A 144,179-nucleotide genomic window follows, 5' to 3' on the forward strand; every position below is an offset into this window, starting at 1 on the left:
CCAAATTAAGCCCCAAAGTTCACCACCACAACTACCACAAAATCAAAAATGTAAAAGAATTAAATGGAACCGGGAAGAATATAAAGAAGTAATATACGCTTATTATTATTATTATTATTATTATTATTATTATTATTTAACTGAACAAACAACAAAGAAATGTGTTCAACAAGAGAGAGACAAAGTTAGATCTTATTAAATACCATTGTATATTAATAGGAGTAAAGACCCCCTTCGGTCATCAGTGGCCATGGTATTGCACCTAGAAAGTTCCCCTCTGTCTATTAAAGAATCTTCTTCTAAATGATGGAATTGTATTGTTTCTTGGTATTGCAGCTGATAAATTACTGAAATTATATCACAGGTGAATTATATATATTTTGAACAAGAACATTTGTTGGATTAAATATGTTGTATACTTTATATTTATAACAGGTATTTATGGTATACCCATAGAAAAAGGAACCGAATGTATAGTAGAAACTATACAGTGTTATCTTGATACTCACTCAAATTCTAAAATAAAACATATTTGTTTGATTGATGTACGGAAGGAAGTAATCAGAGCTTTTAAGCATCATCTAGAAAAGGTGTTTGGAATCAGTGAACGCGGAGGTAGGACTTGTTATTTGTTTAATATTTTAGTGAAAATTTAAATGATTTATTTCAGGTGTTAATTAAGATTTTTCCTCCTTCAGTCAACCTTTATCTGATTCCTATTATTGGTTTATGGGTAGAGCCATGGATTTGTGGTTTAAAAGGTTTCATTTCTAACCATGTTGATTCCCAACGTAAGGCAACTCAAGTAAATCTCTTCTAATATGGCCCTGAGCTGACCAACACCTTGCCAACTGGTTTGGGGGATGGAAACTGATACAAGGGCCCCTCATATTTGTATTGTGTGTGTGTTTGTATTCTTGTCTTGACATCATGTGATGGCTGTAAACGAGCATCCCCAGCATACAAGTGAGGTTGTTCGTTTCCTGTCTTCTGTGGAAACCACGTCTGGCCATGGGGAAATGTTACCTTTGCTTGGAAACAGGTGAGGTTCAGCATCAGGAAGAGCATCCAGCTATAGAGAGTCTGCCTCAATAAACTAACCTGACCCATGCAAACAGGGAACAATGGATGTTAAAACAAGGATGATGATGATGATGAGGATGACGATGATGATGCTTTCTTTTATTAGCCACAAGGGCTTACATAAAACAACATAAAAGACAATACAAGACAAGACAAAGGGTTTTTATTGTGTAAACAATATATATAACATTAAAAAGTTAAACAAAAGAAAACTTCCAATAGGGGAGGTGCTTTAAGATATTCAAGGAAAAGCCACAAAAGCCACAGGTACCTTTAATTTTTTCACAAGTGTATACTCAGAATTAGTCCTTTCACACTGGCCATTCTTCCAGCATTCACCCACCTTTCAACAAACTTGCCAGAAGGCAACACTTCCTTCTCCACTCCCACTTTTCCTCTTCAAGTGAAACTTGAAGAAATTGATGAGGGCTTGGCCAAAGTGGACAGTTTTTGACTTTAGCCTTTTCAGACAAGTCCATCATACTACCTCTTTTGCTACAGCCATCAGACGAATAAAAACTGCCTATCACTCCTGGCCAGAGGAGGGCAGCGGGCCAATTTTCACTATAGATTCAGCTGATAGCTAGATCCGTGTCACATGTATTAGCAGGTGTTTGACATAAACCCACATGTCAACAATACTTGGGTGCTGATCGAGGGTGTGCAGAACCATTTCATCATTCTGCATGTACCTCGGCAGGCCAGGCTGATGGCACTTCCGTGCCTGTAAAGTTTATCCCGAACAGGAAGTGTCCCTTCGTAGCACTGCTAGGCAAGGGATTTCTGGAAGTTATTTATAGGCCCAGGCTCGAAAGCTCTCCAGGATGGACCAGTTAGTTGATCCTTGTTGACACCTACAGTTTCTCCAAGAACATCGTTGCACTTTCCCTCCACTAGCCCTCTATAGAACACAAGTGTGGAATTACCAACCGACTGCATTGCCCACCTGGTGAAGAGCTGTGGGTACTTGATGGCACTTGAAGTGCCAAGTGCCCCTCCTTGGTCTACACCTAATCCAGGTTTGCAGCTCAGTCAAAGGGAGGAGCTGTGGAAAAGTGAGTCTTACAAACGGTGACTACACCTGCTCACCATCAAGGAAACACTGGAGATGCCATAGCCTGAGTGCATGTCTCCGCAACAGCAACCATAGTATGCACAGCCCTCCATTCAGTGGCTGTTGACAGCAGATGGAGTGCCTGACCAGTGGAATACACCCCTTCTACAGATAGCAAAAGGGCAAGCACACTAGCTGGGTCAACAAACAAATGGGGCAAAAGACAACGGTCAAGTGGTAATAGATGACAGATGTGATGTATGCTTTTGCCACCTTGGCTTGACCTTTCAGGGACAGCCTCCTCTGGGCCCATTTCTGGGTGGGATTGACTACCCTGCTTGTCACCTCATCCCAGTTTTTCTCCACCTGGAGGTTTGGACCAAACCAGACCTCTAGCAATTTAACCGGACTGTCTGTCTAGTGTCCTATGATGCTGTTGGATGGCATACCGTGTTGCAATTACACTGACTTTAACTTTTGCTTCTGTCACTGTTTCATATTCTTTTAGTGTGTCGCCAATCAGGTCTACATGCCTGTGGCTCAACACTATGATGGTGACATCATCGGGATAAGCAGATGCATTTCTCCCACATCCTAGATCACGTGGCACACCTCTCAAGGCCTCCAACTCCTGGCTCAAGAGTCAGTCCATAGAGAGGGCAACCTTGATGGACCAAGTGCAAGATGCTGAATGGCTCTGACAGGTAACCATTCACCTGAACAACTGAGTAGATGCTGCTGTACAAAGCAGCGATCCAACCATGGGAAACCAGACTGAACCTGGTTGCTTTGAGGGCAGCTGCCAAGTATCGCTGGTTGACCCTATCGAAGGCTTTAGATTGATCTAAATTGATCAGAGCCCCACCCATGCTAGCTTCATTACCCACTCTCTCTATGATGTAGCACATGAGGTGGAGGTTGTCGGGAATGGTCCTGGTTAGGAGAGCACATGTTTGCAGCTTGCCAACCAGCTTGTCCACGACAAGCGCGAACCAGCTTGGCTGCCACCTTCGACTCTGCATTGAGCAAAGTGTCCTCTTTGTTTGAGTCCTTTCTCCACAGTGCCACTGCCCCTCGACAGACATAAGTAGGAATTCTCCCATTATGCTGCCAGTTGCAGTAGACGTCTGCTAAGAGGCCCATAAACAAGTCTGGCATCAAAATATAAAACTCGTAGACAGACCATCCAAAACTTGGTGATTTGCCTCTCGCGCAGCTCTTCATCACTCCCTGCAGTTGTTATTGGCCTTTCGCAGCACTCTGCCTCGCTTGCCAAGAGTCACAGCAGGCTGTCCAGATAGACACCGAGGTCTGTCCAGTTATCTGTCCTACTATTCATCCCAAACAGTCAAGCAAAATGCTGCTGAAAGCCACAATCTGTTTCAGTTTGAACACCTCGTGCCCATTTGGGTCCACCAACGACTGAATGGTGGCTTTGCTTCCACGTTTTGTCTCTGTCACTCAGGCATATCGAGCGGCTTTCATTCCCTCCCCACTTAGTGAATGTGCCTTAGCTCTGACAATGCAGCCTTCATGTTTGGCACTGAAAAATTGGTTGAGGGCCAATCTCACTACCAACATGTCTGTTGCGATGCCTGTCTTAAGTGCCTCATCTAACTTTCTAACTAAATATCTCCCTCTATTTCATTTCTCTATACTGCCAAAGCCTTGCTAAACCCAATCGATTCTACCAGTTGTTGTTGAAAATTGTGCCCATCAACGCCCTCTTAACTAAAATGCTAATCCAGTCTCTGTAAGCTTGACATGCTGGTAATGACATGTTCAGCTTCCAGTAACCAAGACCCTGTCTACAAAGCCTGTCTTGGTCAACCGTACAGATCATGAGTTTGTGGTCTGTGTAGCCAACTAAGTGAAATTGTGGACATGCTGTACTATCCTTATCTGCTGGCCTACAGAATACTCTATCTAAATACGATCTAGATGACTTGATGTGATTTGCCCAAGTCCACATTGGCAAACTCAGGTAATCCAGTCGGTACCTGTCAGAAAACTGAAAACGTGTGAGCAGGTTTTTGAGGCCTTTTAACACACCTCTCCTATCATATACACCCATGCAATCAAAGCCTCCATCTAAGACAGCGTTCCAATCCCCTACTAACACTAAAGTCTGAGACATTCCTAGGAAGACCTCCAGACACTTACAGTAATCAGCCTGCCCTGCCCCTGTCGAAGCATAAACAGCCACCAGCCTGAAGGTACTGCCGTCACTGCTGTTCACATCTAGGACCACCAACTTACCTTCTGGATCCAGGAACTCTGTCTTTATTTTCAAATCTAGACCTTTCTGGAAAAGTACCACAGTACCACTACCGTACCCTCCTGGCAAACATGGAGATGGAAAAACCTTGTATCCATCGGAAAGGTCAGCTGATCTGGGTTCACTAATGGCTGTCTACACTAAGGGACCTCAGATCATTTAAAAGGTGACCTTGTTTCCAAGGCAACACGAGGCCCCTGAGATTTATGCAATCTATCCTGAGCATCACCATGCTAAAAATAAATATTCAGGTTGGAGAAGAGCTCTACTAACCACTGTTGTCTGGTTGGGTGGCCCTCCTTGGTCTTTGGTGTGGGGGTTTCCACGAGGTTTTTAAAAAGTCTTCTTGCCAGGGTCTTTTGAAAAGCCCCAACAGCATTTGGGAAGTTTCTTTTCAATGTGTTTTGGGTGAGTTTTACAATTTGCATGAGTGATGGTGGTGCAGTGTGTGTTGGGAAGACAAAGTCTGCTAGTGTGGTGTCTGTATTGTTGTATAGATATGTTATTGGGTGTATGTCATCTGTGTTGATAGCTGTGAGGTTGGTGGTATTGGTGGTGCCCTGGCAATGACTAGAAGCAGCGTTGTTGTTGGTGTTGGTATTGGTGTTGGTGATGTGGTGACCACTGGTTCCTGCTGCCACTGTATCTGCTGTTGTTGCTGCTGCTGTACTGGAGGTTCCCCGGTGCTGGTGTTGGCAAAAGGACTGGTCGCCTCTCCTGTTTTTCTTTAGGGCAGGAGACCCTGGAGTGGCCTTGGTCACCACAGAAATAGCACCTAGGCCTTCTACCTTCAACAGCCACATGTAGTCTGATGCCGTCAGATAAGTTTATTGAGTCAGGGATTGAATTTAAGGCCTCTTGTTCAATTTGAACAAGGAGCTCCAACCCCTGACCTGTGGAATGCTGTTTTGCTTCTTCTTCAGTTGCAAAATGCACTTCTATGATGCCGAAGTGTCTTCCTCATGTCACACAGGTCTTTTGTTTCCATATAGGCTTTAGAATGAACTCCAACTGTTCTTGAGTGGCCTGTTCAACTCGTTTCTTTTTTATGTTCAAAACTTTATAAGTTACGCTCTTTTTGTTTGTCTCTCTTATTAAATTCTGTGGGATGTTAAGGAGGACAGTGTTCCCATCTCTTCTTTAACAGTTCCTTTGCATCTTTTATCTCATCTAAAGTAAAATTCATATTTTTTCCTTTTCTTTGTTCAGTGATTGATGCAAAACCACACTTGTCTGGTTTGCTTGTAGAGTCGTTGATTTTTCTTTCTTTTCTCCGTTCGTGGTAGTGGGGTTGGTGGTGAGTTCTTGGTTTTCTATATTTTCTTTGTTGTTGTTGATGGTGGTAGTGGTGGTAGTGGTGGTGGTGGTGTTGGTACTGTTGTTCCTGCTAGTGCTGTGAAGAGGAGGAAAATCGACAGTGTACTGGCTGTTACAACAGCCAGAAACACTCACCTCCATATTGTTTTCCGTGAAAATGAAGAACAAACACAATTTGTTTTTTGGTAAAAAAAAAGTGCCAAGCGTTCAAAATTCGCCCTAAAAAGGGAACTTTTAACAAAAGAACGCCTTCTGCACACCAAAAGAGGTTCAGCAAACAAAACAATTCAAGATAAACACAACAATTACAGAGAGCTCAGTAAACAGGTCCAGCCACGGCATCATTAGCAATAACAACAACAACAACAGCAACAATAACAATAGTAATAATAATAATGATAATTTATTGGTGTTGGTAAAATACTCTTGTCTCACTCTGTGAATCTTGTCTTGTAAAAATAACAAGGAGTCATTATAATTGTTTATCTGATACAATGTAAACTTGACTATTGCTCATACGAAGGGGTACCCAAAAGTAACCTGAAACATTCTTTGTACGTCAAACTCATTGTAGTTCAGGCTTCTGCCACTAGAAGCTACTTGATGCGAGCCTCAGGCATCAGTCTGCCAACCAGCATTGTCGATTCAAGTCGTATTGCCACATGCTTCTCCCCTGTTCATCAATTTTTGCTATGGCTGAAAGGAAGGAACAGCATGCTTCCATGAAATTCTATTTTCTGCTGGGAAAGTGGTGGAAACAGTGCCAAGCCTCAAACAGCTTACAATGAAGCTGCCATGAGCAAAACACAAGTATACAACTGGTTTCCACACTTTCGGAATGGTTGCTTGTCGCTTGAAGACCAACCTCATTCAGGACAGCCATTGACCTTCTGAATGAATGCAAACATTATGAAAATTCATGAACTCATCTTAGACAACCATCACTGAACAATTGACAAACTTGTTGATATGACTGGTGTGTCCTGGAGCTCCTGCCAACAAATTTTGAATAAAGAATTGCAAATAAAAAGAGTTGTAGCAAAATTTGTACCTCACTTGTTCATGGGAGATCAAAAACATTCACGATTGAATGGGTGTCATGAACTGAATGAACAGTTGGAAGATGATCTGGACCATTTTCCAAAGATTATCACTGGTGATGAAGGCTGGTGCAATGGAATTTGCAGATGTGGAAGAGGTGAAGGAAAGAAAGAAAAGACAACAGAGGTGTTAAAAGGCATCATTTCGCGAGTATTCCAGCACTGCTTTGAATAGTGGAAAACACACCGGGACCAATGCATTGCCTGAAATGGAGACTTCTTTGAAAGTGACGAAAGTGTAAACATGTAAAACTAAGTAAATAAAATAGTATTGCAAATTCTGGTTTCTTTTGGGTACCCTCTCGTATTCTAATTAACATGAAGTTATAAATTGTTCAAAACAGAAAAAAAAGGCATTTTCAATAAGTGAATGACTTCTCAGTTTCTCTGACTAAAAAGTTCAATTTAGTGCAATTTTTTTAATGAATTGTTTCTCTTTTGATTTGTTGTTGTCATCTTCAGTAGTGGTGGGGTGGGGGTGGGGTCTTTTAACGTCTACTTTCCCATGCTTGCATCGTTTGAATGGAATTTGTTTACGCAGCTTTTCTATGGCCGAATGCCCTTCATGTTGCCAACCCTCACCTGTTTTCATGCAAAGGTAAAATTTCCCCATGACCAGGTGTGTTTTCTCAAGGAAGAATGACAGTAAATGACATTGCTTTTATGACAATGATGTTCAATTACAACAATCACAAGATGTGAAGTCAAGGGTACACACACACACGCTTGCACGTGCACGCAGACACACACAGTCTCTCTCTCTCACACACACATACACACATTGGAACTTACATACTGTGTACAGGAAACTTTTTTACCATTTCTATACATCATTTTCATCAAAGAATGGAACTGCAACTACAATATCTTTATCTATATCTATAAAAGGCAGGATGTGTGCGTGTGTACATGAATGTAATTTATGCACGTCCACAAATTAGCATGCATGCCACTCCAATTTTAGGAGGACATTGGTCACGACCATGGCTATGCTTTTGTCAACTTTTTTTTTCCAAGGCATCCACTGATAGTGGTAAAAATCGATTTTCAACCATAACTTTTACCAATTTTGAACATTGGTGAAATCTGTAAGTTTGCTAACATGAGTTAAGTCCCCTTCTTGCAATGGTAAAGAGAAGGTGTGTGTTGATATGTTTGTGTGTGTGTGTGTGAGAGAGAGAGAGAGAGAGAGAGACAAGCGTGTGTTGTTGGAAAGAGAGAGAGACAAGCGTGTGTTGTTGGAAAGAGAGCGAAAGTGTGTGAGAGAGAGTTAACGTAACTTTTATTTATTTACTTTTTCTTGCATCTTTTTTTAGTGTGTACTTGACTGAGAGAGAGAGAGAGAGGCGTTACGCTATCACTCATTCTCTCTCTCTCTCTCTTTCTCTCTCTCTGTGAATCATTTACTCAAAAAGATGCGAGGAAAAATAAATTTAAAAAATGTATGCTGTCACTCTCTCTCTCTCCCTTGTGTACACACACACACACACACACCTCTCTCTCTCACACACACACACTTTCTTTTTTCATTATTGCCCACAAGGGGCTAAACACAGAAGGAACAACATCGATCCCCAGTGCATAACTGGTACTTAATTTATCGACCCCGAAAGGATGAAGGGCAAAGTTGACCTTGGCAGAATTTGAACTCAGAACGTAGCGGCAGACGAAATACCGCTAAGCATTTCGCCCGGCATGCTAACGTTTCTGCCAGCTCACCAGCTTTCTATCTCACCCCCCCCCCCCCCCACCATCAACATATACACACGTCCCTGTCATCTCTCTTTCACTTTATGCAGACATCAAACGAAATTTGCATCTCCAGTTCAAAAACAAATAAAAATTTTTTACGGAATTTACCAAAGGCTGTACCTTAACAGCTGATAGATCATTGACAACTGTGTGCATGTGTGTATCGGTATGTCCTCACTTTATGCCAAAATGGCTTGACCAATTTTTCTTAAAATTCACACGCACATTGCTTATGTGTCTGGGGAGGTTTTCAGCATTAGTTGATTTCGAAAAAATGTTCAGGTAAACGGCAGGAGAAATAACATTTGGGTGCAGTTGAATGGCGGGCATAATTATGTTAAGCTTCCAAGGGAAATGACCCATTCCCTCCTTTGTAAATCATTTGGTAAAAATGAAATTGAGTATGCTTATTTCTTAGTATTTGAACTATTTTAGTCATTTCTCAATTTATCCAGTACAAGGCTGAAACAAGTAAATAGTAATCTCCACCAGTTATTTTGGTTAGTGACTAATTCACGAATATACCAACACTAGCACTGCTGAGGGTAATATTATCTGGGAACGCACAAAAGCTTTTATCACAGTCAATTACTTTGAATTGTTATTATCTCATATCTGATTAGCCTGTTATTACATAACATGTATCACGATTTTACTATACATACCTTATTAATATTTCCTCCTATGTTCTATATACTCTGCGAACATATTAAAGCTCTTTTGGGGGCTACTTTATTTGAATTCTAACTATCAGGTAATTAATTTCATGTTATTACATAACTGACTCCATAATTTGGGTATTCATAACTTATTGGGAATTCTTACAAATAAGATCCTTTGTAAGACAGTTCGGTATTCTCAATAAATACACAAAAACTGTTTTAAGGACTACATACTTTGTAATACTGTTACTGGATTATTAAAGCAATTATGAGAATGGAAGCAAGGGATAGGCCCCGCTTTCACGGGAATTACCAGGCATGTAACTTGGTATATCATCATCATCATTGTTTCACGTCCGCTTTCCATACTAGCATGGGTTGGACATAAGTGTGTGACGTTTACAGCATCTAGGTTTAACTAGTGGTCACCCATCTAAGTACTAACTAGGCTCAACATTACTTAACTTTGGTGATCGGATGAGAACCGGTGCTCTCAACGTGATATGGCCATAATCTACCTATATATATGGATATATATATATATAGAGAGAGAGTGATATATGTGTGTGTGTATATATACATATACATATAGACGGTTTAGATATAGATTCAAGGTTGAATATGGTACTTATGCGTAGGCACCCGAATATCGTATCCCAAAAGGATAGGTGATCAAAATCAAAAAAATAAGCAACACGGATTTCAAAGGTGATTGCAGTACGCACGTTTCATGCTACTCCAATTTATTTAAGTAATGTGAGCATTACATTAAATGCAATATGAAGAGCAATCTTCAGCTGCACAAAAATGCAGAAAATTACTGTAGAAAAGACATATTATAAATGTGGCAACATTTCAAATCCAAGTGGGAGACAGAATACATAAAAATCCAAATGTGAGGAAGAATAACATAAGTCCATCTTGACATCAGGCTAGTAATTGATTCTAGACAAAAGTTTTAACTGTCTCAGATTTTATTGTTTCTTATCTAGTGGTGATAGCAAAGGGACAATTACTTCTAAAGAGAGGGAAGGTGTAAGCAGTATGCATGGACAAGGCTATAAAATGTATTAGAATCTAAAGGTTTCACTGGTCATAGTAGTATCAGGTCATTTTACTACTATCAAAGTGTTGAGGAATTAATGTTGAGGAATTACAACCCTAGGTATATGGGTCAAATAGGTTTTTTTCTTTTAGTCTGAATAGAGTAACAGTATAGTGGTACAGATAACAACAATACTCAAACCAATATTTTCACAATAAGAGGTATGTTAATAAAATAAATAAAATGAGATGTAATTATTTTCCACAAAAATCATGAAATAATGTCAGTATTGAATTCAGGGGCTCTGGATAGGGTGTAAAATTTAAGGACATTAAGTATATTGGGTTCATGAAAACTATTTTGAATTATCTTAAAAAAAATTTTAGCTGACGATAAGATAATGATACTATTTAGGAGACACATAGGTAAGCTTTATTTATATAATGTGAATAAAAAATAAAAATTATTATCGGATTTATATTAGTTTATAATAATGTGTTTACTAAGGTTTAAGGGACTGAAAAAAGAAAGGATGTTAGGAAATAACAAGGATTGCTCTTCATATTGCATTTAATGTAATGCTCGCATTACTTAAATAATTTGGAGTAGCATGAAACATGCATACTGCAATCACCTTTGAAATCCGTGTTGCTTATTTATATATATATATATATATATATATATAGAGAGAGAGAGAGAGAGAGAAAGAGAGAGAGAGAGAGTGATATGTGTGTGTATGTGTTTATATATACATACATACATACATACATATATATATATATATATATATATATATATATATATGTATATAGATAGATAGATAAATAGATAGATATGTATAGATTCAGGTGAATATGGTACTTAAGTTTAGGCACCAGGATTTAGTACAGTATTATCCATACAACTTCAAAGTAAGGTGATTAAAATCAAAATAAGCAACAAGGATATCCAGAGGTAATGCAGTACAATCGTTACATGCAACTCCTTTGTTTTAAAACTTTTAACTATAGTGCTACATGATAAGACTTCCCCTGTTTCATTATCATTGGTCTGCTAGTGGGTGACCCCTTAGTTGTCAGCCAACATCTTGTTTTAAATTTTCCTTTACCAAACCTCATGACTTTATGACTATACCAACCATGATTTCTGTCTGCTCTCTCAACCCTACCCCTAACAGATAATGCCCTTTACTCACTTTAGCATATCAAACCTTGTATATTGAAAGCTTGTCTATAAATCTAAACTAAAAAAACAAATAAAATCAGTGACATGCAGAGTCTTCTTTGAAAAAGTTTGCCAATGTACTGCACCATGAGGACCAAAGACTTGAGGTATTTCGTGTTGCAAGACAGTGTGTGAGAGAGAATCCTGATGTCGTGGGAGAGAAATGTGTCCGCTTGGATGATGGCTCACTTGCACTAAACGAGGCTGCAAAGAGAGAGGTTTGGAGACACCACTATGAAAGGTTGCTAAATGAAGAGAATGAATGGGAGGAAGAGAGTCTGCTGGATGCCGACCCAATAGTGGGACCAGCTATCTGAATTGACAGTACCTTGGTAGATAAAGTAATTAAGAGTATGAAGAGAGGGAAAGCCCCCGGCCCATCAGGAATCACTGCAGAGATGCTCAAAATATCTGGCAGTGTCGGCTATAGCCTAGTCATCCGTATTGTTAACCAGGTAATAAACAAAGGAGTCATACCCAATGACTGGTGTAGCAGCACCATAGTCAACTGCTACAAAGGTAAAGGTGACACTTTAGATACAAACAATTACAGAGGTATCCAGTTGTTGGATCAGGTAATGAAGGTCACGGAGAGGGTCATAGCCCAACTAATTAGGGAGCGAATCAATTTAGATGAGATGCAGTTTGGGTTTGTGCCAGGTAAAAGCACCACTGATGCTATATTTCTGGTAAGACAGCAGCAGGAGAAATACCTAGCCAAGGATAAACCTCTGTACCTACCTTTCGTTGACATAGAGAAAGCCTTTGACAGGGTCCCCCGGTCCCTTATCTGGTGGTCAATGAGGAAACTAGGGATAGAAGAATGGTTAGTGAGAGCTGTGCAAGCCATGTACAGAGATGCTGCCAGTAAGGTGAGGGTTGGAGTACAGTGCAGAATTCCGGGTAGAGGTAGAGGTAGAACAGATGGACACGTTAGTATAATTATACCTAAAATTTCCAATAAGTTAAGGAGACAGACAGAAAACATCTTGCTTTAGCTACATCATTATCATCATCGTTTAACGTCCGCTTTCCATGCTTTTCCATCCAAAATTTCAAGGTGTCAGCCTACTCCATGACTTGTTTCCTTTTTCATGACATTCTTTGCTCTTTCATGACATTCAATAAGTGTACACACTCTTCCTTCGTCCACTTCTGTCTGTTTTTGCGCACACCATGTCTGTGATCAGTTGTGACATAATGACCATCCGAGGCCAAACCACTGCCCCTGATGTGGGCAGTTTTGGACCTGCCGGGTAGGGATCCTTCACCATGATCGACTATAGCTTCATTCTTTCAGTTAATTCTTTCCTTGTTGTGTTGCATCATGATTATTATTTCATTGCCTTTGCACAGCTTCTAACGCTGGAGATGTACTACAGTGTCAGCTGTTCACTACCAGTGAACTAAGGTAACACCTATTTTTCGAGCACCTTCCGGAGTATTCGAGTGGTTCCAAGCAGTGCTGTTTTCTGCAAGTGCTCCACCCTTATTGCTTCCCTTATTTGTTCCATGTACCTCTCAAGATTTTTGCTCACTGTTCCCAGGGCTCCAACAATTATTGGTACTACTGCTACCTTTCTCATCAACCACAACTGCTTAACCTCCCAAGCTAACCTGTCACATCTCTCGAATTTTCTTTCTTCTTTATCGCATACCTTGTTGTCAGCTGGGCATGCTATATCTATGATCCAGCATAGTTTGGTTTCTTTCTCAATTAGCACTATGTCTAGCTTCCTATTCTCTATCTCATGGTCGCACTGAATCATAAAATCCCACAGGATCTTTGCATTATCATTTTCAATGATGCCTCTGGGTATGTGGTCGTACCAATATTTTGCTCTGTCTTTCTTTCTAAGCTGTTTAGTTCGTCTACTGTCCATGCGATTACCCCTGTTCCATATCTAAGGAGTGAAACCACCCAGGTGTTGATAGCTTCGATCTTATTCCTTCCATTTAATTTCGACTTAAGGATCAGTCTCAGTCTGCGCAAGTACTCCACCTTGAATTTTTCTGTCATTTTTTTCTCCATCGATTTATCCATTTCCAAAATCCCCCAAGTACTTATAGCCCGTGTCTTCTATCTGCTTCATAACCTCCCCCAACAGTATCGATAGCCCGTCCATACATTTGATTTTACCTCTCTTCAAGACGAACACATCACACTTTCTCAGTCTGAACTCCATTCTGATATCAGCATTGAAGGTATACACCATATCAACGAGGGAACTGATTTGGGCTTCATCTTTACCATAAAGTTTGAGGTCATCCATGAATATAACAAATGGTTGACTTTTTGTGGTGGCTTTTGAATACATACCCCGCTTTTGCTTTCCTCAGAATCAGTGTTAGTGGTATCATGCATAGTACAACGATCAGTGGGGCCAGGCAATCACCTTGGAAGATGCCTCTCCTGATTTCTATTATCCATATTGTCTTCCATATGCTACCAGTTTCATTCTCCACTTCGCCATACTTTTTCCAAGGAATCGCTCAACATTTGATGCAATCCCAAACAGGTTCATACACTCCATAATCCAAGAATGTGGGATCATATCGTATACCTTATGATAGTTGATCCATGACATGGCTGAGTTACTTTTCCTCCTCTTGCAGTCTCTAAGTACATTTGTGTCTATCAGGAGTTGGTCCTTGGTACCTCTGCACTTACTCTTGCAACCCTTCTGCTCTTGTGGCAGGACTCCATTTTTTGCCACATGTTTATACATTTGATTCTGCGAGTATTCCAGTCAATAACTTCCACATAAGTAGCAAACAGGATATTACTACTAGTATCATCATCATCATTAACACTATTATTATTTATTTATTTAAGCAATTTAAATACTGTGTAGTTGATGTTTTGTTCATGTGTGACTTATATAAACAGTAGTCAGTGTATGTGTAGAGATGAGAATGCATTTGTGATCAGTTGAGGTTAATATTTGTATTCACAGTTTGTATAGGGATATTGTGGTCCCACGTGTTTACATTTTCCGTTTTATGCTTGTGTTGTGGTAACATGTCTAGTAGCAATTATCTACTATCTATGTGGAAAATCCGTGTGTGTTTGTGGCATTGTTAGCTAACTCTCCCTACATCGTTTTATTGATTTTGATGAAAATTGAAACATGAATAGGACTTATGTCTGGAAACCTCGTGACATACTTAGATTGTTGAAAAAAAATTGATAATACGGCCCCTGGAAGGGACCTTTATATCTACCTCATATGACTAATTTTTTTTAAACATCCAAGGGAAATAACCCATAGCATCTGTACAGTATTTTTTTAAAACTCTCAAGGGAAATGACCTATCTCATTGTTTATGTTCGATTACTTTGAATATTGATTTTTTTGTGTGTCCTATTTCTAATTTTTGCAGACAATATCTCTTCTATACTTTATTTGACACGTCAGTAGCACTCATGTCTGGAAACCTTGTGACATACTTAGATTGTTGAAAAATTGATAATAGGGCCCTTCCAATGGATCTTTCTATCTACTACAAATTTTAGCGAAGCGATCAATATTTGATTCTCACGATCAGCCGACCTAATTCTGCATTTCACTACTCACAGTTTTGAACTGCAAAATATTATTATTGCACTTCCTTAATTTGAATCTTAAACCTTAAAGACTTCATTCATTTCTATACATACATACTTTGTTTAATGCTCTTTACTTTGATAATTCTGCATTTCTACAGTTATGCTTTTTCCATGACAGTAGATAAATTTCTTATTCCACAACGCATTTGTAGTCGCTTCATGCACGCATAGCATGGATTCGATCCTCGATTGCCAAATTTCACTTACTACTTCAGCAATGCTTTTCTCACGGTAAGGCAATAGTTTTTCTGTGAATGACACCAGTAATATATTTCCCAGATGCCTTTGCTAAGCAGAATAATGTCTTTGCCTCTCGCCAACCTCTCTTACCGACCTGCAACAATCTTTCTCGCCAACCTCCGAAAACCTCTCTCGCCAACCTCCAACAATCTCTCCCTTCTCCAGCTGACAGTTTTTTTTTGTACTTTTTCGTGATGAAAAATACACCTTTTGTGGCAGTTATAATGAAATTGCTTTCTTATATCATAGTAATAAGGCATTTCAATAGAACATCTTTACCCCCAGGAATTACCGGGTACACCAGCTATTGCTTCATATATGAAAGAAATATTTTGCTTTACTTTAACAAATTTTATTATTATTATTCTTTTTATTATAGTCTTGCATGTGTAGTGGGCTTGCTGCACACTACTTTAACATTTCTACTCTATTCCAATTTCCTTTATATTTTCCTTGATGCCTTCCGAAAATGTCCCCAAGGACCCAGTAATAATTGGTACTACCTTCACTTTCATTATTTTTTATAGCTGTGCTCTGATGATTGTATGTATCTATTTTTTTTTTTTTACCTTTGTCCTAGACTATTCATGGGTCAAAGGGACATGCAACATTAACTATGTGGCACATGTGGTGCATCTTGTCCCCCAATACTAGGTCCAGTCTTTTATGCTCTAGCATCTGATCTCTTTGGATTGAGAGATCCCAGAGGATTTTACAAGTATCCAACTCCTCCACTCTCTGAAGCTTATACTCATCCCACCTCTAACCCCCACTTTTCATACAGTTTCCAATGTAGCACTTTCACTAATTATCATATTGCCACAATTTGTAGTGGTTTTGGGCAAGTCTAGGGCATCCATTCGTGATATGGGTAAAGGTCTTGACCACTCTGTTCCAGATGCGGCACAGCAAAGACACTTGCTCATTCCTAAGGTTCACCCTTTAATTCATGGCCAAAGTTTGGCCTTGCACTGCCAGTATGGTGCTGCTCTCAGTCTCTTTGTTTAGTGTTCCTTTCTTTAGTCAATCCCATTTATGTTTTCCAGCAACTTCTGTTGTGGTTACATGGAACTAATTATGTCGTCCCTTCTTCACACCGTTTTTGTACTTCTTCCATTGTTTTCCCTTATTTTTCTCTGCTCTCAATACTCCCTCATTCCTAACTGCCACTAGCAAGGTTGCCTTACTTTCAGCTAGGTATCTCATCCCTTTTCCTCCATTTGCTCTCTTCATTTCTTGGTGATCTGTGTCTGCACATGGATGATGGGTTCTATGCATCATCGTTATGAGCTTTCTTGTCTTACTCTCCGATTCCTACTCTGTCCACTTCAGAATTCCAGCATATTGCCAAGTTTATTGCCAGAGTTGTGTTTCTAGCATTCAGCCTTGAAGCCAATATTTTTCTCACTCACCACAGCTAGGACCACAGCCAGACATAAGAAAACCAATTATGGAAAATAAATTGTGCCACTATGAAAGGCACTAACACCTCTATGAACTTGGTTTGACCAATCAGATTCAGCTGATGTATAACAAAGTGCAATGGAATCTTCCCATCAAATAGTATAGTCAAATGTTTTTTTTAGAAACCCTGTTGGGCATTATAAAAACTGGTATTTTGCATTTCTAGACAGAATGACCTCTGATACTACACAGACGTTCTCAATTTGCCTTTTTCTGCTTAGAACAATCCAAGGTACTTCTCAGTTCTGTGAGAAGACATTTTCATTTTCCCTGTTTAAATATTTTCTCAGGAATTATGAACTGTCTTTGTCTTAATATTCAGCATATTATACAGTGAAAACTTCTACTTATTTCCATTCAGTATCATTTGAATGTTGCTTCATCAAACAGAAGAACATGTGGAAACATGTGGGCATGACAAAAAGGTCCATTCAGAGCCATTTTTAACAATCCCAAGACCTCCTTTGATGTCTATGAAAGAATAATACCACATACATGGCTATGCATGTATGATTGCTGAAGAAAAGTAATCGTTACTTCAATGGTAGCAGAAGGTGAAGATTGTGCCTTGCCAAAAAGAGAACTTATATTCAAGAACTCTCTCCACCCAGATGCTTAATTAAAACCTAAATCACTTTGCCAGCAGTTACTTCTCACTCAGATATTTTGGACAAGGAGCATAACCAATGAGGGAATCCTCCTCTCTAATTATCTCTTGCAGTTAGAGATGTGGCACTTGCTGTCAGAAACCCATTGCCATATTTCCATACTGGCCACTCTGATGAGCACAGTCTTACATGATATCCTGTGCGAAACTGATTTGTAAGAATGGCTGAAATAGATTTATGATACTGTATACTTTATGGTAAACTGCCCACTCTATTAACAAATGTACGAGTGTTTGTTTTCCTCGTTGATGGTGTCTTAGACTTATTCAAATATCGTCATCTTCATCATCATCATTTAATGGCTGTCTTTGGTTCTGACATAGATTACACAGTTTGACAGGATAGGATCTGGTGATCTCTAGATCTGTGTTAGGTTCCACACTCAGCTGGTTGGCTGAGTACTGCTGGCTGCCCTTCATAATGCCAACCATTTTACAGTGTGGACTGGAAGCTGCTTTTCTCATGGCACCAGCACTGGTGAGGTCAGCAAGTAGCTTGCAGAACAAAGCAAAGAATGGAATAGGATAAAACTCCCGATGGAACTGGGTGGGGAGGTGGCTTGATGCCAGGGGTAGAAGGCCTAAATTTTGCTAGAGGGTCAAGCACAGTTGTCTGGCTATAGAGGAGACTCGTGGCTTCCTTATGTTTATGCAAGGGTGCATGACAGTGTCTGGAAGGGAGAGAGATGGTGGTAATAGGGTGCCAGAGCATAGTCCCAAGTTACAAGAAGGGGAGTATAAGGGAGACTGTGGATGAGGAAAGAAAGAATGGGAGGGTAATGGCATCAGAGTGGGGGATGTGAATGGCAGGGGTTAGAGATGGGGCTAGAGGTGGATGAAGGGAGTGAGGAACAATGATATGAGGTGGAGTTGAGTGGGTGGGGGAGTTGAGAGACTGATGGGGCTTGGAAAGGAGGAGGTGACAAGAAGCCGCATAGGAAGGGTGGAGAGCAGCAGAGTCATCAATCTGTTGATAGATGAGAAAGTAGAGAGATGATGACCAGGATGTGACAGCAGAGGGGAAGCAAAGATGATGAACTGTGAAAGAGATTGGAGTCAGAGATACATGAGGGTGGCTATAGTGAGTGGGGCCACAAAATTGGAGGGAGTATTAACAATGGATGTGAGAGGGTGTTGAGAATGATTGCAGATAGCAGAAGTGTTAAACATGAAGCCTGGCAGAGTAGGGTGTAGCTAAGAGTGGGGTGGTGGTGGGAAAGATTGGTGAAGGGAGGGAAGGGGATGATTGATGGAAGGATGAATGGACGGAGAGGATAATGAAAGAGAGCCAACTGGTATTAACTAAAGGGTGGTGGGGGTGGTGGTGATGAATATGTGCAGATTCTGCTCTGAAATGGTTACAGCAGTAAAGTGGGACCATAGTTAGAAGAGTAATGGAGGGATGGGTGTTAGGAAGATGAAATGTGGTGAGTGGCATGATTGACAGAGGCAAATGTGGGTTTGAACCCAGTATGGATAGGAGTATATATAACAGTTTTCGGACGTGTCTTTATATTATCATTTTGTTCAACTTGGGCCAGCATTGATATCAAATGTAGATGGGGATAATGCTGATGATAGCATGCATATATGTATGTATATTATCATCATCATAATTTAGCATCCATTGTCCATGCTGGCATGGGTTGGACGGTTTGACCGGGGCTGGCAAGGTGAGGGGCTGCACCATACTCCTGTCTGATTTGGCATGGTTTCTACAGCTGGATACCTTTCCTAACATCTATGTAATGGGTGCTAGTTACCTGACACCAGCATCAGCCATATTACCTGTATGAGGCACAATGCCCAAAAGGTACTTTTTACGTGCCAATGGCATGGCTGGCAGTTAGGTGACACTGACAAAGACCACAGCTATGATTTCACTTGGTTTCACATGCCTTCTCAATTTTGACATATCTCCAAGGGTCTCGGTCACTAGTCATTGCTTCCATGTGGCCCAACATTTGAAGATTATGCTTAACCACCTCATCCCATCTCTTCCTCGGCCTCTCCCAGCTTCCTTCCACTGGTAGAGACTGAAACTTCTTCAGATGCGGTGTGCAGTTGTCTCTCTTGTATACCACATCTGATGCTTTTTATGCCCAGCTAATATATATATATATTTTTTTAATTTATTTATGTGTTTCAGCCAAGTGGCTGCGGTCATGCTGGTGCACATATATATATGTGTGTGTGTGTGTATAGTCAAAATAAACAACAAGGATATCCAAAATTAATGCAGTACGATCGTTTCATGCGACTCCATTTACTTAAGCAATGTGAAAATTTTGCCATATATATATATATATATATATATATATATATATATATATATATATATATATATGTGTCAGAGGGCTTGCAAATCCAATGGGGGTCTTAAAAGACATGTTAGGATCCACAATGAGCAGAACTTACCTGCAGGTATTGGTAGTGCAAATCAGAGGTGCAATCTGTGTGGGTGTTTTCTCAAAACACTGTCTGGTTTAAAAAGCCACATCAGACGCCATGAAAGGGCTAAGGTGTAGGTGCAGGAGGTGGTCAAACTCTGTTTAAGGAGTAGACAACCACCATATATATATATATATATATATATATATATATATATATATACATATACACATGTATATATGTAAATTGTCAGTATAACATATATCAGAATAAGAAGCACACCTTAACGAATAGAGCAGAGTTTATGATTTAAAATGTATATGTGTGTATGTATGTTGGCATTTGTTTATTTTCAGGAACCAATTCATTAGACTTTCACGGCCCACAACAGGAATCATCCTTTATGCCATCCAGAACTAATGTGACATCCAGACAAAATGCTGGCATTAAAATAAACCTAATGATTGATTCAATTTCTAATGCACCTGTGAGTAAATAGATTCATGTAACATATTTATATTTGCTTGTTATTTCATTTCCAAATAAGGAATCATTACAGTTAATTAAAACATTTTCTCAATCAAACTCAGAGATTCTATTTCCTTTACATCTGATATCTTGAGTATATCCTTTGTTAACTTTAACAACCTCAAACTTCCTACAGCCATTCTGTAGAGCCTTTCTTAACAACAATATCAACTGCAACAATGTATCCATCTTCTCTCCATGGAATGTTCCTTACTTGTTTACCATAAATTACTTTTGTAGGTTGATGTCATCGTTAACAGCAGCAATGAAGAACTCCAGCTTGACAAGGGTTCTATCTCCAAATCTATTCTCAAAACTGCTGGTCCCCAGATGCAAGTTGAGTGTATCCAGAAATATCCTCAAGGTATTTCTACATCTGAAATAGCTGTCACTAAAGGATATAACCTCAAATGCAAGAATGTATTTCATCTGGCATTACCACTCTGGGATGAAGATTCCTCTGATTTAGTAAGTATCAATCATATGATATTGATTTATTGAACGGTTAATAATTGAAGAGAACCTTATGCATGTTGTGTGAGAATCCTAAAGCAAATGACAGCATCCTGTTTAATATTTGTTATTCCAAGTTATCATTGGAAGGAAGCAGAAGATATCGATGAACAGAAAATCTTTTATATATAAATAGAATGAAAAAAGCCTCAAGGCCTAACAACAGTTCTATGACTGATAAAGAAGACTATATTAAAACATATTTCTGTGTTTTACTGTCTGTATTGGTGTGTTTTCTCTCTCATGGCACTGGCACTAGAGAGGTTGCCATGTCCTCCCCAACACTAAAGACTCCTCTTGGGTCTGCATTGTCTCTCTTCATTCACCAACCATTTTACACGGAGGATTGAGTCTGTTTTATTGTAGCAGCATCATGAGTGAGGTTGCCTTGTCCCTTGCAGGACTAAAGAGTGATAGGAATAACAGATGTGTTTAGAAGTGGTAGGAGTGAGAGGAGTTGTGAGAGGAGAATATATTTATTACTTTTTGATTCCTCCCTGTCAGAAGAATTTGAAAATAGTTTCATAAAATGTTCATTATCAATTACTAAACAATATTTTTTTTAGATTCTGGCAAACGTGACTCAAATAATAAGAATTTGTCTCCACACTGCTGAGAGAATGGGAGCAAAAAGCCTTGCATTTCCTATATTAGGGGCTGGAAAATTGAAGTACCCCATTGAAAATCTACCCAGAACAATGTATGAAGCAGTGAGAAACTACTCAGATCGAAATCCAAGCCAGATCAAAGATGTTTACTTTGTGGTTTATCCTAAAGACACAGAAATTCTGAAGGTTGGTGGATGTATTTGTTGTTTGTTGTTTTATGTTGATATTCTTGGAATTTACCAAAAATTATATTCTGCCATAAAGAAAGGAAATAGAAATGATCCTCATTTACAGCCCTTGTTCCATATTGGAATGGGTGCAACAGTTTGACTGGCTCCAAAGAGCCAGAAGACTATTATCTTAAACCCCACTGTCTGCTTTGGCATGGTTTCTATGGCTGGATGCCATTCCTAATGTCAACCACTTCACAGCATGTCCTGGGTACTTTTCGTTCATGCTACCTTTAATACTAAGGTTGGCATGCTGTTCGTTATGTCTTGTTGTGCTTTATCCTTTCATTTTACCATTTCCCATCAACAAATTCTTGCTTCTGAAATATTCCATTGCAACATTTGAAGCTAACAATGTTTTGCTTGTTGTTGTTGTTGTTGTTGTTGTTGTTGTTTTATTGTTTGGCCCTGAATCAGTTCTGATTCAGCAGACTGAAGGTCAAAGATGCTTGGATGTCTTTTCTTCTCTTCTTTTCTTTCCTTTCCAATCCTCCTTCTCCTCCTCCTCTAAGCTGCCACAATCAAGATACATTTCACAATGCCATACCAATAACCTCTTTCCCCCTTCCCTCTTTCTCTCCGTTTCTTGTTCTGTGACTCTTGCAATAACATCAATTGTAATTAGGTGGAACTTTCTCCCTATCCAAGTATGGAAATCTCCAAAATCTAACATCTGATATGGTCAACGGTTCAGTAAAAAAGCCTTGGTCAGCAAACCCTATACTTTATTGAGCATCAAAAGCCAAGATTTCCTCTTTGGTCCAGTGCCCTTTTCATTAAAGATTTTGAGCCCTCTTTAAAAAACCTGGTGAATTTACCATCAACGTGATGTTGCAGCCCTTTACACTTGGCCCTGACAAGCCTTGTTCACTTTGAAATATTCAATTCCCAGATGTCCTGAAGCTTGTTTCAAGCAATCCAAGTTGTTTCCATTGTGTATGAAGAAGTCCCAAATAAAGACCCAAATTACCTGAGAGACCCAAGGTACATTCTCTGGCTAAGACTGTCCACCTTTACTCACAAAACACTATGAGGCAGCATTGTATAATGTAAAGGAGATTTGGTTGTTACTTTTAGCAGGTCAAGTGACCACTTAAAGGCCTCTTTCTTTGGTTCTTCTTGCAAGTGTTCTTCATTCCCATGCAGTCATTCATTAGTGTGGGGTAATATTTATCCCTGTTTAAACAAGGATGTTCCATTAGAACCAACTTTACTGCAGTAATTTCCATGAGAGATACCCTCACATTGGCTTTTTGGAATGCCTTCTTCTTCATATCAGTAGCAAAAAGATAAATCTTCAGCACTGAAGCCACCAGTTCACATGATTTCAACCTTGTTTGGTCTTGTCGATGATGGACACTTGACCGCTACAGACAGCAGTAATACATCTCCCCTCCAGTGATATATAGATTGACACTCCCTAGTGCGCATATGTCCATCATTGCCAAGGCCAAACAAGGTGGATATTACGTGATCTGTTGGCAACAAGAGGACTTTCTCTCAAAGTGAAAAGGAGATTGCATGACTAGATTTTGACATCGATTTATAAGTCTACCCTTGACAGAGCCAGATACATTCCAAAGTCAGTCGTTCTGATGGTTTACTGTGTGTTCGCTGTCAAGTTTCTTTTCATCAGTGAACACCAGGCTGGGAAGCTTGTCTTTAGCAATCTGATGCAAGATAAGATGGCTGCTTTCCAGTCACATGACCTTATAAACTTGCATACGCTCATAATGGTGGATCATCTTATAGCACTTGATACACTGATTTCCAACTTATTTTTGCTGTAGCAGCCAGTTTTCTAATGCATCAACTAAGACTCCACCATATATTTTCCATGGTGCTTTTGATAAGCTGAGAGGTCTTCAGAATTCTTGTTCACTCACGTCTAGGTCAGTCAGTGGTGGAACCAGTCTCTTGAAATTTCTCAACAATTTTCCAGACTCTCATTTGCTTAATTTTAAGCTTTTTTTTTTTTTACTATAGATGTATTACCTTACTCCTTTTGTGGAAGGTTATGATTGTATTTTGATTTATAAATAACCAAATTAACAATGGTGGAGGATGTTCTGAAAATAGTGGGATGGAGGAAATTCAAAGAATTTTCATCTCTGTTGGCCACAAAAGGACTCTCTCTCTCTCAAAGTGAAAGGTAGACTGTATGATACTTGTGTATGAGCATTGAGGTCTAGTTCTCATGGGCATCCCATTTTGAATTCCTCTGTTTTGGCCTGGAAGACTATGATAAATAATAGTGGACTGAGAACTGAGCCCTGGTGAACCCCTACCTGAATGCAAAATTCATCACTGTATTATTCATAGCCAACTCTCACCTTTCTGACAGCACCACTGTACATGGATTGGACAGCTCTAACAAGCCACATCTCTGCTCCTACCTTCCTTAGAGACTACCATGTAACAGAGCAGGGAACTCTGTCAAAAGCTTTCTCCAGGTCAATGAAGACTAAGTACAATGGCTTAATTTTGGTCAAGTACTTTTCTTGCAGCTGCCTCACTAGGAAGATGGCATCTGTGGTACTCTTCCCAGGTACAAAACCAAACTGCATCTCATCTAGTTTAATTCTATTTCTAATCAATTGAGCTACAACCCTCTCAGTAACTTTCATGACTTGGTCCAGCAGTTTAATATCTCTGTAGTTGTTTCTATCTAAAACATCACCTTTACCCTTGTACCAGCTAACTATAATACTACTGCACCAGTCGTTGTGGATGGTGTCCTCCTGAATGACCTGGTTAATCCTATGCCACCAGAAATTTTAATCACCTTGGCAGTGATTCCTGATGGCCCACCAAGGGGCTTTCCCTGTCTTCATGTCCTTAACTGCCTTATCTATTATGCTGCTACCACCTGTGATGGCTGGTCCCTCAATTGGTTCCATATTTCATAGACTCTCCTTCTCCCATTCATTTTCCACATTTAGTAACCTTTCACAGTGACACTTCCATGCATCTTTCTTCTCGGAGTCACTAAGTGCAAGAATACCATTATCCATTCGCACAAATTTCTCCCCCACCACATCTCTACTCTCTCTGATACACTGCTTTGCAATCCTGAACACCTCACGCCTCTGACCCTCACCTTGTAGAACATTTGCTAATCTCTTACCTTCTGCTATTCTTTTTGGTATGTAAACCTGATACTTGGTTGCTGTTTTGGCTACCTTATATAATTCTCTGTTTCCACCATTTTTCCAGTCTTTTCAGGCTTGTCTCTTTGCTTTTATAGCTCTGTCCACCTCCTTGCTGCACCACCATCCACAATAACAAAGTCTCTGTCATTTGTTGTTAAGGTGGTCTGCAAAAGGATCTCATAGAGTTGGTCCTTCTGCTCATCAGTCAACTCAAACTGAGGGACATAAGCAGAGATAAATGTAACTGTTAATTTATCTATGATAAGATCTTCATTACCCTATCACATACTCTAACTACCTCAATTACCTTATCTACCCACTTTTTTGCTAACAGTATGCCTGAACCACCTACTCCATCCTTCCTGCCAACCCAGAAGAATTTTAACCTGTCTCTTACCCATGAGCAATCTAGCTGAGGCTTCCCTCCATCTAACTTCTTGTACACCACATACATCAACATGGCATTGCTCTACCATTTCAGCAATCTCCCCACTCCTTCCTTTCATTGTGCCAACACTGATGGTAGCGACCCTGAGATTGAGTACTTGGGAGTGGTTGCGGTAAGGTAGTTGTGGGAATTTTGTCATCACCTGAAAGGAAGATCTGCGAAAATGCTTTCCAGCTTGCATAGAGCTTTGATACAGAGTTTATTCAGTGAATCACAATGAACCAGTCTTCCCCACCTCGTCCAACATCTGGAGCAAGAGCCAACAAATGCGTCTGAGAATAGGGGGGGGGGGGTTACATAGGGCAGCTTAAGTATTATATGTCTAAATATTCAACTGTATACGACACACACCAAAGCACTTGTATGAAGGTTTTAAGGAGGCGGCATAAGGATATGCTCAAAATATATGTTTTTACATACACAGCACATGTGATGTATGAGTCACCAGGTGAAAATGTTAATGTACAAAGTAAAATGGTGGAGGTGGGGAGAGTGGGTTGGTGCAAAAATGGACGTTGAGCAGCCCTTGTGTAAACTAAGCTTATGCATCATATAGCTAGTCCGGGCATGGAAAGAAAGCTGTTGTATTTAATAATAATTATTATTCTTATCATTAAAATATTAATACTAAATTAATGTACCTGTACATTTTTAATCAATTAATTTATCTCATAAGCATTTTTGCAAGGAGAATGGGAGTCTGGCTGAAATTGAAAGGAAATGAAAATTACATGTGACCTTAGCAACTGGATATTGGAAGAAATGGGGGAATCCTAGATTCATTGACCAATTCACATATGAATAATAATAGCAAAAACTTCGCTGTTGATTCAGGAAAGACCAAACAAGGAAAAGAAAAGTTAAGAGAAAAACAATTGAAGTGAAGAAAGAAATTATCGCAAAACACGAAAATAGCGTTCGTATATCAGATCTCTCACTGTGCAGTACGGTATGCCTAAATCGACAATATCTACCATTCTAAAAAATAAGGAAGTGATAAAAGCAGCTGATGTTACAAAAGGATTGACTGTTATTAATAAACAAAGACCAAAGATACTCAAAGAATTGGAAGAGTAATTGCTTATTTTTATAAATGAGAAACAGTTAGCAGGTGACAATATCAGTGAAGCATTTGTTTGTGAGAAAGCATTAGAAATTTTAAATAATCAAGTAAAGAAAACCCCTGGTATAAGTACTGAAAGTGATACTTTTGAATCCAAAGCTGGCAGATGCTGGTTTGAGGAATTTAAGAAGAGAAGGGAAATGCACAGTGTGATTAGGCATGGAGAGGTAGCGAGTTCAAACAAGGAAGCAGCTGAGAAATTTGTGATTAAGTTTAGTGACTTGATAAAAGAAGGAGGTTATCTCCCCCAACAGGTATTTAACAGGGATGAAATAGGATTATTTTGGAAATGAATGCCAAATAGGACCTGTATTACTAAAGAAGAAAAAGTGTCACCAGGGTACAAGCCAATGAAAGATAGACTCACTCTTTTTCTATGTGGCAATGCAAGTGGTGATTTCGAGGTCAAGCCATTGCTTGTTTACCATTCTGATGATCCAAAGGTTTTCAAAAGAAACAATGGTATGAAGAGTAAATTACCTGTTTTGTGGTCGGCTAATATGAAGGCTTGGGTAACCAGACATTTTTTTATTGAGTGGATTCATCAAGTTTTTGCTCTGAGTGTTAAAAAATACCTAAAAGAAAAAAATTGCCACTAAAATGCCTTCTTGTGTTACACAATGATCCCGCTCACCCTCCAGGTTTGGAGGATGACTTAGTTGAAGAGTTTGATTTTATTCAGGTCAAATACCTGCCACCTAACACAACTTCTCTAATACAACTAATGGACCAACAGGTCATTGCAAACTTCAAGAAACTTTACACAAAAGCCCTGTTTCAAAAGTGTTTTCAAGTCACTAATGACACTCAGTTAATTCTCAAAGAATCTTGGAAAAATTGTGTTAATCTTATTAATAATGCATGGAACCAAGTGAGTTACAGAACCATGAATTCAGCATGGAGGAAACTTTGACCAGACTGTGTACCAGAACAAGGCTTTGAGGGGTTTGAGACAGCTACAAGTACTGCTGCTGTCGAGGAAATTGCCATTGTTGATGATATTGTCTCTATGGGAAAAACTATGGGCTTGGATGTTGACAGTAAAGATATTGAAGAGCTGGTAAAAGACCACCGTACTGAGGTTACACCGAAGAGCTTCAAAATGAACAGTAAAAGAATTTGGCTGAGGAAATGTCTTTGGATGAGGTGGAAGGAAAGAAGGATGTCACAAGTTCTTTAATCAAAGGAATTTGTGCTAAGTTGGAAAATATCACCTTGATACAGTGATAGCAAATAGAGCAGTAAACCTTTTCAATGACAATGTCACGTCTCATTTTAGAAAAAATTTACAATGCAGGCAAAAAGAACTAACATTGGAAAGGCTTTTACTGAAAGAAAAGAAACCCTAGAGAAAGATTTACCTGAGCCAAAGAGAGAGAGAGAAGGGAAGAACCCCCTGAAAGACAGTTACCAGAAGATTTATGGAAGGGGACTCCCCTTCTAAGAACTAACACTTTTGTGTTGTATTTACATTTTCAATAAATGTTTTTTATACCAAAATATATAGTGTAAGCATGTACATAAGCATTTATCTGGTGCATGGAAGTGAATTAATCTATTTTACATTAATTGTAATGGGGATAATATGATTCGATTCTCAAGCAATTTGGTTTTCGAAAAAAACTTTCAGAACAAATTATGGTCAAGAACTGAGATTGCTCTGTATATATATCATCATCATCATCATTTAACATCCGCTTTCCATGCGATCTGGCAGAGTTTCTACAGCTGGATGCCCTTCCTAACGCCAACCACTCCGAGAGTGTAGTTGGTGCTTTTACTTGCCACCAACACGAGGGCCAGTCACACGGTACTGGCAACGGCCACACTCAAAAAGGTGCTTTTTACATGCCACCTGCATGGGAGCCAGTCGACCTGGCTCAAATGATTTTCTAATGTGCCACCAGCACAAGTGCTAGAAGGCAACTCTGGTAACGATTCCGCTCAAAGGGTGCTATTTATGGGCCACTAGCACAGAAGCCAGACAGCTGCTCTGGCAATGAACACACTCGGACAGTGCTCTTAGTGCTCCACTGGCGCTGGTGCCAGTCATCGAGTATGGTTCAATTGCGATTTTGATTTCACTTGCCCCAGCAGGTCTTTGCAAGCAGAGTTTAGTGTCCAATGAAAGAGAGGTTGGCATGGGTGCCAGTTGTCGGATTCGGTTCAATTTCGATTTCAGATTTCAAATTCCAAATTCACTTACCTCAACAGGTCTTCGCAAGCAGAATTTTTAGTGTTCAATGAAGTAAAGATACGAATTAGTGAGCTGGCTACACTTCTGGCAGAGGTCACAGATTATGCTCTCACTTGCTTTGTCGGGTCTTCTCACGCACAGCATATTTCCAAAGGTCTCGGTCACAAGTCATTGCCTAGGTGAGGCCTAATGTTTGAAGGTTGTGCCACACCAACTCATCCCAGGTCTTGCTGGGCCCACCTCTTCCACAGGTTCCCTCAACTGCTAGGGTGTGGCACTTTTTCACGCAGCTATCCTCGTCCATTCTTGCCACATGTCCATACCAGCGCAATCGCCTCTCTTGCACACACCAACTGATGCTTCTTATGTTCAGCTTTTCTCTCAAGGTACTTACACTCTGTCGTGTATGCACACTGACATTACACATCCATCAAAGCATACTGGCTTCATTCCTTGCAAGCTTACACATGTCTTCAACAGTCACGGCCCATGTTTCGTTGCCATGTAGCATGGCTGTTCGTACACATGCATCATACAGTCTGCCTTTTACTCTGAGAGAGAGGCCCTTTGTTACCAGCAGAGGTAAGAGCTCTCTAAACTTTGCCCAAGCTATTCGTATTCTAACAGCTATACTTTCAGTGCACCCTCCCCTGCTACAAACTTGGTCACCTAGGTAGTGGAAGCTATCAACTACTTCTAGTTTTTCACCCCGGAGTGTGGTAATGGTTATTTTCTGCACATTTTCAGTGTTTATTGCTCCTGAGCATCTGCCACATACAAAAACTATCTTCCCAGTTAGCCGTCCTTTGATATTGCTGCACCTCTTATGTATCCATAGCTTCCACTGGGTACATCTTATAGAGTTACTACCTACTCCTTTTCTACATACTGAGCAAGACCATCTACCTGAAGGGGTTTGTGTTTTGTCTACCTTCCGACTTATTAGGACTTTGGTTTCAGCTATGTTGACTCTTAAGGCCCTTTGATTCTAGTCCTTGCTTCCACACCTGAAACTTCTCCTCTAGTTCTGATAGTGACTCAGCAATTAGTGCAAGGTCATCAGCATAGAGGAGCTCCCAGGGGCATCCCATCTTAAATTCCTGTGTTATTGCCTGGAGGACTATGATAAATAGGAGGGGGCTGAAGACTGAACCTTGGTGGACCCCTAGCTCTACCCGGAATTCTTCACTGTACATATATATATATATATATATATATATATGTATATATATATATATATGTATACATAGTGAAACTATTAAAAGCGAAACAATTTATAACTGTTACTTCATCGAAAGTTTCACTTTTTTTCTTCATGTTTTGAGATGTAATACGGAACCAATGCCAATGTTGCATTGTTTTAATTCAAAAAAATTACATGATGACACTCCTGGGGTCTCATAGTATTGCCATGTAAAATTTGATTTGATGATACCAAATTAAAACTTATATCTTAAATTCAACAACGAATATAGTGATGAAGTTTACACTTAAGACAAATATATTTTATGGTACTTATAATCCACTGAAATATTACAGGTATCATCATTAATATACTAGTTTAAAGCTACTAACTTTTCAGTTAAAATATAAAAAAAAAAGACTTACAAATCTTTCAGTATAATAAAAATTTGGCTTTAAATATAGTTATGTTAAATAATGTTGTCACATTTTAAATTTGGGAAAATATCACAAGGAAAAAAGTTTGTTCATGTCCTTTTGCATAACTTAAAAAATTTTATCACAACCTAATACACCTATCAGTTTTTTTAATTTTTAAAAAATTTAGTAAAAATTAGTATCACTTTATGTATTTATATATATATAATGATTGCTTCATCTTGACAGACTACAGCTGTCCCATCAACACACCACACCCCATCACACAGCACAATCCATCCATTAATGAGCCCTCAGATGACTTTTAAGACCAGCTGCTGACTGACAGGGTTTCGAACATAAGTGACAGGTATTCAAGTTTCTTCTATGTCTTTGCCCTTGGAAACCTGATTCTGAAGGAATGTTTTTGTGAACTAGCATATGTCTTTTAAATCCAGATATTGTCTTACAAGTTTTGTGACACATGACACTAGTTGTAGGAGGCAGTTGGTGTCCAAGATTATTACCAGTTTGGGCATTTCGATTTTCATGTGACTTCATATGATTCACGTATCCTGCTTCTGACAGCAGAACAATCACACACAATACATATCCAATGTTCACTGCTGATTACAGTCCCAATTGTTCCTTTGCGACAGGCGCTTTTAAGCTCAGAGTGCTGAATCATCTTTTCCTCCCAGGCATTGCAACCAGTCCTAACAGTACCTCTCCACTTGTCCCAATCCAGGAACATCATCTTCCCAATCACTTTTGTTCATATCTAGTTTCTTCAGGTTTTCCTTCACACAGTCTTTATACCTTTTCCTCGGCTTATGCTGTGGTCGCTTACCAGAGTTGAGTTCACCATAAAAAAGATGCTTTGGCAAACGCTCGTCTTTCATTCTAATAACATGTCCATCTCATTTGAACCAAGATAACATGTTGTTCAATTGAGCTACAATGTGCCATGGGCAAAACTTGTATATCTAGTATGAAACATTCCCACTTGACTCCCAAGATACAGCTGAGGCCCTTTTGATGAAATCTCTCCAGCATTTTCATATGACACCTGAAAGTGGTCCACATCTCACTGGAATAAAGAAGTGCCATCAATACACACGTTTTATAGATACTGGTTTTTGTCTGCAGGGAAATACCTCTCTCCACCCAGACTCACTTTTCAAGCTTTCCAACTTCCCTTCCCTATTCGATAGAATATCTCTGCATCAAGACCACCATCTCTTGACACTGTTCTTCCAAGGTAAACAAAAGTGTCAATGATTTTTAACTTTGTTCCATTCATAAAAATGTTTGGTTCAGAATATGCCTGTCCTGGCCCAGGAGGACAAACAATACTTTGGTTTTCCCCAGACTAATTACAAATCCAAAATGTACACATGCAGTGGAAAACCTGTCCATTAAATGTTGCGTTTCCCCCTCTGAGTGTGCCAACAAATCAGCATAAAGTAATTCTCTTACAAGTGTTTTGAAAGTCTTTGCAGTTAAACTGGGTCAAATTAAAAATGTGACCAGATGTCCAAAAACTGATTCCGATTCTCCTGTTGTAATCCTTCGAAACACACCAAAGCAGTAAAATAGAGAAAAGGGTAGGGGCAGGAATATCTCCCTGTTTGACACTGTTGTCCACAAAAAATTCATGTGATAGTTCACCATTAAAGACTACCTGAACTTTCATGTTTTTCTGTAGTTCCTTAAAGATGCTCACAAAATGTTTTGTTTACACAAAACAATCCACAGTGCCCCCTTGTTTACCGTGTCAAATACCTTAGTTAAATCTATGAAGACCTGGTATAGTGGCATTTGTTCCTCTAAGCATTTCTCCTGAATCTGCCTCACAGAATATATCATGTCCATTGTTCCTCGTTCATCATCATATGTTCCCTTGAAGTCAAAAGATGGAAATGAGGTTATTAAAGATCCTCCTGGAATAATGAATAGATGGAGAGAACACTTTGCAGATCTTTTCCAAAATCTGTTTGTAGTGAACATGGATATCATAAGCAACATTCTGCAAAGAATACCTTCAGGGTATCACATGTGGATGCACATTCTCAACAAGACAATCTAACATGATTCTTGAAAGTATCTTTCTGGTATATGCCAAAAAATTTATCCCTCTAGAATTACCACACATTGCTTTTGGGCCTTTACCCTTGTATACAGAGATTAGAATGCCATTTATCCATTCCAGTGGCACAGGAGACACATTCCAAAATTGAGCTGTCAGGCTATGAACTTCAGATGAAATGTGATCCCCGCCTGCTTTCAGAATTTCAACTGGAATACCATCCAATCCAGAAGTTTTACCTGATCTTAGTGTTATGTTTCCCTCGGACTGACTCGCAGAGATAACATAACGAGTTATACAATTTAATTATTACATTTATTGTTCAATTACATACAAAGAACGCACTCACCCAATGTTCGTTATGAATAAACAAAAGTCATGTCCGCCATATATATATCAATGACATTTTACTACGACAGTCCCACAAGACAACAACAAAGAAACAATGAACTCAGACGAACCACATGACACACGGAACGTCAGACGAATTACAAATCTAACAGTCCATATAACACCTCCCCACTGAAATTGATGCTACACAAGAAGTATCAACAGCAAAGTCTCTCTTGGGTTTTACGGGTTCTCTTGGACCGTCTTGGGTTGTCTGGTCCATACTCTGGAACGGGTAACATGGTCTTGGGTCTGGTTTGTCTTTGTGTTAGTGGCACAGTTTCCGAGATCTCCATCGGGTGATCTGTTGCAAATTCAAATACAGTGTTTTCTGCATCACCAGGTTCATTGTCTTCCTCAGTTGTGTACCGCGGTCGCAGCTGTTCCCAGTGTCGTCTCCACATCGGGCCATGAGGTATGACCTTCACGTTAAAGCAGCGAGTACCCAATGACTTCTTAATGATTGCTGGTACCCATCAGGGATCTTTGTCTCGGCGAGGTCCATAGTATAGTGCATACACAGGATCTCCGGCCTTGTACTGCCTGGTAACTTTAGCGACATCAGCCGAGCTTGGAGTCACCTGAGACTTATGTGCTTCCTTAGACTGTTTGCCTTGAGCAATGTGTACTGGCGATGGCAGCAGAGAATCAATCCTTGTTCGTATCTGCCGGTGATTCAAAAGTTCACTTGGAGAGAATCCACAGGATGTCGGTGTTCTCCGGTACTGCATCAAGAATTCTTGAAGTGCTCGTGTCGGCGGAAGAGAAGACTTCCTCAGAGCTTGTTTGAAGGTCTGCACCAAACGTTCCGCTGCTCCATTGGTAGCTGGGTGGTAAGGTGCACCTGTCAGGTGTGTGATCCCGCGTTCTTTGCACCAGCTCTGGAACTCCTCAGACGTAAAAGTTGGTGCGTTATCGGTGACCAGTGTGTGAGGAAATCCGAAGTGCGCAAAGTCTTCCTCAAGCAGATTTAAAGTGGCTTTGGAGGACGTAGAGGAAGTAGGATGAATGCATGGGTACTTGGAATAAGCATCTGTGATCACCAGCCAATCTCTACCCATAAAATTTATTGCATGGTCCAGATGTAAGCGGCTCCACGGCTTTTCTGGTAACATCCATGGGTGAACTGGAGGCTTAGATGGCTGCCTTTGATGTTCGTTACATGAATCACATCGTCGACTGGCTATCTCTATAGCAGCATCGATACCAGGCCAATATACAGCAGTTCTTGCTAGCTGTTTCATGCGTTCCATGCCAAAGTGTCCGAGATGCAGAAGATTGAGGATCTTTGGCTGCAAGCTATGTGGAATCACAACTCTAGATCCATGTATAAGGCATCCATGACAGATACTAAGTGAGTTTGATAACTTACGGAACTTGTTAACTTCGTCATTGATCTCCATGTTCTTTGGTGGCCAGCCTTCACGGACGTAGCGCATCACTGTAGATATCACTGGATCTTTCCCTGACTCTTGACGGAGGACGTTAGCATCCACAGGTTGGACTTGAATACTAAGAGCTTTGATGGCACACACCATGTCTATGTCTTCACCATTTTCCTTTCTGTCAAAGTCGTTGTCATCACCGAATGGCAAGCGACTGAGGGCATCAGCATTGCCATGATCTGCTGATTTCCGATATTCAATGGTGTAGTCAAACTGGTTCAGCCACAGGGCCCATCGTGCTAGTCTGTTAGCAGCGAGAAGTGGCGTCCCTTTCCTCGGACTGAATAGTGATGTCAGTGGCTTGTGGTCAGTCACGAGTACGAATTTACGACCGTACAAATATTGGTAAAACTTCTGCAAGCCAAATATGATAGCTAGGGCTTCCTTTTGAATTTGACTGTAGTTACGCTGTGCAGAAGTGAGAGTCTTGGACATATTGGATATTGGGCGCTCGCTTCCATCAGGATAGCGGTGAAACAGGACTGCTCCAATACCAACGTTTGATGCGTCGCAAGCCAGTCCCAAAGTTTTGTTTGGATCGAAGTGTATCAGAACTTGACTTGATGAAAGTACATTTTTCAAGTGATCAAAAACTGACTGTTCCTCATCTCCCCACTTCCAAATAGTTGACTTTTTCGTAAGACAATAGAGTGGCTCTGCTATACTGGCTAGGTTTGGGATAAACTTTCCATAAAACTGAACTGAACCTAGGAAAGATTTCAAGCTTGATTCGTTCGTTGGAGATGGCATCTTTAAGACTGCTTCGACTTTGGATCCCTTAGTGATCCCTTCAGCCGACAAAATGTGTCCAAGGTATTCTACACTGGGTAGTGCAAACTGGCACTTTTCACGGCGACATCTGAGTCCATTGTCGCTTAGACGTGTGAGCAGACACTTTAGGTTGTTTAAGTGACTGTTTGCATCTTTCCCACTGACGAGCATGTCATCCTGGAAGACGGCCACTCCAGGTAGATCATGGGTCAGGTTTTCCATGATCTCCTGAAAGTAACCAGGTGCTGACTTAATTCCAAAAGGGAGTCATTGTTGCAGGAGTACTCCACGGTGAGTGCTGAGTGCGAGTCTGCGTTGACTTTCTGGAGCCAGCTTGATCTGATTATAGGCATCAGCAAGGTCTATCTTTGTATATCTGAATCCACCTCCGAGTTTCTGCATCAGTTCAGCAGGGAGTGGCATTGGATGACGGTGATCAGCAAGTTGGTCATTAATTCCCACAGAGTAGTCACCACAAATCCGTAGTTTGGGCTTCAGGTTGCTTGAAGTGTGTGCTTTACGAATCGGTACCACTGGCGTTCCGTATTCATTGAATTGAACAGGCTTCCAGATTCCCTTGGCGATGCCTTCTTCGTAACCTTTGGCCAGGTCATCACGAAGAGCAAATGGGACCGGACGTGCCTTGTGAAAGACTGGTGTTGCGTCCGATTTGAACTTCACTTCCAGTTCAAAGTTCTTGAGACATCCCAATTCTTGCTTGAAAAGATCTGGAAATTCATCACACATGTTGTTACAATCTTGCTGTAGGGAAACATAGGGCTCGCTTGAGGTCTTTGGATACATCCCTTCTGCACCTTCCCTCTTAGCTTGGCTGTCTATGCTTTTCAAACCTAGAGCAGTGTCTACGGAAATTCCCAGAGTCTGGATAGCATTCCGACCCAGCAAATTAAGATCAGAGATCTTGGTGACTATGTAAGGTATAAGATCCTGCTTACCAGTTGTTGGATCCTTGGTTTGGCCCATGAAAGTTCCTAGAACAGGCAGGTTGTGCTTGCTGGCAGATTCATAGCGATGCTTGACATCTTGCAGCTTTGGTCTTCCAAGTTGTTTCCAGACTGACAAGGAAACAAAATTGCCTGTAGTAGCAGTGTCCAATTCCATTGTGAACAGTCTGTTCTGGATTGTTACTGGCACAATTAAACTGTGAGTGTCTCGGGAAACTTCACCTAGGATCGCCTTGACTAGCTCAGCTTTTGTGATTCTTTTCACGGGAGTTTGTGAATGGCCATTGCGTTGCTGATGTTTTTTCCTACACACCGCTTGCAAATGACCCTTTTTGTCACAAAAATGACATTTGGTTTCCCTGAAAGGACAGTCTGTTGCTTTGTGGGCCTTTCCACATCGGTAGCATTTCTCCTGGTTTGTGGAATAAGACTGCTGATGTTTCTTTTGAGGACTCTTATTCCTGTTCTGCTGGACCTTGTACACCTGCTTGGTTTTGGAACCGTATACAGTTTCTTTTGCAACCTTTGCTGCGTCTTCAGTCTCAATGGCAACTTGGACAGCACGGGCAAAATCTAGTTCTGAGTCTTTTATCTTAAAAAGCGCCTTCAGAACCGCTTCATTGTTAACCGAACATATGAATCTCTGTCTCAGAGCTTCATCCTGTGGGTTGGTGATCGCTGGAAAATCACAGGTAGCTGCATCCTGGCGTATACGTGCTGCCAGCTCCTGGAGAGTTTCGCCTGGCTTCCGCTGCATATCACTCCAAAACTTGAAACGCTCTCTCACAGTGAAAAGTTTAGGGTCGAACTGTTCCTTCATGAAGTCAACGATTTCGTCCATTATCAAGTTGTTGATATCTTTAGGCGGATTTTGTTGGGTAGCCAGATTAGCAAGTAGTTTGTAAACAGTAGCAGTCTGATTGGTCAGGAACACTTGTGCCATGCGTTTTTCAGGTACAGCATTAGCAGCCACAAACGTACGGAATCTTGACCAGTAATCAGGCCATAGTTCTGTCGCTGAATCAAATGCAGTAAATGGTGGAATCGACACTGTTGTTGAAGCAGCTGAAAAATAGCCACTAGAATCGCCTTCAACTTGTCGAGCACCAAACAGTTTTAACAGAGCATCCATATCTCTCTGATGTTGTTGCATTTGCTTGTCCATTTGTTCCCTAAACAATTTAATAAGTTCTACTGTCTGTTTTTCAGCCATTGTTATTACGATGAATAATTTTACGGTAAAGTAAGCATGTATCCTACCGGCGACGCCAATAAACTCTGTTATGTTTCCCTCGGGTGACTCGCAGAGATAACAAAACGAGTTATACAATTTAATTATTACATTTATTGTTCAATTACATACAAAGAACGCACTCACCCAATGTTCGTTATGAATAAACAAAAGTCATGTCCGCCATATATATATCAATGACATTTTACTACGACAGTCCCACAAGACAACAACAATGAAACAATGAACTCAGACGAACCACATGACACACGGAACGTCAGACGAATTACATATCTAACAGTCCATATAACACTTAGTTTACATAATGCCGGATTTACTTCTTCAATGGAAGGTCTATCGTTCATGTGTTGCACTATCTTTCTTTTCAGAATGTTGTTTATGATATCCATGTTCACTACAGACAAATTGAGGAAAAGATCTGCAAAGTGTTCTCTCCATCTATTCATTATTCCAGGAGGATCTTTAATAACCTCATTTCCATCTTTTGACTTCAAGGGAACATATGATGAAGACTGCAGTCCAGAAGCCTTGCAGTAATAAACTATAAAAACATTTAATCTCTTTTCTGTGAAAGGCTGTCTGTACTTCCTGAGACAAGTTTCTCCACCAAATGTCTTTAAGCCTCCTAAGTTCTTTTTGCAAGTCTGCTTTCTGAGACTTGTACAACTTATCTAGTTGCATTTTGTTCTTCATGTTTGGGCCAAGAAGCTTTTCATGAGTGGACGTCTTTGTTGCGAAAAGCTCATTTATCACATTATCATAGGAATCAAACCAGCATCAGTACAGTTTCCTCTTATAACCTAATACACCTGATCCCATTTTATATATTCCATCCCGAAAAGAATATTCAAGATGAACATTGCTGCATCTCTCCTGAAATAATTGCAAAACTTGTGGTCGTTTTAGCTGCACTGCACCTGCACTTTTGATACTTGTACACCTGCACTTTTGATACTTGTACACCTGCACTACAAATCTTCTTAAGGACCCTGAACTTGAACTTGACCCTTCCGAGTTAATACAAAGTCAATCATGTGTCCTTCCTTTCATCTTGGGTGAATCCAGGTAACTTCATGCTCCAACTTATGATGAAAGAAAGTATTCCCATCAACCAATCTTAGCTCAGAACACATTTGTAGCAGATGCAACCCATTGTTGTTCACCTTTCCTATTCCGTAATGCCAAGTACATTCCAAGTACCATAGTCTCTACCAACACATGCATTAAAGTCACCAAACACAGCCAACTTCTCATTCAAAGGGACTGACAGAATACCTCTTCTAAGCTCCTCATAAAATGCTTGGATATTTTCCTCACTAGCCGAAAGTGTAGAAGCATAAATAGAGAAGACAGTTACAAAACATCCACAAGAAAAAGGGATCCAGAGTTTCATCATGCGTGTATTTATGCTTTGTGGTTGTTCTAGGTCTTTTAGCAAATCACTTCTAATTGCAAACCCAACACCGCCTTCCCTTTTCTCTACCTTCAGCTTCCCAAACTAGAATAATGTGAAACCTGCTGTTCTTTCAACAAGATGATCTTTATCTGAACATCTTGTTTCAGAAAGAGCTGCAATATCAACATTAAGACACCTTAGCTCCTTAGTTACTAGAACTGTTCTTCTTTCAGGCCTATCTGCTCAATCTAAAAAGGGTTCTCACATTCCAAAAGGTCAGGTGAAAAGAAACCTTATTCCTTGCATACTTGTTACCCTTGTTTATATCAAGTCTTTGTTTATTCCGGCTCATGTATTTGCATACATATTTTTTGTATATCTGTATGCATTTCTATATGTGTATATATTTGTATGTATATTTGTATTTAAGTAGATATACATGTAATTTTGTGTGTGCATTGCCCAAACTAAAAGTATCTAATCGTCTTTGGATACTTTTCAAATGCCATCATGTAACACTCTCTATCCCTGTATATCGTTTACCCTTTCTCTTTCTAATTTTCTGTTTCTCTTTCTTTTATTTCTTTTTCTTCTTTTCCACTGCTTTTGTCCTCCTCTCCATACATAATGTTTTCCTTCTCTTTCTATCGTCTGTAACAACAAACTTGTATAAGCATATGCTAGGAGATTTTGTGCACCTGCATGTGTGTGCGTGCATACACATATATGCATTTTTATATATATTTATGTCCTGCCTCTATATATATCTGTATATGTATGTAGCTATGTACCTGCATCTGTATGTTTAGTGTATGTATGTATATTATAGATGGTTTGGTATGTGTGTGTATATACTGCTAAATATATATGTAATCTATCGAGAAATTTTTTTTAAAATTGGATATATCTTTTAATTCATTAATTGATTAATATTTTACAGCTAATTATTTACCCTGGGTATTCAGGCTCTGTCCTTCTTTAATAAGGTATTTTTAATTTAAGAGTTTTCTGCAAGTTTTATAATAATATAATAATATGTGTAACAACTATCAAAGTAATTGTATTTTTTTGCTTATAACTTTATCTTGCTCCATTCTAAACAAAACTGTCTGACAAATGAGAACATGAAACTCTGAGTAACAGTTTTTGTGATATTTTTGCTGTTTTTTGATAATATATATATATATATATATTTATATATATATATATATATCATCATCATCATCATCATCATCATCGTTTAACATCTGCTTTCCATGCTAGCATAGGTTGGACGATTTGACTGAGGACTGGTGAACCAGAAGGCTGCACCAGGCTCCAATTTGATCTGGCAGTGTTTCTACAGCAGGATACCCTTCCTAATGCCAACCACTCCGAGAGTGTAGTGGGTGCTTTTACATGCCACCAGCACGAAGGCCAGTCAGGCAGTACTGGCAACGGCCACGCTCAAAATGGTGTATTTTACATGCCACCTGCACAGGAACCAGTCCAGCAGCACTGACAACGATCTTGCTTGAATGTCTCTACACGTGCCACCAGCACAAGTGCCAGAAAGGTGACGCTGGGCACAGGTGCCATCACGATTTCGCTTTCGCTTGCCCCAACAGTCGTCGAATTTAATTTGATTTCGATTTCACTTGCCTCAACACGTCTTCGCAAGCGGAGTTTAGTGTCCAATGAAGGAAAGGTATGCATAGGTAGGCTGGCTACACTCTTGGCAGAGGCCTTGGATTTAGGTCTCACTTGGCTTGCTGGGTCTTCTCACAGACAGCATATATCCTCTATAGTATATCGTGCGAATTTATAATTCACTGTGTCTTATATAATATCGACGTTTTTATATCTTATTATGTGTATAATTTGTACTTATTTTACTTACATATTTTTTAAATGCCTATGTATTTATAAATGTTTTAAAATATTTTTAGATATTTGCGGGCTTATAAAAATATGTATATGTCTACATGCTTGTATGTTATTAATACTTCTGTTAAGTTGAGCTTTATGTCGCTTTATTAATGTCGAAGTAAGTTTGCATATATATATTGTATATTCTGCTGGATAATAGGTCATGTTCCTCTAGTTTTCTGCTCGTATTGCCTCCACTCAAATTATATATATATATATGTATATATATATGCGTATATATATATATATGTATGTATATATATATTTCCATATAATATAAATAATATATGTTTATATCTATATATATATATATGTGTGTGTATATATATATACATATAATATAAATAATATATGTATGTATATATATATATATGTATATATATGTATGTATGTATATATATTTATGCATATATGTGTATAGGACATCACCAATATGAAATACGAAAACAAACGAGTTAAATACACAATCAACGAGAGAAAAATATGATAAACATAAGTAAACACAGAAACCGACCCTTCATCAGTTGTCAGCTGTCTGTCCACTCCCCATTTTGAGCATTCAACGACAATATGATTCTTCAAAGACAGTTACTCCTTTGAATTCTAAAATAAATTTAGGATTTATGGAAGGTCAAAGTTGGGAACAAAAACAGGAGAGTGGAGACATACAAAGAAACTGAGCGAAAATGAACATGGAAGGTCATTAGACCAGAACAAGAGGAAGATAGTGAATGCTGGGATAAATATTTTCTTTGAAAAGAGAAAAGATAGAAGAGAGAGGAGGAAAACTTCCAGTCCTTTGAACGACTGAAGGAAAAGAAAGATGGACAATGGTCACATGTGAGCAACAAGAGAGTGAAAAAGAGAAAGAGGGTGAGAGAGAGAGACATACCGACAGATAGAAAACAGTGAAAGTGGGAAGGGAGAAAAAGGGAATTAGACAAGGATGGAGGAAGAAAACAGTAAAAAGTAGAGTCGCATTAAAAAGGTTGAGATAAACTTACTTGGAAATGGATGCATGGTATTCAATTATATATATATATATATATATATATATATATATATATATATATATACACGTAGGTACTGTAAATTTTAGAGGTAATACTTGATAAATGTAAGCACCTGTAAATGCCGGATAGTGACACAGAGGTGAAAGAATATATTAAACGTAAATTGAAAACAGAACACAAAGGATATCGCGGTGCACATGTTTCAAGCGTTATACACGATCTGTCATTACATCAGTATATATTGTTGATATAAAGGATGGTTTAAAGCTATCGTAGCCGCAAACATTTTCAGTCCCAAGATTACATTACAAAAGAAAAAGGAAAAGTCCACTTAGTATTATCCATTATAATAGGTTTATTCTTGAAACTGTTATATCTGCATAAATGTTCGTTGGTATTCAGAAATCTGCCCACACTGTACCATAATTCAGCATAGAGTGAATGATAAATAGATTGGATTGTATTTAACTAGCGTGTATCAGATAGAAAGAGAAGATAAAAAATAAAAGAAATAAAGAAATAAGAAATAAATCCATAAAGTAGAAAAAGAGATAAAAAGATAAAATACTATAGAGTTGAGAACAGGATGCTGTCTTGGATGGGATTGCAGTGGTCATAAATTATTTCTTAGCTTGACCACTCTTGGAATATAGATTAGGGTTGTAATTTGATATCATTGTGATGAGTGGTCAGTTTACCCAAACACACCACTAAAGATTCCTAACTTTATAAACTTATCTATTACATGGCTACATACTCTTGCTTAGAAGATAAATAAATAATAATGAAAGGGGTAAAAGGTAATTTGAAAATATAAAAAGTAAAAAAGAAAATTCGAAAATATTAAAAAAAATTAGAAAATATAAAAAGAAAATTAGGATTGAAGTTAAAAATTAAAATTAAAAGTATGAAGAACAATTATAATAGTAATAATAATAATATAGTGATTGGAAAAATATTGTGATTGGGGGAATTTCCGGTTTATCTACTTGTGTAAATTATATGGCATTGGGCGACTTCTACTATATTTCTATTTTAATCATTTAGGGATTGCTATATGAAGTTTAAAGAGTCTAGGTTTCTATCCCCTAATGAATACTAGTATAATATTGTTATAAACATTGAAGTAATTCGTGTTATTTAATGTAATCTTTGTGTATTGTAGTGTTATTCGAAATTTTAGAGTCAGTGACTAAATTATTTAGATACGTTCTCTGTAAATAAGTCTAAAGGCCTCGGATTATTAAATATGTGTGTACTATATGGGATCAGAATCTAGCTAGGCGAAAGTAAACTGAATATATACATGTATATACAGGAGGAGGAGACCCTCTTCGGTCATGAGTGACCATGGGATTGCACCTAGAAAATTACCCTCCGAGGCACAAGTCTGGGCAAGGTTCTTTTGTGGAAGGCCCCTCTCCACACCACTGATGTTATCCAAGGGAAATGCAAAGGCCAAGACAGCTTGGAACCAGTGATGTCGCAACTCATTTCTACAGCTGAGTTAACTGGAGCAACGTGAAATAAAGTGTCTTGCTCAAGAACACAACTTTCAGCCCGGTCCGGGAATCGAACTCACAACCTCACAATCATAAGCTCCACGCTCTAACAAAATTTTCTAAGTGATAAATATGTAAAGGTAATTTACTTAATATTTTTCACTGACGTTATTTCTTTATTTTCTGCAAAGTGCACAAAAAAGCTACACGTTTGCATTATGTTATATATACAATAATAATAAAGGACGTTACCATATATACGTTTACAAACCAAGGCCGTTATATAGACCTCATTGACTCAAGTCAGAAAAGGGGTGCATATTATATACAAGGTTTAGGTTTTTCAGAGGTACAGCCCCCGAAAAATCCCCTGCGTATTATACTCAAGGGCGGACTTTCTAATATATATATATATATATATATATATATATATATATATACATATATATATTAGAAAGTTTGGAGGAGTTATACAGGAATTATATATTAGAAAAAATAATAAGGTACTTAGATATCTGGATGGTTGTACATTTTATACTATAAAAAGAGACAAATCCTCTGAAGAAAAATTAAATCTGGAGAATCTACAAGAATAGATGCAAGCCTTAATTTATAAAAGCATGTGACATATTAATAAAAATCTGTAAATGTACAACCATCCAGATCTCTGAGTGTCTCACGATTTTGGCATTTGCTGTTTCATTCAATCATGTTACCAAAAATCACAAAGAATATTCTCCTCGTGATGTATTTACTGCCTGTTCCACCTAAACACAGACCCCCCCCTTCTCTCTCTCTCTCTTCGATTTTACCACTCGGTTCGCCAACTCGTCCCCGCCTTAACCCTAACTCTATATAAACCAGCTCAATGCTCCAATCACATACACGACTCCCAATTCCTCTGCTGATAGAACACGAAATTTAGAAGATGAACAGTTAAGATTTTATCCTTTCAGCCTCGTTCATGTACTCCTGTTTCTGCGTAGATCATAACCTATCCCCCAACCATTCGTTCTTTATTATCTATCTATTTCTTTACCATGTAAACATAGTTCCGATAGCCTCGTCTTCCTTGTTTGTCTTAAGTTCATACACATCCGTTAATCGTCACATTTTATTTATTTTATTCAAGTTTATCATTTCGTTAATTCATTCTCTCTAAATTTGTTTAACCATAGTATACAAGTGGAGAAGATGCTCTCATCTAAACTTGCTGGCTCTCAGTACGCCCCTTCCACCTGTACCGGAAGTTCCTATCCTCTGTCATCCTTGGTTGTCTCCCGTGAACACTTCTAGGGGCCTAATGCCATCCCCTCCCCTACCCAGGGTTTCATCGATCTTTCAGCGCATAAAGATGGTGTAGTGTATGCAGGTTGTAGGCATTGCTTTGTTTATGAATTCTGCCAAATGCAAGCTTTCTTTTCAGGTACACGACACTGCTGTCCCTCATCCCAGGGTCTCACAGGCCCACACCTCCAACACCGCCAGAATTGGCATTCTCAACGTCGGCACACTGAGAGGTAGGTCTGGTGAGATTGTTGAGATGCTTGAACGGAAACACGTAGATTTGTGCTGCATCCAAGAAGTAAGGTGGAGAGGAGGTTCCGCACAGGTACAAGATTTTCTGGGCAGGGAACACTGATGGGGTCGGGGGTGTGGGAATACTTCTTGCAGAGAAATGGGTTGATAAGGTAATCGAGGTAGTCAGAGTATGTGACAGAGTACTTAAGATTAGATTAGTGCTTCACCATAGGTAAGCTACCATCATCTCGGCCTATGCCCCTCAACCGGGGCTACTGAAGGAGCAGAAAGACCGATTTTATGACACCCTGTTGCAGACTACCTCATTGACGAATGACAGGGACCTTCTCTTTGTGGCTGATGACTTCAATGGACATGTTGGACAACATGCAGGGGGCTTCCATGGCATACATGGAGGCTATGGCTTCGGTTCCCGAAATGAGGAGGGAACCAGACTGCTGGAGTTCTGTGATGCAAGTGACCTTATGGTTTGCAATACCAACTTCAGGAAACCTGCCAGTCACCTAGTCACCTACCGTTCTGGCAGACACACTAGCCAAATCGATTACATCCTTGCCAGAAATAGGGAAAGAGGACGGCTTATAAATGCCAAAACCTTTCCAGGCGAAGAATGTACTCCTCAACATAGATTAGTAATTAGCGACTTCAGGATCAGGGCTAAATGGATGCCCAGAAGACGACCAGCTTGGAGGAGAAGGGTCTGGAAGGTTAAAGATCCTGCAAATGGACAGAGACTTAGAGACCTATTACTCGAAGCCTTTGACAAAATAGAAGGGGATATAGGATCACATGATGTGGAAGACAACTGGACCTTTCTACGAGACAACCTGCTGAGAGCCACCGACCAGATCTGTGGATGGTGCAAAGTCCCCTCTCGACCAAAGATAATGTGGTGGTGGAACAACGTGGTTGACAGGACTATTAGACAAAAGAAACAGGCTTGAAAGGACTGGAAGAACGGTGGTAGCAGGGAATTGTATCAGACTGCCAGAAGGGAAGCTAGGAGACAGGTTTAGTTCGCCAGAGGGGAAGCAGATAAGAAAAAAATTGGCAATGTTCTGCGCAGTGAGGACCAAAGACTTGACGAGTTTCATGTTGTAAGACAGTGTGTGTGAGAGAATAGTGATGTCGTAGGAGAGAAATGTGTTCGCATGGATGATGGTATGCTTGCACTAAACGAGGCTGCAAAGAGAGAGATTTGGAGACGCCACTATGAAAGGTTGCTAAATGAAGAGAATGAATGGGAGAAAGAGAGTCTGCTGAATGTCAACCCAACAGAGGGACCATCTATCCTAATTGACAGTATCATGGTAGATAAAGCAATCAAGAGTATGAAGACAGGGAAAGCCCCTGGTTCATCAGGAATCACTGCAGAGATGCTCAAAATATCTGGCCGTGTCGGCTATAGCCTAGTCACCCATATTGTTAACCAGGTGATACACGAAGGAGTCATACCCAATGACTGGTGTAGCAGCACCATAGTCAACTGCTACAAAGGTAAAGGTGACGCTTTAGATACAAATAATTACAGAGGTATCAAGCCTTTAGATCAGGTAATGAAAGTCACGGAGAAGGTCATAGCTCAACTGCTTAGGGAGCGAGTCAGTTTAGATGAGATGTAGTTTGGGTTCGTGCCAGGGAAAAGCACCACTGATGCTATATTTCTGGTAAGACAGCTGCAGGAGAAATACCTAGCCAAGGATAAACCTCTGTACCTGGCTTTCATTGACATGGAGAAAGCTTTGACAGGGTTTCCTGATCCCTTATCTGGTGGTCAATGAGGAAACTAGGGATAGATGAATCGTTAGTGAGAGCTGTGTGAGCCATGTACAGGGATGCTGTCAGTAAGGTGAGGGTTGGCAATGAGTACAGTGAAGAATTCCAGGTAGAGGTAGAGGTCCATCAAGGTTCAGTCCTCAGCCCCTTCCTATTTATCATAATCCTCTAGGCTTCGATCTCACTTGCCCCAACAGGTCTTCACAGGCAGGGTTTTGTGTCCAAAGAAGGAAAGGTATGCATAGGTGGGCTGGCCACAGGTTATAGCATTCCGACCCAGCAAATTAAGATCAGAGATCTTGGTGACGATGTAAGGTATTATATTCTGCTTACCAGTTGTTGGATCCTTGGTTTGGCCCATGAAAGTTCTCAGAACAGGCAGGTCGTGCTTGCTGGCAGATTCATAGCAATGCTTGACATCTTGCAGCTTTGGTCTTCCAAGTTGTTTCCAGACTGACAAGGAAACAAAATTGCCTGTAGTGGCAGTGTCCAATTCCATTGTGAACAGTCTGTTCTGGATTGTTATTGGCACAATTAAACAGTGAGTGTCTCGGGAAACTTCACCTAGGATCGCCTTGACTAGCTCAGCTTTTGTGATTCTTTTCACGGGAGTTTGTGAATGGCCATTGCGTTGCTGGTGTTGTTTTTTCCTACACACCGCTTGCAAATGTCCCTTTTTGTCACAAAAATGACATTTGGTTTCTCTGAAAGGACAGTCTGTTGCTTTGTGAGCCTTTCCACATCGCTAGCATTTCTCCTGGTCTGTGGAATAAGACTGCTGATGGCTCTTTTGAAGACTCTTATTCTTGTTCTGTTGGACCTTGTAGACTTGCTTGGTTTTGGAACCGTAGACAGTTTCTTTTGCAACCTTTGCTGCGTCTTCAGTCTCGATGGCAACTTGGACAGCACGGGCAAAATCTAGTTCTGTGTCTTTGATCTAAAAAGCGCCTTCAGAACCGCTTCATTGTTGACCGAACATATGAATCTCTGTCTCAGAGCCTCATCCTGTGGGTTGGTGATCGACAGAAAATCACAGGTAGCTGCATCCTGGCGTATACGTGCTGCCAACTCCTGGAGAGTTTCGCCTGGCTTCCGCTGCATATCACTCCAAAACTTGAAACGCTCTCTCACAATGAAAAGTTTTAGGACGAACTGTTCTTTCATGAAGTCAACGATTTCGTCCATTGTCAAGTTGTTGATATCTTTAGGCGGATTTTGTTGGGTAGCCAGATTAGCAAGTTGCTTGTAAACAGTAGCGGTCTGATTGGTCAGGAACACCTGTGCCATGCGTTGTTCAGGTACAGCATTAGCAGCCACAAACGTGCGGAATCTTGACCAGTAATCAGGCCATAGTTCTGTTGCTGAATCAAATGCAGCAAATGGTGGAATCGACACCGTCGTCGAAGCAGCTGAAAAATAGCCACTGGAATCGCCTTCAACTTGTCGAGCACCAAACAGTTTTAACAGAGTGTCCATATCTCTCTTATGTTGTTGCATTTGCTTGTCCATTTGTTCCCTAAACAATTTAATAAGTTCTACTGTCTGTTTTTCAGCCATTGTTATTACGATGAATAATTTTACGGTAAAGTAAGCATGTAATCCTACCGGCGACGCCAATAAACTCTGTTGTATTCCTCTCGGGAGACTCGCAGAGATAACACGAGTTGTACAATTTAATTATTACATTTATTATTCAATTACATACAAAGAACACACTCACCGAAACTTCGATGTTAATAAACAAGAGTCATGTCCGCCATATATATCAATGACATTTTACTACCACAGTCATTCAAAACAACAAGGAACTCAGACGAACCACATTGAAACACGAGACGTCAGACGAATAACAAATCTAACAGTCCCTATAACAGCATCATTGTTGATAGCATCTCGGAGATGGATGTAGCTGTCAGAGCGCAAGTTTTGTTGATGGGATCTGGTGAAACACAATCTCTCTGATTCCATTTTTGCGCACATATCAACTGCAAATTGATGAAACAGATCTCGAGACTGGTGGAGGTGATTACAGGAGTTGTTTCGTGTCATAAATCGGTATGAGTAGAAGTCCATGCAGGATAGTGGCTTGTTGAGATATTCATTACGATTTTGTGGATGTTGCTGTGGTATACCGATGTGGTAGCCATCCTCACCGTAAACAAACAGAAGTGGATACTGAAGTGTGTCGTATGATTGGTGGGTTTCTGTAATTCGTTGGAGGGTGGTGTCACGTTGCCTAAGGGCAATGTCTCTGGGATTGTGCTGTTCACTGTGAAGGAGTACAGCTATTTCATTGCATGTGGGTGCATTGTAACAGCCTGCATGTTCTGTAGATGATCTTTTCTGAGCATCTATGATAACATTGAAATTAGAAGAAGCTTCTGTTTCCAAGGCATACTTGAAGCTGTTTGTCTGGTGCAGAAGGTCTTGTAGTTGCGTTATCAATTGAAATTTAGTGCCATTGGAAAAGGAGTTTCGTCGGGTGGCTTGTTCATGTATATTGCCTACAAAGTACAGTTGAAGGAATTGAGGATCTTGATTTTCAGCAGGTTCGAGCGATCCTATCCTATGGTAAACCTGTCCCTGCACTTTGAAAGTTGGCATAAACCCACCTTCTTGAACAACAGTAGCGCCGAAAGATGTCATTTGGAATGCACAGTTGTACTTGCGGATGTTATTTAGGAAATGTTTCGACTCTGTATTTGTGCCATCGTAGAGTGACTTTAACAGCTGTGGTGGATCCTGCAGCGGGGTGGGGTTAACTTTTCCATTAGCGCAACATATAGCAGGAGTTTCTCTGGACCACTTATTGGCAATGCAGAAAGAGCAAGTGAGGGACATATCTCCAATGTTTATATCTGGGGGGCAATCATAATGAAGGTTAGGGTTGTAGCTGAAAGCCTTCAATGACCATCGTGAGCTGCATGGCGTTGAAAATCCTCGTCTATGAGCTCTTTGTTGAATGGAACTCTGCAGCATAGAATGTCTCTGTTGTAATGTATGGGAAGCTCGCACAGCAGCCATGTTGGCAGCATTCCTGAGCAGGCATGTAGCACGTTTGTTTTTCTTCTCTGCAGCTCATGCAGCAGCAATTGAGGCACAATCAGCACTTCGCCGAACTTTACGTTGGTGTTGAGTCTCTGCAGCTCGTGCAGCAGCAGTTGAGGCAGCATCAGCAGTTCGTCGAAGTGTACACTGGTGATCTGTTTGGAGTGTTCTTGAAGTGGCTGCACGTTCAGCATTTTGTGATTGTCTAATGTCAGTTTCCAATGACGATTCATTTGCCCTTCTTGCTGAGGATGTTGCAGCTTTCGCAGTTTTGCATCCAATTGAAGAAGTCTTTCTTCGGGGCATGATCTAAAATAAGCATGATGAAATGCAGTGAGATACACTGTGAAGTATGAAATATTGAATGGTTATTATGTAAGTGTAGATAATTTGCAACTGCTGCAGTAATAATGAAGTGGTATTAGAATGGTAAATGTGTCTACTAACATGACGTTAGTGTTATGACATGAAAATGGCAACAGTTGTGAAAGGCACGGTGATAGAAATGGTAATAAGAAAGGAGAAAGTGATAATGAAATGCGTTGGGAAAGTTATCGTTTGTGTGGACATGAATTTTGGATGTTGTTTGTGAATGCATGCCTCGTCTGCCGTATAGATTGGATAGGGAAAGGGTTAATGAAAGAGCAATTGGATGAATTGATTAGGTTTGTTTATTTGTGCTGGTAGTGTGGAAGCTGCCGTTGATATTGCATGTGAGTGTAGGAATGGTTATAGGTAAGTTAGTCGGTGTGCAAGTCCACATGAAGTGACAAGGAAAACAGTATCGTTAAATTTGTATGTGTGCAGTGGTACGCATTTCAGCAAAAAGTGAAAGAAGTGGGAATGTTATCGCTCCGTATGAAGTACCCTGTTAACCTATTGTTAATGAAAGAAATGGAAAAGAATAGAAAATGTCAGAAATGAAGTGAATAAATGTAAAAGATTGCTCGGTGCCCACATTAGGGAAGAAGTATGGAATTATTTGGAAAGAAATGAAAATGTGGAAAGTAGGAGTCGTGACAGGGAATAGAAAAAGGAAGGTATTATTGTAGCATAATTTGAATGTCTGTGATGGAAGACATATGAATGGGCTGGAAAAGAAAGAAAGAGAATAGTTGGGAGTTGATATGCAGGTGTAGTTTGAGACATTAACGGAATTGTTTTGTATTTGTAAGACGTCGTGCTACCACTGAACAGGTATTTGCGAGAAGCCGTTACGTGGTCGCATGCGTGTCAGTAAGGAGTGGAGAAAGTGGGATTGTTTTCGGTCGCTATCAAGTACCCTGTTCCCCTATTGTGAATAAAAGAAATTGAAAAGAGATGAAAATGTCAGAAATTGAGTGAAGCAATGCCAAAGATTGCTCGGCATCCGCATTAGGGAAGAAGCATGGAATAGACGTGAAAATGTGGAAATTAGGATTAGGGAGATGAAACTGAGAAGGAAAGGTATTATTTGTGCATAATTTGAATGTCCGTGATGGTAAACATATGAATGGGCTGGAAAAGAAATGAAGGAAATTGTTTCGAGTTGATATGCAGGTTGACTTGTAGACAGTAACCGGATTGGTTGTTATTTGTAAGACGTCTTGCTACCACTGAACAGGTATGTGCGAGAAGCCGTTACGCGGTACGAACGCGTGCTAGAAATAGCAGTGAAATATTTCATATTTCTTTAGTGAAATGAGTTTAGGAATGATTGTAGGTAAGTTATTAAGTCTGCAGGGCCGCATTATTGAAGAAGGCGGAAAGGAAGTCGGTAAAATGTAATGCATGCACTGGCACGTGTTCATTAAGGAGAAGTGTAGAAAGTGTGAGTGTTTGCGCTCGTCATCAAGTACCGTGTTCCCCTATTGTTGCGGAAGGAAATTGAAAAGAGATGAAAATGTATAAAATAGAGTGAAGCGAAGCAAAAGCTTGCTCGGAGCCCGCATTACGGAAAATTATGGAATTAATTTGAAAGAAGTGAAAAGGTAGAAATCAGGAGAATGGACACTGAATGGAAAAGGAACAGCATTATTGTATCAGAATTGGAAAGTCCATGATGGAAAACATATGAATGCGGTGGAAAAGAAAGAAAGAAAAGTGTTGGGAGTTGATATGCAGGTGTACTTGTAGACATGAAAAGATTTTGTTTGTATTTGTAAGCCGTGGTGCTAGCAGAGAACAGGTATTTACGAAAAGCCGTTACGCGGTAGCAATGCATGTTAGAAATAGCAGTGAAATGTTAAATATTGATGCAATTTAGAAACGAAAAAAGGTTACGTACCGAATTCAGCAGAATGAATGTGCTTTAGTTGGTCAAGATTGCTTTGATATAAAAATGTTGTGAAGAGAAGATGATAGCAATTGTAAGAGGAGAGGAGACAGTGATTATGAATTTTGCTCCCAATGTTATTTGCCTGGAAATGAATTCTGTCGTATATATATAAGAAAGCAGCCAGCTAGAAGGATGAAGATATCAGTGGTGCTATAGTGGCGTGGGGTCGTTTTAAGTCTCCGTACGCTAGGAAGGTTAGAGGTGAAGTGGATGATTCCATTGTATCGTCGTGACAAGTAATTTTTATTTGGGATCTTTGGCCATCAAAATACTTGAATATTGCCTGCACTTGTTATTGGAGCTGGCAGGATTATTAATGCACCTCCAAGTGCTTCATTTCCTAGAAATAGCAGCCAAATCTTCTTTAAATCAAACTCTAGTTTAGGGTTAGGGTTCGGGTAACCCTAAAACTAACCCTAACTCTAGAATCCGAACTCTAAAATTGTTACACACACAGATACGCACAGCGTAATTTATTATATAAACAATGTATGCGTATAAATTACGATTAAACCGGATGAAATATGTCACAGGGAATAACATTTTTATGACCGGCAGCAGTAACTGTATTCAGCTGAATAGACGTCAGTGATTGGTTGAAATTACAGAAATATGACAACTTTAACATGAAATAACTTGCTATGTACAAAATTTTGTTAAGAAGGTTAAGAGAAAAAGTTGTTTTATATGACACATTCTACCAGTGTCCCAAGTTTCAAAGTGTTTCGTTAAGAAAACAAATGTTGCCCGTCAAACCCCAAAGATCCCCCTTTGTTTACGAACAGTCTAGTTAATCGGAAATGTCAGAACTAACGGGGATTAATACGATATACACCGTTACAGCGCTAACTGTTTTCAATTGAATAGACATCAGTGATTAGTTGAAATTATCGAAATAAGACAATTTTTAACGTGAATTAACTTCGAATACAAAATTTTTTATCTGTTCTATACCTCAAAATATACAAGTATATGAAGTTTGAAAGTGTTTCAGTACCAAAAACACTACATGAAAAATGTTGCCCATCAAACCCCAAAGATCCACAAAGGGGAAAAAGTCATCAAAATACTTGAATATTGCCTGCACTTGTTATTGGAGCTGGCAGAATTATTAATGCACCTCCAAGTGCTTCATTTCCTAGAAATAGCAGCCAAATCTTCTTTAAATCAAACTCTAGTTTAGGGTTAGGGTTCTGGTAACCCTAACACTAACCCTAACTCTAGAATCCGAACTCTAAAATTGTTACACACACAGATACGCACAGCGTAATTTATTATATAAACAATGTATGCGTATAAATTACGATTAAACCGGATGAAATATGTCACAAGGAATAACATTTTTATGACCGGCAGCAGTAACTGTATTCAGCTGAATAGACGTCAGTGATTGGTTGAAATTACAGAAATACGACAACTTTAACATGAAATAACTTGCGATGTACAAAATTTTGTTAAGAAGGTTAAGAGAAAAAGTTGTTTTATATGACACATTCTATCAGTGTCCCAAGTTTCAAAGTGTTTCGTTAAGAAAACAAATGTTGCGCGTCAAACCCCAAAGATCCTTTTATTTGCATGTCGTGGTACTTATGAGATGTAAGGTGACAATGTTTTTGAGATTCCGGTTCGAATGACATGAGTGTTTTTCACTTTTGACTCGTAATACTTAAATAGTGGAGGAGATATGATGTTGCTGTGGCCTCGAACTATGCAAGAAGTTAAAATATTTTTGGGGGTTAAAACACAACTGGAGCCCTAAGTAAGGTATGTGTAAAATTTGAATGAAATTGGTTGTGTAGTTCTTGAGTTTTAGGGATTCACACAGACACACACGTACACACACAGACTGACAGACACACATTCTCATTTTTATATATATATAGATACACAATATATATGTATATATACATATAAATATGTTCATATACATATATTTATGTATATATGCACATATATATATATACACACATATGTATATGTATATTTATGTATATATACATATATATATATATGTATATATACACATATATGTTAAAATTGTAGAAGAGAAGATGTTAAAATTTGAAAGAGTTTTTTAATACATGCATGCGGTTGCTTCAAACAGTGATATTAACATGTAAATTCGTGAAAGAATAATTAAATTAATTTGATTAAATTAAATTAAATAAATATCACTGTTCTCCTCAGTACAAAAAGTATAAACGAAAAAAATATTATTACAGCGGACTTGAAGAAGGAAATAGCAGAGAACAAACTAAGTTATACTAATATACTCTCATGCAGAACTACACCTTACAAAAAATAAATAAATAAATGAATGTATGACAGGAATATATTCTAAAAGGGACCCAAAGTCTATAAAAAGAAAGGACAAAGAATATAAAATGAAAGAACTAAAAGCAAAAGAAAAAACAGGAAGACATTTTTTGTTTTCTTTATATTTTCTATTCATTATTCTCTATTTTTTCTTTCTTCTTCCTTTCTCCTTTTCTTCCTCCTTCTTCTACCATCCCTAAAATCTGTCTCAAAACAATACAGTAAGTAGCAAACAAGCTTTTAACCTTTTTCTTCTTTTTTTTTACACTCCTTAAAAAGACCAATTCAATACAATGGCCCTTCTCTCTCTCTTTTACCACATCCATCTCTCTATCTGTCTAACTATCAGTCTATCTATCTATCTATCTATCTATTTGCTTATACATCTTCCATTGTCTCCAAAGCCTCACCTCCAAAAAACAAAAAGACAAAACAATATTCTGTTATAAACAAAACCCCACAAAACACCTGTTTTTATATAAATAAGCTAGATCTCTGTATTTTCACATTTATATTTGACAAGTAAAATAAATGAAAGAAGTTATTCCAAAATTCTGACGACTTTTTTTTCAATATTTACTTCTGTACATCACACCTAACACTCTACATACACACACACACACACACACACACACACACACACACACCACATATATGTTCATATGATGATATCTCCACAATATGTTGATGAGAAAAACATGTAATCGCTACCAATAGGGACGTAGGGATACTAAGTAAAAATATTATAAATAAGTACATAACTACAATAGTTGATAAGTTGAAGTTAAATTTATGGTCGAGTACAGACCAAGTCATCGGATGGTTTAATTCTATTGAGGACAAGAAAAATACTAAATTCATTCAATTTGATATAGCTAATTTTTTATGCATCCATTAACCTGATCATATTGAATAAGGCACTATGGTTTTTTTCATAATAAGGCAGGGCTTACTAGAGAAGAAATTAAAGTGATATTAGCAGCTAGGAAGTCCTTCATTAGTTTTAATGATAAGGTATGGATACGTAAGGATACACCGGATGCTTTCGATGTCCCCATGGGTAGTTCTGACTCAGCACAAATAGCTGATATGGTGGGTTCTTTTATTCTTTATGAATTGAATGATTAATTTCCTATGATTAGGGGGGGGGGTCTATATAGGGATGATTGCCTTCTATATATTAGGAATAGCTCCAGCCAACAATTACAGAGAATTAAAGGTAGATTGGCTAGATTTTTTCGTAGAATGGGGATGAATATCATTTATGAAGACGATATTTCTGTAGCAAATTTCTTGGATGTGACATTAGATATTAAAAATGAGACATAGACCATATCATAAACCTTCAACTAACCTAAAATATCTAAGTAAGTGGAGTAACCATCCTAGAAAAATTATCGATAATTTAGTTAGAAATATTTCATTAAGATTCTCTAGATTATCTGCTAATGATAAGATTTTTGATAATGAAGCTCAATTCTATAATTCAGCATTAAATAGGGCAGGATACAAAGAGGTTTACTATGTTGAACCTGATAGTAACAACATTAAGACAGATAAGAATAATAGGTATAAGAATAAACTAAGAGGAAATAAGGAAAATAAACCCAGAGATATTCATAAACGTAACATAGGTAATTTAAGATTTTTTAAAGAATTATACTAGTGACTGTGATAACACTAAAGATGGTAATATAGGATTCATAGTCCCCTTTCGTAGAAATGTTAAATCTAATTTGATTGCACAGTTTAGAGAGGTGATAAGCAGATATTTCCCAAAGAATTCACACTATGGTAAAATTATTAACACACATAGCATTAGATTTGGTTTCTCAAACACTATGAACTTAGCCCAAATAATTGCAGCTCATAATTTTAAAATACTTAAATCAAAAGGAATTGGGGAGGATAGCAATGTGAACCCTGATATAAATAATAATAATAATAATAATAACAATAATAGTAATAATAATCGGAATATGATTACAGTAACAGAGGTTAACCACAGAAGATTGAAGTTTGAAGGCCCTAATACGAGAGTTAGAAATGTAGTTTATCAATGTAAGGTAAGGACTCAGACAGATGTTAGCCGATACCTGGGGTGTTCTTCGGGACAAATCTGTAAAAGATTATCTAATCATTATAGTACCTTTAGAGATAGAAGTAAAATAGCAAGTAATAGTCTTAGTAAATTCATTTGGGAACTGAAAGAACAAAAAAAGCAATATTCGTTAGAATGGTCAATCATTGGGAGATCTTTCCCGTATGACAAAGGTAAAAGATATTCCTCGCTGTGTAATCTAGAATTATATTTTATATTATTCTCTAAGGATAAGTTGATAAATAAACTAACACATAATACTCTCAGATGTACTCATTATCCGAAACACGTTTCTCTGGTTTAAATGAGTTATAAATTTCAGTATGATCGGGTATTATAGTATAATATTAGGTATTAAGGCAGGCCATATCAATGTATAATTTACCAATAGCAATTGTAATTGTATTTGTGATTATTTGCTAAAGTTTCTAGAGATAATATAATATAGATTTCCATTGTAATATGTGATTGTTTATAATTAATTAATATTATGAGGGATTTTCTCCCTTTGACGGACCTTTATTTAAGGAGAAATTTGAATATGAACCAGACTTAGAGACAATGTTTTTGGTGTTTACTTTTTGCTATTTACCTTTTACCCTGAAGTTGTGTAAGGTAATTTATCTATTTAACTTGAATTTGACAGTTAAATATAGCCTTATACAGAAATGTTGACATAGGAATAAATTTCAATGATAATGGATATTAGCATCAAAACTCTCATTTAAATTTTTGTTATATATATACATATATATATATACACACACATATTTGCAGCTGCAGTAACGCTTATATTTACAATGTTTACTTTACTCTCACCCCCAGTAGAGGCCAGAGTTTTAACTTGTTTGAATGTCAGTAGTTTGAAAGTGAGAGCAACTGTTATGATATTTCTGTTATCAAACAATCACTGAAACCTTCTTTTCAGGTGCTGAATATCCTTCCCATGTTCCTTCCCACATCCCTTTCCCAGTTTTCAAAGTTGGCACCCTCAGTGTAGGCACACTGAAAGGTAGATCTAACGAGATTGTAGAGATGCTTGAAAGGAGGCATGTTGATGTATGTTGCATCTAAGAAGTTAGGTGGAGAGGAGCTTCAGCCAGGTTCCTCACAGGCAAGACACTTAGGGATAAAATCTTCTGGGAAGGTGACAGTGATGGAGTAGGTTTTGGGGACATATTTCTTGCTGAGAAAAGGGTAGATAAGGTCATAGAGTTTGTCAGAGTGTGCAATAGAATGCTTAAGCTCAGGCTAGTCTTGCAGAATAGTATAGCTACAATTATTTCTGCCTACACTCCACAAGTGGGCCTACCAAATGAGCAGAAGGACCGCTTTTATGATGTCCTTCTACAGGCTACCTCAAAGGCAAGTGACAACGACCTGGCTGGAGATTTTAATGGGCATCTTGGAGAATAATCTGGTATTTTCCATGGTGTTCATGGGGGCCATGGAATTGGTTCCCAAAATGAAGAGGGAACTAGGCTTATGGAGTTCAGGCAAGCTATTAATCTGCAACACCAGCTTCAGGAAGCCAGCCAATCACCTGATAACCTATCAATCAGGTGACTCTACTAGTCAGATTGATTTCATTCTCACCAGACAGTGGGATGCATGGTTGCTCTTAAATACAAAGACCCTCCCTGGTGAAGAATATGCCCCCCCCCCCCCAGCATAGATTAGTTATTAGTGACTTTAGACTTGAGGCCAGAAGGATGCAAAAAAGCAGACCAATCTGGAAAAGAAGGACTTGGAAGCTTAAGAACCCTTCACATGGTCAGATATTTAGGGACATCGTCACTGAGAAATCTGATGAGAGGGAGGAGGAGCTACAGTCCTGTGACATAGAAGGCAGCTGGGAATTCCTGCGGGATAACTTGCTGAACACCATGGACCAAATGTGTGACTGGTACAAGTCCCTTCCAGACCTAAGGTAATGTGGTGATGGAACAATACTGTATACAGGGCCATTAGAGCAAAGAAACAGTCCTAGAAGAGTGGGGGTAGCAGGGAAGTGTAACAGATAGCCAGAAGGGAAGCTAGGAGACAGGTATATCTGGTCAAGGGAGAAGCAGAAAAGAAGTTTTCCTATGTCTAGTGTAGAACTGAAGTATTTTGGATTGCATGACAGTGTGTGAGAGATAAATCATAATGTTACAGGAGAGAAATGGGTCTGCATGAATGATGGTACACTTGTTTTAATGATTCTGCAAAGAAAGAAGCTTGGAGATGCCATTATGAAAAGCTGCTGAACGTGGAGAATGAATGGGAAGAGGAAAGTCTGTCAAAGGGTGACCCAATTGAGGGACCATCTACTCAAATCAACAGTACCCTGGCAAATAAATCAAGGATATGAAAACGGAATGCCCCTGGCCTGTCAAGAATCACCACTGAGATGCTTAAAATACCTAGCGGTGTAGATTATAGTTTAGTCACCCATATTGTAAATCAGGTGGTTCACGAAGGAGTCATACCCAATGACTGGTGTAGTAACACCATAGTATTACTGCTACAAGGGTAAAGGATCAGGTGATGAAAGTTGCGGAGAGGGTCATTAGGAGAGAGTTAGTCAAAATGAGATGCAGTTTGGTTTTGTGCCCGATAGAAGCACCACTGATGCTGTATTTCTGATAAGACAGCTGCAGGAGAAATATCTAGCCAAAGATAAACCTCTGTACTCGGCTTTTGATGACTTGGAGAAAGGCTTTGACAGGGTCCCTCGATCCCTCATCTAGTGTTCAATGCGGAAACTAAGGATAGATGAGTGGTTGTTAAGAGCTGTACAAGCCTTGTACAGGGATGCTACCAGTAAAATGAAGGTGAGCAATGAGTACTGCAAAGAATTCATGTAGGGGTTCACGAAGGTTTAGCCCCCTCTTCTGCATCATAGTCCACCAGGCAATAACAGAGGAATCCAAGACAGGATGCCCCTGGAAACTTGTCTATGCTGATGAATTTGCTCTTATAGCTGAATCACTACAAGAACTACAGGAAGAGCTTTATGTATGGAAGCAAGGTCTGGAATTGAAGGGCTTAGAGTTAACCTGGCGAAAACCAGAGTTTTAGTAAGTAGGAAGACAGGCAAATCACAGATCTATTCAGGTAGATGGCCCTGCTTGATCTGTAGAAAAGGGTGTTGCTAGAAACTTCATAAGATGTACCCAGTGCAAGCTATGGACATGTAAGAGGTACTGCAGTATCAGGGGAAGGTTGACAGGGAAATTATCTTTTGTATTTGGAAGATGCACAGGTACAATAAATAGTGAAAATGTACAGGAAATAGATTCCATCAACTGTTAGTGAGGCAAGCTAGATGTAGTAGATAGCTTTTGTTGTCTGGGTGACCAGGTTAGCAGTGGAGGTGAATGCTTCAAGTGTGTAGCTGTGAGAATAAGATTAGGCTGGGCAAAGTTCAGAGAGCTCCTAACCCTTCTGGCAACTAAGGGCACCTCTCAGAGTGAAAGACAAATTGTTTGATGCCTGTGGGCAAACAGCTCTGCTGCCTGGCTGTGAAACATGGGCTGTGACAGCCAAGGACATGTGTAGCCTTGGGGAAAATGAAGCCAGTATGATGCACTGGATGTGCAATGTCAGTGTTCATGTTCAACAGAGAGAAATGTTAGGCATTAAAGGCATCAGATGTGGTGTGCAAGAGAGACGACTGTACTGGTATGGTCATGTGATGAGTATGGAAGAGGACAGCTGTGTAAAGCAGTGCCAGTCTCTAATAGTGGAAGAAACCCGTGGTAGAGATTGACCCAGGAAGACATGAGACGAAGTGGTGAAGCATGAGCTTGAAAGTTTCAGCCTCACAGAGGCAATGACTAGTGACTGGGACCTTTAGCAATATGCTGTGCTTGAGAAGACTCATTAAGCCAAGTGAAATCATTGACATGGTCGATGCTTGTATCACGTAACAGGCACATAAAGTGCTCCTTTCAAGCATTGGGCCTCACGGAGGCAAAATGGCTGAGGTAGGGGTAGACTCAGGAAGACATGGGACGAGGTGGTGAAGCATGATCTTTGAACTTTGAGGCAATGACCAGTGACCAAGAACTTAAGCAATGTGCTGTGCATGAGAGGACCCATCAAGCCAAGTGCACCTGAATTGGTGGCATGTAAAGAGCATCCTTTGAACATTGGGTCTCATAGAGGCAAAGTGGCTGACTTCCTCTTGCGCATTGGGCCTGATGGAGGGAAAGTGGCTGAGTTCCCTTTGAGCCTTGGGTCTGACGGAGGCACACTGACTGGGTTCCTTTCGAGTGTTGGGCTTTGCAGAGACGTTGAACAAAGCTTTTGGTATTATGTCGTGCCTGAGAAGACCCATCAGGCCAAATCGCAGTCATGGCAGATACCAGTGTCACCCAAATCATCACTCATGCCAGTGGCACAGAAATGCACCCTGGTGTCATACAAATAGCAATCATGCTGGTGGCACATAAAAGCACCCATTACACTCTCGGAGTGGCTGGTGTTAGGAAGAGCATCCAGCCATAGAAAACCATGTCAAATCAGACTGGAGCCTGGTGCAGCCTTCCAGTGTGCCAGCCCAGTCAAACCGTCCAACCCATGCCAGCATGGACAACGGACGTTAAATGATGATGATGATATATATGCATATATATGTATACACACACACACACACACACACACACACACACGCATACATACTTATATATATATACATACAGGTACATACAGTTACATATATATTGTATATGTATGTGTATATTTAATAAAAAAAATTGTTATTAAATATAATCTTTGGAATAATACATTTAATTATAAAATTTTATAAATACACATATGCAGAAGTTAAAACATATTCACGTCTGTCATTAAGAAGTTTCTGTCTTTCATGTTAAAATTTCATATATTTCATCCACTCATAAGTCACATCTATTATCAGCAATTTTGTAAAATCTAGAATGACTAATTATTTGCAATTTCATGCTATACTGTTTCATACTATCCCTTAACCTCTGAATAAACTTACTTAAACTGGTACTGTTCGACCCAATCCTATTCCTAAAAGTGTTCTCATGGTTTGCAATTCGATTTTTAATAAAATCTTCAGTTTTTTTCTTTCAGATTCAATCTTACATCTGTATACGAGGTTATTTTGCATACGAAAATTATTGAAATAACATTTATCCTTAAATCTACAATACCAAGTTCTAGTAACCTAATTATCATTAACAAAATTATTGTTTCTATTATAATAAAAAAAATTTTTGTTATTAATTGAAGAGATGATTCGAAACAAATTTTTAGATACTGAAAAACCAATTCTGATCTCTTTATTATTAACTAGCAGAAATACCCGGCTTTGCCCGGGTTAAAGAGAATAATGAAATCTAAAAACGCCGTCTAGACTACGCAACCCTCAACTGTTAGTAGCTATGATACCATATTTCTACATTAATAACTCTCCAATCCATGCCAGCCTGGAACATAGACATTAAGTGGAATGCCAGTCTCTCATCTAGGAGGGCCTTGAAATCAATGTTACCAACTGGGGACTATGTGTGTCGTAGTGACAATAAAAAGACCCAAAGGAGGTCTGCAACGAAATAATTTTACTCAACACTTTGCAAGTGAATCAGTGGAGGCAAAGATGCGTCTCATTTACTTGACAATTTATGCACCACATTGCAGAAATCACAATGAAAGTATATCTGAAAGGGTAGTCTTACACTGTTGTACCGTTGAATTACAAATAATGCTCATCTGTTATGTTAGGGTTAAAATTTCATCAACATCAAAAATATATGAATTTTCATGGGAGTTATGGCCGTTATACATAGAATATAATTTCCAAATTTCATAAAGATCCGTTCAGTACTTTTGACGTATTTTTGGATAAGAAAACAAATGACTAAAGTGTGTGTTTGTGTACATGTGTTTGTGTGTGATGGGTGTATATATGTATAGATATCTGTATGCATGTATATATATGTATATATGTGTACATATTACATGTACATCTATATATATATATACATCTACACATGTGTATACATATACATGTATGCATATAGATCTATATCTATATATATATATATCTATGCATATACGTGTACATATACATCTCTTTCTCTCTCTTTCTCTCTTTCTCTCTCTCTCTGAAAGTATCTGTCATTACAGTATCGAAATGTGATTGTTTCAGTTAGTGGAATAACGTGTACATATACATCTATATGTATACACATACATCTCTCTTTCTCTCTTTCTCTCTCTCTCTGAAAGTATCTGTCATTACAGTATCGAAATGTGATTGTTTCAGTTAGTAGAATAGTTTCATTTTTAAAGTGAAAGTATTTGACATGAGTGTTTTTGTTTCACTTTTGACACGTAATACTTAAATAGTGGAGGAGATATTATGTTGCTGTGGGCTCGAACTCTGCAAGAAGTTAAAATTTTTTTGACTAAAACACAACTGGAACCCTAAGTAAGGCATCTGTAAAATTTGAATGAAATTGGTTGTGTAGTTCTCGAGTTTTAGGGATTCACACAGACAGACAGACAGACAGACAGACACACATTCTCATTTTTATATATATAGATTATATTATCATACTTACTTTCTTTATTAAAATGCTTAAATATAGGTCTATAAAAAAGTTTAACTTAATTAGATTTTATTTGTTTTGCATAAGGAATAATAAACCAAATATTGTTATTATTTATAGAATTAACAGTATTAAGTGTATCAAAACTTGCATATGAGGTGTACTTTTTAGTCTTAAATTCAAGCCTATTTTCACACACAATATTATAATTACTACACTTTTTCTTATCCACACTATTACTATTATTATTAATGTTATTCTTATTATGAATAACATCATTATTATGATCATAATACAGGTTTAGTGTATCTATATTATCGGTATTGATTTTAGAGCATATATTTACACTATATTTCATTCTGCTGTTACTTAGGTTATCTTTAGATTCTGTAACTGTTAATTTATTAATTACCTCATCGACCTTATTAATATTTACATTTTTGTGAGATTTACTAATTTTAATTTTATTACTCAATTCTCTACAATTAGATCCACAAATTCCATTGTCAGCCAATTGATCATTATTAAACTAATATTTTTTATAGTCTTAATTTTTCCTACTTTTTTAAGGGCAAGATTATAATATTCTGCATTATTGTTTAAGATTTCTTCCTTAGACGATAAATATGTAACACACGTTGAAATATTCTTAACTAAAGTTCATGTAATTGCTTTAGGATGATTACTATTAAAGTTAATATATTTTAATTTATTGGTAGCCAATATGGGCTATATTGGCCTGTAAAATAATTAACAGAATCATGTTCATTTTCTATAGGAATGGATAAACCAGATCTTTTAGAAAAACTAAGCAATTTTTTGTTATACAAATCCAATTTCCTATTTGATAGACTATTAATGAAAAACAACACATCATCTCTATAGTGTCTACCTTTAATATCTGAAATTCATTACTATAATGATACAGAATGTATATACCTACTAGATCAGTAACTTGGGCAGAATCAGGTGATCCCATAGTAATGTAAAAAAATATTGGTATTTTTTTCTAGCCCAATACTTATTATCAAATAAAATAATAGATTTTGGAGCTTCCAAAATTACTTAAATTTCTTTAAAATTACAGTTAGAGTTTCTTCTAGCAAATACATCAGCATTATTAAGTACAATATGATTAATGAAAGAAGTTATTAATATCTATCTGTATACATTTACTTCTATTTTTATTATCTATTCTATCAAACCAATAAATAACTTCCTGGGTATTAGACCAAAGTTCAAGTTTTATATTTTTCTTTAGTGTAAGTATACGTATCTAGAATGATTTTACTTAATCTACCCAGGTCAGACCAGCCTGGGCAAATTCAGCTAATCTTAGGTTTAGAAAAGAAATTCTCCTTATGATCTTTTAAAGTTATCATAGGCCTCATACCCACAAAAGGCTCTGTTCTGTCATCAAGATCTTAATCATTCATACTTTTCTTTGCTTCTAAGTTTATGGACCTTAAAACATTTTTACTTACTACTTTATAACTACTAATAATCTCTTTTTCTATTAATTCATATTTTAATAAATCCATATCATATATGTTTCTCGTTTTACCAGATTGCACAATAATTCCAGTTTTTCTTTTATGATTACATACTAAAGACTTTAGTTTCTTAACATATTATATAGATCTTATCTAGTATGAATTACAGTATGTGTGTGTATAATGACTGACGCATATATTTCCACAATTCTCAACCGATTTTCCCCAAACTTTACACACACACTTCACTTATGTCCCAAGGACGGTCATTTTGCCCAGAGCTCCCATATAAATGGACATAGGTTTTTGTATGTAGGGTCTTCCGTACTTTTTAAATCCTTTTATAAAAGAGAAAGTGTTTGTCTGTTTATTTCGACTGTTCACCTGCATTGTAACCCAGTCAGGAAACAGGATTTGCAAGCTGTCATTTTGTTTTCATGTAAATAAATGGTTATGTTAATTTAAAATATTTATCCAAAAAATCTTATTTAGCTGTTATTTTTATCACAACACATGTTATGTCTGTGGTGATTTTCTTTCATGTAAATAAATGTTAATGTTAATTTAAAAGATTTATTCAAATTCATTGTATGTACATAGTTCTTTGTATGTAGGGTCTTCCATACTTTCTTAATCTATGTGGTCGTATATTGGCATTAGAGGATTTTTTTTTTTAGTGATTATCACATTTCCTTGATTTATTATTTATTTATATGTTGTAAAGTGTTATTACACTCTATATTTTTTTTATGTGTTTTGATGTATATAATTTTAGTTCGAGAATATTATAAAAGTGAAGGGATTTTGTCTATTTATTGCGACTATTTTCCATACTTTTTTTTTATCTGTTTGGTAGTTATTGTGTAATATTATAAAAGACAAAAATAAGTGTTATATGTCATAATTAATTATCTAGTCACAGTATTGGAATGTTTTAAAGGAAATTTCAGAATAAATATTAGACAAGCAATAAGGGATAAAAAAAAAATTCGAAATAAAGGGGATTTTACTTACATTATTAATTGATAAACTTGTGTCATCGTCTATAGAGCAAGATATAAATGAGAAAGATTTTTTTTATAGCTAATATCGAAAAATTGTTTATATTATTGTTGAGTAAGTTATCATTGATAAGGAAAAAACTAACTAAAAAAAGAGAGCTACAGAAGTTTGATGTATTGTAGGGGAGACAGTAATTAATGGGAAAAATGCATGCGTACATCTCCTTTTTATATAAATGTAAATAGACTCACAACAGATACATGGAAATATGTACACTCAAATTCACATGTCTATATGCCACTACACATATACTTATGCATATACATAGCCATACAGCCATATACACTCTCGAGGTGGTTGGCGCTAGGAAGGGCATCCAGCTGTAGGAACTCTGCCAAATCAGATTGGAGCCTGGTGTAACCATCTGGTTTCACCAGTCCTCAGTCAAATCACGTCCAACCCATGCTAGCATGGAAGGTGGACGCTAAACGATGATGAAGATGATGATGACACATTTGTACATACATAGACACACACATATATACATACATATATCACCATCATCATCATTTAACGTCAGCCTTCCATGCTTATATTATAAGATAAGAGCAGGAAAAATATATTTTATGATATAATATATAATCACTCTTATTAAATGTCTAAATACCTTTAATGTTTTAGACGCTTCCCTGCCATGAGCATTTATTAGAAATTCAGTATATTGTATTCTCATTGAGTATATATATATATATATATATATATATATATATATATATATATATATATATATATATATATATATATATATATACACATATGCATACACAGACCTACATGCATATATGTATATATCTATACATTCCCACATACCTGTCCATATATATAGACACACATATGTACATGTATACTCACTCAATTGGATACTTTCATTCAGGCCTAAGGGCATATATGCCCATATACATGTACACACACACACACACACACACACACATATACATTTTGAAAAAATTATTTATAGCATCTATAAAGATTATTTATATCTATTCCAAAATTTTCTTTAAAATTTTCCAATACTGTGACTAGATAATTAATTACAACATATAACCCTTTTTTTTGTCTATGATTATTTGGCCTTTTATTTACAATAAATATGTAAATTATAAATTTTATAAACATGAAATTATTATTTTTTTCTAATAATTTCGTAAGTCAAAAGAATAATTGATGGTTAAGTAAAAACTAAGTTTGTATTTGTAAATTCTTTCACTTCCTTATTTGGAATCCACATTGTGAATACAAATACAGCCTGACCAGTTGATATAATTCATTTATGGAATTTTAAATAGACACACATATAGAAATTCATAGAGAGAATATCAGTTTTTTTAATATACATATATTAGCACCTAATTTATCTATTTTTCAGCTTTGTTTAAAATAGGCCTGACTCCAAGAACAAACACATTTTATAATATGACTACTAAGAGAAAATCTATGTACTTCTAATGTCTCTTTTAGTTTTTATCCTAGCTACCGACAAGTACAAATGTGAATATCCCAATTTTCTCTTATGAATATCTGAGTCTTTTTGTATGAAGCAAATTGTATAGCAACATGAATAATAAAAACTATAATCCATTTTAACATCTAATCCCCTCCATTACATAAATAAATTTGTTGAACTCTGTTCAATAAGTTAAATCATATGCTGATTATTTGTGTATTTTACGGGTTAAACAAAAGGCATCAGAAAGTAATAAGCATGGAAATAACAACAAACATGGTTTTAGATTCAACAATGTATTTAGTAAAGATGAATGCCATAAAACACATTGGGTTAAGTCGAAGACAGCTCAAAGCTGTTATAATCATTTGAGTCCAAAACACAAATAGTTTGAATATATATATCAGTTCTAAATAACAGGTGGATTTCCTTGATTGATTGCGAATCCTCAAAAGGGGATCAAAACACAAGGGAAATCACCCTAATGGTTTTCTTCTTGTGTTGTTGTTTACTGTTTATGTCGTTAGAAGTAGTCATAAACCCTTAAAGGGTGACAGAGTGGCAGAGAGGAAAGAAGACAGAACGACACTCATCATTCGAAAGTGAACTAGTGAAAGTTATAAATATCATAGTTGTCTCTTGTCAGCTTCTTCATCTCACCAATTACTTTGGAGGTCATTTCTTTCACCAACTCCTTTCACTAACTGCTGTCTTTGGCTTACGAACTTTCTCTAATTATAATTCTTACAACACAGCAAAAAAGAGGGACACACCACTCCAAAAACAATTGGAACTGCTGTTGGTGTCTTCCTTATCTCCCGTCAACTATTGTTTGCATAGGAGCGAGGCTGTCACTAAGCCCTTGCATGTGGTTTCAGGGGGCCTCCATGGTTGAGAGGTCCCATGTTAAGATCAAACTGCCTGGTTAAGATGTTAACTGAAAATTTCAAGTCAGACGAGGAAACAAAATACGAAAATACGAGGGTGTAGCATAAATAACTTTAAAAGAAATGAAAAAAGTGAATTAAAAAAGCTTTCCAACGAATTCCCTAGGGAGATAAAAGAAAAACGAAAGCAATCCCAAACAATAAAAATAAGAGCAACTTCAAGAGAAAAGACAAGAAAAAGAAGCAATGGTGATGGAGGCGGGGATTGTATACTTATACATACATACAAACATACACACACAGGCATATGTACACACATTCATATATATATACACACACATATATACGTCTGGCTTTTTATTTGTTTCGGTCTACCAAGTCCATTCACAAGGCTTTGGCCAACTCAAAGAGAGAGAGAGAGAGAGAGAGAGACGTGTTCCAAACATACACACATCTCTTAGTCTCTTGGTCTCTCCCTCTTTTTCTATTCATTTTTCTCTCTCTCTCTCATCATCATCATCATCATCATCATTTAGCGTCTGCTTTCCATGCTGGCATGGGTAAGACAGTTCAACTGGGGTCTGGGTAGCCAGGAAGCTGCACCAGGCTCCAAACTGATCTGGCAGTGTTTCTGCAGCTGGATGCTCTTCCTAACGCCAACCATTCAGGGAGTGTAGTGGGTGCTTTTAACGTGCCACTGGCACAGGGGCCAGACGAGGCTGGCAACGACCACGATTGGTTGGTGCTTTTTACGTGCCACCGGCATGGGGATCACAACTTTCCATTTGATTTTCATTTTGATGTTGATGTACTTGACTCAATAGGTCTCTTCAAGCACAGTGTTGGGTAGAAAAAAGATATATTATTGGTTTTTATATGTGTTTTGTTTTAGAATCATCACAGCAGACTCTGCTGTGATGATTCTAAAACAACAAACTGTAAGGGACTATGGTTGAATTTTGCAGATAATGAAGGTACATAGATTATGAATTTTGATTGAAGTGGTGGGGCCTCGAAACAAAAAGTTGCAGGGGGCCTTTAAAAGTCATGTGATGGCCCTGCAGAGGAGGGGTTAAAAGGGTCAAGTGGAGAATACATGAATCAGCTTGGCATTGGCCATGTATTGAGTGTCTTAGCTGTCAAGTCTTGTCTCTCTGTGAGAAAGTGCTGTGGTAATTCAAAAGGGAATTCTTTAGATTCAGGTTCGAATCAATATGCCTAAATGAAAATCCACTTTTATTTCCAAATAAAACATTTTCGTAACAATATTTAAGGCAAGAGAGAGAGAGAGAGAGAAAGAGAGAGAGAGAGAGAGAGAGCAAGAGAAACTAATGTAAATATTTTGTTTGTATATACTCTATTTTGTATGTATAGAGAGATGCAAGCAAGCTGTATATAAACTGAGCGTTATATAAACACTTTGTGTATACAATATGTGTTGGGGACAGACAAAGATTGTTTGGCTGGACCAGTTCCTTTTCTTCTTTCTCCTTTTATCTATACCCAACAGTTTTGGGTACACATCTGCAGATATACTCTGTAAGACAGTACATATAGCATTGAAGTAAAGCACTGTTGACATACCAGTAATTCACTGGAATTTACTCAAAGCCAGTCTTTTTGCAAGAGAAACATTCTTCTTTTGTTTGAATCAGTTTTGAAAATAATGAAGAATTAAGTTAAATAGGTTTGCCATTATTAAGCTGGTGTTTGGACATTACATGGAATCTTGATACCAATTTCAATTCCATGAATAATATTTTCTTATTCTTTAAGTAACAATTCCTCACCAAACTATGGAATATTGGAAAGCCTGTCCATTGTAGGACAGGGTTTTATAATACAATAAATAGAAAGGTAAATTTAAAACAATATTCATGATAGAAGCAATGACTAAAAGCATTGCATTGAAATTAATTATGAAATTAATTATGAAATTAATTATGTTTTTGATTGAGTGATGATAAATTATTTTTTTACTTCTAACAGAAATTTAAAGAATATTTCCAAGGAAACACAACAGGTGGTTCAGCTGCATCATTAGGTAAATACTTTCTTTCTAATTATCTTAAACTTTACTTAGGAAAAAAACTAGTGTCTATTTTCATGGTGGTGGCGGCGGCGGCAGCCATGGTGGTTGTTGTTGTTGAGGAGGGGAGCTGGCAGAATCATTAGCATGTTGGGCAAAATGCTTAATAGCATTTTCTCTGTTTTAACGTTCTGAGTTCAAATTCCACCTTTCATCCTTTCAGGGTCAATGAAATAAGTACCAGTTATACACTGGGGTCAGTGTAATCAACAACCCCCTCCTCCAAAACTTCAGGGCTTGTCCCTTTAATAATGAAGAGTATTATTATTATCATTGAATGAGAGAGAGCAGAGCATGCCATCAAAGTGACACTGGGGTACAAATATACGAAGCCCATTATACCCATCTTGACTACCCGTCTGATAAGGGTACACTAGGCACAGACATCACAAACGTATGGGTGTGACATAGCAATCTCATATCAAGATAAACAGTGCATGGATTTTACAGGTGGGGCTCAGAGTTTCTCTTCATGTTGAACAGCCCATCCTGCACAAAAGGTCCCTTAATAAGAGTTGTTTAAACGTATTGAACTAAACACCCATGTTTCCAGAGGTGAATTATTCAAACCCCAAAGAATTCCTTTCAACACATGGCTATGATGCTCCCCCACTACTTCTGCATGTGATCAGAGATGCACATATCGTCAGCCACCAAGGGACATGCTCAACTGGTTAAGGTCAAACAACAGAGCAGAATATTTGCTGTAGCCTATCTTTTATACCAAGTGTTATACGTGATAACACTTCCAATCAGTTAAGATCAGAAGCCATGAGAGCCACTGCCCGGTGAGCATTATTATTATTATTATTATTATTATTATTATTATTATTATTATTATTATTATTATTATTACTATTATTATTACTATTATTATTATTATTATTATTATTATTATTATTATTGAGTGAGAGAGCAGTGCATGCCATCAAAGTGACACTGGGGTAAAATATACAAAGCCCATTATACCCATCATGACTACCCGTCTGATAAGGGTACACCAGGCACATGCATCACAACCATATGTGTGTGACATGGTGATCTCATATCAAGATAAACAGCGCATAACCTCGCAGGTGGAGCCCAGTTAGAATTTTCTTCAGGTCGAGTAGCCCATCTTGCTCAAAAGGTCCCTGAATAAGGTTTGTTAAAGGATGTTGAGCAAAGCACCCATGTTTCCAAAGGTGAACTATTCAAGCCCCAAAGAATTCCTCTCAACACATGGCTATGATGCTCCCCCACTACTTCTGCTCGTGATCATAGATGCACATATCATCAGCCACTAAGGGACATGCTCAACTGGTTAAGATCATGCAACAGACAAGCAAATCTGTGGTATTGAGCAGAATATTTGCTGTAGCCCATCTTTTATACAAAGACAGAACAATGTACATGATAACACTTCCAATCTCAATTAAGATCAGAAGCCATGAGAGCCACTGCCTGGTACTGCATCCGAGCAATTATTATTATTATTATTATTATTACTGTTATTATTATTTTCATTATCATCTTCTTTCCAGTCTGTTTCCATTTCTTGCCGAGTGTCTTCCTGACACCTAGAGCAGAGAAACTCACAGTATACATTAATAAGCCATTAAAATAAACACACCAAATTGTTCAATTACAAAGTCATGTGATAGAGAAAAGAGGAAGAAAGACAGTAACAAAAAATATAAAATAAAAAGGTAAACGAATAAAATAAAGGAGAAAAAGGGAAAGAAAATTCTCAGCATCAATGCTCTTCTCAATACGTGTGACCAATTAAGACAAACTTTTGCACTTCCTGTATGGATGGTAAGCTAGGGATTATCTTTAAATAATTTTCAATTCCTTTTTTGATCATTCAAAGTGCTCCTACATTCACCATTATTATAACCATCTTGAGATGCCACATCTTTTCCATTTCGATTAGAAAATCTTTATATTTTCTGAGTTTATCAAATTCTTTTGCCAAGATATTATGGTTACAGGGTATGCTCATGTCAATCAATAAACAGACTTTATTGTTTTGGTTCTTCACAACAATATCCAGTTTATTTTCCTTGATGGTCTTGTCTGTACATACTAGGAAGTCCCAAAGAATAGTTACATTTTCTCCCTCTCTAACAGCCTCAGAGTGGTGCTTGTACCATTTGTCAGCAGTTTTGATTTTATAATGCCAACACATTATCCAATGTAGATACTGTCATGTCTTGATTTATACCCGACAGGTGCTAAATCCTTACACTCAGAGATTGGGTGGTCTACTGTTTCAATCCCATCATTACAGTATCAACACTTTGGGTCTACACCATTTTTCATCACAATGACTTGATAGTTCCTGGTCAATAAGCTCTGATCTTGGGCAGCCAAGATAATGCCTTCACTCTCTGCTTTTAGCCCTGAGATCCATAACCACAGATGGGTGTGCTTCTGATGTACATCAGCATGTTTGCTAAGGGCCACATATTTGCCATGCAGAGGTTTTTGTTCCCACCTATCAGCCAATTGTTCAAACGCATTTTGCTCTGTTGTTCATTTCACCTTTTTTTGCAACTACAGATGCCACACTTCCACCATGCTGTTCAACCTGGGTATTATGCATAAACTCACTTGAAAATCTTTTCTTCTCTTTCAATAGAATATAGCTTCTTATGTCTTTCATGGTTTGCAAAGAGCTTTAGCATCCAGTCGTTAGATGTTTCAAGATATTTTACCATTCCAATTGTGGTGGTTTTGTAGGAGATTTCAGATTGGATCAAGCCTCGACCTCCTTGAGCTCTGGGTAGATAAAGACAATCTGCGTTTGCCTTTGGGTGGTGCTTCCTATTGCAAGTCAGCAGCTCACGGATTTTCTTGTCAATCTTCCCTATTTCGCTCATATTCCAGTTCAACACATTGAAACTGTAAATAACAACCAGAACTGCTAAGGAATCTATAGCCAACACCTTGTTACGTGCATTTCACTCAGACTTTAGGACTGCTCGAACTCTCCCTGTAACATTCCTTCCTGATCTTCTCTTTCATACTTGCATGTTGAATGCCAGAACCCTCATTTATTCCGAGGTATTTGTAAGTTTGTTCCTGCTCGAGCTCTTTTATGACTGTGTAAACATCCAACTCCGCTGAATGTGAGGTCTTCAGTTTCCCTTTCTGGAAAGTGGTCTTGGCACATTTATCAAGACCAAATTCCATCCCAATGTCATCACTGAATGCTTTCACAGTACTTAGTAGTCCTTCAAGCTCATTATCGTCTTTGCCATAGTATTTTAAGTCATCCACATAAAACAGATGACTTATTTTCTTGTCCCCAATTTTATATCCTTACCCTGTTCTGTTGAGTTCATTTGTAAGGGGTATTAGAGCTATGCAGAAAATTAAAGGTGGAAGTGAGTCACCTTGGAAAATGCCACAGTTGGTATTAATATCTTTTGTGGTCCATTGGAGTGGTATAAGTGGAGATTTGTATTCCACATTGACATGTTGTGCTTCAGGAAGTGTGAAATCACAGGAGAAATTTGGACGATACCCAGCGATTTCAAGATCCATGAATGCGGTATGCTGTCAAATGCCTTTTTATAATCGATCCATGCACAACTGAGATTTCTACGTTTGTTAAGACAGTTCTGAAGGATCGTGCGATTGATTAAGAGTTGGTCTTTGCATCCATATGAGCCTCGTTAGCACCCTTTTTGTTCAGTGGGGAAAATATCATTCTCTTCCATAAATTTGTATGTTTTTCTCCATAGGGATGGATGCTAAAATTTTATAATGGTAGACAGACATGTCATGGGTGGATAGTTTTGGGGAAATTTGGTTCTATTGCTCATCGGGAGTTTGTAAGTAATACCTCTTGCTAACCAATCAGGTGTTTTCGTAGGATCACTTGTGAATTTTATTGAATAACTGGACTAACTCTTCCTGTGCGCATGAGTGCAAGACAAAACAGAAATTTGGTACCATACCATTACCAGGGGATTTCCCCTTATGGGCCTTCATAAGTGTCATCCTTAGGTCTGCTATTGTCTTCCCATGCTTGTTCTGGTAAATTTTGGTAGCATCTTTCTGTGCATCTAATGCAGTCTGCTTTGTCATTGTAAGTCTTTTCATCATTCCAGATATTTTTCCAGAAGTTTCTAACTTCTTCCATGGCAGTGGAGGTTTTCAATGGTTATTTTCTCCTTCCTTATTTCTCTGTAGAATGTTTTTGCATTGGATATGAACAGCTTATTTTCTTTGTAAGATTTGTTTCTTCTCTAAAATCTTTGTATTCTTTGAGATTTTGCTTGGATTTTTTGTTGCAATGCTTCTTTTGCTGAAAGCAGTTCTTCTCTTGGTGAGAATCTATGTTTTGTCTTCGTCTTTCTTCCTTTTACAACGTTTCTACAGATTAATTCATGTAATATTGATATTTCACCTCTCATTATTTCAATCTATCATCATCATTGCTTTGCATAGCTTCTTATGCTGGAGATGTACTACAGGGTCAGCTGTTCACTACCAGTGAACTAAGGTAACACCTCTTATTTTTCGAGCACCTTCCGGAGTATTCAAGCGGTTCCAAGCTGTGATGTTTTCTACAAGTGCTCCACCCTTATTACAGACCCTATTTATTCCATGTACTTCTCGACATTTTTGCTCACTTTTCCCAGGGCTCTGACAATTATTGGTACTACTGCTACCTTTTTCATCGACCACAACTGTTTAACTTCCCAAGCTAACCTGTCATATCTCTCGACTTTTCTTTCTTCCTTATCGCATGCCTTGTTGTCAGCTGGGCATGCTATATCTATGATCCAGCATAGTTTGTTTTCTTTTACAATTAAGACTATGTCTAGCTTCCTATTCTCTATCTCATGGTCGCACTGAATCATAAAATCCCATAGGATCTTTGCATCTCTATTTTCGACGATGCCTTCGGGTTTGAGGTCATACCAATTTTTGCTCTGTCAAGTCTATACTTGTTTCAAAGTGTCCAATGGACAATCCTTGCTATATTGTCATGACGTCTCTTATATTCTTTCTGGGCTAGTGGCGTACATTGGCTGGTAATATGCCATACGGTTTCACCGTTTTGTCCACAGATTCTGCACTTATCACCTTCTGCTGTGTTGTCTATTCTGTATTTTATGTACTTTGTTCATAGTGCTTGCTCTTGGGCAGCACAGATTAGAGCCTCTGTTTCCAGTTTTAAATCACTTTTAGTCATCCACAGCCATCTTTTTTCTCTGTCAGTCTTATCTTCAACATCCCTATGAAATTATCCATGCATTCTTTTCTTTACCCACCTATTTTCAGTTTCATTCATTTTCGATTTCTTGTATAGTGCTTTATCTTTACAATCTTTCATCCTACACAAGCCTGACCTTCTTACTTCTAATAATAGCAGTTCTGTGGCATTTTTTACATACCATGCTATGTTGTTTTCTTCTGCTCTAATGCTGTGTTCGCATCCAATAAGTCCTCTTCCCTCACTTTTTCTTGGTACATACAGTCTGCCTGTGTCACTTTTTGGGTGGAGTATCCCATATCTAGTTAGAAACTTCCTTGTCTTTCTGTCTAAGCTGTTTAGTTCGTCTACTGTCCATGCGATTACCCCTGCTCCATATCTAAGGAGTGAAACCGCCCAGGTGTTGATAGCTTCCATCTTATTCCCTCCATTTATTTTCGACTTAAGGATCAGTCTCAGTCTGCGCAAGAACTCCACCTTGAATTTTTCTGTCATTTCTTTCTCCATCAATTCATCCATTTCCAAAATCCCCAAGTACTTATAGCTTGTCTGTTCTATCTGCTTCATAACCTCCCCCAACGGTATTGATAGCCCATCCATACATTTGATTTTGTCTCTCTTCAATACTAACACACCCCACTTTCTCAGTCTGAACTCCATTCTGATATCAGCATTGAAGGTATACACCATATCAACGAGGGAACTGATTTGGGCTTCATCTTTACCATAAAGTTTGAGGTCATCCATGAATATAACAAATGGTTGACTTTTTGTGGTGGCTTTTGAATACATACCCCGCTTTTGCTTTCCTCAGAATCAGTGTTGGTGGTATCAAGCACAGTACAAAGATCATCAGGGATAGGCAGTCCCCTTGGAAGATACACCACCTAATTTCTATTGTCCCTAAACTTCTTCCATATGCTGTCAGGTCTGTCCTCCAATTTGCCATACTTTTTCCAAGCAATCGCTCAACATTCGATGCAATCCCAAACAGGTTCATACACTCCATAATCCAAGAATGTGGGATCATATCGTATACCTTACGATAGTTGATCCATGACATGGCTGAGTTACTTTTCCTCCTCTTGCAGTCTCTAAGTACATTTGTGTCTATCAGGAGTTGATCCTTGATACCTCTGCACTTAAACCCTTCTGCTCATGTGGCAGGACTCCATTTTTTTCCAGACGTTCGTACATTGACTCTGCGAGTATTCCAGTCAATAACTTCTACATAAGTGGCAAACAGGGTATCAGCCTGTAATTGTCAACTACATTGCCTTTTTCGATGTTTTTCAAGCACAGCACTGTCCTACCCATTGTCAACCACTCTGGTGTTACTTGATCGGCATTTAACAAGGTGTTGAGTTGTGCAGCTATTCGTGCATGACATTCACCACATCTTTTGATCCAGTAGCCTTGAACTCCATCTGGTCCCGGGGTCTTCCAGTTGCTCATTTTTCTGCTGATTTCCTTCACTTCCCTAACTGAAATGACTAGTTCTGCCTGTTTTGGACAGACTACTGTTTGTTTCAGTTCTTGCAACCATTCAGCATCCTTCTTGTGCTCCTTGTCTTTGCTCCAGATGTCACTCCAAAACCTTTGACTTTCATTGTTATCTGGTATCAACTCTTCATCTGTACACCCTCCATTTATTTCTTTATAGAATCTCTTCTGATCTACTCTGAATAACCTATTCTGGTGGTAACCCTTCATTCCTTGGTCGTATCTTACCATCTTTGCTTTCTTTGCAACGTGGCACTGTTTCAGTTCCTCCATTACCACTTTCAGGCCCTTTCTTTCAATATTATACTTCCTGTTCAGTGCCTTGTATTGTTGTTTGCCTTTAAGCTCCCCTTTCTCTTTTCGATCCAACACAGAGATTTCCTTCGAGAGCATGTCTAACCCTGCCTGTCTTCTTCTTTTCCACCATGGATCTTTTCTTTGTCACTCCCATTATGTTTCTTTTTCTTGACACCAACACCCACGTTTTCTGCTACAACAATACTTGTTGCTTTGATCGAATTATTTGTTTCTCCGATGTTGTTTGTTCTGATGTATTTCAGAATTTCATTCACATTTTTCGTTTCTTGGTTCAATTTCCATTGGTCAACCTTTTTAAGGTTGCAAATAATGTCGCTATCGTTCTCCTGTAGTCTTACCTTTATTCTGTCATAGATTGCCTTTTTCCCATCTCTCATGTCACCATTAGTTTTATTGTCTTCCTCCAGACCATCTACAGGGGTTGGACAAAATAATGGAAACACCTTAAATTTTCAAACAAATTTATTTTAATGGATAGGACCACCTTTGGCAGTAATTACGGCTTGAATTCTACGAGGTATGGACTCATACAAAGTTTGAATTGTTTCCAAAGGAATTTTTGTCCATTCTTCAGCTCAAACAGTCTCCAGTTCTTGTAGTGATGATGGTGGAGGATATCGACTCCTTACTTGTTTTTCTAAAATGCATCATAAATGTTCAACAATATTGAGATCTGGGGACTGTGGTGGCCAGATAAGATGTTCAACTTCACTAGAATGTTCCTCGTGCCATTCAGTAACAACTTTAGTTGAATGAATTGGTGCATTATCATCCTGAGAGATTGCATTTCCCTCTGGAAACGGTTCCACAACCAGAGGAGGAATTTGATCAGATAAAATGCTTAAATAGTCTTGACTATTAATTCTGCCATGAAGAGAAACCACTGGGCCAGCGAATTTCCAAGATATAGCCCCTAAACACACATGCGCGCACACACACACACACACACACACACTCACACACACACACACACACACACACACACACAGATCATCACTGATCCTCCTCCATGTTTAACAGTTGGAAGAAGGCAATCTGGGTCAAATGCTGTCTTTTGGCTGTATACTTGGACAGTGGTCGGAAACAAGGTAAAGACTCGTCTGAGAGAATAACCTTCTTCCATTGCTCTAGAGACCAATTTTGTAGGTTTTTATTCCACTCTAAACGCTTTGCAACATTTGTTCTTTAAAGTAGTGCTGATTGCAGCCCTCTCATGAAATCCAGCTTTGTGCAACTCCCGGCGAACGGTTTTTGTGGAAACTGGGTTCTCGAGGTGGTCATTAATCTCTGCAGTAATTTTGGGAGCTGTACTTTTGTGATCCTTTCTAACAATTCACATAAACATCCAATGCTCCCTATCTGAAAGTTTTGGTTTTATTCCAGAGTTTTGTTTCGATGAGGAGGTTTTTCCCTCTTTCTCAAAGGCTGTCATTACCTTTGAGACAGTACTTCTTAATGCACCAAACATTTCGGCTGTTTTTGTTACAGTAGTGCCTGCCATACAGTCCAATAGATCTGTCATTTTAATGAATTTTAATTCCTTTTTTCTGATGATAACTGAAAAGAAACGGTAATTTTAGCAAAACATATTAAGCAACACTAATAATAAATCAAACAACATAAAAATAAATAGGATTTTGATGGTTTTATAGATATTTCAAAATTATGATGCTATGATGATAGGTGTTTCCATTATTTTGTTCAACCCCTGTATATGTCTCTCACTGAGCAAGCTATCACTGTTCCTTCCCAGTGGTTTATTAGAGATTTCACCTCTGCTTTCTGCTATGAGATTACTCTTGTCAGTAAGAACTGTATTTTCATCATTTCCTCTACTGCTGTTTTCCAATACCCATCTTTTGATAGATTCAAGCCCTATTTCTCTGAACTAACGATTTTTTCTGTATTGCTCTAGTTTCATCACATAATTTCAGTTCCGTGAGTTGAAATAATCCTCTTTCTCTCCATTGATCATACATACATACATAGGCGTAGGAGTGGCTGTGTGAAGTGCTCTGATGTTTCTTAGGTCTAACTTTTCTCTCTAAGTACTTACACTCTGTCGAGTATGCACACTGACATTACACATCCATCGGAGCATACTTGCTTTGTTTCTTGCAAGCTTACGCATGTCCTCAGCAGTCATGGCCCATGTTTCAATGCCATGAAGCATGGCTGTTCGTACACATGCATCATACCGTCTGTCTTTTACTCTGAGTGAGAGGCCCTTTGTCACCAACAGAGGTAAGAGCTCTCTAAACTTTACCCAGGCTATTCTTATTCTAGCAGCTACACTTTCAGTGAACCATCCCCCACTACAAACTTGGTCACCCAGATAGCGGAAACTATCAACTACCTCTAGTTTTTCTCCCTGGAGTGTGGCAAAGGTTATTTTCTGCACATTTTCATTGTTTATTGTTCCTGAGCATCTGCCACATACAAAAACTATCTTGCTAGTTAGCCTTCCTTTAATATTGCAGCACCTCTTATGTGTCCATAGCTTACAGTGGGTACATCTTATGGAGTTTCTACCTATGCCTTTTCTACAGATCAAGCAGGGCCATCTACCTGAAGGGATTTGTGTTTTGTCTACCTTCCTACTTATTAGGACTTTGGTTTTAGCTAGGTTGACTCTAAGGCCCTTCGATTCTAGTCCTTGCTTCCACACCTGAAACTTCTCTTGTTCTGATAGTGACTCAGCAATTAGGGCAAGGTCATCAGCATAGAGGAGCTCCCAGGGGCATCCTGTCTTGAATTCCTCTGTTATAGTTTGGAGGATTATGATAAATAGGAGGGGGCTGAGGACTGAACCTTGGTGAACCCTTACCTCTACCCGGAATTCTTCACTATACTCATTGCCAACCCTCACCTTACTGACAGCGTTCCTGTACATGGCTCGCACAGCTCTCACTAACCATTCATCTATCCCTAGTTTCCCCATTGACCACTAGATAAGGGATCAGGGGACCCTGTCAAAGGCTTTCTCCATGTCAATGAAAGCTAGGTACAGAGGTTTATCTTTGGCTAGGTATTTCTCCTGCAGCTGTCTTACCAGAAATATAGTATCAGTGGTGCTTTTCCCAGGCACGAACCCAAACTGCATCTCATCTAATTTGTTGGGCTATGACCCTCTCGGTGACCTTCATTACCTGGTCCAACAACTTGATACCTCTGTAATTGTTTGTGTCTAAAGCGTCACCTTTACCTTTGTAGCAGTTGACTATGATGCTGCTACACCAGTCATTGGGTATGACTCCTTCGTGTATCACCTGCTTAACTATATGGGTGATTAGGCTATAGTCAACACTGCCAGTGATTCTTGATGGGCCAGGGGCTTTCCCGGTCTTCATACTCTTGATTGCTTTATCTACCAAGGTACTGTCAATTAGGATAGCTGGTCCCTCTGTTGGGTCGACATTCGGCAGACTCTCTTTCTCCCGTTCATTCTCTTTATTGAGCAACCTTTCATAGTGGCGTCTCCAAACCTCTTTCTTTGCAGCCTCGTTTAGTGCAAGCATACCATCATCCATGCGAACACATTTCTCTCCCACGACATCACAATTCTCCCTCACACACTGTCTTGCAACACAAAACACTTCAAGTCTTTGGTCCTCACGGCACAGAACATTGGCAATTTATTTTCTTATCTGCTTCCCCTCTGGCTAAGTAAACCTGTCGCTTAGTTTCCCTTCTGGCAGTCTGATACAATTCCCTGCTACCACCGTTCTTCCAGTCCTTCCAAGCCTGTTTCTTTTGTCTAATAGCCCTGTCTACCTCCTTGTTCCACCACCACGTTACTCTGGGTCGAGAGGGGACCTTACACCACCCACAGATCTGGTCGATGGCTTTCAACAGGTTGTCCCGCAGAAATCTCCAATTGTCTTCCACGTTGTATGATGCTATATCCCCTTCTATTTCGTCAAATGATTCAAGTAACTTGTCTCTAAGTCACTATACCATCATCATCATCATCATCATCGTTTAACGTCCGCTTTCCATGCTAGCATGGGTTGGACGATTTGACTGAGGACTGGTGAAACCGGATGGCAACACCAGGCTCCAGTCTGATTTGGCAGAGTTTCTACAGCTGGATGCCCTTCCTAACGCCAACCACTCAGAGAGTGTAGTGGGTGCTTTTACGTGTCACCCGCACGAAACCGGCCAAGGCTCGAAATGGTGTCTTTTATGTGCCACCCGCACAAGCCAGTCCAGGGGCACTGGCAACGATCTCGCTCGAAAATCCTACAGGAGCCAGTCAGGCGGTACTGGCAACGGCCACGCTCAAAATGGTGCATCTCATGTGCCATCCGCACAAGAACCAGTCCGGGGGCACTGGCAACGATCTTACTTGGCTTGCCGGGTCTTCTCACGCACAGCACATTTCCAAAGGTCTCGGTCAGTAGTGATCGCCTCGGTGAGGCCCAATGTACGAAGGTCTTGCCTCACCACCTCAGCCCAGGTCTTCCTGGGCCTACCTCTTCCACGGGTTCCCTCAACTGTTAGGGTGTGGCACTTTTTCATGCAGCTATCCTCCTCCATTCTCACCACATGTCCATACCAGCGCAATCGTCTCTCTTGCACGCCACAACTGATGCTTCTAATGTTCAGCTTTTCTCTCAAGATACTTACACTCTGACGGGTATTCACATTGACATTACACATCCAACGGAGCATACTGGCTTCATTCCTTGCGAGCTTACGTATGTCCTCAGCAGTTACAGCCCATGTTTCACTGCCATGTAGCATGGTTGTTCGTACGCATGCGTCATACAGTCTGCCTTTTACTCTGAGTGAGAGTCCCTTTGTCGCCAGCAGGGGTAAGAGCTCTCTAAACTTTGCCCAGGCTATTCTTATTCTAGCAGCTACACTTTCAGCGCACCCACCCCCACTACTAACTTGGTCGCCCAGATAGCGGAAGCTATCGACTACCTCTAGTTTTTCACCCTGGAATGAGATAGAAGTTGTTTCCTGTTTGTTTGCAGTCTTTATTGCACCTGAACATCTGCCACAAACAAAAACTAACTTGCTAGTTAACCTGCCTTTGATGTTGCTGCACCTCTTATGTGTCCATAGCTTGCACCGGGTACATCTTATAGAGTTACTACCTACTCCTTTTCTACATACTGAGCAGGGCCATCTACCTGAAGGGGTTTGTGTTTTATCTACCTTCCTACTTATTAGGATTTTGGTTTTAGCTAGGTTGACTCTAAGGCCCTTCAATTCTAGACCTTGCTTCCACACCTGAAACTTCTCCTCTAGTTCTGATAGTGACTCCGCAATTAGGGCAAGGTCATCAGCATAGAGGAGCTCCCAGGGGCAACCTGTCTTGAACTCCTCTGTGATTGCCTGGAGGACTATGGTAAATAAGAGGGGGCTGAGGACGGAACCTTGGTGGACCCCTACCTCTACCCGGAATTCATTGCTGTACTCATTTCCAACCCTCACCTTACTGGCAGCATCTCTGTACATGGCTCGCACAGCTCTCACCAACCATTCTTCTATCCCAAGTTTCCTCATTGACCACCAGATAAGGGATCGGGGGACCCTGTCAAAGGCTTTCTCCATGTCAACGAAAGCCAGGTACAGAGGTTTATCCTTAGCTAGGTATTTCTCCTGCAACTGTCTCACTAGAAATAAGGCATCAGTAGTGCTTTTACCTGGCACAAACCCAAACTGCATCTCATCTAAATTGATTCGCTCCCTAATTAGTTGGGCTATGACCCTCTCTGTAACTTTCATAACCTGATCTAACAGCTTGATGCCTCTGTAATTATTTGTATCTAAAGCGTCACCTTTACCTTTGTAGCAGTTGACTATGATGCTGCTACACCAGTCATTGGGTATGACTCCTTCGTGTATCAACTGGTTCGTAATACGGGTGACTAGGCTATAGCCAACACTGCCAGATATTTTGAGCATCTCTGCAGTGATTCCTGATGGGCCGGGGGCTTTCCCGGTCTTCATACTCTTAATTGCTTTATCTACCCTGGTACTATCAACTCGGATAGCTGGTCCCTCTATTGGGTCGACATACGGCAGGCTCTCTTTCTCCCATTCATTCTCTTTATTAAGCAATCTATCATAGTGGCATCTCCAGACCTCTTTCTTTGCATCCTCATTTAATGCAAGTGTACCATCATCCATGCGAACACATTTCTCTCCTACAACATCACTATTCTCTCTCCTACACTGTCTTGCAACACGAAATACCTCGAGTCTTTGGTCCTCACGGCGCAGAACATTGGCAAATCTTTCCTTATCTGCTTCCCCTCTGGCTAAATAAACCTGTCGCCTAGCCTCTCTTCTGGCACATTGGTACAATTCCCTGCTACCACCGTTCTTCCAGTCCTTCCAAGCCTGTTTCTTTTGTCTAATAGCCCTGTCTACCTCCTTGTTCCACCACCACGTTACTCTGGGTCGGGAGGGGACCTTACACCACCCACAAATCTGGTCGGTGGCTTTCAACAGGTTGTCCCGCAGAAATCTCCAATTGTCTTCCACGTTGTATGATGCTATATCCCCTTCTATTTCGTTAAATGCTTCAAGTAACTTGTCTAAGTCTCTGTCCGTTTGCAGGGTCTTTAAGCTTCCACACCCTTCTCTTCCAAGCCTGTCTAATTCTGGGCACCCATTTTGCCTTGATCCCAAAGTCGCTAACTACTAATCTATGTTGTGGGGTACATTCTTCACCAGGGTAGGTTTTGGCATTTATAAGCCGCCCTCTTTCCCCATTTCTGGCGAGGATGTAGTCGATTTGGCTAGAGTGTCTGCCGGAGCGGTAGGTGACTAGGTGACTGGCAGGTTTCCTGAAGTTGGTATTGCAGACCATAAGATCGGTTGCATCACAGAACTCCAGCAGTCTGGTTCCCGCCTCGTTGCGGGAACCGAAGCCATAGCCTCCATGTATGCCATGGAAGCCTCCAGCACGACGTCCGACATGACCGTTGAAGTCTCCAGCCACAAAGAGAAGGTCCCTGTCACTCGTCGACGAGGTAGTTTGCAAGAGGGTGTCATAGAATTAGTCTTTCAGACCATCTGGTAGCCCCGGTTGAGGTGCATAGGCTGAGATGACAGTAGCTAATCTATGATGAAGCACTAGTCTGATCTTAAGTACTCTGTCACTTACTCTAACGACCTCGATTACCTTATCCACCCATTTCTCCGCTAGAAGTATTCCTACGCCCTCGACCCCGTCAGTGTTCCCTGCCCAGAAGATCTTGTACCTGTGTTCTTTGCCTGTGAGGAACCTCGCAGAACCTCCTCTCCATTTTACTTCCTGGATGTAGCACATATCTACGCGTCTCCGTTCAAGCATCTCAACAATTTCACCAGATCTACCTTTCAGCGTGCCGACGTTGAGAGTGCCAATCCTAACAGTATGGGTGTTGGGGGTGTGGGCCTGTAGCCTGGGAAGGGGAAAAGCAGTGTCGTGTACCTGAAAAGAAAACTTGTAATTGGAAGAATTCATAAGCAAAACAGTACCTACAACCTGCAAACATTTCTCAAACTTAATGCGCTACCCAAAGGTAGGGGAGAGGATGGCCAAGGCCTCTAGATGGGTTCCGGGAGACAGCCGAGGTTGACAGGATGACGGAGGAATGAACATCCGGTGGAGGGGGTGGGAGGGCGGGTTACCGTCAGCGAGTAGATAGGGCTCTTAATTGTAGATTTTAAATATTTGAGAGACAACAATGCATAAATCGTAATTTTTAAAAGAGCAATGAATTTAGGAAGCTTAGAAAATGAATAAGTATGAATTTAAGACAACAACTGAATTCAATTGAATTTCATGGAGAGAAACAAGATAAATAATAGAGGGCAAACTAAAGCGCGAAGGTATGAGATGTTTGAGGCCGTAAATAAATAAAAATCTCTATCTTATCTGCATCTTGGCGATTTCGTCGTAGTATGTCAGCGAGATAATTTAGAATGGATTTCTCATTTATATATAGCCAGAACCTGAAGACCTTAAGGAAAAACTACGAGAGAGAGAGAGAGAGAGAGAGAGAGAGAGAGAGGATGGAGGGGTAGACAGAGGCATGGCGGGAGAAAAGATCATCATCATCATCATCATATATATATATATATATATATATAAAGAGAGAGAGAGGGGGGACCAGTCAAACAGCACATCACGCTGTAATTCTTGGGCTGAGAAATCAACACTTAAAAGCCATAATTTTAAGGAGCGATAAGAATTTTTGAATAAAGGAAAATGGGTAGGGGTGGGTAGGTACCGTCAGCGAGTAGATAGGGCTCTTAATTGTAGATTTTAAATATTTGAGAGACAACAATGCATAAATCGTAATTTTTAAAAGAGCAATGAATTTAGGAAGCTTAGAAAATGAATAAGTATGAATTTAAGACAACAACTGAATTCAATTGAATTTCATGGAGAGAAACAAGATAAATAATAGAGGGCAGACTAAAGCGCGAAGGTATGAGATGTTTGAGGCCGTAAATAAATAAAAATCTCTATCTTATCTGCATCTTGGCGATTTCGTCGTAGTATGTCAGATATATATATATATATATATATATATATATATATATGTATATACATATATATATGTGTTTATATATATGTATTTGTATGTGTGTATGTATATATATGCATATATATGTATATGTGTATATATGTATGTGTATATATATATATATATATATATATGCGTATGTATTTGTGTTTTATGGGCGTAGATGCATATACATGTATATGTGTATGTGTGTGCATATTTGTATTTATGTATATATGGGTATGGATGTGCATATATGTGTATTTGTGTATATATGTGTATATGTATATATATGTGTATATGTATATATATGTGTATATATATATATATATATATATATATATATGTATCATCATCATCATCATCATCGTTTAACGTCCGCTTTCCATGCTAGCATGGGTTGGACGATTTGACTGAGGACTGGTGAAACCGGATGGCAACACCAGGCTCCAATCTAATTTGGCAGAGTTTCTACAGCTGGATGCCCTTCCTAACGCCAACCACTCAGAGAGTGTAGTGGGTGCTTTTACGTGTCACCCGCACGAAAACGGCCATGCTCGAAATGGTGTCTTTTATGTGCCACCCGCACAAGAGCCAGTCCAGGGGCACTGGCAACGATCTCGCTCGAAAACCCTACTAGGCCAGTCAGGCGGTACTGGCAATGGTCACACTCAGGATGGTACATCTTATGTGCCACCCGCACAAGAGCCAGTCCAGGGGCCCTGGCAACGATCTCACTTGGCTTGCCGGGTCTTCTCACGCACAGCACATTTCCAAAGGTCTCGGTCAGTAGTCATCGCCTCGGTGAGGCCCAATGTTGGAAGGTCTTGCCTCACCACCTCAGCCCAGGTCTTCCTGGGCCTACCTCTTCCACGGGTTCCCTCAACTGTTAGGGTGTGGCACTTTTTCACGCAGCTATCCTCATTCATTCTCACCACATGTCCAAACCAGCGCAATCGTCTCTCTTGTACACCACTACTGATGCTTCTTATGTTCAGCTTTTCTCTCAAGATACTTACACTCTGACGGGTATGCACATTCACATTACACATCCAGCGGAGCATACTGGCTTCATTCCTTGCGAGCTTACGCATGTCCTCAGCAGTCACAGCCCATGTTTCACTGCCATGTAGCATGGCTGTTCGTACACATGCGTCATGCAGTCTGCCTTTTACTCTGAGTGAGAGTCCCTTTGTCGCCAGCAGAGGTAAGAGCTCTCTAAACTTGACCCAGGCTATTCTTATTCTAGCAGTTACACTTTCAGCGCACCCACCCCCACTACTAACTTGGTCACCCAGATAGCGGAAGCTATCGACTACCTCTAGTTTTTCTCCCTGGAATGAGATAGAAGTTGTTTCCTGTTTGTTTACAGTGTTTATTGCACCTGAACATCTGCCACATACAAAAACTAACTTCATAGTTAATCTGCCTTTGATATTGCTGCACCTCTTATGTGTCCATAGCTTGCACCGGATACATCTTATAGAGTTACTACCTACTCCTTTACTGCATACTGAGCAGGGCCATCTACCTGAAGGGGTTTGTGTTTTATCTACCTTCCTACTTATTAGGATTTTGGTTTTTGCTAGGTTGACTCTAAGGCCCTTCGATTCTAGTCCTTGCTTCCACTCCTGAAACTTTTCCTCTAGTTCTGATAGTGACTGCGCAATTAGTGCAAGGTCATCAGCATAGAGGAGCTCCCAGGGACAACCTGTCTTGAATTCCTCTGTGATCGCCTGGAGGACTATGATAAATAGGAGGGGGCTGAGGACGGAACCTTGGTGGACCCCTACCTCTACCCGGAATTCATTACTGTACTCATTTCCAACCTTCATCTTACTGACAGCATCTCTGTACATGGCTCGCACAGCTCTCACCAACCATTCTTCTATCCCAACTTTCCTCATTGACCACCAGATAAGGGATCGGTGGACCCTGTCAAAGGCTTTCTCCATGTCAACGAAGGCCAGGTACAGAGGTTTATCCTTGGCTAGATATTTCTCCTGCAGCTGTCTCACTAGAAATATGGCATCAGTGGTGCTTTTACCTGGCACGAACCCAAACTGCATCTCATCTTAATTGATTCGCTCCCTAATTAGTTGGGCTATGACCCTCTCCGTAACTTTCATAACCTGATCTAACAGCTTGATGCCTCTGTAATGATTAGTATCTAAAGCGTCACCTTTACCTTTGTAGCAGCTTACTATGATGCTGCTACACCAGTCATTGGGTATGACTCCTTCGTGTATCACCTGGTTCGTAATACAGGTGACTAGGCTGTAGCGAACACTGCCAGATATTTTGAGCATCTCTGCAGTGATTCCTGATGGGCCGGGGGCTTTCCCTGTCTTCATACTCTTAATTGCTTTATCTACCCTGGTACTGTCAACTCGGATAGCTGGTCCCTCTGTTGGGTCGACATACGGCAGGCTCTCTTTCTCCCATTCATTCTCTTTATTAAACAATCTATCGTAGTGGCATCTCCAGACCTCTTTCTTTGCAGCCTCATTTAGTGCAAGCATACCATCATCCATGCGAACACATTTCTCTCTTACACTGTCTTGCAACACGAAATACCTCGAGTCTTTGGTCCTCACGGCGCAGAACATATATATATATATGTATATATATATGTATTTGTGTTTTTGTCCTCCCCACCATCGCTTGATAACTGATGCTGGTGTGTTTACGTCCCCGTAACTTAGCAGTTCAGCAAAAGAGACCGATAGAATAAGTCCTGTGGTCAATTTGCTTGATAAGAAGCAGTGCTCCAGCATGGCCGCAGTCAAATGACTGAAACAAGTAAAAGAGTATACATTGTTGGTCTCCCCTAAGATGAACACCATTTTCTTCTATGTGGTTGCTCAGTTGGCAAGACTCCATGACCATAGCATTGCTTGTTTGTTCCATCTACGCCGTGTGTGCTAGTCCGTTGCTGGATAATGACACGCCAGAGTTGGACCAGTATCTCTGAGCCTTCTGGGTGTAACACTGTCACCATCAAGAGCTTCAGTTTCATTCCCACCGTTATTCACAATATTTTGTATTGTTTCTCTTGTCACTCATATGAGTCAGCAATTATCAGGCTAAGCAATTGCCAATGTGTCTATTGTGACACCATCACTAAATGTATCATCAATGAGATCATACGGAGATTCCAACCACTTCCATTCATTATTTTTTTATTATCACAACTGATATTATTATTATTTTCATTTTTTTGCTACTATTTGTCAGTGTTAATATTTCCTCTGATCCGACATGAGTTTTGGCTAAATTATTATTATTATCATTATTACCATCATTATTATTATACCCACTTATTATTAAAAGGTATTATTGAATGTTGTTTAGTCTCAACTTTTGTCTTGTACTTGAGATGATCAGAAATACGTGAATGTTTAAGGGAATAGCAGGAGCAAGAGAGACAGCTTGGTGAAGAGATGAAATTCCAGAGGTCTGTTAATAGATTCCGCAGATTGTGAAGAGATCAGCAATGGATATTCCTGTGTGATAAAGAGACAAATGCGGCTTCACACCTTTGGGGTCAGCAGAGGTCAAATGTGTTTACTACTACTAGTGATCAATGAGAGCACTGACCTTGGCCTTGAAAAGAACGAAGTCAACTTGTTATAATTTTAATTACTGATAGAAAAAAAAATAATACATATATATATATATATATATATATATATATATATATATATATATATATGTATATATTGATGTTCACCTCATTGAATTTTTGAATTTCTGTTTTTTATCGTGCATTTAATTGTGTTGTTACAATAAAAGGCATGTTTACATATTCGGGTAGTCAGGAGAAAAGAAAGATAAAATTTTCACACAAAATTGTAGATATTTAAAGTTTCTAAATTTTTTTAGAGATGTTTGTTTGTATGTCTGATCAGAGAAGACTGTAGTGTTTTTGCAATAAAAAGGATGTTTGCATTTTTGAATACTCAGAGAGAAAAGTAAGGAAAGAAAAGGAGGGTAAAATTTTCACAGAAAATTGTAGGTATTAAAGTTTTAAGATTTACTAGAGTCGATCTTTTACATGTCCAAAAAGAGAAAACTGTAGAGTTCTTAGAATAAAGATGTTTACATTTTCGAATACTCAGGGAGAAAGGAAAGGATAGGTATTCACAAAAGTTGTAGATATTAAAGTTTTTAAAGCTGATCATTTGTGTGTTTGAAAACTGTAGATATTTAAGTTTCTTATTTTGAGAGAGATTTTAAATACTTGCAGGAAATTGTAGATATTCCAGTCTTTGAGAGTTATTTTTCAGTTGTCCTCCAGGGTTGTATTAGTGTTTCTGTATCTTCATCTGCTAAATGGCCAAAGCAGCAGAGAACATGTCTAGCTGCTGTCAAGGCTGGTACTCTAATTATTATTATTATTATTATTATTATTGCCTTTGCACAGCTTCTAACGCTGGAGATGTACTACAGTATCAGCTGTTCACTACCAGTGAACTAAGGTAACACCTCTTATTTTTCGAGCACCTTCCAGAATATTCAAGCGGTTCCAAGCAGTGCTGTTTTCTGCAAGTGCTCCACCCTAATTGCAGCCCCTATTTGTTCCACGTACTTCTCAAGGTTTTTGCTCGATTCTCATCAACACCTAGAGTTTCCCAGAGAACGTCATCACACTTCCCCACCACTAATCCTCTATAAATTTCTAAAGTAGAACATCTACTGACCCCCATTGCCTGACTGGTAGAGGGCTGTGAGCACCTGACGACATTCTAGGTGCCAGGTGCCCGGTCTCTGTTGTTTCTTCACACATGACTGCAACTCCATTAAGGAGAAGAGCTGTCATAAGGATAACTTCCAGATGTCCTTGACTTGGCAGTGCTATGGGGGAACACCAGTTTGAGACAAGTTCTACAGGCATGGATGCGCTGTCAGACGGGCTTGTCTGAGGTGCATGCAGAGTGGCGAAACCATTCTGCATGCTCTCGTTTAGTGTCCAGGCATTGTTGACTTATGGGGTTATGTTGAACAGCTACTGTCACATGTGAGACGGATCCATCTGTCAAATGAGTCTGTAGTGATAATTGCCCTGCCGCCCTCCTTCAATCAGGCAGGCAAGGCAGTTTTCTTTTGCCTGGTGGCTGTGTTGAAAGAGTTTGTGTGGTGGACAAAGCTGAAGGGCATGAGGACAGATACATTCCTCTTTGGTAGAACTCTCATTGACTTCTTCAAAAGGATATTCAGAGTGGAGATGGAAGTGCTGTCCTCGGGTGAGTTTATCAAAAGATGGGTGGAAGTTTCAAAAATGACAAGAGTAGATGCTACCTCTCTAAGTGTAGACCTGCGAGTCGGAGAGAAAGAATTGGAGAGGGCACCTGCCCATAGGGTTTCAGGCAAATCTCAGACAGTGGGGTTCCTCAATTATTCCTAGAGGCGTTCCTGTATCAAGGGGGCCACATCTCTCATCATCCTCCCTCCCACCTTTTTTTCTTTGTACCTCTGTATGCTATGCATATGTCTCCTCTTTCCCAGTGTATACTGTGTAAACCTCTTTCTTTTTTTCCATTTATCATTTCATTATTACATGTAAACCACCACACTTTGTGTCTGTCTTTGTATTGTCTCACTTAACTTTGGCCTTTCTGGGAAAATAAATGAAATCATCATCATCATCATCATTATTATTATGTTCTACCTTTCCTTTCTTTTATATAAGCTACATACGAGTCTGGATCACGGTGGAAAGATTTCATAACTTTTATAAAGAAAACAGGTAAGGTACCATGCAACTGTAAAACTGATATTATCATTATTATTATTATTATTATTATTATTATTATTATTATTATTATTATCATTATTATTAATCAGCAGTTTTATTTTTATAACGTGCTTTCACTTCACTACCGAGCGCAGCTCTATGTGCCTTGGGTATGTGCTGTGGTGTTCTTATGGTTACTGTATTGAAAGTGTTTTGCGTAGGATGTGTGCAGTGCCCAGTAGTGCAATTTTCTGTATGTTATATATATTTGTAAGTCCTGGTGTTTTTGTTATGTATTTGTCTGAATATTTTTTTTATTATACCTAAGGCACCTACTATGATAGGAATTGTTTCTGTTTTTAGATTCCACATTCGAGTTACCTCTATTTCCAGGTCTTTGTATTTTGAAAGTTTTTCCATTTCTTTTAGGGAAACGTTGTCATCTGCTGGTATTGATACATCAATTAGAAAGCATTTTTTTCCTTCATGATCTTTGACAACTATATCTGGTCTATTTGCCTTAATTTCTCTATCTGTGTGTATTGGCATATCCCAGAGTATGGTTGCTTACTCGTTTTCTGTGACCTTTTCTGGCGTGTATTTATACCATATTTTTTCTGTTGTTATTCCATAGTGTTGGCATAGCTTTCAGTGTATATAGGTCCCAGCTCTGTCGTGTCTGTGAATATATTCCTTCTTAGCCAGGACTGGGCAGCCAGAGATAATATGATTTATTGTTTCTTGTCCATCTCCACATATTCTACAGTTACTTGTTATGTTTCTTTTCATTATATGTTTTTGATAATTTCTGGTGGGAAGGCTTTGGTCTTGTGCAGCAATTAAAAATCCTTCAGTCTCTGCTTTGAGTCCTGAGCTTCTCAACCATTGCTGGGATTTTTCTCTGTCTATTTCTTTTGCATTTAGTTTAGCCCAGTATTTACCATGTAGGGGCTTTTCTTGCCATCGTTTTATCATGGTCCGTTGCTGTTCTAGTTTTAGTTTGGATTTCTTTTGTTTTATAGCTTTTGTTTCTTCTTCTTCTTCTTCTTCTTCGTATTTGTTAGGTAGTATGATTTCTTGTTTGTATTTGTCAGCTTCCTTAAATACTGAAAACAGCTTTTGTTTTGCTCGTGTTTTGTGGCTATTTGTATTAGTTTTCCTTGCTTCTGAAGTAGGTATTTTTGCAGTCCTATGGTGGTTATTTTATAATAGTTTTCCAGCTGTATAAGACCCCTGCCACCTTCTGTGCATTGTATATATAGCCTTTCTATGTTAGATTTTGGGTGGTGCATCCTATATCCTGTCATTATTTTTCTTGTTTTCCTGTCTATTTTAGATAGTTCGTTTAGTGTCCTGTTAAGGATATTGTAGCTGTAGCTTATAACTGGGACAGCTAAAGTGTTAATACCCATTATCTTGTTTTTAGCATTGAGCTCTGTTTTTAGTATTGATCTAACTCGTCTATAGTACCCTTTCTTTATTTTCTCTTTCATTTGTGTATGTTGTATCCTATCTAGTTCATTGACTCCTAAATATTTGTATGGCTGGCTTTGGTCTAATTCTCTTATTTCGTTGGCTTTATCTAGTGTGATGTTGCTACTCTTAACTAGTTTTCCTCTTTTCAGGGTTGCTTTGGCACATTTTTCTAATACAAATTTCATATCTATTTCTTTGGTAAATCCACGTACTGTCTGTAGTCGTGTTTCCCGCTGTTTATCATTTGTAGCGTATAGTTTTAGGTCATCCATATATAAAAGGTGGCTGATTGTTTTGCCATAACATTTGTATCCGCATCCAGTTCTATTTAGCAAGTCAGTTCAAGGTGTCAGTGCCAGGCAGAACAGGAGTGGAGAGAGTGTGTCTCCCTGGAATATTCCTCTTCCAATGGGGATGGCTTTGGTTTTTATGAGACCCTCTTTCGTCTGGAGCTGTAGCACTGTCTGCCATTTATTCATGGAATGTTTTATATATTTCATGTTTATTGGTGCCACCTTGTTCATGGTTGGTGTTTCTAGGATTCATGTGTGGGGAATACTATCAAAAGCCTTTTCAATAATTGATCCAGGCCAGACTTAGACCTTTCTTCTTTCTGTGGTTGTCTTCAGTTATGGCTTTATTGATCCTTAATTGATCTTAACACTCATATGAGCCCTTGCAGTATCCCTTCTTCTCTTCTGGAAACAAGCTGTTTTTGTCCAGATGCTTGCTCATTCTTTGCAGTAATATTGCAGCAAATTGTAGGGAGACAAATTACTGGGATATGATTTCGTGGGTTTGCCATTTCAGTGGATTTTGGAATTAGGATAGTCTTCCCTTTCATGATCCATTCAGGCATTGCCGCTGGCTCTGCTAATATGTCATTAAATTTCTCAGCCAGCTCTTTGTGTGTTCCTGATACGTATTTTAACCAGAAGTTGAGGATCTTATCATGCCCGGGTGCCTTCCAGTTACTTAGTTTTTGCCTGGGGGACCTCTTCAGTTGTTATATGGGTCCAGAGTTGTTCAGGTGCTGTTTGTTGTTTCGATAGATCTGTTCTGAGGTTCTTCCTTGCATATTTCTTTCCAAAATTCTTCATCTCCTTCTGCTGTTGGTGCTGCATTTATTTATTTTATTTTATTTTTGCCGAGTTCTTGGTAGAATCTTTTGGGGTTGGAGTTGATCTGTTTGTTTTGTTCAAAGTGATGTTGGCATTTCACATAACAGCCGATTCTTTGTGCTTTACTGAGTATATCTTGCTTTAGCTGTTCTTTTACCTGAGGTGTACCTTGTTCTGTAATTTTGTATTTACGTAGCATTTTACTTCACCTCTTGTTATTTGGTAGTGTTGATTGTCTACTAGTTTTGTTAGGGATTGAACGATCCTTTCTCTCATTTTCTATTTTTCTGGATATTATTTATTCACAGGGTTTGTTTAGGTGGTGATGCTCTTCTTTGGATGGGTTTTAGCAGGTATCCAGCTTCTTTTGTGGCCACAGAGGCTGCTGCATATATTATATTATCTAACCTGGTCGTATAGACATTTGTTTCTGTGACTATTAGTTCTGTGATGGCCAGGTTTGTGGTTTTTATTATTGATGCTGTTTTATTATCAATTTTAGTTTTTGGGAGCTATAATTGGTGGTCTATAACTGAGATCTGTGGCTTTCAATTCTTTGATTATTCTCATTTTTAGAGTATCATAATCATTCGGTTCCCCTTCACTGTTTCCAGGTTTTAGATTTGTTTCGTATTCCCTCCCGTTCATATTTTTGTCTGTGGTGTTCTGGTTTGGTGCTTTTTACACATCATTATGTATTCCTACGGTGTAGGTTTGTTGTCTTTCATTGTTTACTTTGCTTTTGTTGGAAATGTTATGTCTGTCGTCGTGTTTTACAGTTCCAGTGCTTATGATATTATTTGGCATTGCTATGTGGTTACTATCTACATTTTCCTGATGTATTTTCCCTTTTAAATGTTCTGTTTCTGTTTCAGATATTTTTTTTTGTTTTGAGAATATATCTTCATATATTAGCTAGTTTATTAGGGTTCATTGTTGTATCCAACTCTTTATCTAGGCTATTTTACTTCTAGATTTTATATGTATATCTTGTGGTGTTTTCATTCTTTGGGTAGAGCATTGCTGTAAAATAAGCATGTAGGACTGAAATATGTTCCTCATGTGTCCATTTATGCTCTTATGATTTTATTTGCGGTATTTTCTGCTATGTAGGGGACCAAATTAGTAGTGGGGGGCATGCATGGAGAGTGTAATAATTAAAATAAGGATAGGATGGAGAAAATGCAGAAAGCTTTTACCTCCATTGGCAACCAAAGGTTTCTCCCTCCCAAGTGAAAGGAAGATTGTATGATGCATGTATATGAACAGTAATTCTATACGGGAGCAAGCCATGGGCCCTGAATGTAAAGGAGATTTGAAGATTAGAGACGAATGGGGCTAGTATTCACCTCTGGATGTGCAATGTAAGTAGTCGTAAGAGGAATTAGATGCAGTGTGTAAGAGAGAAGAGCAGGCTCCAATTGTCTGTTTTGGCATGGTTCCTATGGCTTGATGCCCTTCCAAATGCCAACCACTTTACAGAGTGCACTGGGTGGTTTTTATGTGGCACCAACGCAGGTGCTTTATACATGGTACCAGTAGAGGTACTTCATACATGGTACCAGTAGAGTTGCTTTATACATGACACCAGTAGATGTGCTTTATACATGGTACCAGTAGAGATGCTTTATACATGACACCAGTAGAGGTACTTCATACATGGTACCAGTAGAGGTGCTTTATACATGGTACCAGTAGAGGTACTTCATACATGGTACCAGTAGAGGTACTTCATACATGGTTCCAGTAGAAGTGCTTTATACATGGTACCAGTAGAGGTGCTTTATACATGGTACCAATAGAGGTGCTTTATACATGGTACCAATAAAAATGCTTTATACATGGTACCAATAAAGGTGCTTTATACATGGTACCAATAAATGTGCTTTATACATGGTACCAGTAGAGGTGCTTTATACATGGTACCAATACAGGTGCTTTATACATGGTACCAGTAGAGGTACTTTATACATGGTACTGGCACATGTGCTTTTCACTTGACAGCAGCACAAGTGCTTTTGCATTGTACAAACATGTATGTCATCGTCATCATCACTTAACTTCCTCCTTCCTTGCTGGCATGGGTTGGATGGTTTGTCAGGAGCTGGCCAGGTAGGAGCCTGCACCAGACTTTCGTGTGTGTTTTGGCAGGGTTCTACAGCTGGATGCCCTTCCTAACACCACCCACCCAGAAGAGTGGACTGAGTGCTTTTTACACGGCACTTGCTCACGTGAGGTCAGTTTTGGTAAGGTTTTTACAGCTGGACGTCCTTCCAAATGCCAACCACTTCACAGTGTGGACTGGGTACTTTGAAGTGGTACCAACACTGTCAGGGTCATCAAATAAATTGCAAGACAAAGACCCTTTGAGAGGTGAGCGGGTATTAGGTTTTAGTGTGATGGAGAGACAGAGGCAGAAAGACATGTCTTGTTGTAAGGGGATGTTCATGATTACCCAGGTAGGGAGAGAGAGAGGGAGTGATCAAGAATGAAGACTGTAAGAAGTGTACTGCTGTAAAGGAGACACATGGCTATCCAGCCTTGAGGGAAAAGCAAGCGAAAAAGAGAGTGGGAGGTAGCAAGAGTGTAAGTGAGAGGAGGAGAGAGATGGTGACGAAGTTCCAGGGCTTACTCATAAGGCGCAGGGATCAGAATATGAATGGGATTGTAAAAGGAGAGAGAGTGACAGGTGGTGGTAAGTGCCAGGGTATAACCTCAAGGTATGAAGGTCATAATATAAGTGGCAGGGTATTGCCAAAGAAGCATAAGGGCCAAGAGTAGTGCAGTGACTGGTGAAACCCTGGGTATATAGAAGGGGTGGGATACCATGGGATAGCAATGATGCAGTGAGTAGGGCCATGCGGAAGGGATTGGGGAGTGAGAGATAAGCCTAATGCATGAAGTGGAAATGTGAGAAAGTGATGTACTTTTGCTTGTTGGGGGTAGGATGTGTGGAAAGATTTATTGTTACATGTGGGTGGAACACACAGCACTTCTAGAACAGAGAGTCACTGATATGGGTGGATCTTCTCAAGAACTTCATATCACCAGACATCTGGAACCATTGTCATTTCCTATATGAAACCCAAAGACCTGAGATCAGTCCCCGCCACTTCGTCCCATGCCTTCCTGGGTCTCCCTCTTCCGTGGCTACCATCCACTTTCAGTGACCAGCACATCATTATGCATCTGTCTTCATTCATACACAGCACATGTCCAAACCAAAGTAGTCTTCTCTCTTGCATGCTGCATATGATTCCATTTGTGCCCAACTTTTCTCTCAATACATTTGCACTTTGTCATAATATACAATCAACAAAGTGTATTACCTGACATATTATACACTTTGCCTCGTATCAAAATAAATGGAAACTTGAATGAAGCAACCCTTGCTAAACCATGTGATGTATAGTGGTGCTCATCTTACAGAAGTTTCCAACTATTTCTATACACAAATATATATATTAAGACAAAGGAACTTATTTAGGGCTGTCCTCTGTTTTGGGGACATTTATCAAGACTCATTTATTTACAGAAAATTCATGCTTTTATACATATGAATGTTTGTTTACAAAATCTGGAGTTGAATTGGAAAGAGAAGGTTCTTTTTTTATCTTGAATCTATGTATGTGTGTGGTGAATGTTTGGAGGCTTGGTTAGACAGAAAAAAAGGGCAAAAGAAATAGAAAAAGTTAAGAAGAAAGACAGAAAGAAATTAAAAAAAAGATAGGAAGAGAGAAGGAAAAAGAGAAAGAAAGCTTTCCTTGTTTCTTTCTGTAATAACAACTATCCAAAATTCTGATTACCTCTGTCTTCTAAATGCATAAACCTGTACATCACTTCAAAGAATATATTCTCTAAATACCGCTAATACCTACATTACAAGTTATTAGCTGACCTGTCTAACATCTTATTACTTCCCCTAACCATCCCACTTACCACAGAGCATAATTTAACACCACATCACAATTTTAAATTAAATTTCCCCGATTAACTGAATTATCTATTTAGAATCTACATTGTACACCAGGTCAGATAATCCTCTATAATATATTCACTTTCCAGCTAGATTGCTGATTCACATAACACGTTATATTTTTTAATGAGTTTTTTAGTTATGTATTCTTTATTTTTTTTATTATTCCTTTACGTAGCCTATATTTATATTTTGTCTCACTAACTTTAAAAAGCATTCTTAGTTTTTAACAAGGGCATTATTTGTAATCATAGGGAGTAACCTACTGGTCACAAACACTGTTATATAGTACAATTAACAACACTGGATATCTCCCCCAGATATAACTCCTTCAACTAACACAGCCGGTCAACTACTCGTTTCCCCCACTTACTGCTCCTTTCATCTCATTAGAAGAACATACACATATGTGGAACCCAAATAGTCAATAAAATGTAAGCCTAAAGACTTAGTGAACATTTTCCTTTCTCTTTTTTCTTTTTCTTTTTCCTTTTCTTTCCCTTTTTCTCCTATTAATATTCCTCTAAATCATTCTGACGATGTTTGTTAAATAGAATGTGATAAATGCAAATTTACTTCGATTTGATAAACAGAAACAGCTGTAAAGGGTTCTGAACTACAATTAAACAATGACCTTTTAATACCAATGATCAACTTCTCATTATTAATTATTGCTCCATTTTTTTTGTTTTCTCTTTCTCTCTCTTGTTCTCTCTCTCTCTCTCTCTCTCTATATATATATATATATGTATGTATGTATATAATATATATATTGTTATGAACGCCCGCACGCGAAGCACCTCAACGAAGAGGAAACTCGCGCGCGTGAACGTCGGCGCTCAGTGAGTCGGGATGTTTGCTATGACTAAGCCCAGCTGGAGCACGTAACGATGACAACAGGCAAGGAGGAAGAAATAACACAGGACCATACGTTGCGTAGTGAAACTAACTTTTTTTTTCTTTACATCACAATACAAAACATTGCATAACAATAATTCTGAAATAACATGTAACAATAGCGTTTCCAAGCATATGTAACAATAGCACATGTAACAACAGTCTCCAAGCATTTAACATAATCAAAAGTTTACAATCAAAGTTCGTGCATCGAGAGTCAATCAAAAAGTTCTTTTACTTCGTTGTTTTTCTTTTCTTTGAACAACATGTAACAAAGTTCTCTCTTTTCTTTTCAACCATTTAACCAGAGTTAGCAAAGTTCTTTCTTTTCTTTTCAACCAGTTCACATCACAATTAACAAGAGTTAACGAAGTTCTTTTTCTTTTAAAACATGTAACGACAAAGTACATTTTTCTTTAAAAATATATACACAAACCTTTACCGTAACCAATTCACATCTCTCTCTACAATCCACAAGAAGTGATCAAATGTAGTCTACTACAATCTTTTTGCCTGCCACAACAGTTCCCTCTCTCTCTCAGACTCTATCCATTTCTGCTGACTGGTACCTTCTGACCATAGCCTCTCTCTCTTAGCCTCTTTCTGTCAGTCTCTCTGTTCATCTTGGTTCTCTTCACTCACTGCTGGCCGTCACACACTTGTTCTTCACTGGCTGCTTGACTTTACATCAACTGTGATCCATCTTCACTCGCTGACTGCTTCCACCAACTGCGTACACCAACTGCTGTACGCCAACTGCCATTCTCAAAACTATCCTACCGTATTTATGAGAGATACCGTACCCAACAGTCCTACGTTACCTCCTCCAAAGCTGGGTCAGTTTAGTACAGTTCCTAACTTATTTTTCTAAACTTTCGATGACCGGAAAGGGTCATCGATCATACTCCTATGCTAAAAATAACTGTGTTTGTTGACAGGACAAAAGAAATACCATTGTCCTCAACAACCAGAATACGGTTTCAAACCCAGCTCGGGGAATAGGGACATAACGTTATTTTGTATTTCGTCGGTCCGTATCAATATATTAGAAGGTTTGGAGGTGATGTACAAGAATTATATATTAGAAAAAATAATAAGGTACTCAGATATTTGGATGGTTGTACATTTAAAGATTTTTATTAATGTCACTTGTTTATATAAATTAGCGCTTGCATCTATTCTTGTAGATTCTCCAGATTTTATTTTTCTTCAGAGGATTTGTCTCTTTTTATAGTATTATTGAATGTGTAGGGGTGGGGAGAGATATATAGGATAATAAAAGAGGGTGAGGAATGGGGTGGGGGAAGTGAGAGAGAGTGTGTGTGTGTTTTTGTGTTGGTGTGTGTGTGTGTGTGTGTGTGCGTGCATGTATGTGTGTACCTGTGTGTCTGAAAGGAGTGTCAATGGGGAAAGAGAAGGAAAGGTGAAAGAAGAAAATTGTGTTTACAACTGGTCAGTTCTTTCAAGGACAAGTTGATTCTTGGCCTTTAAAAATGTCAAAACCAGGTGGGGCATTGTTTGGAAGAAAGTTGTTTTTCCAAAAAGTTGTCATCCTTGTCCAGTGAGAGAGTGTGGTGTGTGTGTGTGTGTGTGTGTGTGTGTGTGTGTGTGTGTGTGCGTGTGTGCTTGTGTATCTAAAAGGAGTGTCAAAGGAAAAGAGAAGGAAAGAAGGAAGGAAGAAAGGAAGAAGAAGGAATTGTGTTTACATCTATACAGTTGGTTAGTTCAAAAAAGGTAGGAGAGAAATATGAAAACCAAGTTAACCAGGTTCAATTCTAGTTGGCACAAAAATGTCCCACTATCTGGGTTTCTTGCCTTTTTTAGGCTCTGTTGTTCCAAAGTTGAATAATGATTAAGAATAATGAAATATTGTGATGAATCAATGAGTGAGGTATCTAAATATTGGTAAGTTCATTTTGTCATAGGCATAGATCAAAAATAAATATAAAATAGCATTTCCATAGTCATTTAACAATATAAATTGGCAAATGGTACCATTGTTTTAAATACTGAAATAACAAGTTCCAAATCTGTTATGGAATAAAAATACAAATAAATATAATTACAAAGATAGAGAAAGTATATGTAAAGGTACGAAAATACAAAAATAGTGACGTATGTGAAAGGATGAAAATTGTTGGTGAAATATATAAAAAAAAATTACAGTTTACTTTACAAATTTGGTCCTTCATCCAGTACAAATTATTACAAAAATAGTGATATTTCACCAGTCACAGCTATATACATATATATATATATATATATATATATATATATATATATATATATATATATATATATCATCATAAATATACAGGGATTAGCAATTGAGTTGCTTCTCCAACATACTGAAAATTCAGAAATAGCAGTCAAAGAACTACTGATTCCAAACTACAAATTTTTCTCTAAAGCGGATGGCGATATTTATGGCACACATAGAACAAAAAACCGGAGGGAAAAGCGTAAACAAACCAAGCCTTTAGTTAATTGGATACGAATCGTTTCATGGTTAAGTGAATGGAAATTTCACTATTCCAATCTTCAGCCCAAATATTCTGATAAATTTGAAAGTGTCTCTAAAAAAAATTCACGGTAACTTTTGGCCATGCGACACCAAAAATCAACGATAAGAAAGGCACTTACGAATTCATCGGCTAGCGAGTTCAGGCACCTCACCTCAAAGAAATCTATTCCATGTGCGTCACAAATAGTCCCGTATGAAAAAGTCCCGTGTGGAAGGATTTACGGTTTAACCATCTAACTTAGAGATATCAAATATAAAATATACAAGAATAAGGGCAGAGAATCGTCAATTAATAATAGAATTAATAATTAACAATTTTGCCAAGTAGTTCAGTATGAAAAAAACCTTTATCGGTAGAACTATTTATCATCATAAATATACAGGGATTAGCAATTGAGTTGCTTCTCCAACATACTGAAAATTCAGAAATAGCAGTCAAAGAACTACTGATTCCAAACTACAAATTTTTCTCTAAAGCGGATGGCGATATTTATGGCACACATAGAACAAAAAACCGGAGGGAAAAGCGTAAACAAACCAAGCCTTTAGTTAATTGGATACGAATCGTTTCATGGTTAAGTGAATGGAAATTTCACTATTCCAATCTTCAGCCCAAATATTCTGATAAATTTGAAAGTGTCTCTAAAAAAAATTCACGGTAACTTTTGGCCATGCGACACCAAAAATCAACGATAAGAAAGGCACTTACGAATTCATCGGCTAGCGAGTTCAGGCACCTCACCTCAAAGAAATCTATTCCATGTGCGTCACAAATAGTCCCAGGCTTGGTTTGTTTACGCTTTTCCCTCCGGTTTTTTGTTCTATGTGTGCCATAAATATCGCCATCCGCTTTAGAGAAAAATTTGTAGTTTGGAATCAGTAGTTCTTTGACTGCTATTTCTGAATTTTCAGTATGTTGGAGAAGCAACTCAATTGCTAATCCCTGTATATTTATGATGATAAATAGTTCTACCGATAAAGGTTTTTTTCATACTGAACTACTTGGCAAAATTGTTAATTATTAATTCTATTATTAATTGACGATTCTCTGCCCTTATTCTTGTATATTTTATATTTGATATCTCTAAGTTAGATGGTTAAACCGTAAATCCTTCCACACGGGACTTTTTCATACGGGACTATTTGTGACGCACATGGAATAGATTTCTTTGAGGTGAGGTGCCTGAACTCGCTAGCCGATGAATTCGTAAGTGCCTTTCTTATCGTTGATTTTTGGTGTCGCATGGCCAAAAGTTACCGTGAATTTTTTTTTAGAGACACTTTCAAATTTATCAGAATATTTGGGCTGAAGATTGGAATAGTGAAATTTCCATTCACTTAACCATGAAACGATTCGTATCCAATTAACTAAAGGCTTGGTTTGTTTACGCTTTTCCCTCCGGTTTTTTGTTCTATGTGTGCCATAAATATCGCCATCCGCTTTAGAGAAAAATTTGTAGTTTGGAATCAGTAGTTCTTTGACTGCTATTTCTGAATTTTCAGTATGTTGGAGAAGCAACTCAATTGCTAATCCCTGTATATTTATGATGATAAATAGTTCTACCGATAAAGGTTTTTTTCATACTGAACTACTTGGCAAAATTGTTAATTATTAATTGACGATTCTCTGCCCTTATTCTTGTATATATATATATATATATATATATATATATATATATACATACACACACACACATACGCGCACGCACACACACATATATACATTTATATACATATGTCACTGCTGGTGATATCAATTTTAAAATTTATCCACAGATGATATGAACAGTGGTAACATCTGATTTCAAATCTCAGTGTTTGAATGTTTTGTTTATAAATTTTTATATATATACACACACACACACACACACACACACACATATATATATATATATATATATATATATATATATATATATACATATACACACATATACATACACACACACACACACACACATAGACATATATACACACACACATATATATATTTTTCAAGAGGAATGAAGATAACGAACAATTCTTTACAAAAATGAAGATATTAGGACAGGCAATGATGTACAAGGGAAAGTGTCTTGTGGAGGAGCTCAATGAAACAGATATGCATACAATTTCTTGTACATTGTGAGGACATTATTCTACAGACTAAGTAAATAGTTCTAGATGGGTTGTGATTTTCATGTTTTCAGCCATTCTGTTTGGGTGAGAATTTTGTTATGAAGTATTTCCTGAAGGAGGTGTCATTTCTTGGGTATTTATAGAAGGGAAAGATCTTAAATTTTCCTTTTCCACATGCGTCTAAGTGTTCACTCAGTGGAATTTTTCATAGTTCCTCTTGTCGGACATGTTATCGGTGAATTCTGGCTCGTTGGCATAAAGAATTTCCAGTTTCACCTATATAATTCTCCTTGCATGTGGGGGCAGGTTATGCAGTATATTACGTTCCGCGTCTTGCAGTTCAGGTCTGCATTTACTTTGAAAGTGTGACCACTCTTAAATTTTATTTATTTATTCCCCTCTATATATTTGTAGATGGGGTTACTGCAGGTTCCACATCTACCATCTCCACACTCTTTTACGAAGAATTCGGTTTTATTTTCTGCTGAGAATTTCGCTCTTGTTAGGTGTTTCTTTAAGTTTTTTTCTTGGTGTTTACTGTTTTTTATGCAATATTTGTTAAGTAGGTTTCCCATTTGGGGTCATTGTAGGATTATTGGTAGGTTTGAGTGTATAATGTGAAACATGTTTGTGATTGTAGGGTTGTGTGTGCTTATGAAAGCGATGATGTTTTCTTTGTTTTTCTTTTTTGGAGTTCTGAGTTGTGTGATGTCCAGTTTTATTGCTCTTGCGATTCCGTTTTCTATTAAGGTGAGTGGGTATTTTTGTTCTAGTAGGAAGTTTTTAAGTTCCTCTAGTCTTATGTGGCGTGTCTGTGAGTCAGTCACTATGCTGCATATGCGTCTTGCCATACTATATGGAATGTTTCTCTTTATGTGGGATGGGTGGCAGGAGTAGAAATTTAAATATTGGTGTGTGTCGGATTTTTTGTTGTAGATGTCTGTTGTAACGATGGAGTTGTGTATATTGATGTTAATGTCTAGGAAGGGGAGTTCATTGTAGCTGGTATCTATCGTGAAGTGGATAGATGGGTGCAGTGTGTTGAGGATGTTGTGGAATGTTCGTAGATCTTCTGATCTGTTCCAAAAGACGAAACAGTCATCGAGGTAGCGTTTCCACTTTTTCTTGAGACAAATCCTCTGAAGAAAAATTAAATCTGGAGAATCTACAAGAATAGATAGAAGCGCTAATTTATAAAAACATGTGACATATTAATAAAAATCTGTAAATGTACAACCATCCAGATATCTGAGTACCTTATTATTTTTTCTACCATATATATATATATATTTTGTCAAAATATTCCTGTTTTTTATAAACTTTCAACTGAAAAAAGATTCATATTTTTATATTTGTTCTGAAATATTTGATTTCAGTTTGGACTCTAGAACCATTCCCTGTTACATGGTCAACAATGAAAGACAAGGAATTAATGAAAATTGTTCCATTAACACATGGACCAGAATATGATGACGTTGAGAGAAATTTCAGGATGATGTCTTCTTTATCTCATATAATCAGTGTTTGTATTTTTACTTCTACTTATAAACAATATTTGATGGTTTATTCTTTAAACTAAAATATTAAGGGACATTTTGTTTGTATAAAAGATTTAAATCTCATTCCATGAACCTATTTTGAGATGGTTATATGTGTTTTGGGATATTCACAAGAAATCTTGGCTCAACAAAAATTCCTCTGCTTTAACTTCTTGCATTGAATTGTAAATGCAACACCATTTTGCAGCTAAACTATTGTGCCTTACCAAAATTTACAGTTGAATCAAAATTGGTATCAAATAAAAAAAAAAAACAGATAGGGTTGGGGTTTTTCACCACAAACGTTATTTCCTTGTCAAAGAAGTGAATCGATTGTCTTTTCATAAATGTATTTCCTTTTCTACAGATTGAGAGAATTCAAAATAAAACATTATACCAGAGATACCAAGCACTGAAAAATCAATTTGAGGTAGAAAATCCAAACATTACAAATGAAGTTGATGGCCTTTGGCATGGTACTGCTGCAGGATCTGTTAATGGAATAAATAAATATGGATTCAACCATAGCTATTGTGGTAAAAATGGTAAGTATATTATCATCAACATCATCATTCACCCACCCTCCATATTGGCCTGAGTTGGACAGACTGTCACTGTCCACATTGGTCCTTTCTCACACAGAGAGGACAGAGGATGTGATGTTGCTTACACATTCCATGTTTGGCATCGTTTCTACTGCCAGGTACCCTTCCTAACATCTTCTACTCTAGAGTAAACCAGGTGTATTTTATTATTGTGGAATCGACACTTTTATTTGTTTTCCTTGTTGGATTGGGAGGAAGGGTCTGTCCCCATCCATTAATGTTCCTCTTGAATCTTTGTAAATGAAAATATTGCAAGAAAGATAAGAGAATGGGTGGGATTCCAGAGGGATAATGTTATGGGGAAGAAGGACTAGATATAGTGGAGGGTCTGCAGGACTGGACAGAAATATCAACAAGGGAACACCAGGCCTAGCAATCACCATTCTGAGTTTGTCAATTATAGATATGCAGAGATAATCGATACAGTGTTATTAAGTCTCATTGAAATATTTAATCTCTGCAAAATGCCATCCAAACAAGTTCAATGGTAAATATTAGCAAGGGACAGGCTTTCCCAATGATAAAACATCATTTCCTGAAATGGTGTCATGTGATGACAGAATGTCCTGGATTCAAAGGGATAAGCTCAATATCTCGTGTGACCACTATTAGTGTTGATTACTGCCAGGCATCTTCTGTACATTGAATGCACCAAACGATTGATGAAGGCCATGGGGATAGAAGCTGACACTCTGTTAAAACTTGAAGTGAGTTGTCTCTGAGTTTTCGGTCTTGGACGGATGTCATTTAGCCTTCTTTGGGATTTCATCCCACAGTTGCTCTGTAGGGTTCGAGTCTGGACTTAAGGCAGTGTCTGGATGTTGATGTTGTTGGAGGAAGTCTGTTGTCAACCTGGCAGTATGGTCACAGGCATTGCAGTGTCGGAACATGTAATTCCAATGAAAGGCAAAGTATGGCACAATGTGAGGCCTCAAAATTTGGTCAATATAGCAAGCAGCAGTTATTCCCTTTCCTCGGCCTTTACCAGTGTTTCGGTAGACCCCCCAGTTCAGGCTTCTGGTTGAGTGCAATCTTGCCCCATGCCATGATGCTCTGTCTTCCCCATGAGTATCTCCCCACCATACAGCCATTGGCATGACGTTCACCCCTTCTTCTCCAAATGCCAGCTCTGCCTTCTTCCAGAGAAATGCAATGTCGACTTTTGTCAGACAAGACTACAGTCCTCCAATGCTGATGTTGCCAGCTCTGACGTTTTTGAGCTCACTGCAGATGTGCCCATCAATAATGATCTGTGAGGATGTGGCCCCTAGCTGGACATTGGCGAGACAGATTGAGAGAGATCTCAGCACAAATGGGTCTCTGGTGAGTGCCTATGCTCTGCCGAGCTGATTCCATTGCCCTCCAGAATCAGTGCTGTCGGTGCTGATGACAATCATGACGTGTTGTTGTAACCCTTGGTCAGCCACTGTGTGGATGATTATCCATGTTGTTTGTGGCATTGTCTCATTCCCTCAGCCATTCAATTGTCCAAATGCTGCAGTTCAAGCCATTAGCAATGACCCATGGACGTTGACCAGTATGGAGACGTCTGATGGCTTGCTCCCTCTGATTTTGTGTCAGTCTTGGTATGCTTGCTGCATTCGGGAAATGAATGACAGGCTGGAGAATTTCGGTGCCTTTTATACCCAAAGAGTCGACGTTTTGACCCTGCATCATGCTTTTTATAGAGATGCCTTCGTGAGCATTACCATGTTCATGAGAAGTGAGCAAGTTTGAACCCTAAATGCAAACCTTGTGTTTTCAAAAGAGAGTGGTGTTGTGGGTCAGTGACATCTTCCTGATGTCAAATTACCTAGAATGGTGATAAAATCTATATAATCTCAATATCGTGAAACAAATAATCTTTTACAATGTCATGTTTATATTATACCTTTATCAAGGAATTTCCAAAACGCTCCAAATATATTTCTTTTTTCGTTCTGTTCTTAGGCAGATATGGTGAAGGTGTATATTTTGCCAGAGACATTGGATATTCTGCAAGTGATACCTATTCTACTCCTGACAATCACAGAATAAAGAAAATATACAAATGCAGTATTCTTGTGGGAAAAATGATGCAAGGACAACACGGATTAAGAGTTTTACCGGATTCTTACAATTCTGCTGTTGATGATATTCAAAGACCCAGAATTTATGTTACTTTTGATGACTCTCAGGCATATCCTCATTATTTGATTACATTCTCTGATTGAAATTAAGACTTTTGTAACACTTTGAGTTGAGATTTGTAATTCCAAAACTATTCACATTTGTAACACTAAAACTATTAAAACTAACCCTATTCAAAGTTATGACACTAAAATTATTAAAACTAACCCTATTCAAAGTTATGACACTAAAATTATTAAAACTAACCCTATTCAAAGTTATGACACTAAAATTATTAAAACTAACCCTATTCAAAGTTATGACACTAAAATTATTAAAACTAACCCTATTCAAAGTTATGACACTAAAATTATTAAAACTAACCCTATTCAAAGTTATGACACTAACAATATTTCAATTTGTAGCATTAAGACTATTTAGATTATTCTCTTCTTTTATTCTTTTACTTGTTTCACACCTCAACTACTCCTCCTCCCACCTTAAACACACCAAGCTCTCCATCCCCTATTCTCAATTCCTCTATCTACGCAGGCTCTGTAGTGACGACCATGACTTTGAGACTCAGTCTCAACTCATGGCTCACCACTTCATCCTATGGAGATATCTCTTGACCACTGTCCACACCGCCCTTGCCAGAGCACGTTCTATGGACCGTGCATCTGCTCTCTTCCCTCGAACCCACCTTGCCGTCTATCGCCTCTCTTTTCCCCTCGCCTACCACCCTACCTCTCCAATGCACCATTCTCCGAGCTTTCCAGTGACTCCAGTCCCACCCCTCCACTTCACACATCTTCCCTAACCGACCCCTCCCCTCCTTCAAAGGAGCCCACAACCTATGAGACCTCTTGGTCCACAGCTTCTTCCACAACCCAGCCTCCCAACCTGGCTTGTTCCCCTGCTCCCGCACTTGCCCTTACCTCTCCCACACCATCCTCCTCACCGGCACCCATCATCAACCCTATCACATCACTGACTCCTTCACCTGCACTTCTACCAATATCATCTACTGCCTTTCCTGCTCTCTCTGCCCTTCTCTATACATCAGGCAAACAGGACGCTGCTTGGCTGACTGGTTCACGGAACACCTCCGAGACACCCGCCTCAGCAATGACACCTCAGTCTCACACCATCTCCGCTCTACTGGTCACACTTTGCAACACCTGTCCCTGTTTGCGCCGTGAACAGGGATTAATCTTCTCTCTTCACTCCTTTGCACCACATGGGCTCAACTCTCCTCTTCATCTAACTTCCTCCCCTTGCCTCTCTCCCCCTCATACCTACTTCCTCCCAACGACCTCTCCTCTCTTGCTCCGACTCCTACTTCTCTTCACCCCTAATCTCTTTCTCTCTTCTCTCTCATACCAACCTTCTCCTTCACCCTTCATCGTCAACTCTCCCTCGTAAGCCTACCCCCACCCCTACACATTCCAACCCCACCTTCCCCATCCCACCCCATCCCATCCCTTACACTCACTCCCACATACCCCACCTCTAACCCCACTCCACCCCACCCATGCTTTCCCCACCTCCCAACACCATCACACCACGCCACACACCACTACACCATAACACATCACATCACAACACACCACCACGCACACACCAGCACTCACCAATTCCCATCTCACATTTTCACACCTACACATACACACACGCACACGTCAAGATCACCAGCCCTCTTTCACACACACATACGAACTCTCTTACACACACGTGCACCTTCGTTTTGGGATCACTGCTACTTTATTATTTCCCCTTCTTCTTAGCTCCCCTGTGTGACCCTTCTGTCTGGCATTCTCCATGATAGATCACTAGCCACTACACATTCTCTTTTTTCTATCCTTGTTCCTTTCTGTGGAAGAGCGTAAGCTCAAAACGTTAAAAATTGTTTCACTTCCTGAGCGTTATACTAATACATCTGTTTGTTTTCTACACCACCTGTCTTTTATTTTTTTTTTGTGAATTCTACCCCCCCCCCATATATATATATATATATATATATATATATATATATGTGTGATGGGCTTCTTTCAGTTTCCATCTACCAAGCCCACTCACAAGGCTCTGTTCAGCCCGAGGCTATAGTAGAATCACGTGGTTGGTAAGCAAGCTATTTACCACACAGCCAGTCCTGCGCCTATTCAAATTTGTAACACTAAAACTATTCAAGTTTGTAACAGTAAAACTATTCAGATTTGTAACATTAAAAGTATTCAGATTTGTAACAGGAAAATTATTCACATTTGTAACATTAAAACTATTGGATTGGTGTATAATTATTGCGTTTTTTTTTTTTCAACAAATTTTCTATTCAATGTGAACAATAACAACGTGTAACAAAAACATCTTTCAATGATTGTTCTGGAGCATATTCACCATCTACTTCAATTACTGCTTCCCATTTGCTTGGCAGGTCAGACCATCACTTAAAGATATTTTTGTTAAATATTGTCATTGTTTTTGTTGAATAAAATTTGTTGAAAAAAGCTGCAATAATTATGCACCAAGCCAATATTAGGATTTGTAACACTAAAATTATTAAAACTTGTATCACCACCACTATTCAAATTTGTAACACTAAAACAATTCAAATCTGTAACAAAACTATTCAAATTTGTAACAATAACAATATTTGAATTTGTAACACTAAATCAATTCAAATTTGTAACACTAAAACTATTCAAATTTGTAACATTAAGACAATTCAAATTTGTAACAATAACAATATTTGAATTTGTAACACTAAAACTATTCAAATTTGTAACACTAAAACAATCCAAATTTGTAACACTAAAACAATTCAAATTTGTAACAATAACAATATTTGAATTTGTAACACTAAAACTATTCAAATTTGTAACATTAAAACAATTCAAATTTGTAACAATAACAATATTTGAATTTGTAACACTAAAACTATTCAAATTTGTAACACTAAAACAATCCAAATTTGTAACACTAAAACAATTCAAATTTGTAACATCAAAACAATTCACATTTATTTCAATAAAAATATATAAATTTGTAGCACAAAAACTATTCAAATTCGTAACAGGAAAATTATTCAGATTTTTGACACTAAAACAATTGAATATATTTTGACCTTTTCCTTTTTTGTTACATTAGATGTACTTATTGCTTAAAATAAAATAAAGGCTGCAAGTTCAAATCCAGTCAAAGTTTTGATATTTTGTATTATATTTAAAAAAAAAAAGTATAAACCAGTTTTGAGACTGGGAAGAAGCTGTCTGCTGATTTTGGAAATGTGATTCTCAGAAGAAAAAAATTCCTTTACACTTTCCAAATCCCCATCTATATGATCAGGGAGAGCCCAACTGGTACATATTAAATGCCTGCTATCAGAGAAAATTGGTGGGAAAACCTGTGGAGTATTACTACTTAGCATTTTTGAGTGAAATCACCAGACAATGGCCAACCTCCTGGTGGTATAATGCTGGGTATTATTGGGATACACAACACTGTTGCCATTACTTTAACCATCTTTCTTGGAATTCTCAAGTAATATCATGGGAAATGTAGGTTAATTCTCAAAGCATCATTTTGCAAAACCAGTACAGCTTCCATGTTGGAAAGTACAATACATACATACACACACATATCATCATCATCGTTTAACGTCTGCTTTCCATGCTGGCATGGGTTGGACAATTTGACTGAGGACTGGCGAAGCAGATGGCTGCTCCAATCTGATCTGGCAGAGTTTCTACAGCTGGATGCCCTTCTTAACGCCAACCACTCCAAGAGTGTTGTGGGTGCTTTTATGTGCCACCAGTATGAGGGCCAGTCTAGCGGCGCTGGCAACGACCTTGCTCGAATGTTTTTTCATGTGCCACTGGCACAAGTTCTAGTAAGGCGACGCTGGTAATGATCACGCTCAAATGGTGCTTGTTATGTGCCATGGGCATGGAAGCCAGACAGCTGCTCTGGAAATGAGCATGCTCGGGTGGTGCTGTTAGCACTCCACTGGGACGGGTGCCAGTCATCGAATTTGGTCTGACTTTGATTTCACTTGCCCCAACAGGTCTTCGGTCTTCACAAGCAGAGTTTAATGTCCAATGAAGGAAAGGTATGCATACGTTGGCTGGCTACACCCCTGGCAAAGGCCAGGGGTTATGGTCTCACTTGACTTGCCGGGTCTTCTCAAGCACTGCATATTTCCAAAGGTCTCGGTCACTAGTTATTGCCTCGGTGAGACCTAATTTTCGAAGGTTGTGCTTCACCACCTCATCCCAGGTCTTCCTGGGTCTACCTCTTCCACAGGTTCCCTCATATATATATATATATATATATATATATATACAAGTAGAAGGACCTGGTTTCACTCAGGTTATAAACTCATAGCCTTAACACAGATTGATAGATATAGATAGATATAGCTGCATAAGTACAGATGTATACCCTGCCACCGAATTTGTTGCCTCATAACTTCCAGAAAAATCTATACGTTTTGACGGGGATTTTTCCCATTTCTTTTTAACCAGTCTTCGAAATGATGGGGAAGGACATTTTTTGTGAAAACAAAGTGTTGAAAATTTTTGGTGTAGAACCCCGCCCCCTCATCATCCCACACCGAACTGATTTTGGCCAGTTTTTTTTGCACTTCAAAAGCCATGGCAGAAGTCTTTTCAGTAAAAAGATATTTTTAAAATTGTTAATATTTTCAGAGAAAAAGTGAGTGATTTAAGGGAGATTTGGCTGTCATTTCTAGCACATCTTAATATAACTCTCCTCATTTCTTTCTGACTCACACTTGTATTTTTTTAATATTTTTCTTCCCATAGGGTGGAGAGCTGACAGAATCATTAGCATACTTAGCGGTATTTCGTCTGTCTTTACTTTCCGAGTTCAAATTCCTACAAGATCGACTTTGCCTTTCATCCTTTTGGGGATGGTTAAATAAGTGTCAATTATGCACTGGGGTTGATGTAATAAACTTAATCCCTTGACTGTCCTTGTTTGTTCCTTCTATATTTAGCCCCCCTGTGGGTAATAAATAAATAAATAAATATTTTTCTCCCCATAAATACATTTATATACTATTAAAAGTATGTGAAAAATTATGACTTTTTTTGCAACCCCACTCCCTGCTCCCGATTGTTTCTGTTGATAATTTAAAATATTGGAGAGACTGAGGTCGTTGCTGGCATTTATCCACAGTGATTTTAAAAAATAACTATGTAATTGATAATTCAATTTAATAGCATATTTTTGTGTCAGAAAATGTTTTTTCTTACACACATATACGGCTTCTCTTGATTGAGGTGGGGATAAAATTTATATTACAATTTTTGTTGTTGTTTATATCTCAGCAATGGATCACATGTTCGTTACTTCAGCATCATCATTCCATAAAATGTGTTTAGTGGCAGAAAGATATTGAAAAAAAAAAACAATACATGCAACAATGCAAGACTGAAAACAGAGGATAGTTTGGGATGTGCTAGAAATAACTGCCAAATCTCCCTTGAATTGTACAGCTTATCCTCTGAAAATATTTACAATTTTTTTTTTGGGGGGGGGGGGTCCCAAAAAGGCTCCTCCTTCGGTTTTTATTTCTTTCAGTAATTTATCAAAAGTGAGATTTTGCAAATGAAAATGGAAAATTTTGTCATTGCTACATCAATACCGGAAATTGATGTTGAAAAACCTTTTTAAAGAAGTGGATCATATATATAAAGCAATATCACTAATTTATAATAAAACAAAATAAACTGAAGACCCTATTATGTGTCCGAGGTCAAATTATTTATGCATTCCAAGTATGGAAGCAATCCATACAGCTATTTTTGCATGAAAAGCACATACACACACACGCACAGGTCTATTTTATATAAGATATATATCTATCTATATATATATATATATATATATATATATATATATATATATATATATATATATATATATATTATTTTGCTTAAAAGAGTTCCAACACTGTCTGTTTTTTATGTTTTATTTATATTCCTGCAGAACTAATGTGGGGTATAGAATATGGAATATACAATATATAATATAATATACAATATATAATATAAAATAAAATAAAAATGGATGGCACCATGAAATAAAGTATTGAATGTAGATGAAATATTGAGTGTTCAATATAAAGGATCAAATATATAAATATATAAATATAAATATATATATATAAAGGCGACTCGAGTTTCAGGGCTATTTCCCTTCGTCATGGCCGGTATGACAATCTTTAACAGACTGTAATAAGTTGGCTGGTTTTCTGTCTTTTATACCAATTCCTTTGGATGGCAGCAGTAGGTGTCTGGCTATTTTTAGAATTGATGTTAAATCTATTTTTAGACATGATGATATTTTAATTTATTGTTTTGTGTGGGTTGTAGGGATAAGATTTTTAAACCGCAGTAGGTGTTTGGCTGTTCTTAGAAATGATGCCAAATCTATTTATAGAAATGATGATATCTGAGAGATTTTTTGTGTTTTGGTTACAGGGATAAGATTTTTAAACCCCAAGTAAGATGGATTTAATCATTGTTTGTTAAGAGTGGGTTTGAATTTCTTAATAAAGTCCTTTTCTTTGCATTTTCTTTCAATTTCATTCCGGTTGTAAAGTTTATGGAATGGAAATATAATAAAAGTTTGATGACCACATGTTGCTAGATGGTTACTCAGTGGTATTTGGCGGACTTCTGGGTTTTTAATCTGTTGTCGATGTACCCGTGAGCGTTCCGATAGTGCATTACCTGTCTGGCCAACGTACAATTCTTCACAATTAGGGCATTTGATGCAGTAGATTAGATTTCTACTTTTGCAGTTCATGTTCGCATTGGTGAATATTTTCCCTGTTTTTGTGTTCATATATGGGCCGGTATGGATTGATCGGCATATGCCGCATCGGCTATCATTGCATTTGGATACAGTGAATGTTTGATTTTTGTTGCTGAGGTCAAACCTTGCCTTTGTTAATAGTTTTTTCAAGTTTTTAGGTTGTCTCTTACTGAGAGTTATATTTTGATCTGTAATGATATTTCTCAATTCCTTACTTTGTGCAAGGATCGGTAAGTTCGCTTTGGCGATATTAAAGATGTTCTGGTGGCATGGATTTTGTGTCACTATAAATGGAATGATCTTTTCCTGTTTGTCTTTTCTTTGCGGTGTCCTCAGTTGTTGTATGGGTATTTTCGAAGCCCGCTGAATACCATTTTCTATGAGTCGTGATGGGTATTTTTGCTTCACCAGAAATTCTTTCAGTTCCATCAGGCGTTTATTTCTGGTCTCTATATCCTCTACAATAGTACATATTCTCCTGGCTAGGCAGTATGGTATGTTGCGTTTTGTATGGGGTGGATGGCACGATTTAAAGTTCAAGTATTGGTGTGTGTCTGTGTGTTTGTAATATATATCTGTGGTAATGGCGGTGTTCTTTTTAATTACCATTATATCTAGAAATGGTAATTTGCTACTGTTCATCTCCTTTGTGAATTGGATGGATGGGTGTAGGTTGTTCAGGAGGGTGTTAAATTCCTCCATAATGCTTTGAGGTTTGGTCCAGATTATGAAGCAATCGTCCAGGTATCTCTTCCATGCTTTTTCTATAAGCTTCCTAAATTCGGTGTTATATCTCTCCTCTATTTCCTGGTAGAGTTTTTGTTCCAAGTAACCCATCACCGAATTCGCATAAACGGGGGCAAACCTCGTCCCCATAGCCGTGCCTTTAATTTGGATATAGTTCTTACCATTGAAGAAGAACGTATTATTTTCCAGGATAAGTCTCACTGATTCTAGTATAAATGTCACCGTGTACCTGTTGGGAATTGCTTCTCTGTGTTTGTTTACCCAGTATTCAACCGCCTTTATTCCTAAATCATGTGGGATATTTGTGTATAGGCTTACTTCATCGAAGCTCAGTAGGATTGAATTTGTTTCAGTGGTTTTGGGAAGATGGGATAAAAAGTCGATGTCATCCCGAATGAAACTGGGTATGTATGTACAAAGTGGCTTCAAAAGAATGTCGATGAAATTGCTTAGACGGTGAGTAGGGCATACTGGGCCAGCTATAATTGGTCTAAGTTTTAAATCTTTTGGATGTAGCACTTTTATGTATTCACTTCCTTGTTCCTTTACTCCCTGTTGAATATCTTCTGACTTGTGTATTTTGGGTAAGCCGTAAAAGTTACTGGGTTTTGGTTCGAAGTTGGTGATGTAGTCTCTTTCATTGTCAGTGAGTGAGTTGTAGTGTTTAGAAACTAAGTGGTTGATCTTCTTCATGATGTGGTGGTCTATGTTCGAGGGTATTTCACAATAGAAGGTTGTGTCATTTAGTTGTTCCTCAACTAAATCCTTGTAGTATTCCACATCCATGATGACGATTGCACCCCCTTTATCTGCTTGTTTAATTATTATTGTTTCATCGTTTTGTATCCGTTTAAGTGCAGATATCTCTGATTTGTTAATGTTCGGCCTAATTTTGGTATTTTGTTTTAGGGGGAAGTTTGATAGGGTGTCAATATATTGGTCCAGGTAGATATATATATATATATATATATATATATATGAATGTGTCTGCATGGATGATGGTGCCCTTGCATTTAATGATTCTGCAAAGAAAGAGGGTTGGAAATGCCATTATGAAAGACTGCTGAATGTGGAGAATGAATGGTTGACCCAATTCAGGGACCAGCTATCCGAATTGACAGTACCCAGGTAGATAAAGCAATTAAGGATGTGAAGACAGGGAAAGCACCTGGTCCATTAGGAATCACTGCGGCTATCAGGTGGTGTAGGTTATGGTCTTGTTACCCGCATCGTAAGTCAGGTAGTTTATGAAGGATTCATACCCAATGACTGGTGTAGCAGCACCATAGTCAACTGCTGTAGGGAGAAAGGTGATGCTTTAGATAGAAATAACTCCTGGGGCATGAAATTATTGGATCAGGTGATGACAGTTACAGAGAGGGTCATAGCCCAACTAATTAGGGAGAGAGTTAGCCTAGATGAGTTGCAGTTTGGTTTTGTGCCTGGCAGAAGCACCACTGATGCTATGTTTCTGCTAAGGCAACTTCAGGAGAAATATCTAGCCATGGATAAACCTCTGTACTTGACTTTTGTTGACTTGGAGAAAGCCTTTGACAGGGTCTCCCGATCCCTTATCTGGTGGTCAATGTGGAAACTGGGGATAGGCAAGTGGTTGGTAAGAGCTGTACAAGCTCTGTACAGGGATGCTGTCTGTGAGGTGAGGGTTGGCAACGAGTATAGTGAAGAATTCCGAGTAGGGGTTCACCAAGGATCAGTCTTCAGCCCCCTCTTATTCATTGTCTTGAATTCCTCAGCAATAACAGAGGAATTCAAGACAGGATGCCCCTGGGAGCACCTCTATGCTGATGACCTTGCTCTAATAGCCGAGTCACTGCCAGAACTAGAGACAAAGTTTAGGGTGTGGAAGCAAGGTCTAGGATCAAAGGGCTTTTGGGTTAACCTAGCAAAAACCAAAGTCTTAGTAAGTAGGAAGGCTGACAAATCACAACCCCCTTCAGGTGTGGGTAGAAACTCCATACAATGTACCCAGTGTAATCTATGGACACATAAAAGGTGCAGCAATGTCAAAGGGAGGTTAACTGGGAAGATAGTTTTTGTGTGTGGCCGATGCATGGGCAATAAACACTAAAGATGTTCAGAAAACAGATTCCATCACATGCCAGGGGAAGAAACTAGAAGTAATTAATAGCTTCCACTACCTAGGCAACCAAGTCTGTAGTGGGGGTGGTTGCTCTGAGAGTGCTGCCACTACAATAAGAATAGCCTGGGTTAAGTTCAGACAGCACCTACCTCTGCTGACAACTAAGGGCCTCCTGCTCAGAATGAAAGATAGACTGCATGATGCATGTGTGCGAACTGCGATGCTACACGGCAATGAAATATGGGCCATGAATGCTGAGGACATGTATAGGCTTGAAAGAAATGAAGCTAGTATGCTCCACTGGATGTGCAATGTCAGTGTGCATACACGACAGAGTGTGAATGCCCTGAGAGAAAAGTTGGACATAAGCAGCATCAAATGTGGTGTGCAAGAGAGGCGTCTGCGCTGGTGTGGTCATGCGTTACGTATGGATGAGAACAGCTGTGGGAGGAAGTGAGACTCCCTAACTGTAGAAGGAACCTGTGGAAGAGATAAACCCAGGAAGACATGGGATGAGGTGGTGAAGCATGACTTCCGAACACTGGGCCTCACAGAAGCAATAACAGGAGAGCGGGACCTTTGGAGATATGCTGTGATTGAAAAGACCCAACAACTAAAGTGAGATGGCAGCCAATCATGTCCTGCCCTGTTAAAAATACCTCTGATGCGTTGGGTAATATGATATGCTTGAGAAGACCTGTTGAGTCAAGTAAAACCAATATTGTAGATGGGGCCGGTGCCCTCTGGCTGGCTCCCATGCCAATGGCACGTCAAAGGCACCATGTGAACTTGGTCGATGCCAGGTCCGCCTGACTGACTACTGTGTCGGTGGCATGTAAAAAACACCAACCGATCATGCTGATGCCAATACCCACTGACTAGCTCATGTGCCGGTGGCACTTAAAAGTCACCATCTGAACGTGATCGTTGCCAGCCCACTTTACTGGCTCCTGTGCCAGTGGCATGTAAAAAGTACCCACTACACACTCTCGGAGTGGTTGGCGTTAGGAAGGGCATCCAGCTGTAAAAACTCTGCTAGACCAGATTGGAGCATGGTGCAGCTGCTGGCTCTCCAGACCTCAGTCAAGCCATCCAACCCATGCCAGCATGGAAAACAGATTTTAATCGATGATGATGATAATGTGTATATATATATATATATATATATATATATATATATATATATATATATATATATATACACACACACATATATATATACATATATATATATATACATATATATATATACATATACATATACATGCATATATACATATACATACATATATATATACATATACATGCATATATACATATACATACATATATATATATATACAAACACACAAACACACAAACACACACACACACACACACACACACACACACACACATATATATATATATATACATATACACATACATATATATACATACATATATAAGAGTATGAAGACTGGGGAAAACCCCTGGCCCATCGGGAATCACTGCAGAGATGCTCAAAATATCTGGCAGTGTCGGCTATAGCCTAGTTACCCATATTACGAACCAGGTGATACACGAAGGAGTCATACCCAATGACTGGTGTAGCAGCACCATAGTCAACTGCTACAAAGGTAAAGGTGACGCTTTAGATACAAATAATTACAGAGGCATCAAGCTGTTAGATCAGGTTATGAAAGTTACGGAGAGGGTCATAGCCCAACTAATTAGGGAGCGAACCAATTTAGATGAGATGCAGTTTGGGTTTGTGCCAGGTAAAAGCACCACTGATGCCATATTTCTAGTAAGACAGCTGCAGGAGAAATACCTAGCCAAGGATAAACCTCTGTACCTAGCTTTCGTTTACATAGAGAAAGCCTTTGACAGGGTCCCCCGATCCCTCATCTGGTGGTCAATGAGGAAACTAGGGATAGAAGAATGGTTAGTGAGAGCTGTGTGAGCCATGTACAGCCATGTACGCTGTCAGTAAGGTGAGGGTTGGCAATGAGTACAGTGAAGAATTCCGGGTAGAGTAAGGGTTCACCAAGGTTCAGTACTCAGCTCCTTCCTATTTATCATAGTCCTCCAGGTGATCACAGAGGAATTCAAGACAGGATGCCCCTGGGAGCTCCTCTATGCTGATGACCTTGCACTAATTGCGGAGTCACTATCAGAACTAGAGGAGAGGTTTCAGGTGTGGAAGCAAGGACTAGAAATCGAAGGGCCTTAGAGTCAACCTAGCTAAAACCCAAATCCTAATAAGTAGGAAGGCAGATAAAACACAAACCTCTTCAGGTAGATGGCCCTGCTCAGTATGTAGAAAAGGAGTAGGTAGTAACTCTATAAGATGTACCCAGTGGAAGCTATGGACACATAAGAGGTGCTGCAATATCAAAGGCAGGTTAACTAGGAAGTTAGTTTTTGTATGTGGTAGATGTTCAGGTGCAATAAACACTGTAAACAAATAGGAAACAACTTCTATCTCTTTCCAGGGAGAAAAACTAGAGGTAGTTGATAGCTTCCGCTATGGGTGACCAAGTTAATAGTGGGGGTGGGTGCGCTGAAAGTGTAGCTGCTAGAATAAGAATAGCCTGGGCAAAGTTCAGAGAGCTCTTACCTCTGCTGGCGACAAAGGGACTCTCACTCAGAGTAAAAGGCAGACTGTATGACGAATGTGTACAAACAGCCATGCTACATGGCAGTGAAACATGGGCTGTGACTGCTGAGGACATGCGTAAGCTTGCAAGGAATGAAGCCAGTATGCTCCGCTGGATGTGTAATGTCAGTGTGCATACTAGACAGAGTGTAAGTATCTTGAGAGAAAAGCTGAACATAAGAAGCATCAGTTGTGGTGTGCAAGAGAGACGATTGCGCTGGTATGGACATGTGGTGAGAATGGAGGAGGATAGCTGCGTGAAAAAGTGCCACACCCTAGTAGTTGAGGGAACCCGTGGAAGAGGTAGGCCCAGGAAGACCTGGGCTGAGGTGGTGAGGCAAGACCTTCGAACATTGGGCCTCACCGAGGCGATGACTTCTGACCGAGCTCTTGTGCGGGTGGCACATAAAAGACACCATTTTGAGCATGGCCGTTGCCAGTACCGCCTGACTGGCTTTCGTGCGGGTGACACGTAAAAGCACCCACTACACTCTCAGAGTGGTTGGCGTTAGGAAGGGCATCCAGCTGTAGAAACTCTGCCAAATTAGATTGGAGCCTGGTGTTGCCATCCGGTTTCACCAGTCCTCAGTCAAACCGTCCAACCCATGCCAGCATGGAAAGCGGACGTTAAACGATGATGATGATGATGATGATGATGATGATATACACATGAGTTGCTATGTATAAGGAAAATAATTTTATCATGAAAAACATTTTAGTATCGGTTTCAGTCATTGTTACGTTTTCCACTTAGAGAAAAGCAAGAAAAACAGTTTAATTGTGGTAAAATTAAATGAAATGATTTTTAAAATATTTCCATAGTTTTCAAATGCAAGGGATATTTTCCTTTTTTCTGTCTGCCTGTCCTTTTTACTCTTGTGATGGCTTGGTAGCAGGTTGCAGGTAGTAGCCGTCCTAAAAGAATATTTGATATGAATTCTTGGTTTTGATTGTTGAAGCAGCAGTAGTAGCAGAAGAAGAAGAAGGAGAAGGAGAAGAAGAAGAAGAAGAAGAAGAAGAAGAAGAAGAAGAAGAAGAAGAAGAAGAAGAATGCGGGAGTGGTATGACAGTAGTAGGATGTTGGTGGAATCCTTTTAAATGGCCAAGTGACCTAAAAGTGACCTGTTGTGGTTGTAATAGTAGTGATTGGAATTGTTCTGAATAAATTCATGGGTAGTGACTGCTCTGAATATATCGCTTTTAATATTTGCATGGGTATTATTCTAAGGCCCTTGTAATAGTGTCATTTGTGGTGGACGCATTAAAAAGGGGTTTATATTTTGTGATAAAATATGACTCTTTGCTAATGCGCTGACTACAAATTGCATTGTCCCTGAATTTATTGAGGGAAAAAATTCTGAAGCTGAGTTGTTTGTTAGTGATGCAAATGTCGATGTGTTCACTGAACGTTATTTTTCTTTATTGATGAATTTTGATCTTGGATCTATATAGAGCCATCCTTTGACGTAAACTGTTTTTGGTTTGGCCTACGTATTGCTCTCAACAACCGGAGCAAGTTAATATATATATTAGGTTCTCCGAAGTACATTTGAAGTTGTTCTTCACTGTAAAACGTTGACCCTGTTTGAAAGAGAACTCTGATCCCTCAATTAAAAAAAACAAAATGTTAAATTCTGGTCATAGTATTATCAAAGGTTACATATCTGTGAAAGGCACAGCTTTGTGGACAGCTCGACAGACAAAAAAATTAAGACTTTCTACTACACAGACATGAGGTAACGCTCAGAAATTGAAATTTAAGGCCTAACATATAAGAATGTTAATGTGGACAAGTTTCTTTCCTGGCCAGAGGATAAAAAAAAACCCTTACAGACCCCCCAAAAAGGCTAACCAGCAAACGGGGAGATCCAATTCTCCAGTAGGTAGCACTTGGAATGGACACATTTAGAGAGAAATTTATTAAACGCACCATTTTTAGCACAGTCCTTAAGAAGTTTGGTGCTCTCCGAGGGAGAGGCAGGGCTAGGTTTACACAGTTCAATATTGTCGACTTTTATCCATTGATTTCTAAAGAGTTGTTGATGAAGGCACTTACCTTTGCTAAGGGTTTCACAGATATTAGTGATAGTAATATTAATGTTATTATGCATGCCAGGAAGACCGGTGCTATTTAGCAAAGATTCAACATAGGTCAAACAATCTGATCCCGATGCCTCCTTCGATGTGGCTATAGGAGCCTATGACAAATTATGAACTGCAACTGCAGAAATTTGATCTGCTGCATTCAATGCCTGAATTGCGAGGAATTGTATAGAGGTGAGACAGGGAATGCATTATTGGGACACTCAGGAGTTCACAGACAACAAATCCAGTACACCGATGCTTTCCAAATTCCATTGAGGGAACATATAGAAACATGTGGTCAGAAAATTTTGTAATTTTTCCTTTCCCCAAACTACATGACACCAGTGATGTTAGAAGAAAGATAAAAGAAAAACGGTTCATTAAAATTTTCAAACCTGCTCTGAATGGAAATGACAACAATTTGTTGATATCAACCAGTTAATGATGTGAGTTTAAAAAAATATCTTTAACACATGAATATAAACAAATTACAAAATATCGGCACACCTGGAAAACCGTGACGTTTAAGCTGCATGCAGATTGATCAAAACTGTATTCCAAAAATTCAGCTTGTGGGAGCCTTCTAAGAGGTACTACAGTTGTCAAGAACTCAACCTTCAGTTAAGTACATTCGAAATCTGATGATTACTACGAACTTATGAAAGCACTAATTGAATTTAATGAACATTACAAAATATCTTTTAATGTTAAAATACCATAAAAACGTGAAGACCATGTTTTAATTTTATTCAACTGATTTATGTATATATATGTATATATATATATATGTGTGTGTATGTATGTATATGTATGTGTATGTATATCATCATCATCATCATCATCATATATATATATGTATATGCGTGTGTGTGTGTGTGTGTGTAGAAGGTTGAAAAGTAACAGACGAGTTGATATGTATAAGGAAAATAAGACAAGGTAGAAAATGCTAAAATAATTTTATCATGAAGAACATTCTAGTACCGGTTTCCATCTTCTCGACTTGTTCAACTAAGTGTAAAATAAAATTAAATTGAAGAAAACATTAAGTGAAATGTTTTGTAAATATTTCCATAGTTTTCAACTAGGTAAATATTTCAAATAGTATCTCTCTGTCCCTCTCTCTCTCTCTCTCTCTCTCTCTCTCTCTCTCTCTCTCTCTCTCTCTCTCTCTCTCTCTCTCTCTCTCCCGCTCTCTCTCTCTCTTTCTCTCTTTCTTCCTTTGTAAAAGATTGGTAGGTGGTAGCAAATTTGAAGAAATAGTTTTATAAGTACAAGGATTGATGGTTTAAGCAGGAGCAGCCGAGGGAAGAGAATTAAGATTCGGTTGAATTAGGTACTTAAATTGAGGTACCAAGCCAGTTCGGTAAAGTCCATGCAGCTCAAAGGTGAATAAAAAGCAACTAAGTAACAAAGATGTCCTGGTATCAGTGCATTACGGCTGTTTTAAGCAGCTGCATTTAATCGATCATTGAAAACGTTGCACCAGTTTGAAATAAACCGCTCTCCTCGGAAGCAGACAACCATATAGATTTCCAACATACAGGATAAACCATTATTTCTTCAGGAAATTTTCATTAGGATCAGAGAATAAAATAATTACATTGGTTTTTCTTCCTATTTCATCTGCAAAGATTCTTATGTCGTTGTGCTTGACGATGTCAGTAATGTCATTGATGTATATGATGAAAAGAAGTGGGCCTAAAAACAGAGCTTTGGGGAACACCACCACTGACTTAAGCGGGGCTTGAATTGACCGTTCTGGCAGACCCGCAACCAGCAGAACTGAGAAAAACATCGCAGATGTGCGTGCAGCTGTGAGGGGAAATCATCGAATCCCCATCCGTGAGTTATCAGAGGATGTGCAGATTAGTTACGATTCAGTTCAGTCCATTGTCACTGAAGATTTGGGTATGAGATGCGTGTCTGCCAAGTTTGTGCCAAAACTCCTTTCATCTGACCAAAAAGATACTTGGCTTTCAGTTGCATAAGATCTTGACTGTGTCAAAAACGATGAAAACTTTTGAAATCTTAGCGTAAACCTCTGTAAAATACGATGCAAATTCTCTGCTCAACTTTCTCTGTCATAGTGAATGCAATGATCACGCACTACACACCTTCCTTCCAAGCACTGCTATAAACAACACAAGTGAACTAGAAAGTTAAAACTTAGTGCACATGCACAGCAGAGATCAAGGTCAATTTGTGCCAGGCAGCTTCAGTCTGTGTGCTTTAACTTTGTTATTATGGCAAGTCCGGATCCTTATTGATCAGACCACGAATGTATATATATATATATATATATATATATATATATATATATATATATATATATATATATCTTTGCTATTTTATTTGTTTCAGTCATTTGACTGCGGCCATGCTGGAGCACCGCCTTTAGTCGAGCAAATCGACCCCAGGACTTATTCTTTGTAAGCCTAGTACTTATTCCATCGGTCTCATTTTGCCGAACCGCTAAGTTACGGGAACGTAACCACACCAGCATTGGTTGTCAAGCGATGTTGGGGGGACAAACACAAATACACATATATATATATATATATATATATATATACGACAGGCTTCTTTCAGTTTCCGTCTACCAAATCCACTCACAAGGCTTTGGTCGGCCCGAGGCTATAGTAGAAGACACTTGCCCAAGATGCCACGCAGTGGGACTGAACCCAGAACCATGTGGTTGGTAAGCAAGTTACTTACCACACAGCCACATATATATTTATATATATAAGGATAAGATCGATATTTAAATATCGATTTTATCAAGTGGCCAGCATGGGGTTAAAAACCATCAAAGGTAATAATTATTTAAAATTATAATTTAGGCTATCCAAGAGACACCGCCACGCTGGAAATAGCAGTCAAAGCTTGACTCTAAAAGCACAATGTTCATATAGTACCAGGAGAGAAGACGCAGAGACAAAATAAACTAGCAAGTAATTTTTGCCAGTTTATTTTGTCTCTGCATCTTCTCTCCTGGTGCTATATGAACATTGTGCTTTTAGAGTCAAGCTTTGACTGCTATTTCCAGCATGGTGGTATCTCTTAGATACCCTAAATTATAATTTTAAATAATTATATATATATACATATATATATATATATATATATATATATATATATATATATATATATATATATATATATATATATATATATATATATATATATATATATATATATATATATATATACATACATATATATACATACATATATATACATATATATACATACATACATACATATATATATATATATATACATATATATATATATATATATATATATATATATATATATATATATATATATATATATATATATATATATATATTTACACTCTCTGAGTGGTTGGTGTTAGGAAGGGCATCCAGCTGTAGAAACTCTGCCAAATCAGATTGGAGCCTGGTGTTGCCATCCGGTTTCACCAGTCCTCAGTCAAATCGTCCAACCCATGCTAGCATGGAAAGCGGACATTAAACGATGATAATGATGATGATGATATATATACATATGTATATATATACACACACACACACACACACACACACATATATATATATATATATATATATATACATCGGCAAGCCAATTGAGACCTAAATCTAAGGCCTCAACCAGTCCATTTTTGCGTACCTTCCTTCATTGGACACTAAACTCCACTTGCGAAGACCTGTTGAGGCAAGTGAAATTGAAATCGATTTAAATTCGATGACTGGCACCCATGCCAACGTCATCTCCTTCATTAGACACGAAACTCAGCTTGCAAAGACTTATTGGGGAAAGCGAAATCATGAAAGCACCTGTGCCCAGCGTCGCCTTTCTGGCACTTGTGCCCGCGGAATGTGTAAGGACTTTCGAGAGAAATCGTTGCCAGTGCCCCTGGACTGGCTCTTGTGTGGGTGGCACATAAAATACACCATTTTGAGTGTGGCCGGTGCCAGTACCATCTGACTGGCCTGCGTGCTGGTGGCACGTAAAAGCCCCCACTACACTCTCTGAGTGGTTGGCGTTAGGAAGGGCATCCAGCTGTAGAAACTCTGCCACTTGGAAATATGCTGTGCATGAGAAGGCCCAGCATGCCAAGTGAGACCTAAATCTAAGGCTTCAGCCAGTCCACTTATGCGAACCTTCCTTCCTTCATTGGACACTAAACTCCACTTGCGAAGATCTGTTGAGGCAAGTGAAATCGAAATCGAGTTAAATTGGACACTAAACTCCACTTGCGAAGACCTGTTGAGGCAAGTGAAATCGAACTAAATTCGACGACTGGCACCCATGGAAAGCGGACGTTAAACGATGATGATGATGATGATGATGATATATATATATATATATTTATATATATAGCACTCCAATCATTCCTTCTTGTTCCTACTCTTCTCTCAAATCACTCCTTCTTGTTCCAGAAACACACACACACACACACGTCCATTTCATATATCTTCTTTCAATTTTTGCTCTCTGCAAATAAAATTTTTACAGATACCGCTGCTTACAAAAATAGGGATCAATATATAATTTCTTTCTATATTCATAATTAAATCAATGTTTTCATGATTAGACAGAGGTCCAATAGAATAGCTCTCAGAAACTGACAATATACAAATATGTCAATCATCATGACACACACCTTCACTCACTCACTCTATCTCTATTTCTCACCCTCTTTCTATCTCACATACACACGTGCAAGCACGCATGCTCGCACACACACATATGTCCATTTCATATATCTTCTTTCAATTTCTGCTCTTTGCGAATAATATTTTTACGGATACAACTGCTTACAATAATAGGGATCAATATATAATTTCTTTCTATGTTCATAATTAAATCAATGTTTTAATGATTAGACAGAGGTCCAATAGAATAGCTATCAGAAACAGACTACGTACAAATTCGTTCTTCACAACTCCTGAAGCTGTTTTCTGACAAGGAGCGGTGAGTCAGGAAATTTTCATACAGCTTGAGGCCTCAATTGAAACAGAGGACCCGATATGATAAGGTTGAGAAACGCTGTTATAGATTATGCATAACCGAAAAAGATCATGACCACATCATCCAAACAGACCGGGTGAAACCAGGCTTAGCTGCTAGTATGTATATATATATATATATATATATATATATATATATATATATATATATATATATATATATATATATATATATATATATATATACATATATATATATATATATATATATATATATATATGCTGTCAGTCTTTACACTCTGAGTTCAAATTCCACCTAGGTTGACTTTGCCTTTTCATCCTTTCTGGGTCGATAAAATAAATACCACTTGAGTACTGGGGTCAATGTACTCGACTCATCCCCGCCCCAAAATTTTCAGGCCTTGTGCTTACAGTAGAAAGGATTAAAATTGACATAGATGTGTAAATTTGAGGTTCAGGAGGGGTGGGGGGAAGCAGTTCAACTTCAATTGAAATCAATTTTTGTTTTGGATCTTATGGTCTGCAATACTAACTTCAGGAAACCTGCCTGTCACCTAGTCACCCACCGTTCTGGCAGACACACTAGCCAAATTGACTACATCCTCGCCAGGAAAAGGTAAGACAGTGTGTGAGAGAGAATCGTGATGTCGTGGGAGAGAAATGTGTCTGCATGGATGATGGTTCACTTGCACTAAACATGGCTGCAAAGAGAGAGGTTTGGAGACACCACTATGAAAGATGGCACAATAAAGAGAATGAATGGGAGAAAGAGAGTCTGCCGAATGTCGACTCAACAGTGGGACCAGTTATCCAAGTTGATGGTACCATGGTAGATAAAGCAATTAAGAGTATGAAGACAGGGAAAGCCCTCGGCCCATCAGGAATCACTGCAGAGATGCTAAAAATATCTGGCAGTGTCGAATATAGCCTAGTCACCCGTATTACGAACCAGGTGATACACGAAGGAGTCATACCCAATGACTGGTGTAGCAGCACCATAGTCAACTGCTACAAAGGTAAAGGTGACACTTTAGATACAAATAATTACAGAGGTATCAAGTTGTTGGATCAGGTAATGAAAGTGATGGAGAGGGTCATAGCCCAACTATTAGGGAGTGAGTCAGTTTAGATGAGATGCAGTTTGGGTTCGTGCCTGGGAAGAGCACCACTGATACTATATTTCTGTTAAGACAGCTGCAGGAGAAATACCTAACCAAGGATAAACCTCTGTACCTGACTTTCCTTGACATGGGGAAAGCCTTTGACAGGATCCCCCAATCCCTTATCTGGTGGTCAATGAGGAAAATAGGGATAGAAGAATGGTTAGTGAGAGCTGTGAGAGCCATGTACAGAGATGCTCTCAGTAAGGTGAGGGGTGGCAACGAGTACAGTGAAAAATTCCGGGTAGAGATAGGAGTCCACCAAGGTTCTGTCCTCAGCCCCCTCCTATTTATCATAGTCCTCCAGGCGATAACAGAGGAATTCAAGACAGGATGCCCCTGGGAGCTCCTCTATGCTGATGACCTTGCACTAATTGCGGAGTCACTATCAGAACTAGAGGAAAAGTTTCAGGTGTGGAAGCAAGGACTAGAATCGTAGGGCCTTAGAGTCAACCTAGCTAAAACCAAAGTCCTAATAAGTAGGAAGGTAGACAAAACACAATCCCCTTCAGGTACATGGCCCTGCTCGATCTGTAGAAAAGGTGTAAGTAGAAACTCTATAAGATGTACCCAGTGCAAGCTATGAACACATAAGAGGTGCAGCAATATCAAAGGCAGGTTAACTAGGAAGTTAGTTTTTGTATGTGGCAGATGTTCAGGTGCAATAAACACTGAAAATGTGCAGAAAACAACTTCTGTCACATTCCAGGGAGAAAAACTGGACATAGTTGATAGCCTCCATTATCTGGGTGACCAAGTTAGTAGTGGGGGAGGGTACGCTGAAAGTGTTGCTGCTAGAATAAGAATAGCCCGGGTAAAGTTCAGAGAGCTCCAACCTCTGATGGTGACAAAGGACCTCTCACTCAGAGTAAAAGTCAGACTGTATGATGCATGTGTACGAACAGCCATGCTACATGGCAGTGAAACATGGGCTGTGACTGCTGAGGACATTCGTAAGCTCGCAAGGAATGAAGCCAGTATGCTCCGATGGATGTGTAATGCCAGTGTGCATACTAGACAGAGTGTAAGCATTTTGAGAGAAAAGTTGAACCTAAGAAGCATGAGTTGTGGTGTGCAAGAGAGACGATTGCGCTGGTATGGTCTTGTGGCGAGAATGGATGGCGATAGCTGTGTGAAAAAGTGCCACACACTAGTAGTTGAGGGAACCCGTGGAAGAGATAGGCTCAGGAAGACCTGGGATGAGGTGGTGAGGCACGACCTTCGAACATTGGGCCTCACCGAGGCGATGACTTCTGACAGAGACATTTGGAAATATGCTGTGCATGAGAAGACACGGCAAGCCAATTGAGACCTAGATCTAAGGCCTCAGCCAGCCCACTTATGCGTACCTTCCTTCATTGGACACGAAACTCGGCTTGTGAAGAGCTGTTGGGGCAAGCGAAAGTGAAATCGTCATGGCACCTGTGCTCAGCATCGCCTTCCTGGCACGTGTAAAGACATTCGAGCAAGATCGTTGCCAGTGCCGCCGAACTGGCTCCTGTGCAGGTACCACGTAAAATACACCATTTTGAGCATGGCTGTTGCCAGTACCGCCTGACTGGCCTTCATGCCGGTGACACATAAAAGCTGCACTACACTCTCGAGTGGTTGGCGTTAGGAAGGGCATCCAGCTGTAGAAATGCTGCCAAATCAGATTGGAGCCTGGTGTAGCCATCTGGTTTCACTAGTCTTCAGTCAGATCGTCCAACCCATGCTAGCATGGAAAGCGGACGTTTAACGACGACGATGATGATGATGATATATATACGAGTCACATGCAGATAAAGAACCCAGCTGATTTCTATGACAATAGCACTCAGCAGAAAAAGACTGCATCCATTACCTACATCGACATTGAAGAGGAAGATGTGATAGCTGCCATAAATGAAATGAGCTCAAATTCGGCAACTGGCCCCGATGGTTTCCCAGCTGTCCTCTTAAAGTCGTGTAAACAAGAATTAGCAGGACCACTCCGGATACTCTTCCAGAGTTTCCTTGCAAATGGTAAACTTCCCAAAAAGCTGAAGGAAGGCACCATATGTCCTATCCATAAAGGTGGAAGCAGAGCAGAGGCTGGGAACTACAGGCCCATCTCTCTGACTTCACATATTAGCAAAGTCATGGAACGAATTGTCAGAAGGAGATTGATTGCGTTCCTAGAAGAAAATGACTTGCTGAATGAGACCCAGCATGGTTTCCGTCCAGGTAGAAGCTGCCTTACGCAGCTCTTGCAGCATTATGACTGGGTCCTGAAGCAGCTACTTGACCATTCAAATGTTGATGTGATATATCTCGACTTTGCAAAAGCCTTTGACAAAGTTGATCATGGCTTGATATGTCACAAGCTGCGAAACCTTGGCATAGCTGGTAAATTAGGAGAGTGGCTGCATGACTTCCTGAATGGTAGAAGTCAGACAGTTGCAGCCAATGGAGAACTATCTAGGGAAACACAAATATTGAGCGGTGTTCCACAAGGAACTGTTCTGGGGCCACTACTGTTCATAGTGGCCCTTCTGGACATGCCCACGGTCACTCGGAGAGCCACTGTCACTAGCTATGCTGATGACACAAAGATATCTCAGGCAATAAAGAATCCTGATGATATTGTAAGCCTGCAGAATGACCTAAATGCAATATATGAGTGGGCAGAGCAAAATAATATGCAGTTCAATGCAAAAAAATGTCAAGTACTTGCGCTACAAGACCACAAGTACCTCCCAACTGGCATACACAGGGCCTGGAGGTACTACAATCCCAGAACCACAAACAGTAAGAGATCTGGGCATCAACATGTGTAGTGATGCATCATTTCACATGCACATTGTCAAGTTGACAGCAAAGTGCAGACAACTAGCAGGGTGGATACTGAGGACATTCCGTACAAGGGATCAAAAAGTCATGTTGACTCTATGGAAGACATTTGTTCTGAGCCGCCTAGACTATTGCTCTCAGTTGTGGTCACCACACAGTGTTAGGCGGACAGCAGAACTCGAGGCAATTCAGCGGCACTATACAAAAAAGATCGCCACAGTCCAACAGATGAACTACAGGGAGCGACTGAAGGCACTAGGTCTCTACTCCCTGGAGCGCAGGCGGGAGAGATATGTAATAATATACATATGGAAAATACTGGAAGGACTGGTGCCAAATTTTGGTATCAAGTACTACAGGAATGCCCGCACGGGTCACCACTGCATGGTGCCAAAGGTACCGTCCACTGCATCTCACATAAGAACGAGATACTGCAGCAGCCTCGGTTTCAGAGGACCCCAGCTCTTCAATGCCCTGCCAAAACATTTGAGAGACATGCAAGACATGGATGCGGCGGTCTTCAAGACAAAACTTGACGCTTTCCTCTCCACGATACCAGACGAACCAATGGCTCGTAATGAGACGCAGTTTAGGGCAGCTATGTCAAATTCTCTTATACACCAGATGTGCCATCAAAACTCTTGATTGGACCATGTCAGGTGGGGGAGAAGAGCCATGCAAGGAACGTGAAAATCACGGTGGTGCACCAGCATGACCGCAGCCACTTGGCCGAAACACATAAATAAATTTTAAAAAAATAATAAATAAATAAATAAAATTCATATATATATATATATATACATATACACATATATATATACATATACACACACACACATATATATAGAGATAGATATATACATCATATATATATATATATATATATATATATATATATATATATATATATATATATATATATATATATATATACACATATATACATATATATATACACATATATACATATATATACATATATATATATATATATATATATATATATATATATATATATATATATATATATATATATATATATATATATATATATATATATATATACATACATATACATGTATATCGTTACCAACTACGCCTTCCTGGCACTTGTGCCAGAGGCACGTGAATAGACATTCAAGCGAGATCGTTGCCAGTGCCGCAGGACTGGCTCCTGTGCAGGTGGCACGTAAAATACACCATTTCAAGCGTGGCTGTAGCCAGTACCGCCTGACTGGCCCTCGTGCCGGTGGCACGTAAAAGCACCCAGTACATTCTCGGAGTGGTTGGCCTTAGGAAGGGCATACAGCTGTAGAAATGCTGCCAAATCAGATTGGAGCCTGGTGCAGCCACTTGGTCCACCAGTCCTCTGTCAAATCGTCCAACCCACGCTAGCATGGAAAGCGGACGTTAAACGACAATGATGATGATATATATAATAAAGGTTATGAACGGTATTGGAGTCAACCAAACCCTAAATATACAGGTAATACCGAATAAGTGCTGTATACCGACTAGTTTTGCCCCTGTCTTTGTAGCAACATGAGTGGGGAATATAACATAGGTCGTGTATTAGCGTGTGTATGTATAAAGAGAGAAAAAGATAAAGAGACCAATGGCAAAGTTAGAAATATATTTTTTGTATAAAGTCTTACAGCTGTTTCAGGGAAAATCCAATGTATCCCTTCATCGGAGACGGTAGTAGTAGAAGAATGGATTATTACATCTGCAGTAACGCCCTATCTCATGCGCATGTGTGGAATTCAACATCTAAACGTTCCCGCTTTTTTCATTCTCTTTTCCCGGCCGGGCGGCTATGAGCACGGACGTGTCAAGCTGTCTCTCCATCATTCAACTCTGGGGACAGCTCACAACTACATTCCGGCGTCTCAGCAACCAATTTAAGGCTGCCTACTTCATCCATAAATAAATATTGTTGTGTTGATAGTTCGGAGTCAGCGTTACGTTGTTATTTAGAATTTAATATAGGAAAGCAGGTGTACACCTAATGGTGTATAACCACTTTCCTATACATCTATAAGAGGAGATTTGTAGTAAGAAGTGAGAGCGATGCGTAGAAGAAAGAACAAAGAAGAAACAGTACTTGGAGTATATATATCCACCTTTGCTACTACAATTATCTCCGGAAAATACCCACAAGGTTTCTACATCAGTAGTGAACTTTCCTCAACTTGTCCTTATTCTGGCTACAATACTTCAGAGCAATCACCTCCCCTGCTGCTTACATCTCTTAGGCAAGAGAAGCTATCAACTGCTTTTAGTAAGCCATCTGCGACATTTAAGAGAAACTCTTTCTATTCTGCTTCTACGTTCTGCTCCAGTGCATCTATTGCATATTAAGCTTACATTGAGTACAGCCTACGGAGTTTATGCCTACTTCTTTTCTGCATTTCAAAGCAAGGCCATTTCCCTTCAGCTCCTGTCTTACTAAAACCTTCGTCTATGTTATGTTTACATTAAGGCTTCTCAATTCTAGGTTTAGCTTCCATAGCTGGAATTTCTTCTCCAATTCTCCGATTGATTCATCTATGAGAACTAGACTATCAGTGTACAGGAGTTCCCATGGACAGCCAGTCTTAAACTCCTCTGAAATGGCTTATAGGACTACGGGGAAGAAGAGAAGACTGAAAACCAAACCTTGATGATCTCCTACCTTCTCACTAGATTCCTCACTGATATCATTTCTAACGCTCACTTTACTTACTGTACAGACAGCTAAAAGGACCCAAACAATTGTCTCCCACCAAGAATTCAGAATGAAAGACTCCAGGAAGTAAAACCGTTATTGCTTAGAAGAAAGTACCAGTCTTCTCTAATAGAGAATGCAATAAAACATGCCAAAGCAATAGATGTTGAAGAATTACAAAAGACCAAAAGCAGTTCAGGGACACCCAAAATTCTATCTGAAATTAGAACACACAACACAAGAAACATAGAAACAAGAAACATGAGAACATACCATTATTCAGCCAAGACCCAAGAGTGAAAAAGGCACTTGAATCATACAAAATAATCAAATGCAAAAGACAACCAAAATTTCAAAAATAGAACTACATACCAATGCAAAAAGTAGCAACTGAATTTCAATGTTAACAAGTGAGACCACTTTAACTGCAGAATTTGCAGCAACCTTATTGAGGACAAAACATATAACTTGAAATTGAGACAAGTTTTTACTGTGAAAAATCACTTTACTTGTTCTTCACAAAAATTTAACAAATGCCATCAAATGCAATAATATAATGAAGATTATATTGGACAAACTAACTTCTTAAGAATATGATCCCAGAACTAGACAGGTCCCACTCAGTAAATATTTGGACATATGTGCAATCAACAAATCTTCTAAATTTTTAGTCTTCGAACTCTATCAATCCAAAGACAATACCACAGACCAAACACAAATTAAATAAAGAAAATTGATTTATTAAAAAATATATATTATGGCTGAACAGGTTATACAGCACCAATAATATGCGATTTGCCATTCACTATGAGTGCTATCCATGGTTGAATAAAGATCCCTGTTAATGAAAGTGATTCATATCTCTCTTAAATGCATTAATTACACTTTAATTTTGGATGTAACAAATTTCAGCTGACTTCATTTCATTTCCACAAATCCCACTTAAACTTTCCTTGTGTGTGTGTGTGTGTGTGTGTGTGTGTGTGTGTGTGTGTGTGTGTGTGTGTGTGTGTGTGTGTATTGCTTTGTTTTCTCTAACACATGCACACATACACAAACACACACGTACGCACACTCCTTGACAGGCAGAACACCATTTTTACTGTCATTTTTCAATGCTGTAATGCATTGGATGGTTGGAGGGAATCTGAGTTGCAAAGCTGTTTTGCTGCAATGTCTCATTTTGTATCATCCGATGCTGTATGACTGAAACTAGGGAGATAGAAACTGTTAAGAAGCCTAAGAGATGTCAATCCATTTGCAGAGTGGACTGGGGACTTTTTTTTCCCAAAAAGTGAAGTTGCCTTGAAACTGGCAAGATTGAAAATCCACCACAACTGGAGAAGAGAACAGGAGAGGAGAGAGAGAGAGAGAGAGAGAGAGAGAGAGAGAGAGAGAGAGAGAGAGAGAGAGAGAGAGAGAGACAAACTAAATAGTAAGGATAATGGGGAGGGGGTAGTAAAGGGGGGCAGAGTTAGTGTTGTATTCTACATTACATATATAATGGACAGCAAGTGTGAGAGGAAGGGATCGTAAATTCATTGCTGAACTCATTGTTGATGGTCATCTTGCTGACCGCTTCTCTGTACATAACCAATTCTTCTGCCCTTAGTCTCCTTAACGAGTGACCATGTCAGAGCCTTCTCTGGGTCTATGTATTCTGGGTATGGCACTCAGTTTGGGCTTGGTTTCTATGGCAGGAGGCCCTTCCTAACACCAGCCACTCTACAGAGGGTTCTGAGTTTGTTTTTTATATGGCACCAGCACCCACGCCTATGCTTTCTATGTGGCAGCTTGTTTTAGGATCCCAATTCTATTGTGGTGGGCAGGTGCTCTTGAGTACAGCAATGAGCCACATATCTCGGTCCCTGGTCATCTCTGTAAGGTTCAGCATTTTGAGATCAGGTTTCTATATTTTGTGCCATGTCTTCCTGGGTCTCCCTCTCCCACACCTTTACTCCACTTTAAGCGATCAGCACTTCAGTTTGCAACTGTCCTCATCCATCCAGATCATGATCAAACTAGCACGGTCTCCTCTCTTGCACACTGCATCTAATTCTTCTTATAACCAACTTCCTAGCTACATACATACACAACGTCAAGTCATATGATTATATATATATAGACAAATAAATTTACACAAAGCATAAGAAATACAGAAAACTAAGGAAAGAATACATAGTTTTTTAAAACTTGACAGCTGTTTCTGGAAGCTCAGACTTATGTAATAATCGTAATGTTCATAATAAGCAGATGGAATGTGCGATAGGTCATGAATACACAACCAGTAAATGGTTGCATAGAGATATTAATATAAGATTGGCTTTCTTTGTTGGGAGAAATAATTGACAAGAGAAGTTCATAATCTGATGTAAGAGATTTAAAGGCTAAAGGGAAGAAGAGGAAGAAAAAGTTAAAGGTAGGGAGAGGGAGGATGCATGTGGCATTGAGAGGAGGGTAGAGAAGCAGGGGAAGAGCAAGAATTACAAAGTGGGGTGAGGGAGGAGGAGGTCAGTAATCAGGGGGAGTGAATGGAAGTAGAAAAAGTGAGTCGGAGGGGAGGGGCTAAGATAAGATAGTATGGTGACAAGAAGCACCATTGGTGATCAGGCAGACTATGTTACTAAGCAGATCTTGAATAAATTAGGGACAGTAGTTGGCTATAAAAGAAGATAAGAAGATACAAGGAGTGAAATAAAGGAAGGGAGTAGCAGAGACGGAGAGCAGCTGAGCAAGGGAGAAAGGTATGAGAGAAAAAAAGAGAGAAATAGACTTTGAATCAATTGAGGAGGGGAGCTAGTTTTAGAGGGAGACAGGAAAAGGCAAGGAATAATGGTAGGGTAGCAAAGGAGGCAGATATGCTGAGATGTGAAGAAAGGCAGAAGGAGAGTAGAGAGAGAGAAAGAGAAGAAATATGCTGCAGCACATTTAAGTGATAAGTTAGGGCTTTATCATAATGAGGGGAAATCACAGAGACTTTGTGTAATAGGCAAATATGGAATAAAATTTGTGCTTACATGAAAAGATTATATTACAGAACCTATTGATTAATGAGGGGTTGCAAAGGAGAGTGAGTGATTCCTTTCAATACAATTTTAAAACATACTGAACAGAGGGACCAGCTATCCTAGTTGACAGTAGCAAAACGGATAAGGCAATTTAAGATATGAAGACAGGGAAAGCCTCTGGTCCATCAGGAGTCACCAGGAAGATGTTTAAGGTATCTGGCAGGGTTGGATACAGTCTATTCACTCGTATAGTTAACCAGGTTATTCAGTAATCCTTAATGACTGGTACAGCAGCATCATAGTCAGCTGCTACAAGGGCAAGGGGGATGTCTCAGATAGTAGTTATAGAGACATCAGATTGCTGGGCCAAGTGATGAAAGTTGTGGAGAGAGAGATATAACCCAATTAATTTGGAACACAATTAGACAAGATGAAATGCAGTTTGGCTTTGTTCTGGGGAGAAGCACCACTGATGCTATTTTCATGTTCAGGCAACTGCAAGAGAAGTATTTAGCTAAGAACAAGCTGTGGTACTTGGCATTTGTTGGTCAAGAGAAAGCCTTTAACAGAGTACCTCACACTGTGATATGGTGGTCTGTGAGGAAGCTAGGGATAAAGGAATGGCTTGTGAAAGCAGTAAATACCAGGGGTGCTGTTAATAAGGTAAAAGTTGGCCATGGGTACAGTGACAGATTTAATGTACAGGTAGGTTTCCACATAGAGTCAGTTCTCAACCCCATCCTAGTCATCATTGTCCTCCAAGCAGTAACAGAGGAATGTCAAACTGGAAGCTCATGGGAACTCGTATATGTTGATGATCTTGGACTTATAACAGAATTAGAAACGAAATTCCAGGTGTGGAAACAGAACCTGGAATCCTAGAGTCTTAAAGTAAACTTTGCAAAGACCAAGGTCCTAGTGAGCAAGAAATCGGACATGACTCTTCATCCCTCCAGTAAATGGCCCTGCTCGATATGTAGGGAGGGTGTAGACAGAAATTGTTTTCAGTGTAGTCAGTGTAAGCTATGGACACACAAGAGGTGAAGTGGAATAGCAGGAAGGTTAACGGAAAAAGTAGTGTTAACCTTGCATGTAGAGGACATGCAAAGGCTGGAGAGGAATGAAGCTGGTATGCTTTGCTGGATGTGCAACAGAGCATTAGTGCTGGGCATGGGATGAAGAAGTGAAGGCTGATCTCAAAATTCTGAACCTTACAAAGGAGATGACGGTGGAGAGAGATATGTGCCACATGGCTGCACTCAAGAAGACCCACCTCCTAAAATTAAAGGATTTCAATATATCACAATTTCCTTTCGTTTCATTATTACAACTGACATGACTCAATGCCAATACAGACTCGCCAGTCCCGACTCCACTTATGCAGATGCTCTAACAAAGATCTGCAGTAGTTTGTTATATTTGACTTGACTCAAAAATTTTGGTACCATGCATTATTTCTTAGGATAACATGAAATATATATATATATATGTATATATCATCACTGACGCGGTCGGGGGCGTAGGAATACTTCTAGCGGAGAAATGGGTGGATAAGGTAATCGAGGTAGTTAGAGTATGTGACAGAGTACTTAAGATTAAACTAGTGCTTCATCATAGGCTAGCTACTGTCATCTCAGCCTATGCACCTCAACCGGGGCTACCAGATGGTCTGAAAGACCAATTCTATGACACCCTCTTGCAAACTACCTCGTCGACGAGTGACAGGGACCTTCTCTTTGTGGCTGGAGACTTCAATGGTCATGTCGGACGTCGTGCTGGAGGCTTCCATGGCATACATGGAGGCTATGGCTTCGGTTCCCGCAACAAGAAGGGAACCAGACTGCTGGAGTTCTGTGATGCAACCGATCTTATGGTTTGCAATACCAACTTCAGGAAACCTGCCTGTCACCTAGTCACCTACCTCTCCGGCAGACACTCTAGCCAAATCGACTACATTCTCGCCAGAAATAGAGAAAGAGGGAGGCTTATAAATGCCAAAACCCTCCCCGGCAAAGAACGTACACCCCAACACACATTAGTAGTCAGCGACTTCGAGATCAAGGCAATATGGGTGCCCAGAAGTAGACCGGCTTAGAGGAGAAGGGTATGGAAACTTAAAGACCCTGCAAATGGACAGAGACTTAGAGACAAGTTACTTGAAGCATTTGACAAAATAGAAGGGGATATAGCATCATACAACGAGGAAGACAATTGAAGATTTCTGCGGGACAACCTGTTGAGAGCCACAGACCAGATCTGTGGCTGGTGTAAAATCCCCTCTCGACCCAGAGTAACGTGGTGGTGGAACAAGGAGGTAGACAGGGCTATTAGACAAAAGAAACAGGCTTGGAAGGACTGGAAGAACGGTGGTAGCAAAGAATTGTACCAATCTGCCAGAAGGGAAGCTAGGCGACAGGTTTATTTAGCCAGAGGGGAAGCAGATAAGAAAAGATTTGCCAATGTTCTGCACCGTGAGGACCAAAGACTCGAGGTATTTCGTGTTGCAAGACAGTGTAGGAGAGAGAATAGTGATGTCGTAGGAGAGAAATGTGTTCGCATGGATGATGGTACGCTTGCACTAAATGAGGCTGCAAAGAAAGATATTGCTTAATAAAAGAATGAATGGGAGAAAGAGAGCTTGCCGTATGTCGACCCCACAGAGGGACCAGCTATCCGAGTTGACAGTACCAGGGTAGATAAAGCAATTAAGAGTATGAAGACAGGGAAAGCCCCCTGCCCATCAGGAATCACTGCAGAGATGCTCAAAATATCTGGCAGTGTTGGCTACAGCCTAGTCACCCGTATTACGAACCAGGTGATACACGAAGGAGTCATACCCAATGACTGGTGTAGCAGCACCATAGTCAACTGCTACAAAGGTAAAGGTGACGCTTTAGATACAAATAATTACAGAGGCATCAAGCTGTTAGATCAGGTAATGAAGGTCACAGAGAGGGTCATAGCCCAACTAATTAGAGAGCGAATCAATTTAGATGAGATGCAGTTTGGGTTCATGCCAGGTAAAAGCACCACTGTTGCCATATTTCTAGTAAGACAGCTGTAGGAGAAATACCTAGCCAAGGATAAACCTCTGTACCTGGCCTTCGTTGACATGGAAAAAGCCTTTGACAGGGTCACCCGATCCCTTATCTGGTGGTCAATGAGGAAACTAGGGATAGAAGAATGGTTAGTGAGAGCTGTGCGAGCCATGTACAGAGATGCTGCCAGTAAGGTGAGGGTTGGAAATGAGTACAGTAATGAATTCCAGGTAGAGGTAGGGGTCCACCAAGGTTCCGTCCTCAGTCCCCTCCTATTTATCATAGTCCTCCAGGTGATTACAGAGGAATTCAAGACAGGTTGCCCCTGGGAGCTCCTCTATGCTGATGACCTTGAACTAATTGCGGAGTCACTATCAGAACTAGAGAAGTTTCAGGTATGGAAGCAAGGACTAGAATCGAAGGGCCTTAGAGTCAACCTAGCAAAAACCAAAATCCTAATAAGTAGGAAGGTAGATAAAACACAAACCCCTTCAGGTAGATAGCCCTGCTCGGTATGTAGAAAAGGAGTAGGTAGTAACTCTATAAGATGTGCCCGGTGCAAGCTATGGACACACAAGAGGTGCAGCAATATCAAAGGCAGATTAACTACGAAGTTAGTTTTTGTATGTGGCAGATGTTCAGGTGCAATAAACACTGTAAACAAACAGGAAACAACTTCTATCTCATTCCAGGGAGAAAAACTAGAGGTAGTCGATAGCTTCCGCTATCTGGGTGACCAAGTTAGTAGTTGTGGTGGGTGCGCTGAAAGTGTAGCTGCTAGAATAAGAATAGCCTGGGCAAAGTTTACAGAGCTCTTACTCCTGCTGGCGACAAAGGGACTCTCACTCAGAGTAAAAGGCAGACTGTATGACGAATGTGTACAAACAGCCATGCTACATGGCAGTGAAACATGGGCTGTGACTGCTGAGGACATGCGTAAGCTCGCAAGGAATGAAGCCAGTATGCTCCGTTGGATGTGTAATGTCAGTGTGCATACTCGTCAGAGTGTAAGTATCTTGAGAGAAAAGCTGAACATTAGAAGCATCAGTTGTGGTGTGCAAGAGAGACGATTGCGCTGGTATGGACATGTGGTGAGAATAGACGAGGATAGCTGCGTGAAAAAGTGCCACACCCTAATAGTTGAGGGAACCCGTGGAAGAGGTAGGTCCAGGAAGACCTGGGCTGAGGTGGTGAGGCAAGACCTTCGAACATTGGGCCTCTCTGAGGCGATGACTACTGACTGAGACCTTTGGAAATGTGCTGTGCGTGAGAAGACCCGGCAAGCCAAGTGAGATCGTTGCCAGTGCCCCTGGACTGGCTCTTGTGCGGGTGGCACATAAAAGACACCATTTTGAGTGTGGCCGTTGCCAGTACCACCTGACTGGCCCTCGTGCAGGTGACACGTAAAAGCCCCCACTACACTCTCGGAGTGGTTGGCGTTAGGAAGGGCATCCAGCTGTAGAAACTCTGCCAAATTAGATTGGAGCCTGGTGTTGCCATCCGGTTTCACCAGTCCTCAGTCAAATCGTCCAACCCATGCCAGCATGGAAAGCGGACGTTAAACGATGATCATGATCATGATCATCATCATCATCATCATTCAATGTCTGCCTTCTAAGCTGGCATGGGTTGAGTGATTTGATAGGGGTTGGCCAGATAGAAAACTGCACCAGGCACCTCTGTCTGTTGTGGCAAGGTTTTTAATGGTTGGATGCCCTTCCTAACACCAACCACTCCATAGGTTTTTGAAATAGTTTAACTGATGAGCTTTAAGTTTTGGTTCAACACAGAAAGCAAAATAAGTTGACACTAGGATGTCTGTGATACTATTTGTCTTTTATAAATTGGAGAACCATTTTGGAGAAATATATTTGCTATATTCTCCGTACGTGTTTGCATATAATGAGAAATGTGTGGTTTTGGAGGGTTTTAACTCCTCTCAAGAAAACAGATACATATTGTCACTGACTTTAATATATATATATATCATCATCATCAGCAGATATAAAAAGGGGAACTTGACACGACGATCAGTCGGACGCTGACACTCGTTGATGCTGCATTGAAGAGGCCAGGGAATAGAAGAAAGAAGACATGCACCCAACACCAGAGCTGAAGACACCTCCGAAAGGAGGGGCCCCGCCACGTCAAAACGGTAGAGGAGTAGGGGCCGAAACCGGACGTGGTTCCTCCTGATGATGTCTTCAGCTAACTGGATCCTATAAAGGAGCTGTTGTGCTAGCAGACCACGAAACATGGTTGAAATTCCTCAGATACTGACTGCAGGGAAAGACTTGCTGACAATCCAGAAAGAGGGATGACAAAGCGGAGAGACGCTTGACAGTACGACAGCGTAACAAAGGATCAATGGGCTTGCAGCCCGATCCGGGGTAAAATTGCAACGAAAAAGCATGGGAAATCATGCCCCCATGATCCCGGACCACGGGGAGAGAATAAAGGATCAAATAGGGACGGAAAAAAACGAAACAGACTTGGACCGGAAATGGATAATGAGAAAGGATGCGGTAAAGGATTGGTAGACGAGGAATTCAGCTGCTGCGGAAAGGTGTTTGCTAGTTACATCGGGCTCAGAATCCACCAAGGGAAGGTATGTCAGAAGAAAGTAATTCAACAGTGCGGGTTGATGAACCGTAAGACGTGTGGCCAGAACCTCCGGGAAAATAACCACAGCGAGGGACATTCCACAGTTGAATTAGAACAGTCACAAACAGTGATAGGCGTGAAGAAGACAAAGATTAAGTGGCCGAAAGCAAATGACGCAGCAAGTTATAAAAAATTCGACAACGAGGTATCAAGAATGATCACCAAATTCAAAGGCGACGACGAACAAAAGCTCGAGAACCTGGCTTATACAATCTACCAGGAAGGAGAGAAAAGATTTGAACTGGAAACAACAGGAAAGGTAGAATCACCGGCAAAGAGCGGACCATCGAGGAGAGAAAGACGGATTGCAAAGATCCGAGAAGAGAAGAAAAAACTCAGAACCAGATGGAGGGATGCAAAGGAGGAGGAAAGCGAAGGGCTAAAGCAGCTATATGAAGAGATAAAAAAGAGGCATCGAGAACTACTGAGAAAAGAAAGAAGGAAGAACAGAAGAAAGGAGAGAGAAAAGAACTATCGTAGCTTTGTGAACAATCCCTATCAATACGCGAAACATTTATTTACTGAAAGTAAAAGCGGAAAATTGGATTGCACGAAAGAAGAGCTAACTGGGTCCTAATCCACCAAGGGAAGGTATGTCGGAAGAAAGTAATTCAACAACGCAGGTTGATGAACCATAAGACGTGTGGCTAGAACCTCCTGGAAAATAACCATAGCGAGGGACATTCCACAGTTGAATTAGAACAGTCACAAACAGTGAAAGAAGACATGCACCCAATACCAGAGCTGAAGACACCTCCGAAAGGGGGTGGCCCCGCCACGTCAAAACGGTAGAGGAGTAGGGGCCGAAACCGGACGTGGTTCCTCCTGATGATGTCTTCAGCTAACTGGATCCTATAAAGGAGCTGTTGTGCTAGCAGACCACGAAACATGGTTGAAATTCCTCCTATATATCATCATCATCATTGTTTAATGTCCGCTTCCCATGCTAGCATGGGTTGGACGATTTGACTGAGGACAGGCGAACCAGATGGCTACACTAGACATCAATCTGATCTGGCAGAGTTTCTACACCTGGATGCCCTTCCTAACGCCAACCACTCGAGAGTGTAGTGGGCGCTTTTATATGTACGTACGTACATACACACACACGCATACACACACACACACCCTTATATTTATATATATATATAAGTATATATTATGTTCTGAGTTCAAATATACATACATGGGGTATTTGTCTGTAAAAGAACTTACTATATATATATATACAGTGATGCCTCTTTATATGAGTAAATTTGCTCTCGGAGACCGCTCGTAAACCAAAAACTTGTGAAGCAGAGCAACAACTTCCCATAGCAGCGATGAAACCCCATGCCGCCACTTACAGACATTTGTGCACACATTTGAATGCAGCGTATGCCAGAAGGTTTGCAAATCCAAAGGAGGCCTCAAGAGACATTTTAAGATCCACAAACAGCAGAACTTATCTAAAGCTCTTCGTGGTCCAAATCGGAGATGCAATCTATGTGGGTATCTTTTCAGAACATTGTCTGGCTAAAAAGCCACATTAGAGGCCATAATGGTGCTAAGGTGTAGGTACAGGAGGTGGTCAAACTCTACATAAGGAGTAGACAACCTTCTCTTTGTGGCTGGAGACTTCAACGGTCATGTCGGACGTCGTGCTGGAGGCTTCCATGGCATACATGGAGGCTATGGCTTCGGTTCCCGTAACGAGGAGGGAACCAGACTGCTGGAGTTCTGTGATGCAACCGATCTTATGGTCTGCAATACAAACTTCAGGAAACCTGCCAGTCACCTAGTCACCTACCGCTCCGGCAGACACTCTAGCCAAATCGACTACATCCTCGCCAGAAATAGGGAAAGAGGGCGGCTTATAAATGCCAAAACCTACCCTGGCGAAGAATGTACCCCACAACATAGATTAGTAGTTAGCGACTTTGGGATCAAGGCAAAATGGGTGCCCAGAATTAGACAGGCTTGGAGGAGAAGGGTGTGGAAGCTTAAAGACCCTGCAAACGGACAGAGACTTAGAGACAAGTTACTTGAAGCATTTAACGAAATAGAAGGGGATATAGCATCATACAACGTGGAAGACAATTGGAG

The 144,179-nt window shown here is 39.2% G+C and overlaps 2 protein-coding genes and 1 pseudogene across 3 annotated transcripts; 1 reads left to right on the forward strand and 2 right to left on the reverse strand.

Moving 5' to 3' along the window:
- Positions 1–417: 417 nt before the first annotated feature.
- On the forward strand, positions 418–110,504 carry LOC149129304 (protein mono-ADP-ribosyltransferase PARP15-like). Of its 2 annotated transcripts, XM_089346599.1 has the most exons (9): positions 418–615; positions 20,244–20,374; positions 20,656–20,883; positions 21,495–21,722; positions 69,561–69,615; positions 90,902–90,958; positions 104,435–104,580; positions 104,964–105,141; positions 107,152–110,504. In XM_089346599.1, exons 2-9 carry the CDS (start codon positions 20,291–20,293, stop codon positions 107,412–107,414), a joined length of 1,239 nt encoding a protein of 412 aa, XP_089202725.1. In that variant the 5' UTR covers positions 418–615; positions 20,244–20,290; the 3' UTR covers positions 107,415–110,504. The 2 variants fall into 2 exon arrangements, with proteins under 2 accessions (XP_089202725.1, XP_089202724.1); XM_089346598.1 differs by lacking the exon at positions 418–615 and having other exon boundaries at positions 20,216–20,374.
- LOC149129305 (5S ribosomal RNA) lies at positions 9,643–9,761 on the reverse strand (annotated as a pseudogene).
- Positions 48,114–49,358, reverse strand: LOC149129306 (uncharacterized). The gene has a single exon (XM_089346600.1). It carries the CDS (start codon positions 49,356–49,358, stop codon positions 48,144–48,146), a length of 1,215 nt encoding a protein of 404 aa, XP_089202726.1. The 3' UTR covers positions 48,114–48,143.
- Positions 110,505–144,179: the final 33,675 nt, after the last annotated feature.

This window comes from Octopus bimaculoides, unplaced genomic scaffold, assembly GCF_046866305.1.
Source record: "Octopus bimaculoides isolate indiv1 unplaced genomic scaffold, ASM4686630v1 contig68, whole genome shotgun sequence".
In the NCBI taxonomy this organism is placed as follows: domain Eukaryota; kingdom Metazoa; phylum Mollusca; class Cephalopoda; order Octopoda; family Octopodidae; genus Octopus; species Octopus bimaculoides.

Excerpts from the sequence above, each read along its gene's own strand:
- LOC149129306 (XM_089346600.1), bottom strand. The coding sequence starts at position 49,358 with ATGGCTGCTGTGCGAGCTTCCCATACATTACAACAGAGACATTCTATG.
- LOC149129304 (XM_089346598.1), top strand. The coding sequence starts at position 20,216 with ATGTATGTTGGCATTTGTTTATTTTCAGGAACCAATTCATTAGACTTT. Across the intron at positions 20,375-20,655 it reads ATTCAATTTCTAATGCACCT|GTTGATGTCATCGTTAACAG; the intron begins GTGAGTAAATAG and ends TTACTTTTGTAG. Across the intron at positions 90,959-104,434 it reads AACTTTTATAAAGAAAACAG|TTTGGACTCTAGAACCATTC; the intron begins GTAAGGTACCAT and ends ATTTGATTTCAG.